Here is a 144,179-nt window from a genome sequence, read left to right on the forward strand (position 1 = left end):
GATATCTTATTCAATTTGCGGAAATCAACACAAAATCGCAATTTGCCATCCTTCTTCTTAACCAAAACGACTGGAGCGCCCCATGGGCTGTTAGATGGCGATATAATGTCCGCAGCCAACATGTCTTCCACTGCCCCCCGTACGTGTTCTCGCTCCGCAGGACTCATCCGATGCGAATTTAATCGAATAGGGGCAGCATCGCCCGTCTCAATGTGATGGTAAAGCAAGGAAGTGCGGCCCAAATCCAAATCATCGGAGCTGAACACATCGGAATATGTCAACAACAATTTACGCAGCGCACCACGTTGCTCCATGGACAGGGAAGAATTTTCGTCACATAAATGAGCAACCCAACGATCATCCGAACTCCTTGGCTCGGAAACCCCAGCAACAACTCCCCGGCTATGTGGACAATCATGGGTCGCAAACGCCGTAGTGGCATGTGCCACAACCGTACCGGCCGGGACACGGACGTTTTCTCCCCCCGCATTAAGCACCTGTAAAAACGGTAATTGATCCGGCCGGACGATGGTCTGTGCCCCCACTAACGCCAACCCGGTTGATATCGTGGCGGACGGTGACAACAAGACCCCTACTGCTCCTAGCCGATCAGGCAGGGGCTTCCGATACCGCAAGGGTATAAGCATCTGTGTACCAGGTGGGATGTCCACAGATGCGACGGACAGCGCCTGCACTTGTACGGCCGAAGCAGGTCGCCCCCAGGGCGACGGCAGGAACGAGATTTGACGGCCCCCCGGCAGTTCAATACAATTCTCATTGATTTTGATCAAAATGGGCATCTTAGCCAAAAAATCGGTGCCTAACAAACAAGGAACCGCCAAAGATCTCGATATCAACACAACACCCGAGGCCGACACATCCCCAATAGATATCTTAGCATCCACCTGACCCACGATACCCATGCTACCCACGTTCGCAGCGACGCACGACCCATAAACCGGACGCACAGCCCCCGACGGAATGCCCAACAGATGGAAAATGACATCCGATATAATAGTCGCAGACGCCCCCGAGTCAACCAAAATGCGCACGTCCACACCTTGTATGGACCCCGGTACAGTGGACGAACCCGTAGCGGCCGCGACAACTCTCCGTGCCAATTTGCGCCACTGCGTAACTGAATGAAAAGGCCCCGTCGATGGCCTTTCTTTAACAACAACAATAGGATCGCGCAACACAGGTGGTGGGTGAGGTGGAAAGCCTTGCCGAGTGTCTGGTGCGTGCCGACATGCCTGTTTCGGAGGATCTTTAGCCGACTTGACCGGTGCCGAGGCCTCCTGCTGCGGCGGAGCCGGGAAGCGGGCCCAGCAGTCTCTGGCGTAGTGGCCCCTACGCCCGCAGCGGAAACATTCGGCCTCGTTGCGCCGAAGCGCAGGCCTCGCCTCCTGACGGCCCCGTTCTGGTAGCACCGCGCGCGGTCTCGGCCCGCCGCGTCCCGTCCATGGAGCGGAGGCGGCCGTCAGTTGTTGAGGGCCCCGGTCATCCGGAACATAGACGGCCTGCGCAGGGTTCCACCCCAACGCCTCCCCTTCTTTGACGGGCCCCCCCGTCCACGCCGTCACTTGTTTCCAGCGACGGAGGTTGAATTGCGCATCGAGACACTTAGCAGCCATCCGGGAAGTTAGCTTCTCATGCCCACACACAGGCATGGGGATCCCTAGATCCCGAGACAGCTCCAACATTTTCCCTAATATGAGAGGCTCAAGCAGGTCCTGTGGCGTCTCAGGATAAGCTGCCATGGCCAGCTCCAGCACCGCACCCCTGAACGCCACGGGCGACTCCTCTGGTGCTCGTTGTCGTTGAGCGAATCGCCGATGCGCATCATCTGGTGGCTCATAAGCATCGGCCATTTCTTGAAAAACACCACATAAAGTTGCCTTCTTATCGGTCGCTATGGAACGGAAGAATCGGACAGATTCGTCGTCCAGGAGAGTCGGCAACACCTCCAAAGCCTCCGCATCGGTCCATCTTGCTGTGCGTACCGCCGCCAAGAAGCGGCAGGCGAACGCGCTCCAGTCCCCACCGACGGAAAATTCTTTAACTGTTGTAAGGTGGCGACTCCGACTCCTCTTCCCGCCGTCTTCCAATGGTGGTGGTTGTGATGGCAAATTCAAAATGGCGTCAGCCCGCGGCGTGGCCAAGATGGCGGTTTGGCGCCACGGAGCGCGCAAAATGGCGGCCTCTTGCCGCGTGGGCAATGGCGGCGGCAGGACAGGCAACGTGGCGGCCCGCGGAGCACCACTTGCATCATCCATCGTCCCTGGCGCGACGAGATGGCATAGATGCGCCAGGACGTCCTGAAGTGCCTCCAGTTGTACCGCCATCGCTTGCCATCGTTGATCCGCGTCTGATGATGTCGACGGACCCGCCACCGCGCCAACATCCTCCACTCCCGTTCCCGTGGTCGCCTCAGCCGGGCTCTCCTCCACCACCCCAACAGGATCCGCGGTTGGAGGGAGTTCGTCGTCGTCGGACGAAGAAGCCGATGCAGGCGCCGGATTAACTTTCTTCCTCACTTGTTTCGACATGCCGTTGCACTTCCGACACCAGTGTAATAAACGACTGGACCACGATGTCTGGCTCAGTGTCCTTTATTATTCGGTTCGTGCTGTACACCCACACGGCTGTCTTTACTCAGTAGCTTCTCCACGGTGCTGACTCCAATGTCGGCCCGATCCACAACAGCAGCTCCGCTGCTGTTTCTCTCACACAGCCCCCCTTGGCTGTACTCTCGGCTGCTCTTCTCCCTCCGCAGCTCTCACAGCTTCTTGCTCTCTCTCTCTCTCTCCGCAGCTCCTCCTGGCAGCCACACCGCTGCCTCTAACAAGCAGCCCCCTCTCTCTCTCTCTCCGCAGCTCCTCCTGGCAGCCACACCGCTGCCTCTAACACGCAGCCCTCCTGGCTGTCTCCTCCCCAGCTGCACACCACTCCGCAGCTTCCTCTTATCTTCGGGGTTGGCTCCCGATGGCCGTCGGCGCCCCCCCCTCTCCACACTTGCCCGCGTGGCCTCACTCTTTTCCGCTCACACCCCGACTGCCTTCCCCTTCCGGTTTACCCGCTTAAAGCCCCGAACCTTCCCCCCACGTCACATGACTCCATCCCCCGTAACGTCACCTCCGGAAGGTCGCTTACGCCCGCATTACACTAGTAACGAAAAAGGATGGGTCAACCCGGTTCTGCGTCGATTACCATAAACTAAATGCAGTCACGCTCGGAGACGCTTTTCCCATCCCACGCATCGACGACACCTTCGACAGTCTCGCAGGAGCGCGGTATTTTTCCACCCTCGATCTGGCGTCCGGTTACTGGCAGGTGGAGATGACGGAGGAGGATCGGCCAAAAACAGCATTCACCACCCCGATGGGGCTGTTTGAGTTTCGAGTGTTGCCGTTCGGACTCACTAACGCGCCCGCGACGTTCCAGCGGTTGATGGAGTTGGTGATGCGGGGCTTGCAGTGGGAACAGTGCCTGATTTACCTGGACGACGTAATAGTGTTCAGTAGGTCGCTGTCCGAACACTGGTCCAGGCTGCGGGAAGTATTCCAGCGACTGCGAGCAGCCCATCTCAAGCTCAAGCCAAGTAAGTGTTACATTGCGCAACGCGAGGTGGGGTACCTCGGACACCGAGTCAGCGAGGCAGGGGTGAGCACCGATCCCGAGAAGGTGCGTGCCGTAGTGGATTGGCCGCGGCCGAGGAACCTGACGGAGATCAGGTCATTCTTGGGACTCGCCACTTATTACCGTCGGTTTGTAAAGGGATTCAGTGAGATTGCACGCCCCCTCACCCAACTCACCTCCCCTAAGAACCCCTATCAGTGGTCGGAGGCCTGCCAGACGGCTTTCACCACACTCAAAGACCACCTCACCCACACCCCCACCTTGGCTTTCCCAGATTTCACCACCGATTTTATTTTGGACACTGACGCCTGCAGCAGTGGGCTGGGCGCGGTGCTGTCGCAAGTGCAGGGTGGGACGGAGCGGGTCATCGCGTACGCCAGTCGGACCCTGAGCGGGGCCGAACTGAACTATTGTGTAACCCGTCAGGAACTGTATGCTGTAATTTTCGCGTGTAAACAGTTCCGACCGTACTTGTACGGCAGGAAATGTCGTGTGCGCACCGATCATTATGCACTGCAGTTCCTCCTTACATTCAAGGAACCGCGGGGGCAGATGGCTCGATGGCTGGCGCAGCTGCAGGAGTACAACCTGCAGATCGAGTACCGAGCGGGGCGGACACACGCGAACGCGGACGCCTTGTCAAGACGGCCCGCGGTGCGCGCTGAGACGAGGGAGGGAGACGCCTGCCCGTGCTTCACGGGGGGACGCTGCCGCCAGGCAGCAGAACCCAAGGAGCGCGCGGAAACTAAACTCCCCCCCCCGAGAGAGAGTGCAGTGTGCGCCGCAGGAACCCCTGCAGAAGGAGCCCGGGGACAGACGGATCATCCCACCCCAACCGGGCGGATCCAAGAGGATGTCGGCTGCGCCTTCCCGGGCTTGGACGACGAGCAGCTGCGACAAACCCAGCAGCGGGATCCGGATCTGGCGGCGGTGGAGGCGGCACTGTGAGAGAGGAAGGATGCACTACCAGGGCCCTGGAGCGGTTTGTATGCCCGGTTGTGTGTAGAAAACGGGGTGGTGAGGGAACTGGCCGACGCTGGGCAGCCGGGGTGCATCTGCGTTCCCGCCCATGTGCGACCCCAACTACTACGACTGGTACACGACCACCCGCTCGGGGGCCATGATGGGGAACGGCGCACCCGGGAGACTCTGCGTCGCCAGTATCTCTGGCCTAAATTGGCGCAAGATGTGGCCGCCTGGGTGCAGGGCTGCCGGGCCTGTCAGCAGTGTGGGCAAAAGCCGGCGAGGTACCAGGTACCCCTGAGGCCGTTCCGAGTCAGTCGGACGAATCAGTTGGTCGGAATCGACCTGCAGGGGCCCTTTCCACGATCCCACCGGGGCAACCGATATATTCTCGTAGCGGTGGAGTACTTCACCCGCTACCCCGTGGCGGTGGCTATCCCGGATAAAACAGCCCTCGTAGTGGCCCGGGCCTTCGTGGAAAACTACGTACTTAAGTGCGGGATCCCCGAACGAGTCATTACCGACCAGGGTAGTGAATTCGAGGCCGAACTATTCCAGGCGCTGTGCCGAGAGTTCGGGATCCAGAAGGACCGAACCACAGCGTATCACCCCCAGGCGAACGGGATGGTAGAGAGGATGAACCAGACTCTGGCCGGGAAGCTTAAACGCATGGCGGCCGCGAATCAACAGGACTGGGACGAACACCTCCCCTATGCCTTGTTCGCCTACACCACCGCCGTTCACACATCCACAGGACAGACCCCGTTCCTGATGATGTTTGGTCGCGAGTCTCGCCTGCCCGCAGATCTGCTGTTTGGTGTCCCTCCGCCGCAACGGGAGGAAGGGAGCCACCCCGTGGAGCACTTGCTGGAGACCCTGCGAGGGACCAGGGGCCGAGCCTACCCGCACGGAGAGGCCGCGCACCAGCGGCAAGAGCAGAGCGCCCGACCCCGTATGGAGCCCCCCTTCTACACTGCGGGCTCCGAGGTGTGGCTGTACACTCCCCGCGTCGGTGCCGGACAGGTGGGGAAGCTGACCACCTACTGGCGAGGACCCTGGATTGTGAGACGGCAGATCTCACCATGGACGGTGCTGATTCAGGGAGGAGAGAGGGGCCGGGAGATGGTGGTCAACATCCGACGACTGAAGCCGTGGCGAGCAGCCCCCGAGGGGGGGAGCCCCGCCGGCCAAGTACCCCGAAACCCCGGGGTCTCCCCACCCCCCGTGCCCGGGGGCCTCGCGCAGTATATGGGCCCCACGGAGCCCCGGGCTCCGAGGGGCCCCGTGCGGGGCCGGGGGCGACGAGGACGGCGACCCTTAAACCCCACCGCCTCTGAGTTTGTTCCCCAGCCCGCAGGTGCCAGGGGCAGAGGGGAGCTGTTGGAATGGAGGAGGAGACCACCGCCGGAGCCCCAGGAGACGGAGCCGCCACCCCCGAGGCCAGCCACAAGGGCCGGGCGAATCCCGCGGACCCCGCGGCGATACCTCGTGGGGGCAACCCAGGCGAGGTGCTCCAGTCAACCCGGGACGGGCACTGGCACCCCGGGGGGCTATGTGGTGCCACAGCGACGGGGCTGCTCTGCCGAGCCAGGGAGCCGCCCGGCTTCCCCCACCGCACTGCCCCCCATCACCCCCCTCACATAAGCACACACCCGCACGCATTCCCCCCCCCCCCATAGAGCTGGAAGGGAAGGTCACCTGATCGACCGGTTTTTATCCGAGAAACCCTTATCGGGAATAACTCTCACGGTTTCCGGCGATCAGGGAATTGGACGACCTCCCCCGTGCTACGTTGCGCCGCGGCGCTGCGACCAGCCTTAATATGCTGTGGTCGCGGCGTGGGGCATTCGGCCACCGCGGTTGAGGCGCATTTCCCCTCACACACACCCCCACGGGTCGACGAGACAGACGGAGGAGGGAGGGGACAGCATGAATAGCGGGACCGCAGGGGCTCTTGCGCATAGTCATGGAGGGTTGGGATCATTACGCTTGAGCGCGCAGGCCCCATTGTTAGGAAGGGTAAGGGAGTAATTAGGATGTACGCCGCCAACGCCGCTCACTGATTAGCATATCAAAAGCGCCCGGAACCGCCGTGCGTGGGCTCGAGGTGTACGAGCCGATTGTTCAGCGCAGCATCCCTTTGAGGTAGAGAGGATAAATAGGGGGGCGCAAAGGGGAAATCGCTCTCTTACTCCGAGAAGCCAGCGTCCAAGACGGCCCCCAGCTCTGCCCTCCGGACGTCCGTGCGACGTGTCGAGGCAAGCAGCGAGGAAAACCCACGGAACGTCGAGTGCCTCAAACCGTGAGTAAGGAGGTAAAAGTATTTCGTGAACGATAAATAGGGAATAGGTCCAGGGGAAATAGGATAGGCCAGCCTCGTCGACTCACACTGATCTTAACATCTAGTTCCAGGTAGGGCTAATAAAATCTCGAGCGTAGTAACAAAACCGTGTTGTTGGGTGTTTTTGAACGTGGTATTAGCGTGCACGGCATTCGCGGGTGTGTGGTCGTTGTATGCGTAAAGGCCGTGGTCTCTGTACGATTGTGCGGGTACGGAGGTGCGTGTGTTAACGCCCGGGGAGAGCACTTTTGTGTGTTGGCGTGCCTACGCCGCCGTGTGAGAGGAGAATCGTCCTTGTACGATACTTGTGTTGACGTGCACGCGCGAGTGCGGGAGGGGACGAGTCGTCGTGTCGGCGTGCGCCCCGCTCGCGTGTGCGGAACCGCGGTGCGCAGTGAAGCTGTTAGCTTGGTGCGAGCTTACGCGTGCTCGTAGTCGTCGTGTCGGCGTGCGCCCCGCTCGCGTGTGCGGAACTTGCGTGTGCTCGTTACTTGCGTAAGCTCTCGGCGTGCGTAATCGGCGTGCCCCAGGTGCGCGATCGTAACGTGAGCGGCCAGCGCGGCGCAGAGCGGCGAAAGAGTGGGTGTCGCGTGTGGAGCTGTATGTGGGTGCGCGCACGTTCACGACGTGTGTACTACAGGTGCGCGATCCTAGCGTGAGTGGTCAGGGTTGAGTGAGTGCCGCGCAGAGCTGTGTGTGGGTGTGCGCGTACGTAATTGACCATGCCTGCTACGAGGACCCGCGGTGGAGGGGAATCCTCGGGCGACGGCTGCCACACCATGGGTGAGGAGCCTAGCAGCGGTTCGCTTAGCAGCGGGGGGGGCGATTGATGATGTTAGCCCGGCCGTTAGCATTATCGAGGGAGGGATCTCGGGGGCTAGCGACCCCCACAAATTGGTGTCAGAAGCGGTACGGACCCCCGCGTTACCTCACGCTAAAATAAGACTAATATTTACCGGCCGGGGGGCCCCTTCATGGAAGGCATTCGCCCGCAATCTCTTAGGGGCCAAGGAAATTAATGGATGGACGGACGCGCAGGCAGTACGTCAACTTAATATGAATCTTGATGGACGGGCAGCCGATTTTGTAGAAGCGTTACCCGCGAGCGCACAGACACAGCTAGAGGAGCTGATGCGCCGACTCGATCAGCGTTTTGGCACGCGTGACGAGGAGGAAGCAAAATCGGCCTTAGAGGCGCGCCGTCGTCAACCTGGCGAGGATCTACGTGATTACGCCGAGGATGTGCGCGAGTTAACAAAGATCGCACGCCCGGGGTACGCAACTGATGTTATTGAGGAACTGGCCGCCGAGAAAATCCAGAGGTACCTGTCTCGCACGGCGTGGTGGCAGCCAGACGTGAGCTGCCCACGTCTTCCCTTTAACGCCCTTGTCGAGCGCGCACGTAAGTGTGAAAGAATTCACAGCGAACGCACGCAGCTCCGGGGGCTGGGACGAGAGCGCGCCATTGCGAGCCTGCTCTCGGAAGACGAGGAGGAGGAACAGGAGCTCGCGAGGACGGTAAGGGGCCGGGAAAGAGAGCCTCCAGTGTCCCGCGAGACAACCCCGGGATGGGTTGCCGGTATACAAACGGGTATAAAGGATGTCTCCGGCCAGGTAACCCAGGTACGCGAGGAAACGAACAAAAATATGACCCAATTGCAATCCTCCGTTGAGACCATCCGATCTGAAATGGGGGACCTACGCGCCACGGTGGTAGGGTTATCTGGGAGGGTAGCCCGACTAGAGGCGGAGGGTGGACGGCGGCGTAATGGGGGGGGAGGGAGTGTGCAGGGGGCCCACTACGGAGCCGCCCCCCCTCCCCGGGCATGTTATATGTGCGATCGCCAAGGGCATCTAGTGAGAGATTGTCCTGAAATCACCCGAGCTAGGCAGGCGCGGGGGTTAAACTCCAACGCCTCCTAGTGAGCGGACCAACTAGGGGTGCAATCGACGCGGTCCCGATACAAATAGACGGTAATGAGAATAATGGCGAGCGAGTGATCCATGGACAGGTTACAACGACAACACCCAAGGGCGCGGGGACCTCGGGCGATTGGCTGCGGGAGCTGGTGGCAGGGATAACGGGAGCCACGTCGCTGGTGGAAGGCCAGGTGAACGGGCAGCGCACCCGGATCCTGCTGGACACGGGCGCCGTGGCCTCTCTCATGAGCGCCGCGCACTGCAGCATGCTCGGGGTGGACGTGGGCTGCCTGCAGGCCCCGGATCGCGCGCTGCACACGGCAAGCGGAGCCGGGATGGGGTTGCTGGGGAAGGTCTCCCTCGAGGTCCGTCTAGGAAACCAGGTGTGCACACAGGAATTCTACGTGTCGAGTGTGTTGTGCCACGAGTGCATTGCAGGAACGGACCTCTTGGAAAAGTTGGGACTTAACGTACAGCCCCGGCAACGATGCGCTACGGTGGAGGGCAGCGGGGAGCGGATTCCGTTCCTAGGACAGGAGCCGAATCGCCCACGCTTCACACCCGTGGCCGCTACGCTGGTGTCGGCCGTCACCATCGGACCTCTCGCCGAGATGCTGGTGCCAGTGGCAACCCTCTCCACCGACCCAACCCACCGACCATCGGGCGAGGTAATGCTGACTCCGCACCCGGAGTTGGCATCGCGATACGGGGTTGTAGGGTCAGCCACACTGGTAAACGCAGATGGGGGCCGGCTGTTTATACGTGTGTTTAACCCACACAGTACCCCGGCAATGATACGACGACGCACCCCGATAGCCACCGTACACCCCCTGCACGCACGCCACTCTAACGACTCGGTGTTCGCACTCTGGGCTGAGGACCCCGGGCGTCCTGAGGGTGACCAGGACCTGGCCTGGCGAGTCGGCCCGACTCCCCGAGCCGAGGTCGTTCCACTGCTCGACGCGTTACATGTACCATGGGCGGATTTACCTAAGGGAGAGGCCGATCGGCTGCGCGAGTTACTGCGGGAGTATGCCGACGTATTCAGTGAACACGACTCGGACGTGGGTCGGACCGATCTTGTTAAGCACCAAATTGACACCGGTGCAGCCCGACCCATCAAACTCCCTGCGTACCGAGTGGGCGCACCCGAACGCGCCCAAATCAAAGAGGCAGTTGGGGACATGCTTCGCGATAACATAATTCAGCCCTCGGCGAGCCCCTGGTCAGCCCCAGTGGTACTAGTAACGAAAAAGGATGGGTCAACCCGGTTCTGCGTCGATTACCGTAAACTAAATGCAGTCACGCTCGGAGACGCTTTTCCCATCCCACGCATCGACGACACCTTCGACAGTCTCGCAGGAGCGCGGTATTTTTCCACCCTCGATCTGGCGTCCGGTTACTGGCAGGTGGAGATGACGGAGGAGGATCGGCCAAAAACAGCATTCACCACCCCGATGGGGCTGTTTGAGTTTCGAGTGTTGCCGTTCGGACTCACTAACGCGCCCGCGACGTTCCAGCGGTTGATGGAGTTGGTGATGCGGGGCTTGCAGTGGGAACAGTGCCTGATTTACCTGGACGACGTAATAGTGTTCAGTAGGTCGCTGTCCGAACACTGGTCCAGGCTGCGGGAAGTATTCCAGCGACTGCGAGCAGCCCATCTCAAGCTCAAGCCACGTAAGTGTTACATTGCGCAACGCGAGGTGGGGTACCTCGGACACCGAGTCAGCGAGGCAGGGGTGAGCACCGATCCCGAGAAGGTGCGTGCCGTAGTGGATTGGCCGCGGCCGAGGAACCTGACGGAGATCAGGTCATTCTTGGGACTCGCCACTTATTACCGTCGGTTTGTAAAGGGATTCAGTGAGATTGCACGCCCCCTCACCCAACTCACCTCCCCTAAGAACCCCTATCAGTGGTCGGAGGCCTGCCAGACGGCTTTCACCACACTCAAAGACCACCTCACCCACACCCCCACCTTGGCTTTCCCAGATTTCACCACCGATTTTATTTTGGACACTGACGCCTGCAGCAGTGGGCTGGGCGCGGTGCTGTCGCAAGTGCAGGGTGGGACGGAGCGGGTCATCGCGTACGCCAGTCGGACCCTGAGCGGGGCCGAACTGAACTATTGTGTAACCCGTCAGGAACTGTATGCTGTAATTTTCGCGTGTAAACAGTTCCGACCGTACTTGTACGGCAGGAAATGTCGTGTGCGCACCGATCATTATGCACTGCAGTTCCTCCTTACATTCAAGGAACCGCGGGGGCAGATGGCTCGATGGCTGGCGCAGCTGCAGGAGTACAACCTGCAGATCGAGTACCGAGCGGGGCGGACACACGCGAACGCGGACGCCTTGTCAAGACGGCCCGCGGTGCGCGCTGAGACGAGGGAGGGAGACGCCTGCCCGTGCTTCACGGGGGGACGCTGCCGCCAGGCAGCAGAACCCAAGGAGCGCGCGGAAACTAAACTCCCCCCCCCGAGAGAGAGTGCAGTGTGCGCCGCAGGAACCCCTGCAGAAGGAGCCCGGGGACAGACGGATCATCCCACCCCAACCGGGCGGATCCAAGAGGATGTCGGCTGCGCCTTCCCGGGCTTGGACGACGAGCAGCTGCGACAAACCCAGCAGCGGGATCCGGATCTGGCGGCGGTGGAGGCGGCACTGCGAGAGAGGAAGGATGCACTACCAGGGCCCTGGAGCGGTTTGTATGCCCGGTTGTGTGTAGAAAACGGGGTGGTGAGGGAACTGGCCGACGCTGGGCAGCCGGGGTGCATCTGCGTTCCCGCCCATGTGCGACCCCAACTACTACGACTGGTACACGACCACCCGCTCGGGGGCCATGATGGGGAACGGCGCACCCGGGAGACTCTGCGTCGCCAGTATCTCTGGCCTAAATTGGCGCAAGATGTGGCCGCCTGGGTGCAGGGCTGCCGGGCCTGTCAGCAGTGTGGGCAAAAGCCGTCGAGGTACCAGGTACCCCTGAGGCCGTTCCGAGTCAGTCGGACGAATCAGTTGGTCGGAATCGACCTGCAGGGGCCCTTTCCACGATCCCACCGGGGCAACCGATATATTCTCGTAGCGGTGGAGTACTTCACCCGCTACCCCGTGGCGGTGGCTATCCCGGATAAAACAGCCCTCGTAGTGGCCCGGGCCTTCGTGGAAAACTACGTACTTAAGTGCGGGATCCCCGAACGAGTCATTACCGACCAGGGTAGTGAATTCGAGGCCGAACTATTCCAGGCGCTGTGCCGAGAGTTCGGGATCCAGAAGGACCGAACCACAGCGTATCACCCCCAGGCGAACGGGATGGTAGAGAGGATGAACCAGACTCTGGCCGGGAAGCTTAAACGCATGGCGGCCGCGAATCAACAGGACTGGGACGAACACCTCCCCTATGCCTTGTTCGCCTACACCACCGCCGTTCACACATCCACAGGACAGACCCCGTTCCTAATGATGTTTGGTCGCGAGTCTCGCCTGCCCGCAGATCTGCTGTTTGGTGTCCCTCCGCCGCAACGGGAGGAAGGGAGCCACCCCGTGGAGCACTTGCTGGAGACCCTGCGAGGGACCAGGGGCCGAGCCTACCCGCACGGAGAGGCCGCGCACCAGCGGCAAGAGCAGAGCGCCCGACCCCGTATGGAGCCCCCCTTCTACACTGCGGGCTCCGAGGTGTGGCTGTACACTCCCCGCGTCGGTGCCGGACAGGTGGGGAAGCTGACCACCTACTGGCGAGGACCCTGGATTGTGAGACGGCAGATCTCACCATGGACGGTGCTGATTCAGGGAGGAGAGAGGGGCCGGGAGATGGTGGTCAACATCCGACGACTGAAGCCGTGGCGAGCAGCCCCCGAGGGGGGGAGCCCCGCCGGCCAAGTACCCCGAAACCCCGGGGTCTCCCCACCCCCCGTGCCCGGGGGCCTCGCGCAGTATATGGGCCCCACGGAGCCCCGGGCTCCGAGGGGCCCCGTGCGGGGCCGGGGGCGACGAGGACGGCGACCCTTAAACCCCACCGCCTCTGAGTTTGTTCCCCAGCCCGCAGGTGCCAGGGGCAGAGGGGAGCTGTTGGAATGGAGGAGGAGACCACCGCCGGAGCCCCAGGAGACGGAGCCGCCACCCCCGAGGCCAGCCACAAGGGCCGGGCGAATCCCGCGGACCCCGCGGCGATACCTCGTGGGGGCAACCCAGGCGAGGTGCTCCAGTCAACCCGGGATGGGCACTGGCACCCCGGGGGGCTATGTGGTGCCACAGCGACGGGGCTGCTCTGCCGAGCCAGGGAGCCGCCCGGCTTCCCCCACCGCACTGCCCCCCATCACCCCCCTCACATAAGCACACACCCGCACGCATTCCCCCCCCCCCATAGAGCTGGAAGGGAAGGTCACCTGATCGACCGGTTTTTATCCGAGAAACCCTTATCGGGAATAACTCTCACGGTTTCCGGCGATCAGGGAATTGGACGACCTCCCCCGTGCTACGTTGCGCCGCGGCGCTGCGACCAGCCTTAATATGGTGTGGTCGCGGCGTGGGGCATTCGGCCACCGCGGTTGAGGCGCATTTCCCCTCACACACACCCCCACGGGTCGACGAGACAGACGGAGGAGGGAGGGGACAGCATGAATAGCGGGACCGCAGGGGCTCTTGCGCATAGTCATGGAGGGTTGGGATCATTACGCTTGAGCGCGCAGGCCCCATTGTTAGGAAGGGTAAGGGAGTAATTAGGATGTACGCCGCCAACGCCGCTCACTGATTAGCATATCAAAAGCGCCCGGAACCGCCGTGCGTGGGCTCGAGGTGTACGAGCCGATTGTTCAGCGCAGCATCCCTTTGAGGTAGAGAGGATAAATAGGGGGGCGCAAAGGGGAAATCGCTCTCTTACTCCGAGAAGCCAGCGTCCAAGACGGCCCCCAGCTCTGCCCTCCGGACGTCCGTGCGACGTGTCGAGGCAAGCAGCGAGGAAAACCCACGGAACGTCGAGTGCCTCAAACCGTGAGTAAGGAGGTAAAAGTATTTCGTGAACGATAAATAGGGAATAGGTCCAGGGGAAATAGGATAGGCCAGCCTCGTCGACTCACACTGATCTTAACATCTAGTTCCAGGTAGGGCTAATAAAATCTCGAGCGTAGTAACAAAACCGTGTTGTTGGGTGTTTTTGAACGTGGTATTAGCGTGCACGGCATTCGCGGGTGTGTGGTCGTTGTATGCGTAAAGGCCGTGGTCTCTGTACGATTGTGCGGGTACGGAGGTGCGTGTGTTAACGCCCGGGGAGAGCACTTTTGTGTGTTGGCGTGCCTACGCCGCCGTGTGAGAGGAGAATCGTCCTTGTACGATACTTGTGTTGACGTGCACGCGCGAGTGCGGGAGGGGACGAGTCGTCGTGTCGGCGTGCGCCCCGCTCGCGTGTGCGGAACCGCGGTGCGCAGTGAAGCTGTTAGCTTGGTGCGAGCTTGCGTGTGCTCGTTACTTGCGTAAGCTCTCGGCGTGCGTAATCGGCGTGCCCCAGGTGCGCGATCGTAACGTGAGCGGCCAGCGCGGCGCAGAGCGGCGAAAGAGTGGGTGTCGCGTGTGGAGCTGTATGTGGGTGCGCGCACGTTCACGACGTGTGTACTACAGGTGCGCGATCCTAGCGTGAGTGGTCAGGGTTGAGTGAGTGCCGCGCAGAGCTGTGTGTGGGTGTGCGCGTACGTAATTGACCATGCCTGCTACGCGGACCCGCGGTGGAGGGGAATCCTCGGGCGACGGCTCCCACACCATGGGTGAGGAGCCTAGCAGCGGTTCGCTTAGCAGCGGGGGGGCGATTGATGATGTTAGCCCGGCCGTTAGCATTATCGAGGGAGGGATCTCGGGGGCTAGCGACCCCCACAGACGACCGATGATGTCTTCACTTCGGAGTACAGTACAACAGCCTCGCTCTGCGTTCACACCACGCTTATATCTGCTTTGGCGTGGCCGGCTCCGCCCAGGCGTGGCCGGCTCCGCCCAGGCGTGGCTGGCTCTGTCCAGGCCACGCCTCCCTTCCCAGGTCACGCCTCCCTTCCCCCACCTCTGGGAAGGTCCGGATCCCTCCACCACGTGACCCCCCAGGCACCCCCTTGGGGCCCCCAGCCCTCGTACGGGCCGACACAGTAGTGACCGTTCTATGTCACTAAACAAGGATGAGTGGTGGTCACGGGTTGCTGAGGAGATGAAATCTGCCTCAGTAACCCGCGATCACAAATTACTCTTTAATTACCTAAAAAAATTACTTACAGTGTCTCACCTATCACCATATTTAAGGGAAAGAACGGTGATCTGATCTCCGACCCACAGGAATTGGTCTGCCAGTTTACAGAGCATTTTTATGAGGTCATTGGGAATAAGAATTCCTTCAGCCCAGCTGGGATTGCAGTACCTCAAATATTGGCAGAAGTAACCACCCCTTGTGAGTGGTTGGCTGAGGTGCCATCTGTGGAGGAAGTACAAGGGGAGATCTGCACGCTGAAACCAGGAAAAGCGCTGGGTAGAAATGATCTCCCAAGCAAAATGCTATGGGGAGGTGGTGGTTGCATGCAGACTATTCTACATGACATTCACAACTGTCTGGACCACAGGGTGGGTTCAGCAGGATTGGAATGATGCACTGGTAGTCTCCCTCTTTAATTATGGGGACTGCACAGACTGTAACAACTACAGGGGTATCTCTCTCCTAAGTGTGCTGGGAAAGGTCTTGGCAAGGATTAATCAACATAGCCTCGTAAGGAGAGGCTTGAGGAGCCCCAATTTGGTTTCGGACCAGGGTCGTCCTGCACGGATGCCATACTTTCTGTCTGTCTGCTACAGTAGAGGTATAGGGAATTCCGACAATACCTACATCTCTGCTTTATTGATCCTGTCAAGGCCTATGATACCATCAACAGGCCAGTGCTCTGGGCTCTTCCTCATGCTTTTGGAGTCCCCGACTCTCTACTCACAATCATTAAGGACCTTCGTGATGGTGGGCAGGCCCAGGTAAAGCTACGTGGTCGGGAATCAGAGCCATTCCCTGTTCACCTTGGGGTGCGGCAGGGTTGTCCTCTGGCTCCCAGATTCTTTAACATCATCTTTGTCCACGTAGTTTGAGACGATTTCTATGGCTGTACCAGAGGAATTTCCATCTAGTATACATACCATATCCACGACGAAATCAGGAAAGGCTCCAGGCCTTGACACCATCCATGCTGAGATGCTCAAAGCCGATTGAGAGACCGCGGCAAATGCACTTACATACCTTTTCCAAGGCATCTCGGAGAGTAAGAGCATTCCCAAGGACTGGAAAAAAGGCTTAACATGTGATACTCCCAAAAAAAAGAGAGAGCTTGGAAACTGCACAACTGGTGAGGAATTACACTCCTCTCGCTTCCTAGCAAGGTCTTCTAAAAAATCATGTTCAACAGAATTAACAGTGCCCTTGACTAGACCCTGCGGAAAGAGCGAGCTGGTTTTAGAAAAAGGAGAGGCTGCAATTGACCACATGTTCACTCTACGCAATATCATAGAACAGTGCCTGGAATGGAAGCCCCACTATACCTCAATTTCATCTATATTAAGATAGCTTTTGATAGCATACACATATGCAGTCTTTGGAAGATCCTACCAACATATGCATCCCACTAAAACTCATTGAGCTGATCAAGAGTTTCTATGATGAATTTGAATGTGCCATCTTGATCAACAACACTACCTCAGACTGGTTCCCTGTCACATCAGCGGTACGCCAAGGATGCATCATTTCACCAATTCTCTTCCTGGTTGCCATTGACAGGGTTATGAGATGCACCACAAGAGACTTCCCAAGGGGAATTCAGTGGACCTCCTTCTCAGTGCTGGAAGATCTTGATTCTGTTCTCTTCTAAACAAACTCATTGCAGGATAAAATAACTCGGTTGAGCCAGTTTGTTGGCCAACGAGGTCTGCAGATAAATTTCGAACAGACCCAAGAGATGAACATCAACACAACAATAACAACAAATACAACAATCAAGGGACAACCACAGGAAGAGGTTAAAAGTTTAACATACCTTGGTGCTGTAATGAGCAAAGAAAACTTCACATCAAAACGACATCAGGTCCAGGCTAAACAAGGCAAGGCACACCTTCCAACTGAGAAACATCTGGAAGCCTGGCCAATACAGTTTAAAGACAAAGGTACGAATATATGACAGCAATGTAAAATTGTGTTTATGTACAATAGTGAAAGCTGGAGAACCACCAACATAGACATGAATTCCCTATCAACCTTTCACAACAACTACCAGAGGAAAATCTGTCGCATCTTCTGGCCAAACAAGATTTCAAACTGGGACTTGTATATCAAGACCAATGCAAGATGCATAATACGAGACGTAACAGAGAGAAGACTCAGGTGGCTAGGACAAGCTGAGAATGGAACCCGAGTCCATAGCGAAAGCTGCCCTATGGTGGACACCACAAGGGAAGGACCACGGGGCAGGCCGAAGACCACCTGGCGATTCACCATTCAAGACCTGTCTTGGGGTGAAGCAGAGAAAGTTGCTAAAGACCGTCCGGCATGGTGTTGCGGCCTTATGTCCCACAGGGAGCGAAGAGGAGTAAGTAAGTATACATGCAATGGGAGGCTGATCGATGCCCGGGTGCGATCAAGGGGTGGCTCCCTATCGATTATAATCAATAGGGAGGCACCCCTTGACATGTTATGTATGCTGATAATCTGGTAATTGGTGTTCACCCAGAGGAGGCGTGAGAGGCGCTGGTGATGAACCTGGAGCATGCCACTAAGAGGTGGGGTCTTATCATCAGCCCCACCAAAACTAAGCAGTTGCCTGGGTATTCCGTGCTAGCAAACACACCACCTCAACTCCCCATCACTGATGCAGCAGTTATATATCGAGTGGAGAGTTTTCAATACCTGGGCAGTGTGCTTATGACCAGATCCGTCTTGACATTAGAGGTCTCACTTCGAATCAGTCGGGCAGCATTCTCTTTTCATTGGCTTCGGGTCTTCTCAGCATGCCCTCCCTTCCCAATGCCCTTCTTTCTCTATGCTTGTGAAACGTGGACTCCTCTAATGGAACATCTGCACCGGTTAGAAACATTCAGTCTGACCTTCCTACGATAAACCCTGGGTTTAGCCAGGCTGGATTGTGTGAGCTCACAAATCCTTTAAAGATCTGGACACATTCCCATCAGTGAGGTCCTTCGGTGGGTAAGGCTATGTTGGCTGGGTCATGTAGCCCGCATGCCCAAGCAGCTTTTGTTTGACCGGATAGAGGGGGCTAAACGGGCGCGACACGTGCTGAAAAAGAGATGGACCTACGTGGTACAGGAGGGCTTGCCGGAGACTGGTACTAGCGGTATCAAGATTGGCCTCTATGGAAGTGGCTCGTGAAGGATGCTCTTGGAAAGGTGGAGGTAGTCATCCTCAAACAACAACAGAGGGCAGAGAGGAGCGACGCTCACAACAATGAGCGGAGCACGGGCGGCTAAAAGGCAGCAAGTTGGCATGGTAGGGGGCAAAGCTGATGCATCTGCCAGTCATCTCAGTCATTCAACCCATGGCACTTGGGTCTCTCCCGTAACCTCCTGCCAGCGAGCCTTCGACACTTCACGTGGCCTCAGAGTACACCTCGTCTGCCACAGATGCTATGGTGACGTCAACGCCACTTAGTTGCAAATGATGGAGACTGTTGTTGTGGTGATCCGCCATGATACACTTTTTTCTCATCCATTACAGAACCATTGTCTTATCTGATACAGAAACCTCGTCTCATCTGATACAGAAATTTCGTCTAATCTTATACAGAACCCTCATCTCATCCAATACAGAATTCTTGTCTCATCTGATACAGAACCCTCGTCTTAGCCAATAAAGGACCTTGGTCTCATCCGATAGAGAACCCTCGTTTTATCCAACACAGAACCTTCGTCTCATCCAATACAGAACCCTCGTATCATCCAACTCAAAACCAGCAGCACCCACACGGAGGCTCGATACACATTGCCACCGTTCACATCACGAGCGGGACGCTGAACATCATTACCGATCGACTGGGCCACAAACTTTACCCCACATATACCCGACCCACAACTCAACGAGATGCACACCCACACCATCGCCACCCCGAATCCACCAATCCCAGAGGATCTTCAGAACCCCCCATAAAGTAAATTCTAAAGTCCCACCCGGGTCTTTGGGACTTGGCGCAAACTCCCAGAGTGGTCTCATTCAATTCAAAAGACTCGGCAGAGAGGAAACTGGGACAATGCCAGCATCCCTAATCAGTACTTCCTCACTCGCCGACCCTACATGAGATCGTCCTGGTTTCACTTGCCCTCTGCATACAAGGTTCTGTGTTGAGCTGCGTCGAAACAGACGAGGATGTCTCCTCCTACACCCACGGAAATTTAGAATATCCCACGGCGTGACTGCAGTCACCAATCTCGAACCATGGACCACACAGTCACCCCATTGCCTGCTTTAATCATTTAAGTACATGGTTCTCTGTATGAGTCTATGGATCTCTATTTGAGTCTACAGTTCTCTGTGGGTCTATGAAGCCGTGCTGTGGCTCACTGAAGAAAAGTCGACATGAGCACGCGCACAAGCTGATCGCCTCTCCACCACAGTGATATGAATCAAACACAGACCAGCCATCGGGTCTAACAACACAACTCAACGCGTTCGTCAATAGCACTGCCCCGAATAGTGGAAAATGTATGAAATATATAACAGCATATAAATAATTTATCATAATCATTGATGTGCTATGAAGAAGGCCCATGGTTCAAAAGATCGCTTCTTACGTATATATTTTTTCCTTTTAGTGTTATTGACGAGCGAGTTGAGTTCAACCTATTTTTTACTAAATATTGTTTATCCATATGAGGTTTTTGGGTTAGATCACGTAAATATAAATGCATCGTTAAACCCGCCACCACCAAACACAGCCACTTAGTAAGGTTTGTCACGTAAACAAAACATGCCAATTCATTGCTAGTGTTGTGTAGCAGCGCGGACTGGCGACCAGGGGTAGCAATTACGGGTGTATCCACCCAAAAGGGAAGATCTGGGGTCGTGGAAGGGAAAATAACTGGGCCAAGGGTCGTGGAAGAAATCCATCTTGTGTCCCTAACTGGGCCAAGGGTCGTGGAAGGGATCCATCTTGTGACTCCCCGAACCAGCTAGATCGTTCCAGAAAGGGGGCGTGGCGTGGCCAGGGTGTGTCCGGGCCCCGCTGGAAGGATAAAAGTGGGCGAGAGAGGGAGATCGGGGCTGTCCGTGGGAATCGGGGTCGTCTCGTCATTGCTGCTGTCCTCGTCGTCACTGCTGCCGTCTTTGTCATCGCTCGACGTTGCCACTGCTAGATAGTTAGCCAGCTATCTAGTCAGTCAGCGCCGTCGTTGCTAGGCGGTCAGGGTTGTGTTATGTGTTTGCGAGTGTTATGTGAAATAAATAATAAGGTGCCTCTACAGTTACTGTCTCCGGAGTCGTACACTACACGAGTATGGCACACCAGTTTGTAGGGAGAGTAAACCTACAACATTTACAATTCGAGTAGCGTGATATTTTGTCAGTAATTACAATAACCAGCATCATCAGGCGACAGCCAGAGTTGTGGATAAATCCTCCTGTTTTGGTCTTAAATAGAGGGATGAGCCAATCAGGTGCGAAGGCCAGAGGGGGGGAGGGTTAATGTATCTTCGGTATATATATATAAATATTAGTCGTTTCTTGCGGGGGTGTGTCACACGGTACTCGCCTCCAAAATGTAACGCTGTTTCTTTCCAGCCCGTGGAGAGAGAAACTATTATCAACCACAAGGGGGATTTGATCCCATAATTTCACAATTTAACAAATAAAAACTTAACCTTATTTAAATTATAATTTGTTCATTATTGTACGATAATATTTGCTATGATTTTATAGTGCTGTGTCGTGCTTTGTGTTTGTATGTGTTACAGCATAAGTCCATGTGAAACTGTTGGTATTATTCCCCCCGTGAGTGGTACATTCCGAACAGCCCAAAAGCTACGGTGATCAAAGCATATGGCGGTAACGCAATTTATTATTACAGACGTTAATTTGGCATCATTGGACTGACGTAAATCAGAATCTATATTTATACTGGAGGAGGAATCCGATGAGTTATGAAGATCTTTTTCACAGATGTCCAGTAGGGGCACAGTGTAAGAACGTTACAACAACAAACAGTACAAAGCAGTGCAAGTGCAAGGAAGGTAAACAAATCACCCAAACACATCTGTATAAATAAGTTAGTAGCTTCGTACGTGCGTTTACAATCGGGGATTGCCAGAAAGTGTCTGCTTTATACACCAGTCACAGCATAAACGAAGAGGTGATGAGGAGTCTGCCAGGAGAAATGCAGCAGTACCTCTCAATTGATACGGTGGAGGATCGAGAAGATGTTCAGCAGTCGCTTTTCCCGCAAGAGTTTTTGAACACGTTGACACTCACTAGAATGCCCCCTCATAAGCTATGTTTGAAAGTTCGGAGCGCCAATCATGTTGATTGGAAATATCAATGGCGAACAAGGTCTCTGCAATGGAACAAGACTTCGAACCTGCCAATTGACAAGAAATTGCATTGATGCGATGATGATGACTGGCTCTCTTCATGGGAAAAGAGTTTTCATTCCTCGCATTACAATGATCAGCATAAACGAATCCAGTCTTCTGTTCCAACTCCGACGAAGACAGTTGCCTGTTCAAGTTGCATTCGCAATGACCATCAGCAAAGCGCAAGGACAGTCAGTTCATCATTTGGGATTGTATTTGCCATAGTCAGTTTTTGCTCGTGAACATTTACACGTGACATTGTCAAGAGTTACGTAAATATCAAATGCCACCGTATTTATTGGAGACCCATTTTGTTCAGAAGACGATGCTGGATGTAATCTCCAGCGAAACGTCGTACAACAAGACTAAAAACATCCTGCTTGGTATTTTTCATATTAATCCTCTTCCTCCAGTTTTTATGAAAACCCAAAATCATTCGGCACATTTGCCCATGGCTTGGCAACCTGATTTTTATTCGCTCGGTCAGGTGGTGGGGGGAAATTGTGTTTAGTTTGTTGTCCTTCCTCCCCGCGCACCTCCGATTAGCACAGTTGGCTACGTATGGCGCGAAAAAAGTTCAACATACGTACAAAAGTTTACATGACGATTTAACCCAAAATAAATGAATTATCAATCGCAATATCGGTTGTGGAAAGCCTACGTATAAAATGAAAACACGTGTGATTGATTGTGCCCCTCCTTATACTCTATGGCAGTGTTCTTCATTGCAAGGCCCGCGGGCCATTGGCGACCCCTGGTGGCCTTCAGTGCGGCTCCGACAAAACACAAAGTTTGAGAACAGACGAGAGCCTGAACATCCCCATCATCGTCGTGGCTGTCAAACCAAATGGCTTCAAATGTGTGGCGGCCGTCGCACTGGTGATCCCTTGTCGGCGAAAATGCCCCCCCCCCCTCTGAAAATTAGTGACGAACACTGCTCTACGCGCTGTACCTATAGAGAGCACTTGTGCCCGTTCATGTGTGGGAGCTGCTACACACGCAGTGTACTGCAGGACGTGCGCTTGCTGCGTCTGCAGTGGAGCTTCACGCGCATCGATCCGTGCAAATAAAAGCATGCGGCAGAGAACATCGCGCGCGTTGTTACGACTGTTAAGGGCCACCAGTGTGTGATTAAGCCCTCTTCGTACCTCTCCACTCTTGCACACACTTCCATCTCCGTGCTCATCGACCGTCCTGGCCGAGCGACGTATATCGGCGGCTGTGCAGCGGCAACAGCATCCGCCGGCAAACGTTCTCCCCCTGCACGCTCGCAGCGGCGGCAGCAGCACCCATGCACCATCCTTCAAATGAGGCTCAGGGCTCTCGCCTGTTCCGGCTCTCACCCGTTCAGGCCCTCGCCCGTCCAGGCTCTCCCTGTTCAGGCTCTCACCCGTTCAGGCCCTCACCCGTCCAGGCTCTCCCTGTTCAGGCTCTCGTCTGTTCAGGCTCTCCCCTGTCCAGGCTCTCACCCGTTCAGGCTCTCCCCTGTCCAGGCGATCACCTGACCAGGCTTTCACTTGTCCAGACGCTCACTTGTCCAGACTCACATATGTTCAGGTTCACTCGTTCAGGCTAGCCTGTCCAGTCTCACCCGTTCAGGGTCACCTCTTTGTTCTCACCTGCACAGTCTCATCTGTTCTGTCTCACATGCACCGGCTCACCTCTTCAGTCTCACCTGTTCAGGCTCATCTCCTCATTGCCACACGCCAAGTCTCATCTGTTTAGGCTCATCTGCTCATTGTCACATGCCAAGTCTCATCTGTTCAGGCGCATCTCCTAATTGCCACACGCCAAGTCTCATCTGTTCAGACTCATCTCCTCATTGTCACAAGCCAAGTCTCATCTGTTCAGACTCATCTCCTCATTGTCACAAGCCAAGTCTCATCTGTTCAGGCGCATCTCCTCATTGTCACATGCCAAGTCTCATCTGTTCAGGCTCATCTCATTGTCACAAGCCAAGTCTCGCCTGTTCAGACTCATCTCCTAATTGCCACACGCCAAGTCTCAGCTGTTCAGACTCATCTCCTCATTGCCACACGCCAAGTCTCATCTGTTCAGGCGCATCTCCTCATTGCCACACGCCAAGTCTCATCTGTTCAGACTCATCTCATTGCCACAAGCCAAGTCTCGCCTGTTCAGGCGCATCTCCTCATTGTCACATGCCAAGTCTCATCTGTTCAGGCGCATCTCCTCATTGTCACACGCCAAGTCTCATCTGTTCAGGCTCATCTCATTGTCACAAGCCAAGTCTCGCCTGTTCAGACTCATCTCCTCATTGTCACAAGCCAAGTCTCGCCTGTTCAGGCTCATCTCATTGTCACAAGCCAAGTCTCGCCTGTTCAGGCGCATCTCCTCATTGTCACACGCCAAGTCTCATCTGTTCAGGCCCATCTCTCTTGCCCCTGCACTCCTTCCCGTCCATCCCCTACAGCCCTTTTGTGATCTTTAAGCACCCCTCTATCGCTGTCACTCATTCCTCGATCCTTGCAACAGCGGGCCCTTCTCAGCCACAGCGCTCCATTCTGTAATCGTCTTGTGAGCCACAACAAGCGCCTTGAGTGGAGGCGCTCTCTAAATATAAATTATACCTCGCTATGCGAATATTCAATATACGAAGTTTCAGTATAACGGACTTTAAGTTTTAACGGTAACAAATAATTAAGTAGAATTATAAATGAATACACTGAGATTAATAAATAAGACAATTATCCAATAAAATAATATTATAATAAGATAATGGATTCATGAGCGTTGAGCATCCCGATGGTCAGAATGTTTGTTTACATTCGTCTCGGCCAATCAGCGCGGAGTGTTTGGTAGGCAACAACAACAACTTACGACTGCACCGAAGACGACACTAGGGAGTTCTATCGAGATTTGAAGTTTTCGTGACTGCAGGGATCCATTATTATTTATTGTTTTATATTTTTATTATTTTATTATTTCCCTTCTAGGTGACTATACCGAAAGAACCAAGAATATACTACACTTTTTCTTTTATTTGTCAGATTTTTATTATTATTTTATTATTATTTGAATACTGGCGCAGTATAAAATGTAATATTATTTTCACGGAGTGACCAATAAGGTCTGAACTGGTCTGTAATAAGATAGGGCCAGTGATAAGGGGTCCACAGCTCTGCGGTATTGCTGTCGATCGAGATCGCCAAAGTGGTGACGTCATGTCTTATTGTTGTCGGGGACGTCACCGCAAAGGGCCGCCGACAAACCCTCGATACGATGACGTCACCAGCCCCCCCCCCTCGCGCGGCCGCCGTCGAATGTCGTCACGGCGCCGCTTCCGCTCATGCGCATTGCGGCTGCGTGACGTCACCGCCCATCCCCAGCAGGCACGAGAGGCGCAGTTGAAGAGTTCGCGCGAGCGGGCGGCGTCGTCGGCGCTGTGAAGAGGGGGTACGACGTGGAGACAAACAGCAACCCGATCGGCCAGAGAACGCGGCTTTCACCACCACCACCTGCTCCTCCCTCCTCGTCTTCTTCCACGCTGAGGTGAGCGCCTCCGCGATGTTTCGCGCCCCATCTCGAGCCCAGGCGGGCGGGCGGTGTCGACCGCCCTCCCCCCCAGCTCAGCCGCTCGCATTTCCCAGCGCGCATAAGCGACCGCCGTACCGGAGCTCGCCGCCGATTGGGCGGCGCGTCCGGCACGTGGCGCCCGTTGTCCAATTGGGCGGCCGCGCTCGCGTGTCCGCGCTGCCAATTGTAATCGAAGGGCCCAGGGGGACCTCGCGAAAACTGAGTGGCGTCGAGACCGCAGAGACGGCGGCGGCCCCGGGGCAGCCGCTTGACCCGACGGGGCTGCGTTTATCAGCGAGCGGCCCAAGCGCGGCGAGCATTGACAATGACACGCGGCAGCAGCAGCACGCCGCCGCACTCTCCCGTTCAAGTGTCGCAGTCGGGTTACGAGAGGCGGCTTCCGTGACACGGCTTTGTTGGGAAGTGGCTCTGCTGTGGCTGCTGGGTGTGGTGGTGGTGGTAGGGTGAGAGAGGCGGCCTGGGGTCGCTCGCTCGCTCACTCAGCGCGGCTAATTTCCCGCGTTAGGTCCCGGCGATAATGCTCATGAGGGGTGGCGTCATTATTAATGATGGTGTTCTTAACAGCTTCTTTCTTCGCGCGACGCAGGTAAAATCTCCACGTCACGCGGGCCGCTGCGATGTTTACACGGTGGGCTGGGGGTCGGTGACTCGTGCCGCCTTGGCGCGCGAAAGCTGCCAAACACGGCAAGGCAAAGATGACCCTGCGCACACGCACCCCCCGTGTAGCCCGGGGTTGACTGCTGCTCTGCTTGAGCGAACGCCGATGAAGGGCGTCACGACACACGGCGCGGGTGGTGATGCTTGTGCCCCGCGCCTCCGATCACGTACGGGGCTGAAGAAGTTTAACCTGCAGTACATACACGTCGGGCAGCATTCGTGCCTCCAGTGTTGATGTTTACACACCACGGTGTACTCAAATGTTTAAGGTCTCCGTCAAATACAATATATACCAAGGGTACACACATAAGAGGTTTTAACCGTGCGAGAGTAAATACGGTAACCTGTACACATGCGAATTTTCCAACGGTGTGAGAGTTCTTGCCGACAAAAGTGAAATTAAACAAGACCCCCTACGTGCAAATAATATACAGCTACAGATATCTCAAAAAAAGTACACTTCCATCCGTGCTTTCGCTGCTTAGCTAGCTTAGTGCATCCTTCACGTGGCGAGATCCGTGCTGTGTACGTACGGTACCACGTCGTGTACGGGCTGATTTAGTCCGAGCGAGGCGTGGGGGGGGGCCGGAGCTCCGCTTCACGTCGCGAGGTCGTGACATGGACCAAGGTCGACGAGTGTACGCCAGCGTCACCACCGTCGTCACAAGCCCCCATTGATCATAGTCACCATCGTGACGGTAGTCAACGCTCATTCGGTGCAAATACAAAATCATAACTCGGCCATGTCTACGGTCGTACGGATGTCGAGGTGCCGCCACTGCGTCTGGCTCGGCAACAAGCGGCAACACGGGGACGCCGCGACTCAAAAACTACCTTAATTTCGCATATGCACTTCTCGGAATCTCCCTTCTGTTGCTGGGTTTATGGGTATGTTTTTAAACATCTACTTTAAATACCAAACCGTGTTTCCTGTACCCACCATTGACGTTCATGGGTTTTGTATCGCCCCGTGCGCTTCGTGTACGGTACAGCATATAGCGATTTTGTTGTTGGCTGCTCATTCACCTCGACCCTTTCCGCGTACTGTGTGGCTTGTGCCTCGGCTGCACGTTAGTGTGGTTTTTTTGGTCAACGATGCAAACTCGAATGTTATGATCGTTTTCGTCACGTTAGCACCGACGGTAAATTTGCGTTCTTGGCTTAAATATTTTTGAGTAAATCTTTTAATCGATGTTGCTGTCATCAACGGTGGGGTTAAGTTGTAAGAATGGAACGGGGGAGAGTAGGGCATCCGCTGGTAGCTGTCAATAGATATGCAGCACTTGACAGACGGTATCGTTAGCAATCACTCCACTGTGCTGGCTTTACTGGTCCAGATGACTCAGACACCCTCCCTGACGGTTCATCCCTCAAAGAGATCGCCCAGAATGCGCGCGATATCGGAAGATCACAAAAGCGAAGCAGGATGAGCCTGGATAGTGGTTTTAATAGACGACCACCATGAATCACAGGTTAAGTTGTGTTCAGCAGAAGACGGTTGCGGCAAATCCATTATGCCACTGTACTATGCTCCCACATATATGCTTGCCACCTTCAATCTGCACTGACCAGCGTTGTGAAATTAGGTCAATGTTTGACATGGCGTGGAGACGTCTTAATCCAGCAGTAGATTTCAAAAGGGGGGCCGTGCACGTACTTACAATAAAAACGTCGACGATGTTCAGTGTCGTTTCATGTCCAGTCTCAAGTGGCTGGACAGGAACCATCTTCTCATGCCGCTAGAGAAGCCTTTTTATTTTCGGGTGAGAGCACAGGATGTGAACCCAGGACCTCGGTGGTGCTGGCCGTGTTATCTGACACGGGTGTAAGATAAACCCCACTGAGCCACCCAGATTCTGTTTCAATTAAACTGGAACGCGCCCGTGTGTCATTTTGACAGTAAAGTGCTCTTTTTAAACAACACTCCTCTGAAGTGGCAAGGCAGCGCGACATTCCACAAGTGTAGTTCTGTGCGGCAGCATCCAAATAGTTTGCACAAGTTCTGCATTATTGCCTGCGGTAAGGCTGCATTGGGCATCTCGGTGTTAAAAGTAAGACCACTTTGGGCACTGGCGGAGCCATTTGGGGTGGGGGGTGGCACGTGCCCCCCCCCAATGATCCGATCGAAATCCCTAATTTTGATCGGATCATTGGGGTTTATTAGTAATACATCGGCATTTTGCGACCCCCACTGCCGCTGTGTAGCATATTATAGGACAATGAGTCCATAATTGGCAATAAGTAACGGCAAAGCAGGTATAAGTGACTCAGAATTGTGCGCAGTTGCGTATACAGTACACGACTTCCCTGAAGGCATTCACCTTCAGCGAGCGCGATGCCGATCACACACGGTTCGAATTCGACCCTCGATCGATGACTGCGCCAACGCCGCACACGCGTCGAATTAAAAGCAAGGGACAAGTCCTTACTAACAACTATCATTCTTTATTGCTGGAGGGGTTGTCCCCCTACCTGAAAATCCTGGCTCTGCCATTGGCTTTGGGCATCTCGGTGTTAAATAAAAATTGCATTGCTGATTAAAGTGGAACACTGCCCACGATGAATCCAGTCGGCACAATCGGGCAAAGTCACCGGTCGTGAAAAATGCGCTTCTGAAAGTGCATGCGAAAGTGATTATAAAAATGTGTTTTGGGTTACTTAAAAGTCAAAAGGGCCTTAGCATTCATAAGGTCTTTTTAATACTTCATCTTCTAGGTTATTTCGGTAAAGTCACGTAGAAGGGAAGTAATAAAATAATAAAAATAAAACAATAATTATTTTATTACTTCCCTTCTACGTGACTTTACCGAAAGAACCAAGAAGATGAATCCCTGCAGTCACGAAAGCTTTAAATCGAAATTTAAAATCATCTTACTTCAGTTCGCATGTCCTTCGTTTAACATATCCATGTGACTTTTTACTTCAAATGGCCCACCAACAATATGTATCCATCACTGCAAGCATCTTAGCCAAAACAATCGGGTACAAGAGGGGAATATTTTCGACATGGCCTCACTTTCTTATGTTAACACACTCATTCACTAGCCACTGCCAAGGGCCCTTTGCAGTGACAGAAGTGGTTCAGGTATGTTAATGGGTTTCCAATGCCGAAAGTATTTTAAAGCCTGATCCAGCCGCCAGGAAGGAAAACGTTCTCTCCTGTTGCAAAGTTAATTCATGTAACCGACAAGAAAATAGCACACTGCTGAAAAGTACACAATGCAGCATGTACAGAGATGTATTTAAATATTAATGTTAAATAACTGGTCTTAGGAAGGATACGATACGATGAAGGCTGATGGACGAGACTGGTGACAGAATTGCAGTCAAATGTGGGGTGACGCCTAAAACGGGGGTCGGCAACCTGTGGTTCTTTAAGGGCTGCTTCGTGACGTTATTTGTTAAGGACCACCGTCTCATTCACCATGTGCATTGCGGCTCTTGAAATGTTCAGGATGTTTTATACCGAATTGAGAAAACGGCTCCTCTTGTTATTTTGGTTTCTGACCCCTGGCCTAAGAGGATGACTACTGCGGGCGTGGAGCGATGAGCTCAACTTCTGCGCAGGGGCAAGATGGATTGTTGCATTGCAGGACCGTGAGGGATGGCAACAGTGTGGAGAGGCCTTTATTTGACAGTGGAAGGGTCATGAATGCTGCTGATGATGAATATGAATAATGCTGTTGAGAGCTACTAGCTCAAGCTATAAGCAACTGTCAACATGAGCAATGAGGCAGCACTCAGAATTTTAGGTCACGTGTTAATATTAATCTATGTAAATTGGTGTATTGTTTGTAGTCTAGTGTGCTGCCTAATATGTGCTAATACATGAACAACAAATCTCGTATGAATTGCTGTTGCTGGGAACATTTATATTATTCTGATATTCTTTACTGGTGATGTAATAGAATACATGTTTTTCTTTAACCAATGAATGATCAAATAACACTGATGCCCAGTGAAATTTAACCTTTATTTCAAAGTCAAAGTGTCTATATTATGTAGATTATTTTGCTGTTATAAATTTCCACATGATGGACCACTTCATTGAGTTATCATTTGTGGCGGTGTCGCTTCTGAAAAAGAAGCTAATAGCTCTGTGGGCTTTACCTGGTAGAATAACAATAGTTTACTTTATAGCGGTGGTAGCGCAAGCCTGTAACCCATCACTATGGAGGGAAGGGTTGGTGGATCGTACAAATGTTGTGAAACTCCCTTTCCGTGACTTGCCGTGAAAACATGGCTACAGCAAATGTGAACTCCATCTGTTCCATCTGTATGGGATAGTATTGTCACCTCGCATGTGTGGCTTCCTCTGGGTGTTCTGGTTTCTGCCCACATGTATATAAACACTTTATGTATTGGCCGATAACACCCTCGTATATATAGAGGACAACAGAGCTTGGGCAGTTGCTGGTACTAGCTCACTTGCATGGCTGCTGCCTTCCCATTTGTATGGTTCCTCGCATCTATGGAGTAATTATCTCACTTCCAGAGTTAGAAAATACTGTGCGGTAGAACGTTGCCAGTTGATATATGTAAATATATTTATCTATTTTCCCCAAAAAGCTTTATCGTGTCCTAATTCTTTCAGATGGTACCTACGCTGGGATGGTTCTCAATTCCGTTTTCAACATTTTTGCAGGTAGGAGAAAACCGAAAAAAACTGAGGAGAATAAACTCCTTTAAAAAAGTTTTTAAAAAACAACGGTTTTATTAACAACTTCATTTAACTCGCGGTCGAGAAGTACGTCAATGGCGCCTGAGCCACGCGGGCACCTGATTTTTGTGTGAGCCGATTCCACAGTTTAGAGACCACGGTGTTTTTGACCTACACAATATATATAAATAATAAGGCGTCCATACCAAATGTAAATTTTTTAAAGTAGCAAATTAATTGATTAATTGATGCCGATTTTGATACAGGCATGCATTGTCACTGGATCTGAGTACGTATGCAAAATGTAGAATTGATTGGACAACGGGAAGTGGACGAAATTTTTATTACAAGATTTGACCACGACGAACGGAGGAATCAAATAAAACCGTTGAAAAACACAACACACACTCCCACACAAGCAGACACGGCTTAAATATAGCTTAGCAGACCACCTGTCAAAAAGATACTTGCTTGAAACTACCTCTTTACAACACCTCACTGTAGAGTGGTTACAGAGTTTCCATGGTTGTAAATGAGGAACTTGATTTGAGCCGTGAGTGTAACATTTCTAGTCTCTTGTTTCCTGCAATGTATTCTTCAGTATGAGCTTTTGTGTCCCTGTACTGTCATTCGTCATTGCTTTTCGGGGAAGACCATGTAATCATCTGACCAACTTTGTGTTGTTAAGCCCCCCCACTGCCACCATCCGACTATTGCGTGTGCGTGCATTTAATTTACCAGTTATTATTATTGCTTCACCCTGCCGGTGAGTTGAACAACAATTCACACAATCATATTCAGCAATCGGATACGACATTTCTCTTGAAGCTGCATCATCGGCACCAGATCCAGAAAGTCAAGAGCATTTATCCAGGAAGTCGGAATGACCTCGTCATCTGACGAGGCACAATCAATCAGATGCAATAATTGGCTACAAATGCCAACTTGTGAAAAGACGCTGATGGTCAAAGGAAACATCATCGGTGACGTTTCAAGCAAGGGCCCTTCATGGCACAAATAGAGAAGCCAGATAGTGCCGTGAAGAAGGGCCATTGCCCAAAATGTTGCTTATTATATATTATTATTATTCCTTTTAAGGCCACAGTGTTATTGACGAATGCGTTGAGTTTTTTTTGTTATTCGCCAATACAGTATCACCAATTATTGTTGGCTTATTATGTTATGTTGTTTTTCATCACCCGCCCTCGAACGCACTTCAGAAATACAATCCTGCAATGGTCACAGGGATGAATGGCCGTGCACGTGTCTGCTATTTTTGTGGTGTTGTAGCAACGGCCTCGAAAGAGTATTGCTTTCCCACGCTCGGCCTTTGCACAGCGAGTGAAACTAACAAAAAAAACTTAAACTGAGAGCGGAATTGTGATTGCGAGGATGCCACACAGACCAAGCGGAGCGGTGCGTTTCGTCCGTCTTTGCCCCAAGGATGCGATGAGCTCAGAAACCATCGATGTCGACCCCTCGCCGTGATGACACAGCACTTGCTACACCTGCAATCGTCCATTGATTAGTCTTGTCACGCTGACGATTCACGCTTCGGAGGCACACATGTAAGAATCGATTATGTACCGTCAGTGCATGTTATCTTTGCAGCATGCATGTGTACGTCACCATGAGGCGAATATTGGGAAAACATGAGACTGACAAACAAACATGATGAGCGTCGATGCTTAAATCAAATTGCGAACCACAAATTGTGACGGTTCATCAAACCGTGCTGTAGTTGGGGTTGTGGTGGGATGGGAATTGCAGCTTGCTTAGTGCTTAGCGTTGCTTCCCTCCCACTGTTCACGGCTGGGGGATGACAGCTGACTGGGAAATGTGGAATGGATCGATGAGATTCTTGAGTGTTTTGACTTGACCAGGAATCAAACGGAGATATCCTGGCCCTTAATTTGTGTTGTCTTGGCGTGGGTGGCGCATCTCTGCAACAAAGCACTGTGCTGGCAGGGTTGGTGAATCACGTAGAGATTATCATCATGTGAGACACTGAGCTAGTAGTCGTAGTCCTATCAGGTGATACCTGTACAGAACTTTATGCAAAATTAGGCTGCTGAACTATCCCCTGGTGGCGTGTGCGTGTTTGTTCCCCTGTGCACTTTTGTTTCCTCTGCCACTCACAAATACTTATTAAGTTATTAGCTGAAAATCCCAAGCACAATCCTGTTAACAAATAACACTGCTGACTCTTTACCCAAAGCAGCTTCACCGAGTGCAGGACACTGTCTAAGGTGGCACTCCGTGACAGCCACTCTCACAATCGCAGCTTTTAAGTTCAAATCCCAGTCGGTGATACAATTGAGCACATACAGCTTTCTCGAAACTGGCCCTCGCCGTGTCTACGTGGTGTTTACACCACGGTTATGAGGCGTTTTTTTGCATAACTGAAGCCCATTCCGAGCTTTGTGTGCATGTGAAGCGAGCCTCCGGGTGGGTGGGGGGTGGGTCTGAGCTAGCGCTGTGTTTCAGTGATGCTCATTTCTCTGCTTGCAAATGTCCAAATAAACTCCTGGCTGTAGTTACATGTTCACCGAGCGTTGTCGCTTGTTAGATCGTTGGGCTGTAAAAAAAAAGTCGAATTTAAAAAAAATGTGCAAATAAGCCCAATGTTTGTTCTAATTTGCATAGCAGTACCCGCAGGTTGTGCACATGACCAGATCACCTGGAATGCACCTGGTCTCATCAGATCTTGGAAGCTAAGCAGAGTTGAGCCTGGCTAGTGTTTGGATGGGTGACCACTATATAAATCGTGGGGTTGTTGGCTGCTACTGGTCTAGTTTGTCAGCAGGAAACAGTTCAGAAAAATCCATTGTTCCTGTACTATTCTCCCAAACATGTATGCCACCTTTATTGACTGGCGTGGTGAAGTATGGGTTAAATAAACTATTTTTAGTTTAACATGTAGGCTTTCGCGACCAATAGATCGGGTATATATATGTGAACCCCAAAAACCTATCTTATAAACTATTTATATTTTACCAGGTCAGGTCCACTGAGCTATATAGCTCTTTTTAGAAGCGACTTGGCTGCAAGTGATTGCCGAGTGCATTGAATTATCACGTGGAAATTTATAGCAACCAAATAATCTAAACGCATGTTTCAAAATTTGGTAAAACTGGAGGACCCGGATAAAAAATCCACGCCACAATGGGGAGAACATGGAAACTTCAAATATACAGGAGACGTCAGGGTCGGGATTGGCCCCACAACCTCCTGTATATCAGGCGAGGTAGTTAACATCTCACCACCTGCCATGGGGGGGACCGTCGTCCAACAGGTTATTGACAGCAGGGACTGTACCTGCGCTATCAGGTTGATTATTTTTTTTATCTATCGGCCTCGAGCACACAGGAGTGGCTTTACCACCGTGCCTCATTTCCAGCGATAAAGCCCTGCCTGAGAATCTGGATAATCCCCCGAGCTCACGGGTGCCGTCACCGGTGCGGCTGCGACGAGGCCGCCACGTGTTAGCGCCGCGGACCCTGGACCCCGGCTGGCCAGTGCGGCGAGCGCTGCACGCAGAACGACGAGAGACGCTCGCCTTGGAAGGTGGCTCAACGAGACCGCATTCCGGGACCCAGCGACGGTGCTCCGGGGCGAAAATTGAGAGAGCGAGCAAAGCCGCGGGCGGATCGCGGCCAGTGAATGATCTCTCTCTCTCCCTGGTCGCGTGGATTTTTTTTCTCCCTGTCCTCCGGTTTTTTACCTCCACATTTAGAATCAACATGCGTTTCGAGTATTTGACTGCTTTAAATGTCCACACGATAAGCCACTAGGTTGAGCTGTCATTTGTGGCCAGGTCACTTCTGAAAAAGAGCTACATAGCTCGGTGGGCCTTACCTGGTAATTTTTTTTTAAAGAGTTAAAGAATATCAACCCTGAATCCACTGCTGGAAGAAGAAGGGCTGCTCACTGCAATAGGTTGTGGGGATTATTTTACCTTGCTTCACCACGCTGGTCAGTGCGGGTTGGTGAAGGTGGGGAGCATGGGAGTGCAGTGCAATGTATTTTTCTGCACTGCCCACTTAGCCCCACACATCCTGCGACACCTGTTGCATGGAGCTCACTCGTGCGAGCGTTGTCCAGGCTCAAGTCTGCTTAATTTCTGAGAAGAGGTTGGGTGCATTCCAGGTGATTTAACGATCATCGGCGCCTGATTTTCATTGTCAGCGTTCGCGCTCGCTGGACTCGCCTGATTAGTAGGCATACAAATAATCCACTCTCCACCACCATCCTCCACTCTTGGTGAATTGGTGGATTGTCATGGTTCAAGTTTAGGTTCAGAATATCAACAAAATTGTGTCATTTGTACCTTCTCTTATATTCAGTCTTGTCTCATTTGTTCAAATAACTTGAAGCAGTATGTTCCGCTATAATTTGTACAAATTATTCAATTATCAATTCTTAAGCATATGCACCAGTACCTTCATCAAGAATTGATTTAATTTGTAATTGTTTCCCCGCACCTCCGATTAGCACGGTTGGCTAAGTACGGTGCGAAAGAAGTTCAACATACATACATAGATTCACACAGATACCCATAGACTCGCACAGAGACTCATAGTTGGTTGTCCTTTCCCCCGCACCTCCGATTAGCTCGGTTGGATACATACGGTGTGAAAGAAGTTCAACATACCGCGATCCCTCGTCAACCGCGGGGTGTCGGTTCCTGGAAGAGGCCGGCAAGTCCGTGGTTGGTAAAGTACAGGGGGCCTATCAGAAATTGGGGGAACCACGGCCATGGTCAGACTCATAGCTAAAATAACTTTCCTCTTTATTAACTAAACACTGAATAAAATACAGTACATGACACAATTGACGACTATAATGAGCCAAGAATGTCTGTGTCCCACGTATGACGTCACTCCACGTCAGCCAGCCCCCCTCATTAATAATCATGAGCAGGTGACGTCCTCCACATGGACCCCCTCATTAATAAGCAGGAGCAGGTGACGACACTCCACATCAAACAGCCCCCCTCTTAATAATCATGAAGAGGGGACGTCTTCTAAATGGACACCCCCCCATATTAATAATAATTAGCGGGTGACGTCACTCTACATGGGGGGGCGAGGCGCCTCCTCCCCCCTCCTCAGCGTCAACTTACAACCCTCACTACAGAGGCAGAACCCTCACGTCACGCGATCTACGTAACGCTATTGAGACATAGAAGTAAAAAGGACGTCATGATGAACAAGGGATTATAACGTTTCAATGAAATAAGTCTCTGTCACTGCGGCCTTACAAATTCCACACGAATTGATGCAATTAATATCACGTCTCGGTCTGCTTGTCGCTTGCAAGTTTAACATTTACTGAAATACACCCGTCCTTGAACGGGCAAAAGGCTAGTAACATAATATATAAATCAACATTACATTAACTTTACATACCTTTAACAATAGTGATGACAATGAGATGATGGTGGTTATAAGGAAGCGGGGCTCAGCCCACCCTCTTCCTCCAGGTCATGCGTCATCGGAATGGAATCGGAAGAAAAACTAAAACAAAATAACTTCATCAGTACCAGGCTCCCACAAGGCCATGTGGAAAGGCGTGTGGTACAGTTTGGCACCAGCTATCATTGAGTGCAGTCCTATCGCTACAGTTCTCTGCGGTGAGTACATTAGAATGTCTCTAAATAAAATTAACGCTCACCCCTTGCGCGTTCCGAGGTTCAGCGGTGAACTAGACACCCACCCTGCAACTTGCAGATCTCTCGCAATGGGAACAGGTTAATGTGAATGCAGTTGCGATGGGGCAATGTGGTCTATGCGCTGCGAGAATTACAATAATACAGTACTGTACACCAAAACAGACGGACGGCTGATGAGCTACGCAGAGCCAGAGGTGGCCACAGGTAGCCACCCGTGTGGTCCCGCGAAATTTGTAAATGCTTGTTGCGGACCACGTGCTGTGACCCATGGATACTAAAATTTCAAGGCCGTGGTCGGTTAATTGGTATACAGATAATCAACCGAGTATACATGGATCCTTGTCATGGGACATCCCTTGCCAGTATAAAAATATAAGAATAGATTTTACCCTTTCCGGATCCGTTTTTGGCAATTCCACGGTTGGCGAGGGATTGCTGTGCGTATGTACAAACACGCCTGCTGTCTGTAGGGAACTTGAGCGAAAAACAAATTACACTGTACTGTCAGCTGTGTTCAGTGCTGGTCTAACAAAGACCTCGCGTTCATAAATAAACAGGTAAAATTGTTTCAACACGATGCCAAATAATATTTCATTCATTGACCCACTGCAGCTCTCAGACAAAATATACATTGCTCAGAAGCATTTGCTTAAAGTAAACTCTGGAATGGTTTTATCCTCGGGCCAACCTCGCCAGTGGTGTCTGGCCTGTTAAATCAATGTCACAGGGTAGCTTCATGTTATGAGTCTCACGATACTAGGAACCATTAATCACATTGCAGGAGTGTATACATAGTTGTTCAAACCAGCACCGTGCTGATGAAACTTAGTGAAGTTGAGAACATACTAAGGTTTGCATTACTGACTTAACAAAATGCGACTGGGATACATTGGTACAAAGGCTCCATGAGTAGATGGGAGTCACAGTTATTCCATTGTAACAATGACACAAACCCCCATAATGTAATAATAATTAGGTACAAACCTACTCGTTAATCCACTGCTGGATGAAGCCTTCACCACGTGTCGATCGTGGGGGTTGTTTGACCATACTTTGCCGCTCTGACAGGATGGGTGAGTGAGGTACTCCAGGACTGGTTGACATTCCTCGCCACTGATATTAACCATGGCTCGGAATCATAACTCGGGTCGGTGAAATTCATAGCGCAGTGCGCCAATCGCTGGGCCATGTACGCCTCCTACAGGGATTTAGTTCACCTATTAAAGCCAGCGCAAGAAAGTAAAGGTCTTGATATCTGACTCACGACTAACCCGGCATTGCTTCTTACAAGCCTGTTGATGCCACCCAATGTGGCAGTAGCTGCCTTGTTGAGCACCGTTTGTTTCGCGCAGTGATTGAGAGAAAAAAGATGCGAACGCAACATTCATCGTCGAGTAACATTCGGCGTTCACCATTCGTATAGCGCAAGGCTATCGCCAAGGCGCTACGTTTCACGGACAAGTCTGCAGTCGTTTCACAATAGGGCACGAAGTTGCTGTGTGTCATCCATGTTGAGTCATTTTGTACGTAATTTTTCACATTTTGTTAATATGGACCATCACGTCGGCAAACAAATACCCTACTTATTTTTGAATGACATCATGGGGTCTCTAACGTCCATTATAAAGCAGACTGGTGTATATATTTTTCTAGTTATTGCACCCACAGTAAAAACCAGGGAGGCCTTCTGGATTCAAACCGTGAACCTCTGCAACAAGCTGCTAACACTAGCTGCTGGCCCACGTCACCGCCCTGTAAATGTAGCACTGTTTGCTGTGAGTTGATGCGCACACAGCCACCCTGGTGTGTAAGCTAATAGTGTCGCAAGTTGGTGTTTTTTTACGTCATTTGCTGGGCGAGCCATTTGCAAATCCTACCCTGCGCTTACTCGCCTCTTAATTCAATGGGGAGAAAGTGGCACTTTGGGGTCATTCACCCATGTGCGCTTTTTCCAAAAACCACTTGCGCCCATATGATCGCAATCGCGCTCAGTGGTTTCTTGGCAGAGAGCAAAGCGTTTTTTAAATTGATTCCAGATTGTTCCCCCGGGAAGAGCAGACACGCGTTGCGTTCGGGAATGGCATGGTACCTGGGCAAACGTGCGTGCTTGCGTGTACCTTCGTGCGTGCGTGTGCGTGCGGGTGAGCGGTAGTGCCGTGGATAGCTGGCACTGTGCTACGAACCCGGTGGCCCAAATTCAATTCCCGAGATTGTCTGGTGCTGATGCGTAAACAAGCACTCGGGAGACAAAGGCAGCATGGTCTTTGCCACACCACCCCTGTCGTGAACGCTGTGTTAACCTTCATAGGTGCAAACAACACTTGCCCCAACATTCTGTTAAGTGTAGACCAAATTACATGCAAACGCTGGAAATTACTGGGTGTGTAACGATTATGCCATTAACATCCGTTTGTTTACTCTTAATTAATGCACAGGGTGCACAGAGAATGGGGTGTATATGCGTGCAAGATTTGGCTTTGTTGTATGAAAACTACCCATTTTTTTGTTATTACGTGCTGAGTATAATGAACGCAGAAAAACATTGAAGGTAGCAGAGCAGGCATCGCTGACAGCACGAACGAGACTGAAGCGCCGAGTGCAGGGGCCGGCAACATGCGGCTCCGGAGCCACAATGTGGCTCTTTAAGGACCGCTTCGTGACGTTATTTCTTAAGGACCCACCGTCTTGTATTGCCGGCTCCTTGAATTTTTTTTTTACGAATTCGAAAAGATAATGGCTATTTGTTATTTTGTTTTGCCGACCCCTGTGACCTAGCGCGTTCGTACAAGAGAGAAGATGCCCTCGACTTGTTTAACTCTACTCGGGCATAATCTTCAAGGTGTTGCCAGCAAACTGACCCCTTCTCGGATGTCTTGAATTCATAGGCGAGAGCTGTCTGTAAAGACTGGCCCCCAGGTCAAAGTTGAAAAGTCTTTTAAGTGTCTTCCAAATCGTGGATTTCCCCCATGTTCGTGTACATTAGCAACCCTGGGCCAGTGTTGCGGACATTTCCACATTTATAGGGTGGCGGCCGCTCTGTCCACAGCACAATGTGTCCTTGAGTATTTAGTAGAACACGTTACACAAAATAATAAGTGTTCAAAATACTTTTGTGCTTCCTTGGTGGATTGTGAGTAATGCAACTGATGAATGAATAAACTCAGCAGGCATCTCCCTACTTGCAAATAGAATAACATCCGAGTCCATCAGCCAATAGAACTCGCAAAAAATAATTATCCTGTGGCATTTGTTCTTTAAATGGGCTACACCCTGCTGATGACTCAAAGTAAAAATCAGCCTTGTTTTCAAAACAACGCAACTGAGAAAACAGTGACCCAGTTGGTGTCTGTTTTTTAGCTGAGACAGACACCTCGTCTGTTAATTTGTTTGTATTTATCACCACAATCTGCCTAGGCCACTCATGATTACAGTGTAATAGCCCCATTTACATCTCTCCCTTTTACATCATTTTGCAAAGTTGTCGTCACTGTATTAATACCGCTTCCTGATTTGAGTCGGCTCGACCCACACGTCGCTGATGGAATCGTCCTTCCTGTCTCGTATCCGTCGCCTCTCAGCCTTCGCCTCCGCCACCTACCCTGCACACGAACTACCTTCCGTTGCGCATAAAGAATGTACTGTACTGTAGAGTACAATAAATTATTTACGTACAGTATTTTGGTGATTTTTTGATAGTGTAATTTTTTGTATTGTACCCAGTATAACTTGTGTTAAGGTTTATTGCTCTGCACTAGTGTTGAGTACAGTGTTTAGTAATTTAATGTAATGTTGTGGGTACGTTGAGGATGAAGATGCCCACATTAACACCGCTTCTCTGTACCCTCCGTTGTCTTTGTTTAGCTCACGTGGCGTACAGACTCCGTTCCCCGATATATTTCTCTGATTTGCATCCTTTCGATATCCGTGATCGCATCTTTCAGGAACGCGTCCCCGACGTAACCGTTGCTATTACTGTCCTCTGGTCATAGTTTTTTTTCTCCAGATCCTTACTTTTATCATGTACACAGCTGCTGCACTGCACTCAACTCTTCAGCAGTGAAGGCGAGTGGATGCTTTCTTACGCACTGGATAAGTACGAACGTACACTCCAATTTTGCCAAACGTGGTGGTGCACGCCTGTCGTAAGCGGCGCTGGTCATTCAAAACAATAACTTGAACGTTTAACGCATTGCACAGGTACTTACTCACAAGTTAGGCTTTGGAAATGCCAGCTGAAGCCACAGAAGAGCTGGGACGTAGCAGGCATGTGGGGAGATGGTGTCAAATTCCCCTCCAAGCTCAGCGGTTCTCTATATATGAAGGTGTTATCAATCAATAGTGTTTATACATGTGGGCGGAAACTGGACCACCCAGACGAACCCACACATGTGAAGTATTGGAAAATGACGGCAGGAAACTCCTTGACGGGAACACACTTCTTTTATTAAATCTTGACTTGTAACAATACAACGCGTGGCCTCTCTTCTTCACAATGCGCTTCTCTTGACTCTGGATTCTGTGCTGCAGGCTCTCTGTGCCTCGTGTAGACTCCGCGCCTCGGCTACACTCCTCTCTCGCCTCGTGTAGACTCTGCGCCTCTGCTACACTCTCCACTCGCCTCGTGTAGACTTTGCATCTCTCTCTCTGGCTACACCGTATGCATACTCGGCTCGTGTAGACCTTCCTCTCTCGCTGGCTACACCGTATGCATACTCGGCTCGTGTAGACCGTTCTCTCTCGCTGGCTACACCCTATACATTACTCAGCTCGTGTAGACCGTTCTCTCTCGCTGGCTACACACTATACATTACTCAGCTCGTGTAGACCGTTCTCTCTCGCTGGCTACACACTATACATTACTCAGCTCGTGTAGACCGTTCTCTCTCGCTGGCTACACACTTATACCTTACTCTCCTCTACTCTCCATTACTCTCCATTACTCTCCTCTCCGGGCTCTATCTCTGCACCCTCGTCTTCATTCTTAGATGGTTCCACTTCTGCCCCTGCTCCTCTGTGCATCACCTTATATACCCCTTCTTCCCGGGAGACGGAGCGGATGCGGACCTCAACGTCGGCACCGCTCCTCAGTTACCCAATCCCCACGCGCTATCCCTACGATCCGGTTCCGCTCAGCGCGTGTTTCCACTCCCCGACCAATCACACCGCGCTGCTACCCGATCACTCCCTCTGCGCGCGTCACCGGCACACAGCCAATCAGCAGCACTACCCCCACCCGCGCACTGACGCCTGCTCCTCCCCGTCAGCGCGCGTCACCACACACACACCCGTACATACGCGCTGGCACACGACATATACACCCAGCGCGTATCACCACTACATCACCCCCTCCCACATAGCTCGCAGCCGGCCCGGCTGCTAACAACAACCAACCGCGACGATAAAACGACAACCAACAAAAAAAAACCCCGTAACCCCCCGAGTGTGCCCCGTAACATAACACAACAACAACAACAACAAGAATAACTATGTACAGATTGACAATGAACCCGAAAAGTCAACAATAACACGATACGAGCAAATTCGAAACGAACGCGCCCCACGTCCCTGCGACTACACGCAGTGACGAGGCGCTCCAACTGCCCCGACTCCTCACGAGGCAGGTCATGCAAAGTAGCACGACCTGGCGCGAGTCCGTCTGGCTGGTCCATCGTATGGGGCGGGACACTGACGACCGTCCGGCGGTTCCGGCTGCTCCAGACGGCGCGGAACGGGCCTGAAAGGGCCGGCCCCGCCGCGGAGATCCGGCCGCCGGTGATCGGCAGCTGTCAGTTCCGAGACACCTGGGAGCAGATCAGGCGAAAATACGTGTGGATCAGGCAGAGACATTTCCCCCTCTGGGTCGCCGGTCACGTCACACGCCCGGCCATCACGACACAAGGGGAGGCCATATGGAGGCGAGAACGGTTTCAGTCGGGAGGGGTGAACGTACCACCGGCGCTTTCCCCACTTTATCTGAACGCACTGGGGCCGTGCAACGCGCACGACCTCCACGGGTCCCCTCCACGGTCTCAACAATTTAGGCGACGTAGCCAAGGGTGCCTGAGGGCAATGCAGCCAGGCCCTGTCACCTGGTTTCCATTCGTGCATGGACACCTTCCGTGCCCGCAACCGTTCATTAGCAATTTGGCGAGTCCGCGAATTAAGCCGCGCGGCCTCCCTCGCCTCTGTCAGCTTGTGAATATTAAACTTAATATGTTCTGCCAAATTAGAATTAGTTCGTGGAGCGGACAGGCCAAGTTGCGTTTCTATTGGCGGGTCAGCTTCCCGACCGTACATCAAATAGAATGGGGAAAACCCCGTAGCTGCATGGGGGGCCATTCTATACGCGGCAAGGACTCCCGGGACCTGCAGGTCCCAATCTACATGTGCCTCGCACACCTGCTGGCACAGCATGGAAGTCAAGGTTTTGTGGAGTCTCTCCACCATCCCGTCAGTCTGCGGGTGGTACGGGGAGGTACGCACCTTCTTGGTACCCAACAGATCGCACACCTCTTGCAACAATTTACTCGAAAAATTTTTACCTTGGTCGGTCAGCAGGCGTTCGGGAGCCCCCTTGTCCAGGACATAGCCCTGGACGAAGGCATCCGTCACAGCCGCTGCCGACTGGTTAGCGAGAGGCCACGCCATAGGCCATCGGGTAAAGTATTCGACCCCCACTAACAAATATTTATTCCCTCTCGGCGTGACTGGGAAGGGCCCCAAAATATCGAGTGCAACGAGCTCGTTGGTACGCGAGACCTGAATAGATTGCAGCGGTGGATTAGCTGCCACGGCCGGTGGTTTACGCCTGGCGCACTCAACGCACCCCTTCAGAATATGCACCACATCACTTCCCATTCCCGGCCAGTAATAGTCACGCTGAAGCAGGGCAAGCGTCTTGTTAACTCCCAAGTGCAAGAGGCGTTCGTGTGCCGCCAAGACAACCCTCCCCCTCAGCGGAAGGCACCACGAGTGCGTTCCGCCGGGACAAACTGTCCCATTTCAATAACACGCCCCGCTCAAGTACATAGGAGCCGGTACGCTCCTGGTCCCCCTCGGGACCCCCAACCTTGCGGCGCAATGCTAGCAGCGAGCTGTCCGCCATCTGGAGGCGGCCCCATTCGCTGAGCGACAGCGAGAGCAGCGAGTCCCGACCCTGAGAGGCAGTGGAATCATCCCCGATCGGTGCGCCCGCTGTCGCAGCCAGTGCCCCCATCTCCCCCGCAAGCGTCGGTTTACAGCGCGCCGATCCCGACAAACACGCGCATTCATCACAAGGCAACAACCGCGACAAGCAATCGGCATTCGTGTGTCGCAACCCCTTACGGTACGTAGTCGTAAACTGATAGTCCTGGAGGACTTCCAACCAACGCGACAACTGGCCCGAGGGCTGGGCGACCCTCAATGAATACTGTAGCGCCGCGTGGTCCGTTCGGACTGTAAAGTGACGACCATAAAGATATGGCCTAAACTGCTGCACAAAAAAAACAATGGCAAGCAGCTCGCGACGGGTGACACAGTAGCGCTGCTCCGCCGGAGACAACACCCTACTACCGTAGGCGACAACTCTTTCGACACCCCCAACGACTTGGGATAGCACCCCCCCAATGCCCGTGTTGCTAGCATCCGTGTCCAGCAAAAAGGGACTGGCAAAATCGGGATAACACAAGGGTGGGGCACCCACCAAGGCGTCCCGGAGGGAGCGAAACGCGGCCTCCTCCTCCGGTCCCCATTTGAACTTCACTCCCTTCGCCGTTAGAGCGTGCAAGGGTTTTGCAATAGTGGCGAAGTGCTCAACGAACCGCCGATAATAAGAAGCAAACCCAATGAAACTACGCACGTCGGAAACGGACGTAGGTGTCGGCCACGAACCGACACAATCCGTCTTCGCGGGATCGGTGGAGATCCCCGAAGAATCGACAATGTGACCCAAGTATCTAACGGACCTACGAAGGAGGTGACATTTGGCCGGTTTAAATTTCAACTTAGCCGATCGCATTCGCAAGAACACCCCTCTCAATCGCCGGAGGTGTTCCTCAAACGTTTTACTGAAAACAATGACATCGTCCATATAAATCAAGCATGTATCCCACTGCAAGCCCGACAAAACCAGCTCCATAAGTCGCTGAAACGTCGCTGGAGAGGAGTGAAGTCCCATGGGTAACCGGTTAAACTGGAACAGCCCCCCTGGAGTCCGAAATGCTGTCTTAGGTTTCGACTCTTCGTCGAGCGGCAACTGCCAAAACCCCGATAACAAATCAAGAGTCGAAAAATATCGCGCACCAGACAATGCATCGAGGGACTCATCCATCCTGGGGAGCGGATACGCGTCAGCCACAGAGATCTTATTCAGGCGACGGAAATCAACGCAGAATCGCAGGGACCCGTCCTGCTTCTTAACCAGCACAATAGGCGCTCCCCACGGGCTAGAGGAGGGCGAAATAATATCGGCTTCTAGCATATCGTTAACAGCCGACTGAACATGTTCCTTCTCCACGGGACTCAGTCGGAAGGGATTTAGCCTGACCGGCGCCGCATCGCCCGTTTCAATGTGATGGTGCAACAAATCCGTGCACCCAATGTCATACTTATGTTTACTGAATACATCAGAGAATTCAATGAGCAACTCGCGCAGCGCACCCAACTGCGCCGCCGACAAATCGTCCGAGGCGGCACATAACGAATGGACCCACTCAAGGTCTTCCCTTGGCTCAACGTTCCGCGCGGGGCTCGAGCCCACCTGCGCAACCAACCCATCATCCCCAGGGACCTGCGCCGCGTGAGCCAGCACGGTGCCCTGCGGAATGACAGCTGGTCGCGACCCCGCGTTCAAAACCATCACAAACGGATCCCTGTCAGCCCGCACCAAAGTGTGAGCCACCGATAAATCAAGACCCCCGACAGCCTTGTTAGAAGGACCCAAAAGCATACTCTGTCCCGAAGCCTCCCTCACCCATGGTTTCCGCAACCGGAGGGGAATCAACATCTGTGAACCCGGGGGCACTTGCACTGTCTGCGTCGCCACCGCTTGTATCGTAGCGCACGCCGTCCGAATGTCAGTAGGGCCCGTCAAAAATGAAATCCGGCGACCCGATGGCAGTTCAATGCATCGTTGATCGATAAGAATTTTAATGGGCATTTTAGCCAAAAAGTCAGTGCCCAAAAGACACGGAACTGCCAAAGAGGACGAAACGAAAACGGGTCCCGACAATTTGATATCTCCAATGCAAATGGACGCCCTAACCTGACCGATAATGCCCAACGATCCCCCATTAGCGGCGTAAAATGGCACATCCACTGGAAGCAGCGGACGACATTGGACCGGAAGAATATTATAAATGAGGTCCGATATAATAGTTGCCGATGCCCCCGTGTCCACTAACACCCTAATCTCAACCCCATCAATAGATCCCGTAACAACGGACGAACCCGCCGAAGCAGCCACAATTCTATGCCCCAATTCCGCCCATTCAATGTCTCCCTGGTCCCGGCCGAACCCCCCTCGCCGAACCGAATCCCCGAACCTTAACCGGCCCTCCTCCGCCGCAACGCGGCGTCCCATGTGTGCCGAATAAACAGGCCGAGCGTGTGAGGTGCCGCGACTTGCCGGGGATTGTAGAGATGACTTGGGCTCTCGGTCGTCGTCCAGCCGAGCTCCCATGGCGCGCTGCCGCGGAGCGCGGCACCCGGACGCCACGTGGCCCCGGAGGCCGCAGTTATAGCACGTGACGAGGGTCGGAGTAGATCTTGGTTGCTCCGACTTTCGGCCCGATCGCAGAGGCGACCGGGCCCCCGGCCTCCAGTCCCCTGGTCGTCCCGTGGCGAACGCCTCCTCTCGTGGGCTGACGACTTGGGGTTCGGCGACCACCAAACCCGGGGCTGCGACGACAGCAGCGTTGCAACCAACGCCTTGCTTCCGTTGTAGGGCCTCGTGCGCTTGAATACTCGTGGCGACTCTCAAAGAAGAAATATCAATCTCGTCAGCTGTGTTGATAGGGACCCCCAGGTCCTGCGCCAACTTGAGCAGCTGCTCCAAAACCATCGCGTCTTGGCCCTCCTCGTCCATCCGAGGGAACGCAGCATCAGCAAGAGCCAGCAACGCCGTGCGATAGGCCAGCGCGGTCTCCGTGGCCGCTTTCCGTCTTGCGTAGAACTGATGGCGGCACGTAGAGGGAGGCCCGTAGACCCTGGCCAACAAACCCAGCGCATCCTTCAGCGTGGAGCGGTCCGACTTCCGTGCAGCCCTGAAGGCCGCGAGCGCATCGTCGTCCAGCATGGCGGGCAATGCCCGCAGCGCCGTAGCATCGGACCACGCTGACATCTCTTGATGCGCCAAAAACCTTCGCTGAAATTGGCCCCAGTCTCCGCCTTCCGCCTTGAAGGCTGACAACGTGGGCAGGCGCTGTTGAAAAATGAAGTCATCCGCCTCGTGGTTCCTCTCCGCCTGTCCGTCGGTGTCTAAGATGGCGGCTCCAGCAGCAGACGTAACATGGCGGACCCCCTCGCGCGCTGATGACGTCGATGCGCGCGCTTGGGAACCCACCACCACGTGGCGCTCGCCGTTCCCGCCAAAAGTAGGCCCAGGCGCAATGGCGGGAATCCCCCATTCGTTTTGGCGGGAATCTGCGGGGCGACCTTGTAAAATGTCCCCCACCGTCCCCGCTCCTCCCGACGAGCTGATCTCCGCCAAGATGGACGCGGCGGCGAGCAGCAGCTCCGCCAGTCGGGAGTGCGCCTCACGAAGCCCGGCGTCTGTCCCCGGTCGCTCGGCCGGCGCCGTCGACGGACCCTGCAGCGTGGGCAAGTCCTCTTCCTCACCCCCCGCCACCAGCGGCCCCGAGTCGTCCAGGTCTTCCTCGCGGTCAATCCCGTGGGTCCTACGGGTCTTCCTCGTCTCCATACTTGGAAGCCCGTTTCACTTCTGACGCCAGATGAAGTATTGGAAAATGACGGCAGGAAACTCCTTGACGGGAACACACTTCTTTTATTAAATCTTGACTTGTAACAATACAACGCGTGGCCTCTCTTCTTCACAATGCGCTTCTCTTGACTCTGGATTCTGTGCTGCAGGCTCTCTGTGCCTCGTGTAGACTCCGCGCCTCGGCTACACTCCTCTCTCGCCTCGTGTAGACTCTGCGCCTCTGCTACACTCTCCACTCGCCTCGTGTAGACTTTGCATCTCTCTCTCTGGCTACCGTATGCATACTCGGCTCGTGTAGACCTTCCTCTCTCGCTGGCTACACCGTATGCATACTCGGCTCGTGTAGACCGTTCTCTCTCGCTGGCTACACCCTATACATTACTCAGCTCGTGTAGACCGTTCTCTCTCGCTGGCTACACACTATACATTACTCAGCTCGTGTAGACCGTTCTCTCTCGCTGGCTACACACTATACATTACTCAGCTCGTGTAGACCGTTCTCTCTCGCTGGCTACACACTTATACCTTACTCTCCTCTACTCTCCATTACTCTCCATTACTCTCCTCTCCGGGCTCTATCTCTGCACCCTCGTCTTCATTCTTAGATGGTTCCACTTCTGCCCCTGCTCCTCTGTGCATCACCTTATATACCCCTTCTTCCCGGGAGACGGAGCGGATGCGGACCTCAACGTCGGCACCGCTCCTCAGTTACCCAATCCCCACGCGCTATCCCTACGATCCGGTTCCGCTCAGCGCGTGTTTCCACTCCCCGACCAATCACACCGCGCTGCTACCCGATCACTCCCTCTGCGCGCGTCACCGGCACACAGCCAATCAGCAGCACTACCCCCACCCGCGCACTGACGCCTGCTCCTCCCCGTCAGCGCGCGTCACCACACACACACCCGTACATACGCGCTGGCACACGACATATACACCCAGCGCGTATCACCACTACACATGCGAGGGGGCAATACTATCCCATACAGATGGAACAGGTGGAGTTCACATTTGCTGTAGCCACGTTTTTGCAGCAAGTCAGGGAAGGGAGTTCTACAGTATTTGTGTGATGCACCAACCCTCGCCTCCACAGTGATGGGTTAGAGACGTGCACCATCACTGCCTGCTGTTATTATTATTCTTACAAAAGTCACATGGTTGTACATCTGAGCCTGTTTTACCCTTACAGAATATCAGCCAATCAAGTGTTTACATTTGGGAGGAAACCCAAGCGTGCAAGGGGGGAACACTCCATCCCATACAGACGGAACAGGCGGGGTCCACATTTTTACTGTACCGCATTCTGGCGAGCCAGGGTATGGCACCTCTACACCCAACGGAATGGGAAGTTTCACAACATTTGTTAGATCCACCAATGCTCGCCTCCACTGTGCTGGATTAGAGGCATGCGCCACCGCCGCTTGGCTTATTGCGTATAAGACTCCGACCTGCAGGGCAGTTAGGTTCCAGCACAAGGCAGTACACCAAGTTGTTTGGTTAACAACCTCTGATGCATTTTCTGGTGTTCTCTTCTCTCTGTTGGTTTTCTTTGGCGACTCTTTAACTTTATGCCCACCCAAAAAAATGTACTCGAATTTCAAGGTGGGGTCAAACTTCTAACACGGCTAGGCTGGGCTGGGTAATTAAAAACGAACTGGCATGTCAATCCACTCGTGGAGCCTCCTTTGCGCATGAGAGCTTACATTCGCTCGGTGATGGTGTGGAGCCTATTAGTCCTGCAGCTCATCTCATGTTCACTGCCATTTTCCCCTCGGCGGAAACGTCGCAGCATCGGATTAGGAACCGTCCTGAACAGTGCCGGTATGCACAATTGATGATGTTAGAAGCGGCGGTATGACGTACCCGTCGCGTATCGCCACATTTCCTCCACCTCCGATTAGCATGGTCGGGTACGTACAGTGAGAATGAAGCTCAACATACAGTACATTTCCACCACCGTGTCCTCAAAGTTAAACTGTTTGCTGGCTCGCAGCTTGCGTTTTGAACGTACTTTTTTCTGTGGCGCTTGCTCAGTGTCTTTGACATGGCCATTACAACCCCCCCCATCCTCCCACCCCCTCTCTCGTGCCACCCAGCGGGCTCGGGAGCCTGCACATTCTGTGCTCGGTGACGCGGCAGAGCGGATTGTGAGACCCATTCATTTGGGGAGGGGAGGGTGGATTAGCGCAACGAAATTAAATACCGTTTTCTCGGTGCCCGGCACAGTTGGCGAAAGTGCGATTATGTGACCCCCCCCCTCCCCGGAACCGGATATCTTAATGGTGTTAAAAGGGGTTTTGCCAAGGGCGGTGCACCGCCCCCCCCGATGTGTGAACGCGTCAGGCCCGTGGCCTGCGCACGCTCCCCCGTATCAATCGATGCCCATTATCGCGTTGCACGCCGGCGTTGGTTGCGGGCACGTGGGTACGTGGGCGCGAGGGCTGGGCGGCAGCAGCGGTGCGTTTTTTTGTTGTTGCTAATGCAACGCGAGCCGTGCGACTGCACAAACACAACGCTGTTCCCCCTGTGGGGGGCAGCCCTCGGTAATGAGGAGATTGACAGCCCCCGGCTCTGTTTAGTCATGCAAGGGGCCCAATTGGGAGGTGGCATCCTCCCCTCCTAAGAGTGGCGTGTAATAATAAGCACTTTGGTATGGTTATGGCTAGTATCTTTTTTTATTAGACGGTAATTGAAGTGCACTTTATTACAAACAAACCTCTTGGCATAATTTTCTGAAAATTTATCTTGGGACGTAGAGGCTTTTCTGGATAAAGGAAATAATTGCGATATTGGTTGTTATTCCCCTGATACTTAAGGGAGGGAGAGGCAATGGTAGCGCAGTGGTTTGCGCACTGCGCTGTGAAGCCAGCGACCCGAGTTAGATTCAAGGCCACGGCTAACATCCGTGACGCGCCTTATCGACTGTTCTAAAAGTTCTTTAAGTGAGTGGCCTGTTAACTCCAGCTGGGCATACTAAAGGATTGGCTGAAGTTAGTGCCACCACTTGCCTGACTTTGTCTAAATTTGACTTACAGTGCCCATGTTTGATTCCACACCAGTTACTGCTAATTTTTTTTTTGCTTCGAGAAGGGGGGAAGTCCAAGCCAAGTTTTAATACGATGTGATACTGTTCCACGGTGGTGAGATGTTAACTACCTCGCCTGGTATACAGGAGGTTGTGGGTTCGATACCGACCATGACGCCCGTATATGGTAGCGGCGATTTTTTTCCGGGTCCTCCGGGTTTTCCCTCCGCATTTAGAATCGACATGCGATTAGAGTATTTGGCTGCTTTAAATTTCCATGCAATAAGCCACTTCGTTGAACTATTATTTGTGGTCAGGTTGCTTCTGAAAAAGAGCTATATAGCTCAGTGGGCCTTATCTGGTAAAATAAAAAAGTATTTTAGTAGTTTAGTTTAGACCCTGGTCCGATGGTTTGTGCGTTCTAACCAGTAATTACACTGGTCAACAAAAAACATTTTTTTCCTGGCCTGGACTTTTGCAGCTGTTTTAGACTAATTTCATGGTGCTGATTCCAAATCTGATCTCAGATTTGCTCTATCACATCTCATTTTTATGCTATCGGCATACCCCATTTTAATTGATTTTACCCGAAATTAACTCTGTCACTTATGATTGCAAGTTGTTGCGAGTCAGTGACTGTTTTAGTGTTAAAATATGGTGCTGTATTTTTAGGATAGTGTGTTTTTAAAATATAATTTCATGTAGATATCCACATTTATTTAATATATTTCTTCTGCAGTTTTTATTGAAAATGCAATATTTGATATCTCAAAAACCTGATGTGATAGACAAAAACTGATGCCAGATTTGGAATCAGCACCCCAAAATTACCTTAAAACCGTTGGAATACCTTATGCCAGAAAAAGTGTGTTGACCAGTGTTATCGAACCCACGTGGCCAAGATTGTTTGCGCAGTGTGTAAAACCATTGTCGTGCTCGGGCTGCACACTTGCGCACACAGTTGTACGAACACATTCACATTTTCTGGTGCGACCTATACAGATTATAATGATCGCTATGTTGAGGCTTTAATCATATTATTTCTATTCCGGCTGCATTTCAGCTGCATGAGCTTCATCGGGATAGGCAAAGGTGGGTTTAGAGAAAATAAGAAAATAAACAAGCAGAGTGAGGCCGAGGCGTCAGGTGTCCAAACAGGTTTGGCAGGAGGAGAGCGGCTGTGACGGACTGCCTACACACAGACTAGAGTAAGTTACTCACAATGGTGTGATTAGTGTTTGGGTAACAATAATAATTTCCACTTGTAGCGCAGTGTTCACTCTCGACAACAACGAGAATGACTCAGAGGCGCGAAAAGGAACCACAGACAAGCGGGAGAGGCAGCCAGGTGGTGAGCTGGCACAAAATTCTGCCTCCCCCCCCTAGCCATGCCATCTATTTATTATGATTGTTAGCGGCCAATTGATAAGTGTTTACGTGTGAGAGGAAACCACGCATGTGAGGGGGCAACATTCTATCCCTTACAGATGGAACTGTTGGCGTCCATATTTGTTTTTACCACCTCCTCGACGCCCAAGGGAAGGGAGTTTCAAAGCATCTGTCCGGTGATCCACCCCCTGGGCAGCGGAGTTGCCACCACCGCCCGGCTTAAAGTCTCTTCCGCCACCACTTTCTGATTTGACGAGCTGGCAACATTTGCGCTTGCGGTTCGATCCTGAAATCGTTCTGTTCATGCCTCGTTATTTAACGTCTCATTTGTATTCCTTAATTTTTGTTGTGTTCTGTCTCGCTTGCTAGATTGTGTCCACACAATTTGCGTGAATGTAAATTATTCCCAGAATTAGCATCAGTCACAATTGCATCTTGCACACGCATTTTGATGCACGTATTGGTCACGCAAGAACATATTTTAAACGATGAGCACTAACATGTAGTTCCTCAACTCGACACGGAGATATACTGATCAGATAGGTGCAGGTATAGATATTAAACACACAGGCATAATTATCACATATACTGGGTTTCCAATGAGAAATTTGGAGAAATTACCTGGCTTTATAAAAGTGAAGAGGAGTCTGAGAATGATTCCAGCACTTCTTTATTTCTCAAACTCACAGCAACACTCGTTCCAAAACCAACCCCGAACACACGTCCCACAGCCCCTTTTAACCCCTCCATCTCCACCCTCGCTCCCAATACACAGCTCCCAATACACATCCACGTCTGGTCCGGGTGACGTCACTGCCCTTTAACCCCTGACCCCCGTCCAGCGCATTCCCGCGCGTGTGATTGGTGCGTGTTGTAGTGAGAGCTGAGATGTCGTGTCTGCGTGTGCGTGAGGGTAGCTCGCAGATCCCTTACATCAGCATACATTACTTATTTTTTTTTCGTTTAAAGTTGTAGTTTTATATGCAACGTCGTCGCTCATGCAAATTGCATCTCACAGTCGCTGCGGGCCCACAGACGCGGCGAGCTGGAAGGCAGCAGCCAAGTGGTAAGTCGGCCCCACCAACAATTGTCCAAGCTCTGCAGTCCTCTGTATGTTAAGATGTTTCCAGCCAATTTGTATTCGTACATGTGGGAGGAAAACGGGAGCCCCTGGAGAAAACTCCAAACTTGTAGAATTCGAGTAACTGACTTTTGAGCACAATGCAGCTGGGCTTCTGTAATTCATCGGTTGGACAATGGGGTAATTAACAATAATTCCTGAGGTTCTTTATTTATTGTCACCAGGAGGAAATCGGCCAATGTTTTTGTCCAACACATGAGGCAACTGGCCGTCTTCTCTCTCATGAAAGAAGGGCATTGTGCCGAAACATCAAGATCTTTCTTTTCAGTGCCAGCAAAAACATCCCCTTGTTATTGTAAGCAGTTAACCGGTTCTCATAGAAAAATTCATTCGTAAAAGCAGCAACTGTATAGTTCCTTGTTTGAGTGGTTAACGATGATAAAGATACCATTTTCACTGCTTAAATATGATTGCCACTATAAACCTTTACAATCTGAACTTGCACAAATTGCATTTGACTCTTTTTTTTGCTCAAGAGTGCTATTCCAGATAATAAATAAGATAAATATAAAAATTCCCTTTTCAATCGCCACATAAAAATTTAGTATTTGAAGTGTCATGGGCCCAGAGCTTATGTTAACCGGCAGCATTTAACTTTCCAAAACTTTGGACCGGTTTCGACTTTCGACCTTCGGGCTCTCATCCAGGCTTACCAAACAAATACTGCCGGTTTGGGAGGCGTGACGTCAGTTGCTTCTCTCCGCACCACGAGTCGTGGCTTAAACAAATGCTTCTTGTTCTTGTTCGCGCAAGTCTGGAAGTTCAGTAGGACTTTCGGCTTTTTCTGGAGGTAAGGAATGGAAGTTGATTCATTTATAAATATTTGGCATTCTGCATGCGCCCATGTGTGTGTGGGGAACAGTAGCGCAACGTTTAGCGTGTTGCGCTAAGAACCTAGCGACCCGAATTTGATTCCCGCTCACGTCCAACACCATTGACGATTTTCTGAATGGGTCCTGGGCCTCCCGTAGGTCCCTGAAGCGATGTGTTAACATCGCCACTGGCGTGGTGCTGGCTACCCACCACCTCGTGTGCTGTGCCGGCCTTCATAGGTGCTAGCAAACGGCACTTAACCCAACAGTCTGTTAAGACTATATGGGGTATCTTCGTGTTTTTTGGTATGATGGTGGCATAGTTATTCACACATTACACTGAAAATCTGTTCCATTACCAGGATTAGATAACGCTACAAATTCTGGTAAGGGCTAACACCAGTGGAGAGTTTTAGTAGAACCTGTTCGTAGTCTCTGTCGAGGATGACTCGGCATCAATGGATACCTGGTTCTGCGTGTGAACATAAGCACTGAGGAGACAAAGGCGGCCGGGCGTCGTGTGCTAGCCTCGCTGAGCCTTCACTGCGTCATGCTGGCCTTAATAGGTGCTACTCTCTAACACCGCTCGCCCCTATGATCTTTCAAATTGTTATGGGGGGGTGGTGGGGGGGTTCTCTGTCAGTGTTGTTTTGTGTGCGTTTTATGCAGAGCGGAGTAAAACTTGATGGTGTGACATACTGCCAAGGGTAAAGCTCTTGCATGGGACCTGGTTCTTTTGGAGGTTTGTTTACATGCAGCAACAGCAGCAGAAGGCGTAGAGAGGAATTCCAAGAATTTTGCAATGACGAGGACGGGGCGGTGTCGTCCTTGTAAGTGATGTTGCATGAGAGCATGGTTTTGGCAATGCTGCAACGACAACATCGACATTCAGCAGACGGAGGGCGCTGCACAATGCCGCTGCCAGTTGGGATTTTCCCACACTTGCAGTATTGGCTACGATTCCTCGATTAAATTAGATTCCTGTGTGCACGATTCTCGTGCGTCCAATTGTGTACGCGTATAAGTGGTAGTTTGGAGCGGTTAGGGTGCTGCGCTTCGAACCCGGCGACCCAAGTTCGATTTACGCTCACGGCCACTAACACCGGTGACGATTATTTGAACCGGTCCTGGGCCTCCCCTAAGTCGACTCAGCCTTAAATGAGTACCTGGTGCGATGTGTAAACATCACCACTGGGGAGACAAAGGTGGCCGGGCGTGGTGCTGGCTACCCAACCCTCGTGTGCTGTACCAGCCTTCATAGGTGCTCGCAAACCGCACTTACCCCAACAGTCTGTTAAGACTATACGGGGATCTTTGTATTCACACCTGATTTGTTACAATTGAGGTAATTGTAGCTGATGGCCAACTCGCCGGGAATGCGCCCGGTCTCAGAAGCCATACTGTTTTGGGCCTGCCCAGTGCTGCTTGGGTGGATGAATGTGTGAACATTTCTTTTTACGATTTTTATTTTACCAAAATTTATTGGTTAATTTTGTGTCCGTAGAGAAGCGCTGAACACAGAACACGCGAGTGTTAGTTTCTGGAAGTTTCAAGTTTACGCTTGCGTCAGAACCGTTGTTCCAGTCGCTGGAACGCTGTGGTTTATTTCTTCTTCCCCCATGCCTTTTTGTCACCTGATCTCCGTTTCACGTTATCCTTCTTTGGTCACCCAACATTGAGAAGGCATCTGCATTTAATTGCTCGCCGAAGATTTGCTCACCTTTAAGGTGTGGCATAGTGCTCCTCCTTCACGGGCCGTGTGTAGTATGAATCCAAGTGTGTGCGTGGTGTGTGTGTGTGTTCCCTCTTCGTATAAAGAGTTGTGGTATAGCACACTGCGCTACAAACCCAACAACTCGAGTTCCATTCCTGTTCACGACCAACATCGGTGACGAATAATTTACCTAGTCTTGGGCCTCCCCGAAATTAGGTTGACTCGGCCTTAAATGAGTACCTTGTGCGGTGTGTAAATATCAGCACTGGGCAGACAAAGGCAACCGGGCGTGGCGTTGGCCACCAACCCCCTCGTGTGCCTTGCCAACTTTATTTAGGTGCTCGCTAACAGCACTTTCCCCCAACAGCCCGTGTGTGCTACGTGGGATCTTTGTCCCGTGTTCATTAAGTTGCAGGGCTGACAAAGAGCGTGAAGCGTAGAAGCCCAGAAGTTTTCATTCCTCTTCATGTGTCTGAAGCCACACTCACGTCTGTCTTCACATCGAGCGCTGTTCTGATAACTGCCCTGCTGTGTGTCCTGAACTCTTTAACACGCGTTTGAAATGTCTGCATCGACAAGATTTGGTTAAAATCACCACCAGGTGCTCCGCCATAACGCTTACGTGACGCCGCTGCGTATGTATGTGCTGTATGTTGAACTTCTTTCGCATCGTACCTAGCCAACCGTGCTTTATTAGAGGTATGGAAGTGATGTCACGGGGAAGTCACTCGAGTGCCATGATGACTTTCCTGGCTGTAGCTTTCAAGTCTCGTTCATCTCCTGAATGGAGCTTTTAACTCAGTACATGCCTGCGCCAATTAATATGTTTATTTATCGGTTGCATCATAGATTTAGTGAACGTTTTAACATCGGTGTTGTGTGCCGAGGCAGCCGACATTCAGCAGTGAATTGACAAAGTGCGGTGTGTGCACACGTTGGTATATTCTCAATATAACCACTTAATGCACTTGAGGATTCATATTCACAGCCAGATTATTAATGAAGTTTGTTTTCCTTTCTCGCACCTCCGATTAGCACGGTTGGCTATGTACAGTGTGAAAGAAATTCAACGTACAAAGGAGAAGCCGGAGAAATATCACAAGTCAACCTACATGGGGCTATTTCATTTTTATTTGCTAATCAAGTTCACGGAGCGTTGGCCGGCACCTTCTTGCTTCAGAGCTTGCCATTGATAAAGAAGAGACTTTGAGTCCGTACTTGGCCGTCACGTGTGTTTTTTTTAAACGACTTAGACTTATGACCCACAGCTTTTTTATTGGCGCACGTGAGCTATTGAGACGGGGCTGGCCCAGCAGGCTCCGAATGGTTATTCTTTCATCGTCCTTAATGGACGCAGATCGCATCCGGCCATATACATATCTGTATAGAAACTAAGCACGTTTGTCAATACACTGCGGCCTTAAAAGGAAAAGACATAATAGGTAATGTTTTGGGCAATAGTCCTTTATGGCACATTTGTTGATGCAGCATCGCCAAATGTTATGTATATTAGGGTTATTAAAAAAAATTTCCACTCCTGGTTTGCCACGCATATAAATGTTTTAGAAAAAATATAAACCTCTTTCACTGAAATGGTTGGGAGCTGATACAGTGGTGTGTAAGGGTTAGCCACACTTAATTTGCCATCCAGAGGACGCCGGTTTGATCTCATCTCCTGGCACGGAAGTTATAGCGATGGGGCAAGCTTCTAAACCCCCCCACCTCCCCCCTCCCACATTGCCCCTTTTCATCACCTGATTACTGGTTTACTGGATTTTGTTAAACAACCCCCAATCTATGTTTGTACATACCAAGGGTGGCACAGTCGGGTTTTTTACAATCGGGTTTAATTGTCTTTTTATATTAAACCGATCATTTGAGATTGGGAGAAATCCGGTTTAATTGGTTCTAATTGCAGAACCGCACTTCTCAACGATGGGCTTCATCCATTCCAAGCTAAGCAACTCACTGGCGCCCACGATTGTGGAGAAGCTCATGTTCATCAAGACCAACCTGCCCGCATTCTACGACTACCCCGTGCCTGACGGCCCCGAGTACGATAGCAGCACCGACGAGGAAGCAGCCTAAGCCTATCAGAGTTTCGTATTCATTAAACCAGGGTTTAGTTCCCCGAAATCGGGTTTAATTGTATTAAAGAAAAAACCTGATGCCTGCCGCTTGAAAAATCGGGTTTTTTCCACCCATGGTACATACAACCCAGAAGGGTGCCAGAAAGATGTGGCACTACTTGAGCATATTGGCACAAGACCAAGGAAAGTGGAAAGAAATGATGAAATGTGCAGTTTGGACACCTAGGGGCTATGTGCCCACGGATCGTGATGATGAGGACATACATCATCCCACCTCCGTGCCGCTGCATGGCCACCGTGCCGCTGTAGTTCTGTGACACGGTACGAGCGCTTGTGTTGAAGCTGTCGGAACCGTGATCAGGAGGCCCCATGTGTCGCTCTTCTCTCACTCGCCTGTGCCCAGGTGCCCTACAGCTGATATTTAAAAAAAAAATGTTACCAGGTCAGGCCCACTGAGCTATGTAGCTCTTTTTCAGAAGCGACCTTGCCACAAATAATAGCTCAACGAAGTGGCTTATCACGTGGAAATGTATCGCAGCCAAATGCTCTCAACGCGTGATGTTGATTCTAAATGTGGGGGATAACAAACCCGGAGGACCCGGAGAAAAATCCACGCTACCACGGGGAGGAAGAACATGAAAACTCCAAATATACAGCAGGGTTGGGATCGAACCCATGGCCTCCTGTATACCAGGCGAGGTAGTTATCATCTTGCCACTGTGGCCCAAATTATATCAACAAGCACATACACAAAGCTGCAATACAAGCCAATGCCACTGAGAGAGTTGAGCCGGTCTCTCTCCAACAGACTGCTCGCCCCCAGTCACGAAACGGCTGTCCTTCACAACCCGCTTGTTTAAGCCAAGGCCATAATTTCATATATATTAGGGGGGGGGGAGACACATCCCTCCCCAATATTCAAATATGCTCAAAATGTCCCCCCCCCCCCCCCCAATATATTGATGTAAAAAATATTTTTAAAAAATTTGGCCTCTTATCCGCAAACCTACAAAGTGTTACACCGGTCAGGCTGCAGCCCATTTCCATCCGGATGCCCAGTCTTTGTACAGAGCCCAATTATACAACGCTTGGACACAGTGAATATTCAATTCATAGAGGTTTGATCAAGCTGGATTCCACAAGCTGCAGCAGCTTGAGAATGTGCAGCTACGCAGAGACATGGACAAGGTGGTAGACGAGTCTCCTGAATTGAATTCAAGATGACTGCAGGTGCAGCTGGCCATGTTTGGGGCGAATTACACATCTCAAATGAGCTCAGATGTTGCTAGCATTATTAGGGAAATAGTGCCAGAGGTGAGAGGTCTCTTCAGTCAGGGGGAAGCTTTAGTAAGGCTTTTGCTGGTCGTCCCTGCCTCCTCTTTAGAGGCTGAGAGTAGTTTTAGTGCTCTGAGGAGGCTTAAGACATGGCTTAGATCTTCGATGAGTCAAACAAGGCTGAAAAATGTGGCCATGTGTCATGTGCACCAGGAGAAACTGGACTGGACCTTGAAGGAATATGCCAGTCTTCTAACGGTGTCAACGATAAGCGCAAATAGGGCTTGGGATCCTTTGCTTGAAGAATGGCAAATCAAAACACTTGTCATTGCCTGGAGAGGAGTTGATAGGAGAGTAGAGCAGAGCAAAGGAGCAGAAATGACTGCAGAGCAGGAGAGAGGAAAAGAGATGACTGGAGCAGAGAGGAGAAGATAGGACCAGTGGGGAGGAGGCAAGAAGGCTGGAGAGGAGAAGATATGAGAGGAGAGCAGAGCAAACGCCCCTGCTGCCCACCCAAGTTTACTTGTAAATATGTAAATAAAACAACAATTTGCTAAGCCTTGGCCACAATATCTGGACTTGTCTTCAAATAACAATGCATAGATTTCTGTTTATATGATTGTGGTTATGGTTGTACTTTATTCATCCCTAATATCTGCCATTAAATACAATGAAACAAGAAAAGGTAAAAAAAAGAAAAAACAGAGCAATGTAATACAATACACTATTAGACATTATTGTAAAAAATAAATAATACGTCCATTTCATGTGTTAGTGAATTTTTTTAATATTTTTGGCAGAAAATGGCAGGAAATTAGTTTTCAAATTTTGATCTTTTTTCTGGGGGGGGACCCCCAGACCCCCTGAAAGATTTGGTCCCCCCCCAATGTTGACTCCATGGCTACGGCCTTGGTTTAAACGCTCAGTTATTTCGGTTGCGGAAAATTACTCTATTGGGATTCCACAAAGCGGCAATCATCGCTGCCTACTCGGAGAATAATGCCTGTTGTGTGCAAGTCAGATGGCCGAGTCGCCTTTTGCCACACGGGACAGCTGCCACCAAGGGTGCCTTTTCAATTTTCTTTAGATGAGGTGTGCAGTGTAAGTTGCTTATCGCGTGCAATTAGCTTTTGAGATGCGTCTGCATAATGGAGGGCTCTCTAGCAAATGCAAATAATAAATATTATTTGCATGTCCTGTTTGTTTTGTAGTTGCTGGTGACTGGATTGAGGGTGGCTCATTTAATCTACTTGCTGAGTGTCTTTGACATGGCCATCATGAGCCCACAGAGGCACCCGGCCATTGCGGCATAGATAAAATACTTGGTCGCTGAGTTTGTTGAATTCACTGTAGCCTCACTGTGCCCGGTGCTGTAAGATGATCAGTTGAGAGGTAATATTTACTCTTTCTGAGCCGCGTCGCCCACACGCGCAAAACTGCGCGACGGAAAACCTTATCAAGTTACGTGACCTCGTAGTTTTTTGTTCAGATTTGTAACTTTTCCTCATGAATGTAATTTAAAAAAGCGGTCACATTTACTTGCGCAAGCGTGAAAACTGTGCCCCTTGAGTGTCGGGCAGTGGAGTCCCCGAATCATCGGTGAGAGTTCCATGTTCAGAGTTTAGAACCTCTATCCTGGAGGAACCTGATGAGCTATTAAGCTCTTTATCACAGATTTACATCAGGTGCGGGTCAGCGAATTATATCGACAAACAGTACAAAATAACGACGGGTGCAAAATAGATAAAAGCTAAGCAAGTCACTATAAATACATTATAGAAGTACAAATTGCACAAGTGCAAATATTCCTGCCGATTTGTCGGCACCAAATTCACGCTCGTGGGCGAGGCAGTCTCCTGCATTAGTTGAACTCCTTTTGACTTCTCCCCCAGTGATCCATCGGTCTGCTCCGTCCTCTCTCGCCGATCAGTGTGTACCAGCTTCAACAGACCAAAATCGACTTGGACTATGATCCGCTGCTCGCTGCTGCTATACCTGCTGCGTGTAAATCTCGCGTACGATATACGGCCAGCGCAGTTTCAAGGTCTCCGGCCCAAAGATGCTGGAACACGCTACCAGCTCATGTTCGGGATCCATCCGTGAGTCCGAGCCAGTTCTGGAACAGACTCCAAATAGTGTTGTTGTTGTTCCGTGGAGCCTACTTCAATGTGTAATCAATGTGCGTTCGTGATGGACAGGACTCGTAAGAGTGCAATAACAAATCTTTTTACTGACTTCCCGCAAAGAGGTACTAATTTTATCGCACCCAATTGGGATGATGGCTTAAGCCGGATTATAACGTTGCATTCTTCTGAGTGTGCGCCACGCTCTTAATACGCATCGGTCGGGAATGCGTGTTTGTTTAATGGGCGTCTGACATCTTTGCTGCGTGCGTGTCCACCGCGAGCGCTCGTGCAGTCGGAGAACGCGGTGCTCTTATTTTAACTGGCACCTACATGGGGGGTGGGGGGGTCCTATTGTGTAATAGTTTTGTCACCTGTCATGTGTTTAAAGGAATGTACGGGGTTATGCAATCGCTGCATCCAGCACTTCTCAAGCGGCATTGAAACGCCACAGTAGCTAGATGTTAACTACCTCGCCTGGTCTACAGGAGGTCGTGGGCCCGACCTTGATGCCTGCTGTATATTTGGAGTTTGGATTTTTCTCCCCCTCCACATTTAGAAACACGCATTTAGAGTAATTGGCTGCAATACATTTCCACACAATAATCCCCTCTGTTGAGCTATCATTTGTGGCCAGGTTGCTTCTGAACAAAGAGCTACATAGCTCAGTGGGCCTTACCTGGTAAAATAAACAAATTTTTAGTTTACAGTTTTTTAAGATGTAACGAGCTCTCATGCCATGCTCATTTCTATTTGGTGGCTCTGAAAAGTGGTGGAAATGACATGTTTCTCTATGTCGTGACCACTGTTGGGTGTTACGACAGGAGGACACTGGGCAAATATGCACATACCCTGGCAGTTCATCATGTTCGCCTTTATTACGGAAACTGATAAAGCAGTGACCTCTATCCCTAAACTTCTCTTCTGTAAAAGCACCGGGGCTTTGATGTCCTTCCTTGATGTCGACGGTTGGCGTGTTTTAGAGGCGGCCGGGCGGCTCGTGGAGTTTGCCCGTTGAGTAATTGCTGACCCGCAATTTTAACACGAGTTCCCCCCATCCCCGGTTCAACGTGGGCATCCCACACACGTGGGTTTACGCGGTGGTCCCTCTGTTAACGATATTAATTGGGTTCCAATAAAACAACTGTGAATTTAAATGATCGTTTATCATGATATTAACATTTTGGCGGTACCCCGGGGTACCATAATGTCCGTGATGCAGTCACTGACACGGACAGAGTGAGGCTCTACCCAATGTCAGGAAGGACACGGCATTGCCTCCTGACAACACAACTCTTGATGGCAGTAACATTTTCAATGAAATTCTTATCAACAGGTTGCATGTTCTATCCTAACCTATGTCTGTGTGTGCGTATGTGGGTCTGTCTGGTGTGTCTGTGTGTGTGTATCTGTGTGCGTGTGTGTGTGTGTGCCTGTGCTCCTGGTCTTCATTCAGGCGACAGTCCGTGTATGCGCATGTGAGCGTATTTTTTGCTGAGTCGGGAACGAGCGAGTGAACAAGTAGGCGAGAGAGCGTACGCGTGTGTGTGTGCGAGCGCGTGGACGAAGCGGTGTGGGCGCGCGAGCGAGTGGGTTGAGTGGCTCTGTGTGGGCGAGCGCGCGCGTCCCCCCTCGGACCCTCGGCAGACATGCCCCTGTTCGGCAAGTCCCACAAGACGCCGGCGGAGGTGGTGCGCCACCTCAAGGAGAGCCTGGCACAGCTGGAGAAGCAGGACAAGAAAGCGGAGAAGGTGCGGTGAGCACATGCAGGATTCTTGTCGTTTTGACAACGGTTGCTCAGAGTGGACCCAAGGGCCCAAAAACATAAAAAGGCCAACAACAAACAGCACTGTTCAAGTTGAGGTTTTTTTGGGGTCAGATCTCGTAAATATGAATGTCATTAAACCTGCCACCACCCAACACGGCCAATTAGTTAGGTTTGTCACATAAACAAAACATGCCAATTAAGATACTAGTTCAGCACACCAGTGTGTTGGAGATTAAACAAACTCACAACATTTACAAGTACGACGTTTCGCAGGTAATTACAACCAGCCTCTTAACTCAAAAACTCTATTCTGGATAATATTGTTTTCGAAAGTCTACATGTTAAGTCGACCGTCGAAGTTGTAATAGATCACTGTTGACGTGCTTCTTAAATTGAGCAAGGTTGTTAAAAGAGGCTGGGAAAATCGACGGTGGAGGGGAATTCCATAGTGGAGCAGTGTGAGGGAAGGATTATGTTGGCGAGCCAAAGAGGTGTTCGGCACTGGGTTACGTGGTGCCGGAAAGCGATTTTCTGACGACCGTAGGAGAAAAACAAGCCAGGCCACGTTGTTGGAAAGCAGCAATGGTTTTCCCATTATCCTGTCACACATTAGTGGAAACTGACACATGAATTATACTGTGGAGACCAGGTCAACCCTTTCCCATTCTGAGACGTCTGTAATTTGCAGGGTGGGTGGGTCACATTCACTGCTGAATCTTGTTCCAATGAAGTACTTGTCCGTCATCGGAACAAGGTTAATGGGGTTCGTGATATCTAGACACAGTCCATAAATTAACAGGCATTTAGACCCAGTTGAAAGAGGACAGGGGTATTGAGACTGAGCGAGCAGAACGTATCACTCGATGGGACAGTGGCCGATGGAGGAGAATGGTGACGGAGTGGCAGTCAAACAAGAGAATGCGTCGTGGAGTATGATCGCCGAGGAGATGAAGCAATGTGACCGGTTTAGGTGCAGGAGCGAATTGGAACGGTGGCAGTACTGGACCGTGAGGGATAATGACAGCGTATGGGGGGGGGAGGCCTTCGTCCAGCAGTGGAGAGATGGCTGATTGTACTCTTGTACTAATCTGCTCTTGTGGCTGCTAGAGTTTATGCTCTTGCCGCTTGAACTACTCCCGGTGCGGCTGCTTTTTCTGATGCTACCGCTGTGCATTCCAACGCTCACTCGGTGGTTGCTATTGGTGATGCTGATGCTTAATTACTGCCGTTGCTAATGGTTCATGATCCTGCTGCCAATGCTCCCGCTGCTGCTATTTGCATTACGACGACTGCTATTGCTGCTTCTACTGATCCCACAATCACCGCTGTTCCCCCATTCCCCCCCCCCCTCCGCCAACTTCCCAACACTCTTGAGGTTAAGCTTGGTGGATTGTGTAGAGAACGTTGCAACTCCTAAACCCGGAAAATTCGGTGCTGGTGGTCAGGAAATGGCAGCACAGCAAGTAGTTCCTGGAGCACAGCTTTTTGGACCCTGTGTTTTCCTCTCATATGTGTAGTGGGTCAACAAAAATGTCCTATATTTTTTTATTTTACCAGGTAAGTCCCACTGAGCTATGTAGCTCTTTGTCAGAAGTGACCCGGCCACAAATGCTCGATCAACAAAGTCACGTGGGATATTTATAGCAGCCAAATACTCGAAACACAATGTTTCTAAACTTAGAGGGAAAAACCGGAGGACCTGGAGAAAATCGATGCGACCACGGGGAGAACCTGCAAACTGCATATATACTGGCATCAGGGTTTGGATCGAACCCACAACCTCTTGTATACCAGGTGATGCAGATACCCTCTCGTTACCGTGGCGCCCCAGTGAGCTGGGTACTCGGGTTTCCTCGCACACAAAATCAAATAGGGCTTGCAAAGAATTTGCCAAAAATTCCAATGCAGGAATATCCCAAAAAATCACCCATATTTGAGACTCAATATGGATTTCCTGGATAAATAAATTAGAAATAAATAAGTGTAATCTGCAGCATTAGCAGTAAGAGTGTCAGCATCAGGAATGTATATAGACACTTAAGTGCAGGAAGGGTACACACCTGAAACCACAACATTGATGTCCACATTTGAAAAGGTACTTGCAAGCTGCTTAAATTGAATAACCGACAGCAACCTCGCCCCACCTCGCAACTTATTGGTGGACTTATGTCCGCTCTTCAGATCGTCTGTGCCCTCACCTTGTGCTGCTGCTGCACACGGACAAGCTGTAATCAGCTGGGCCAAAAAAACACACAGCTGGGAATAAGGAGTGATTGAGAAGGAGATGTTGGTTTAAGGCGCATTTAAGCTCCTGATTAAAAAAAAACATGCTTGTCACATCATGGGGTGAGAGGAACATCTTGAGCGAGCATGGGGAGTGCAAATCATCCACTATTACAGCAACAGGCATGTGCCACCAATGTCATATCCTGTTGCTGCTGCGGTTAATAATACTGCAACCCCATTGATGGATGCTGCCTCTACTACTGTTGCTGCTCCTGCTACCACCACTGCTGCATCTGCTATCACGGCTACTGCTGATGTTACCACCACTACTGCTGCCAGTGCTGCTGCTGCCAGCACTGCTGCTGCTGCCGCCGTTGCAATGAATGCAGCGACCGCTGTTGGCGCTGCTGACCGGTGCTGGCGCTGCGTGGGGTGGGGCGCGTGTGCAGGCGAGCGAGGAGGTGTCGAAGAGCCTGGCGGCGATGAAGGAGATCCTCTACGGCACGGGAGACAAGGAGCCCCAGCCGGAGGCTGTGGCTCAGCTGGCCCAGGAGCTCTACAATAGTGGCCTCATCCCCGTGCTCATTACACAGCTGCAGCGCATTGACTTTGAGGTGCCGCAACCACCGCACGATCGCTACATTACAGTTAGACCATGATATCACTACACCACTACTGCACCACGGCATCACCCGGCACCACTAAACCACGGCATCAACCACCACCGCTACACCACGACATCACCACCACCGCTACACCACGCATCACCACCACCGCTACACCACCACCGCTACACCACAGCATCACCACCACCGCTACACCACGACATCACCACCACCACTACACCACGACATCACCACCATCGCTACACCACGACATCACCACCACCGCTACACCACGACATCACCACCACCGCTACACCACCACCGCTACACCACGACATCACCACCACCGCTACACCACCACCGCTACACCACCACCGCTACACCACGACATCACCACCACCGCTACACCACGACATCACCACCACCGCTACACCACGACATCACCACCACCGCTACATCACGACATCACCACCACCGCTACACCACGACATCACCACCACCGCTACACCACGACATCACCACCACCGCTACATCACGACATCACCACCACCGCTACACCACGACATCACCACCACCGCTACACCACGACATCACCACCACCGCTACACCACGACATCACCACCACCGCTACACCACGACATCACCACCACCGCTACACCACGACATCACCACCACCGCTACACCACGACATCACCACCACCGCTACACCACGACATCACCACCACCGCTACACCACGACATCACCACCACCGCTACACCACGACATCACCACCACCGCTACACCACGACATCACCACCACCGCTACACCACGACATCACCACCACCACTACACCACGACATCACCACCACCACTACACCACATCACTCACCACCGCTACACCACAACATCACCACCACCGCTACACCACCACCGCTACACCACGACATCACCACCACCGCTACACCACGACATCACCACCACCGCTACACCACGACATCACCCAACACCGCTACACCACGACATCACCCACCACTACATCACGACATCACCACCACCGCTACACCATGCATCACCACCACCACTACACCACATCACTCACCACCGCTACACCACAACATCACCACCACCGCTACACCACCACCGCTACACCACGACATCACCACCACCGCTACACCACGACATCACCACCACCGCTACACCACGACATCACCACCACCGCTACACCACGACATCACCCAACACCGCTACACCACGACATCACCCACCACTACATCACGACATCACCACCACCGCTACACCATGCATCACCACCACCACTACACCACGACATCACCCACCACCACTACACCACGACATCACCACCACCACTACACCACGGCATCACCAACCACCGCTACACCACGACATCACCACCACCGCTAGACCACGGCATCACCACCACGGCATCACCACCACCACGACATCACCACCACCGCTACACCACGGCATCACCACCACCGCTACACGACGGCATCACCACCACCGCTACACCACGACATCACCACCACGGCATCACCCACCACCGCTTCACCACTGCATCACCCACCACCGCTACACGAATGCAGCGACGTCACTCGAAGGAGGGAGTTGTCGTGGCACGGTCCCAGAGTTGGTCTCCTCGTTCCCAGAGTTTCAAATTCCGCTCGACGCCTTCCCCTGCCACTGCCACGCTTTCACCGCGGTGACCTTGCTCCTTGTCCAGAAGGTGCAAAGAAATTCAGCTCTGTGTGTGGGAAGAGTGAACTGATGTGCCCGGAGAAAACCCAGTGTGTTACGAGGAGGTAACACTGCCATCTATAGGTCACCCCACGGCCCTGCAGGGGAGAGCATCGCGATGCTCGTCTGTGCTTGTTGTGTTTAGTTTGTTGTCATTTCCCCGCACCTCCTATTAGCACGGTTGGCTATGTTCCTGTGCCAAAGAAGTGCATCATATGCACATACATAGAGCGCCACGGTAGCGAGATGTTAACTACCTCGCCTGGTATACAGGAGGTTGTGGGTTTTATCCTGACACTCATGGCTGTATATTTGGAGTTTGCATGTTCTCCCCGTGGTCATGTGGATTATTCTCCCTGGATTATTCTCCAGGTCCTCTGGTTTTTCCCTCCACATTTAGGATTAACATGTTTTTAAGAGTATTTTCCTGCTTTACATTTCCACAGGAAAAGCCACTTTGTTGCGCTATAATTTGTGATAGGTCGCATCTGAAAAAGAGCTATACAGCTCAGTGGACCTTACACCTGGTAAAATAAAATACAAAATAATGTAATAGTAATGTACATGCATCTCTCCTCCTCGTGCTCCCATTACCAGGGCAAGAAGGACGTGGCACAGATCTTCAACAATATTCTCCGACGGCAGATCGGCACTCGCTCCCCCACCGTGGAGTACATCTGCGCCAATCCCAGTCTGCTCTTCATGCTGCTCAAGGGGTGAGGGAAGAATTGCGCTACCCCCCCCCCCCCCCCACTGTCTCCCAAGTGGGAAGATGACGCTCTCTCAATCATATTAATCATCATTGTCGAAGGAAAAGGGGCCAACCAGAAAAAAAAACAGATGGAGCGATTTTATCGTCGAAATTACGTGATTTTTTTTTTTAAGGGCTGCCTATTTAAACGTTTCAAAAGTTCGGGGTAAATTGTTAATGATCATCAGTAGTCGTGTGCATAATTAATTGCTTGTGTGTATGGTAAATTGAGGTTTCACCTGGTTCATAATTTTAGTTTCACAGTGAATCACATGATCAAGGATCTGACAAACTTTGTGTCATTAAGACCCTCCTCCACCACCCGACACAAATTGTCACGTACAAGCGTGTAACGCGGATATTGTTATCGTTTCGGCTCGCTCACCGTTAAGTTGAAGAACGATTCTCACAACCAAGCTTAGCCAGCGATTAGACACTTGACTTTCCGCTTGAAGCTGCGTCAAACTTCACCGGGACCAAGATCCAGGAAGTCCAAATAACCACGTCACCCGGACCAGGCTTCCTTAAAATAGCTGTCGCGACACCTTGCGGGAGCAATCGAATCATATTTAACCTAGATGTTAACCACGGGATCGTGTTCCGCGCGCTTGTTTTGTTTCTCGGCGAGCGAAGCTACGAAACGCCGGAGATCGCGCTCAACTGCGGCATCATGCTGCGCGAGTGCATCCGCCACGAGCCACTCGGCAAGATCGTGCTGTGCTCGCCGCAGCTCTACGACTTCTTCCGCTACGTCGAGGTCTCCACATTCGACATCGCCTCCGACGCCTTCGCCACCTTCAAGGCGAGCTAGCGAGCGAGGAGACGAATTCCTTCTGCTCGGAGTAACGTCCCCTGCCGCCCCCTCCCTCTACCCCCCCACGGTGGCATGGTGTGACGCGCCGGAACTTGCGATCCCCAGAGGTCACCGACCGGTTCGGTGCCGTCTCCCCGTCGTGGCGGTTGAAGCAAGTTTCCTCTTCAATGCTCCTCAACCACCGCCCCTGACACTGCCCACCTTGCAGTATCAATGGGCTTGCCACTGTTAGTCGATCAGCACGTTCACGAGTCGCGAGGTAAAGTGTGGATACTCCCTACCTCTTGCAGGACGTGGCCAGAGTGTGGGAGAGTAGGCCAGATGCCCTCAAGCAGTGGTTCTCAACCTTTTTTGGCTACTGTTGGGTACTCCTTGAATTTTGTTTCATCGCAGTACCCCCCCTTGCCTGACCCAACATGGTTCTGAGAAATAAATGGATAAATAATGAACATCAATATTTTTTAACCAGTTGTCCATTTTGTGACATTTCCTAACTAGCGAGTAACTGCAAGCGAATAAAAAAAAAAGTCAACGGACTTTTGCATGCATGACGTAATCTGTTCGCGCTCGCTGGATACTCTTGGAAACCACTTTGTTTACGATCAATAAAGTTTTGAAAGATCTTTTATATCATTCTAGGTTACCATACGGATACAATTTTTATTGTAGTTATTTAATATTGCCAGATTCATACATGATTATTCACCAATGACTCTCATGTACGATATAATTTCACACATTTATAAATAACCTCGCGTACAACCCTGGGACATTGCTGCGTACCCCTTAGGGGTCTGCGTACCCCCGGTTGAGAACCAATCCTGTCTAGAGGGGCTCTCGGGGAGCCTCTCAGCGCCTTTTTGGCTCTTTCTATCACTACCGTGGGGACCCAGACTGAGCCCACCATGCCGGGTTCGCGAACCGGGGCTGGCACGTTTTCCCAGTGGTCGTGGAAACGTCTCACCGGTAAGGCATCACGGGGTATAAATAGTGTGATCTTTATCATTATGTGTCCACTTTGTATTGCTTCACATGTTGACTGGCAGCTGTTCACGGCTCCAGCTGCAACAGGGCATTACAGGTGCTATAACCTGTGCCTCGCAGGAAGAAGGTCCCAGGTTTGTTTCCCAACTGGGGGGCACCTTTCTCCATGCGTGGAGTATTGTATGTTCTCCACCTGTTTTGCATGAGTTTCCTCTGGGTTGTCCCGGTTTCACCCCCCAGAACTATAAAACACACTCAATATCAATCTCGCTTCAAATTTTTTATTTTTGTATTACCCACACATTACGAAGCAATCCTCTCCCCATGCTGGCAGACCGATTAATCCCTATTGCTGAGTCAGGTGCTGATTCACCTTTTCCACATAAGGACAGCTGCCACTGGGAGTGCCCTAGGATAAACCACACAGCAATCATCGCCCCTCCGACTGGCAGACTTAATTACCATCACTAAGCCAAGTGCTGAGCCACCTTCCGCTGCACAGGGACGGCTATCTATAGGGGGATCGGCCCTCTAGGATGTGACGTTACGTGACAGAAAGGGCCCACCGGTATACACCATGAAAACTCATTCATTCGTCTGTATTGTATGTATGTACATATTCTTAGGTTTTTTCGGTGAAGTCACGTAGGTAAAAAATTCAAATTAATAAAAGTAAAATAAAATAAAAAATAAAAATCACGACGTTTCGGAGGCAACACAAGCTTCTGTCTTCAGGTGGAACCGTCACAGCCCGACAGCTGTATCAAGTGAATGAGAGATTACAGGAGATACCACTCCGTATATAATGGTTGAGGGGGGGGAAGGGCCAGGAATGGCCCACTTTTTATTATTATGGTAAGGTGCGGTTTGAGACTATGAATAGACTGCATAACAAAAGACTGAGCCTTTATTATGGAGAGGTTCGGTTTGTGACTACGCCTAGCCTACATAACAAAATTCACAAACCGAACCTCTCCATAATAAAGGCTCAGTCTTTTGTTATGCAGTCTATTCATAGTCTCAAACCGCACCTTACCATAATAATAAAAAGTGGGCCATTCCTGACTCTTCCCCCCCCCTCAACCATTATATATGGAGTGGTATCTCCTGTAATCTCTCATTTACTTGATACAGCTGTCGGGCTGTGACGGTTCCACCTGAAGACGGAAGCTTGTGTTGCCTCCGAAACGTCGTGATTTTTTATTTTTATTTTACTTTTATTAATTTTAATTTTTTACCTACGTGACTACCGAAAAAACCTAAGAATATGAATCCTTGCAGTCACGAAAGCTTCAAATCTAGAATGTATGTACATAGCCAACCGTGGAAATCGGAAGTGCTTTACATGTTGACTGTGAGTTGCTCATCGCTTTACTGGAATCTGTTTGTGTCATTACCAGGTGACCAGTATTATGCACTGCAAACTAATTATTACGTGTTCTGTGATTTTATGATTTTCGTCTAATCAATTGCAGGACTTGCTGACCAGGCACAAAATTATCTGCGCAGAGTTTCTGGAAGAGAACTACGACAAGGTGCGCGCTCCCCGATTCCACCGCGACCATCGCGTGTGCACTCCCTGATTCCACCGCGACCGTTGCGCGTGTGTCATTCGCTTGCACTCTTCTGCCACTTGCTGTGTGACTCTGCGCTGTGGGACCCGCCAGTCTGTAAGCTCTCATCACGAAGCCTCCTCTGCCAGATGGCCACAGCATGAATTCCAGTTAATGACCGCTATCTTCGTGCGAGGTGATTTATAAACACGCTCTTGTGCATGTGCGTCCGTGTCTGTCTTTTTGGTGGCAGTTAGCGTGACCAGAGTTAAATTCCCGTTCACGGCCAACATCAGTGATGATTATCTCAACTGGCATCGCTTCGGTAGCCTTGGCCTCAAAATGAGTACCTGATGCAGCGTATAAAGATCACCACTAGGGAGACAAAGGTGGCTGGGCGTGGGGCTGGTCGCCCACCCCCTCATGTGCCATTCATGCCTATGTAGGTGCTCGCTAACAGCACTTGCCCCAAATGTCTGTTAAGGCTATACAGGGGTTATTTGTATTGTCTTTAGGGAACGCTCATGTCAAGTTAGATTCCTGGTCATGGCCAACACCAGTGACCATTATTCAAAGCCATTCTGGGCCTATTCTACGGGCGACTTCACCTCATGAGTACCTGGTGCGGTGTGTAAACATGGCCACTTTGGAGACAAAGGCGGCTGGGTGTGGCGTTGGCCACCCACCCTCTCATGTGCTGTTCCGACCTTCATAGCTGCTCGTGAACAGCACTTGCCCGAAAAGTCTGCTAAGCATGTATGGGGGGGGGGATCTTTGTCTTTTTATATGTGTGCAGGTGTTTGGAGAGTACGAGAAACTGCTCAACTCAGAAAACTACGTGACCAAGAGGCAATCTCTGAAGGTTTTCATTTCTAATTTACTTCTTTTTCCAACACTGCATGGGTCGGGGGGACCCCTAGGGGAAACTTCTGGTGGGCCACAGTGTTGTATACATTGAGGCTGGTGTAATTGTAGTGACTGTACTTGTCACTGTGTGGTGCCGGGACTTGCGAAGTCACGGCCGGTAATGTTGTCATTGCGGGCAGCCCGGGTTGCGGGCTGCAGTACCAACACTAGCGGTGGTTGGGTGAGCGCTGGTTAGTACGGAGGCACCGCGAGTAGCGTGCGGTGCCGGCATCCAGTGAGGGAGCGAGAGCGAGGGTCAGCCAGCCAGGGTTACCCTGGGGCATGACGCTCTGGCTGACCTGTTGTCACGTGACCGGACGATACTGGAGGGGGGCCACTGTTGGACGGGGGCCGAGGGGCAGTCACGTGGTTCCGAAGAGCTCTCGGGAACATTCGAGAAGGAGCTCGAGGAGCCTGGAAGGTGGGCGGGGCTGAGGGCGGAGCCAGCCCCAGCCCGGGAGCATCTAACGAGAGCTCCGTGAGGAGCTCGGGGTTCACGTCGGGGAGAAGAAGCCTCTAGCCACGCGGTCCGGGACCCAGCTTGTGGTCCGGACCGGGATAGCGAATCGCGTCTAGTTCTGCCATAGCGTGGTTAGATGGGCATTCGAGACTCGAGCGTAGGTTGTGTAAACTGGTGGTTTTGAGTCCAGAGATGGATCCTACAATACAATCCGTGGTGAGCTGCGTTGAGAAGCGCCCTGCTGCTGCTGAATCTGCATCAGCTCCCGGTCACTTCTGGTGATCACTTTGATGATGCCATTCATGCCGTGCAAAATATAAGAACTAAACTATAAACTATTTTTTATTTTACCAAGTTTGGCCCACTGAGCTATGCAGCTCTTTTTCAGCGACCTGGCTACAAAGGATAGCTCATCAAAGTGACTTATATGGAAATTTACAGCAGCCAAATACTCGAAACGCACGTTGATTCTAAATGTGGAGGGGAAAAACCGGAGGACCCGGAGAAAATTCCACGCAACCACAGGGAGAACATGCAAACTCCAAATATACAGCAGGCATCAGAGTCGGAATTGAACCCACAACCTCCTCCATACCAGGCGAGGGAGATAACATCTCGCTAATGCTTGCAACGCTCTGTGTAAATCCACTTCCCGATGAATGACTCCCCAGCAAGCTATTCATCTTTGAGCACATGTTCACGGCCGTTTCCTCTCTGCGGACACCGTAACATAGGAATAGGCACTGTTTTAAAATATGCCGCTTTACATGTTTGTTGTTAAGAAATGCCGGTATAGTGTATCGGCGCATACCGGCACAATTCCACCACTGAGTGTACTTGTGCTTGCTAAAGCATGTGCGTGTGTGTGTGTAGCATTGTATGGGGAGCGGTCGTGTAGCTGTTAGCACAATGCACTACAAATCCGGCGACTCGAGTTCGATTCCCGCTCACGGCCACCAACATGATGATTATCTAAACCAGTTCTAGGCCTCCACTAGGTCGACTCGGCATCAAATAAGTACCTGGTATAGTGTGTTAAATCATCGCCACTGGGGAGACGAAGACAGACGTGGTGTTGGCCACCCACCCCATCATGTACCGTGCCGGCCTTCATAGGTGCTTGCGAACAGCACTTGCCCTAACAGTCTGTTAAGGCTATACTGGGGGGGTATTTGTCTTTGTAGCTATGTGTGCGAGTACCTGTGTACTAGTGCATGTGTAATCTTGCTGAAGTACACGTGTGTGTGCGCGTGTCCCCGTGTCTCTCCACCAGCTCCTGGGAGAGCTGCTGTTGGACAGGCACAACTTCACCATCATGACACGCTACATCAGCAAGCCCGAGAACCTCAAGCTCATGATGAACCTGCTGCGCGACAAGAGCCGCAACATCCAGTTCGAGGCCTTCCATGTCTTCAAGGTAACGCGACGCACACCCACACGCACGCACACACAGAAACATGCACACATGCATGTCCGCCCTGGGGGGGGGCGCGCAATCTATCTCGCCTCACCCACGTGGTTTATTCAGTCTGGCTCTGTGCTCCCGTGGCTCTGTCCCCGTGCTCTCCCTCGCCGAGCCTGCGCCTCGTTGGCAGCGTGTGGTATCGAGAGCTCCGTCGCCCATTAACCGTGCTGTGACCCCTTCGGAGCCACCAAGACCTGCATCGCGCGGGGGCTGCCACATTCTCCACAGACGGAACAAAGCCAGACACATTACCCAATTCAGCATTTGTCTGTCAAATCTGTGCATTATACTGCAAAAACAATAGCGGTACCAGATCTCAGTGCAAATCAATTCCTGCCACCCCCCAACAAATATGCCAATTCCTGGGCAGGTGGAAATCCGGGTGAGTAAATAGTGTGTGAGTGAGTGGATGAGTAACTGGGTGACTTGCCAAATGAATGAGAGTGAATGATTGAGTGGGTGGGGGAGTGACTGGGCTAGTGAGTGTGTGGTCGGGTTTCCAACTTTTCCACAGTCAGCCTAGATTTATCAAAACTGTCCTGTAACAAGGTTCAACCCAATAACGGACGCATCAATGCCTGCCACTCAAATGCAGATGCCAATTCCTGGACAGGTTGGTAACCCTTGCTGGACCCCTATGGGGTTGTGCTGTCACACTTGCCTCACTGAAGTAATAGCCTGGTGGTGGTGGCACACACCTGTGGTCCGGTGCTTTGATGGCAATGAGCTGCCGACTCAAATCCACTGGGGCAGTAACGTGGTCGGGAACCCATCTGTGTGGACAGATGAGCCCTGAGATTTTTCCGCGAGGGTTAGTACATAATTATATATAAAACATTTAAATATAACATTTCCCAGCTCTTTTTAATTGTACACGTGTGTGCACAACACATGGCCAGCTCTTTTGTCAGCGCCTCAACTCGCCGAGGGGCCGTGTGGGCTATGTGACTATGCCACGCTGGTCACTGTGGGTTGTTGATGGTGGGGGGGGGGGCATAGACGTGCAGTACAACAACAACTGCTCCTGTTTGGTTGTTTTTTAAAGTCTAATTTCTTATTGTTTCTTTTGTCGTTTAAGTGACTCAAGGTCACTCTTGAACATGAGACATATTTATGTTGAACTTGTTTCGCACCGTACGTAAGCAACCGCGCTCATCGGAGGTGCGGGGGAAACTAAACACAAAAAGCAGTTTTAAAGAAATACGTTTTCAATCTAGATTTGAAAGTGCATAGCTCCAGTGGCTTCCTAATATCGGAAAGAAAAGCATTCCAGAGGGCCGCCAAAGTGCATCCGAAAGCGCCGTGCGATGCAGTGACCGTATTTGTTCGATGGCTAGCCAGAAGCCGCTGCTGCCAGGCTAACTGGAGTTTGGTCTCTGCTTGAACCCTCAACTCGGTTAAATAAAATTATCTGCAGCTTAACGTCTGGATGTTAAAGCGATTAATCCTGCCGCTGCCACTGGAAGCATAGTCCCAGCACAACCACCCCTCTTCGTATTCAATAACGGACGGCGATCTCCTGGCGGGGCGGTCGCTCGCTCGCGTGCGTCTGCTTGTGTTGGCAGGTGTTTGTGGCGAACCCGAACAAGCCGCAGCCCATCCTTGACATCCTGCTCAAGAACCAGAGCAAGCTGGTGGAGTTCCTCTCCAAGTTCCAGCAGGACCGCACGGACGACGAGCAGTTCACCGAAGAGAAGAACTACCTCATCAAGCAGATCCGTGAGCTCAAGAAGCCGGCGCAGTGACGAGTGCGCACAGGCAGGCGGGCGGACGGGCGGGTGGGCGAGCGGGCAGGCGAGACGCAGGGAGGGGCAGACACGTGCACGCGCGTGCGTGAGTGCTCGCGGGTGTGTTCGTTTGTGGGTGCGTGTGTGCGCTGACGCGGCGATGCTGGTGGGTAAAAGTAGGGGCACCGCGCACAGGGCTGCCCCTTGCTGCTTGGCACTTCCCCCCCCCCCAACCCTCCCACAACAGTGTGCGGTACGTGTACCACGGTGCAGTTTGCAGTACAAATACCATAGTACATCGCATCACTCGCTGCCTGCCATGCATAGTGTGCAGTGCATGTACCACGGCACGGCGCTCGCCCTGCGGCACACTTCGCAATGTGTGTACACCATAGCACGCTACACCCTGCTAGCAGAGGTCTCTCTGCAACCGTATGGCTGCGTCGCAGTCCCCCATACTCTTCCGTACTCCTCTTCCGTACTCCTCTCCCGACTAGCGCAGCTTTGATTACACAGCACGGAGTTTCCCCACGAGTGCAGCGTACGTCGTCTACTTTGCACCACAGCTTCTTGTAGTACTTGCCCTGAGGCAGCAATGGCGTGTGACGTCTGCTCCGCAGTTTGCGTAGCACCCCCCCTCCTCCACATTGATTAGCTCCCTTTGCCTCCACCACAGTACACTGTGCCTTGCTGCAGCGCGCACTTGAGCACAGCGCCACCCCATGGTGCTTTAGTGCGCCGAACCCACGCCACACCACACCGCACCATGGGCGATGCAGGCCCTAGCACGCAGCTCCCCGTGCCACTCGCCCATACCTGGGCGACTCAACTACGCGGTCTCATCGGTTCCGTGGCGCTATCGATTCTGGTAACTGGTCAGGCCAGTTAAGTATCGTTAAACTATGACTCAATTTCCATACAGGCAGATACAACGTTTAATTTAGTCCATTAAATTTTGCTCAAAATGTTTAATGGACTAAAGCAGCACTTATCCAAAAATGTGAACTGGAGACCCAGAAAATCGTACAAATCTCTTCAGTTGTGTGCTATGCGAGACCATTAAGGGAGCGAGCGCTCGGCAGTCGCCGCCTGCACTCGCCACTGAACCGGTTCAGCACGGTTACATTCCCGACCGTAGCCGTGCGGGTTCCTCCGTCGCGGCTATCGCCACCAGAAGGGGGCACACCGTGCTCACGTTAGCATGAACAAGGCTGTGACAACAATTGACGAGTGTGGACCTCTTGCGTGCCTGCAATCGTGACGGCCTGAATCGATCCTTAACTTGAGAAAGGAAACGTTACGAAATATTAAACGACATCACCAAATTATTCACCATTTATAAAGCAAAAAAGTTAGTTTTATTTTACCAATGTCTTGGTGAAAAGAGAAAGGGGTGAATCTCGACAGGTTTTCTCGGTTGTTGGCTTGAGTCGGCTGACAGCGTGATACGTGTACACACGTGACGCGTGTTAGCACATGCGACGTGTACATATGCAATATGTGTACGCACGTATCACATGTATGCATGTGGTCCGTGTAACGTGTGATACGCACGCGGCGCTTGTTAACGTGTGGGAAGTACACATGCGCGCATACACCCGTAACATGAACGCACGCAGCGAGGGGTGGTAACGGTCGCAGTGCGTGTCAGCGTTCGTGTCCAAAGGAGAATGTAAACAAAACTTTGATTCCGCCTCAACCCCCCCCAACTCCCCCCCCCCCCCCCCCCCCGAAGTTGGTTAGACCAACGTGAATAATCAAATGAATCGTCCCGATGTTGCATCTGGAGGGACTGGATTGCTATGGCTAAGAAAGGCATGAGCCTGTGCATGCATCTTGAGATATTAAATGCACGCACACATGTGTGCGCGTGTGTGTAAACAAACACGGACAGTGTGGTAGCCTAGTGCATTGTCCCACCACGCACGTGCTGCTCCTGCTCACCACAGTATATATATATACACACACTACATATATCTATATATATTGCACATGTACATTGCATAATGGTACTTGTGCAGATATATTCTGTATGTTTGTGTGTATATATATTGTATACGTTTGTGCCGTTGTCATTAACAAACTGTCTTATAACCGAAAGAGCCAACGTGTTGGGCAAGGTACCCTTCAGCATGTATTAATTTTGTATATTTTAGTTATAAGGCAGTGTTATTAATTACAATGGTGCCAAAGAAGTTTGTGTTTCATTTGCTACACCGCTGCTAATGCAGTCCCTGAAATTTTGATGATTCATGTGCACATGCAATACACATGCAGTGTTCAATACGTTGTACATTTTTGTGGCCACGAGGTTTGTCAATCAGCCACCAATCGCTCCGTGCATCAACCTCTGTTGATTTGAATGCCGCATGCTCTTAACGTGGATTTTCATTCACCGCCGTTGGGATGATCGTTGGCCGTGGCGCTGCCCTCTATTCCTGGGCCCTCAATATCCCTGGGCCCGCAAACCCAAGATGCGCGTCGCTACTGCTTGCGGGTGCCGCTAATGCCGCCACCGCTGCCACCGCTGCCACCGCTGCCACCGCTGCCACCGCTGCTACCGCCGGGCACTCGAACATGGACTCCAGATGCCAATGGTGCGGCTCCCCTCACCCATGGCACGACCTCCCCCGCGGTGCAACGCCAGCAGAGCACGCGGCTCGCCATCACAGCATCACAAGTTAACATCGAGCTGTCAGCGCTCGACTAATCCCGTCGTCGTCGTTGTGGTCGTCATCCAGCCCCCTGCTGGGGTCGACAAAATCGAGTGTTGTCCACTTTATGGGAAGCAAACATGGTCCTTTGGATAAGATTGCCCTGAATCATGGGAATGTGGAATTTCCAGCACTTGCTCGGGACTGCTCGTGAGAGATGAGCTTTGCCGTGACGAGCTCATGTGATGGCTGCCAATTAGACTAAACACCAACATCCCACAGTGCTCAAATGAGCATCGATCATTGCTCGTCTGTTCTCAGATCCGTAACTAGGAATGGAAATTTCACATTTCTTTGACCGAGGCCAATTTATAAGCAACTCAACCAATACTGTGACTTACCAGCTCAAAGTAGTGCAGCCTTCTCACTAAATGGTGCTCATTTATTTGACTGATTTTGGAGGAATGACAATGATGATGATTTATTGGCCAGGATATTAACCCGTGCAGTGACTGTCATTCGTGAGGTTGGTGCCCTACGCACAGTCTTCCCAGCCATGGGATATTAATAGTTCGACTATTAACAGCACAGTCCGTAAATTAGCATAACGTCCGAGTTCTCCCAACTGAAAAGCCTTTGCCCGATGGGTAGTTCAGGGTTGAAAATGAAAGTACAGGTTATAATTATAAAACAAAAATTATCCTAAGATTCTAGATTCAAATCCAGCCATTGCCGTACGATTTAACCCGTGTTCTCAACCGTAGCCAAGGTTTGGTTTGGGCCCATTCGCAATAAATGCAAATATAGTTTTTTCCCCCCGACCTGCTTTCGATCTGCAGGACAGCGGTACGACTGCATTTGGCTTTTGACGAGCAGCGAATTGTTCGCCGCAGGACATGAAGGGGAGGGTGCCCTGTGCGGCGTTCGAAGTAACTCTGTTAACCATTTTTGCATCGTCATGTTCGGGGGGGTGGGGGGGCAAGAGTGGGTGGGGGCGGCCTTGACAATTGTGACTTTTATTAAGTTTGCAAAGCGATTCTATTAATAGCACGACTGAGATAGAATTGGTAAGGAGAGTAAAAAAAAAGTGTTTAATTGACCTTCACCAACTGGCTACTGCGGTGCCCTGAAGGCGGTGTTGGCGGCGAAGTTGTGGCAGGGGGCTAACAGCGCTGCAGCTTTCTCCCTCGGTGACGGGGCCCGTTGCTTTGACGCCGCTTCGCAGAAGCAAAGGGAGGGTGGGGGCGAAGAAATTTGCTCTCCTCAAAAACGTAACCACGGAAACTCCTCCCGCAATTGTACATTAACCCTCTCGCTCGTCCGAAACACACATTCATTGTCAATGTTTTCCCGCTCTTCCTTTGTTCATAATGTTGAATGAAAAACGGTCTCACAACCCTTCTAACATTTCTGGTCATTGTAACTATTTATTGGCGCAGAGTTAGTGGTGTGATAAAGATAAAAAAATGCAAAGCTTTTTTGTTGTTTTCCGATGATTTTTGTTCAATGGGTGGGGGGGGGGTTTGAAATGTTAATTAAATATATTTCTTATTTTAAAGTGCATTCAAAAGAAAGGGCAGCTTTAGCTTAACAAAACATTCTAAAGAGCTACTGATACAATAATAAAACTGGGGGTGGGAGGGAGGGGGACCTACCAAGAGTGACGCCTCCCATGTTCATTTCTCGTCGCGTGGCCAAGGACACATTTTTCTCCCGATCGATCGTCGCATCGGCATATTGCAATGGCGAATCCTTGTGATGTTATTGGCAAATGCCGCCAGCTGAAGGGGATACAAATTTGTAAGGAAATCCCCTCTTCAGTTGCAAGGAAGTTGACCGGTTTCTCTCTGCTCGTGTATCATTGCTCACAATATCCCCAATTTCTGATATCGATTCGGACACTGCTACCGGTTGTCTAATTCAGCTCCCCCCATCCAGCAAGGCCACAGGATTGAGCCACGCGCAATTAAAAAAATGAAACTAAATGCGAGGCATCACCTTTGGTCTGCCCCCCCAGCCCATGTGAAAGACATCGCTGCTCGCAGGAGAGTGTTTCTTTTTTCTGAACGTTTTAACGTGGCAAAAGTCGCAGCATTGATGAGCGTAATTTTTTTTGTACCTAGGCTTCGTTTTTTTCTCCTGCCTTTTCTCTTGTCTGCCTCTCGCCAAGTCACTCCTTATGATTGTAAACCTTGATTATATATGTCACGTATAAGGTACACGAGTTTAAATTTGTATCCTTTTTTTGTTTGTGCCTGCTTAAGCATGAATTACTTAGACCTGAATCCCCCCACCCCACTCCTGGAGTGTAGAAGGTGTGGCTACTGATGGTTTGGGGTCGAGGTTAATGGAAGGGGACCGGTCCAGTCTGTTGGTACTGGGTGGCAGTAGCAACCCCCCCCATAATTAGTCTTGATGTGTGTTGTTATTCTATTTAGAGATGCGATACCCACTCACTGCCACTAATATCATTTGCCCCAAAGTAAGGTGTTGGTTTAGAAGCAATAATATAGGCATGTCCTCAAAGAGAGAATTAATCGCGATGTAGGCAACATGAACATTGTTGCTTATTGAGCATTCAAAGTCAAAAACCAATGTCTCCATAGGTTTAATGAGCATGGGCAGCCCTACGCCGATTGAGCAAATTCCACATTCTGTGTGGTGAGGGGGGAGGAAACGGTCTTTTGTTGAAACTCATCGACCCTCGAGGGGGATTTTAACTCGTGAGTTGGTTTCTCCTCTGCATCAACACACATTTCCGGCCGTCCAGTGCGCCGCAGCGTTGATATCGCCCCCTTGAAATCGGCACCGCTTCTGTGGACTGAGACAGTGGATTCGCAGCAACCCGAGGTATCGTGGTGTCCGTGTCAAGCACGATGTTTGCTGCAGGCTGAGCGAGGGATCTCTCTCTCCCAGCCGCGAGGTGCAAAGTTCTGAATTCTGCATTTCATGCCCTCCTCACTTCTGTCCCGTGCGTGTGCTCCGATCATAATTCCTTATTCGGCGCGGTAACAATTCACTGGGCAAAGTTTCTTCGTTCGATCACGGCGCGTGTGTGTCAGATCGTTACCATCGAGAACTGAATATTTTACGATTCGTGCAGAGTGTGGAGATCGCGGGCACGTGTGTGTTACGGTGAAGACTAATGGAGCAAACGAGACTTTGGGGGGCTCGGCGCGGAGTGGCGCCCTGTTATTCCAGCTGTTGCAAGAGAGACCTGGGGAAGTTGTCATCACATTTTTTGTGTCAAATACACTTATTGAAAATCGATTTCGACTCGCGAGCTGCTTCGTCGCTGGTGTTTTTATACCCTGCCCTTGCGAGGTGACTATGTCGTACGGTGGGGCTTTTAACAACGACGGTTTGTGGGAGACAGTCTAGTTTGGTTGGTGATGACTGATGGTAGCCTTGCATATCTAAGGGGTGGCAGGCAGATGGGTGATCGCCCCCCTTCCTTCCCTCTTGAGGCCCCGAAATTTGGTTTCTTATTCATATTCAGAGTACATTGAATATATGTATTATTATCTATAATAGTTTTTTTTGGTTTGGATTGCGTAAATATAAATGTCGTTAAACCCGCCATTACCCGACGCAGCAATTTAGTAAGGTTTGTCACGTAAATAAAACTTTCCAATTTGTTACTCGTTCAGGACACCTGTGTGTTGGAGAGTAAACCCAACGGTAGTTGCACACCGATGTGCTGAACTCGTAACGAATTGGCATGTTTTATTTAAGTGACAAACCTTACTAATTGGCTGTGTTGGGTGGTGGCGGGTTTAATGACACGTTTATACTTACACGATCTAACCCCAAAAAAATATCTTAGCGATAATATTGGTAGTCAAAGCCTACGTGTTAAACTGCTTTTGTTATTATTAATGTGCATCCCTATTCGCACATGTTGACATTTTGGGACTCCCCCCCCCACCCCCTCGCCAGGGAAGTTTATAGATTTGCCTCTGCTCACAGATTTCCCTGTCGTAGCATAAATTGCAGCATTGTCTGCACAGACAAGCTCAACAATGAGTAAGCTCAACCATTACGATATCCAGCCACTTATTTGAGAGACAGCTCATCACTAGCAATTCAAGAAACCAGCAGTCGGTTCCAAATACACGATTGGGTGCCACGGTGGTGAGATGTTAACTACCTCGCCTGGTATACAGGAGGGTCATGGGTTCCATCCCGATCCTGACACTTGTATATTTGGAGTTTGCATGTTCTCCCTGTGGTCGCGTGAATTTGTCTCCGGGTCCTCCAGTGTTTCCCTCCACATTTAGAATTAACATGCATTTAAGAGTATTTGGCTGCTATAAATGTCCACGTGATGGTGATAATCCACTTTGTTGATGGCCAGGTCGCTTCCGAAAAAGAGTTCTACAGCTCAGTGGGCCTTACCTGGTAAAATAAAAAACATTAGTTTAAAGTTTATCCCCCCCCCCCTACATATACAACTTGCTCCTGTGATGGTCGGTAGTCTGTCAACACGTTATCCAACCGTCACGGTATCAGTTGAAGGCCGATAAGAAACACCTAAAGAGACGAGCGAGTGCACAACATCATTAGGTTAGTTACGCGATACTACGGCACGTAACTAATGACACAGTGCATGCACGCATGCACGGTGGCCGACATGGAAATGTTGGAAGTTCCCGGCGTGAAGCCTATTCATCACGCAGCCCACGTTCACTGCAGAAATAGGATAAGGAATAGCGACTGTTCTGACAAGTTCCGGTAATCGTGTTTTGTCGCTGTGCAAAGTGCCGGTTGCGGCATACCGGCACGTCCAACACTATGTACACATTGATATTAGTAATGCTGCATTAATTATCGCTACACATTGTCCACATGTCTCGCTTGTTGAAAGAGCTGTTGTGCTGGTGGAGGGGCGTCGGGGGGTGGGAGATGTCTCTCGTTGGGTTAAAGTATGGCGCAGTGTTAATTAAACCTTCTTGTGCCGACGACCATGTGCTGACGAATCGTGCGAGCACAGCCAGCATAATTTTTTTTATTTGCAAAGCCTACACCTGCAGGGCTTTTTAGTGCTTAGTCAGGCAGTACAGTAAGTAGTTTTCCCGCGGTCTTGTTCGGTGCAGCGTAGTTTTACAAGTTCCCGTGACTGCGTTCTCTCCCACGGCTTGCACTTGGCACTCGGGATTTCCTCCCCAAAAGGTGCGAAGTAAACATGAACATTGCTCGGCGGAATTTGTCAAACAATGCGATTTGGGATTGCGGAAAGAATTAAGGTTTTTCTCCCGGTGCTCTGGTTGCCTGCCACATGTATAATAAGCACTTATTGGCTCGAACACATCTTACTATGTAGAGGACTGCAGAGCTCTGTAGTGCCGGCTCGCCACCTGGCTGCTGCCTTCCAGCTGGAGTCTGGTTCCTCTGTGATGTGGGGTGCAATTTGCATGAACGACGATGCTGTTGTAAAACTTAAGCATTGGGAATGAATATAAGAAAAATGAATACAATACTCGCGGAATGACAATACACAACACTGCATGAAGGTTGAGAGGTCTCTCTTGAATTGTGCGATGGGCTTTTCCCACCTGGTTGAAATAAAGGATGCTAGATTGAGCTGAATATGGGGGAAAGACACAGACATGATGATGACCATTGGTGGATACCGCACTCAGTTCCCGATACCTTGTCAGGATCGTGGGAAGCGCCCAGTACCACTGGGTACTGCTCCAATGAGCAATTGCCTATATTCTCATACTGAGGCCAGTAGCTGGTATTGGGCAATATCCATTGAATGTGAGGAGTTATCAAAAAGTCTTAGGCTTGACATAAGTGCTGGTGCTACATCAAAAGGGGTGGATATTCAGTAACAAATGTGAGTTACGGATTTACCACATTTCATAGAACAAGACAATAACATGTATGAAATTGTATTTTTGGATCAACTGAAACAGTGGGAAATGTGGACGTTCCAGACACATCCGGCAAAATTCCATTGCAGGGCCTACTTTGTCGTGACTTCAACTTTTTTTTTACCAGTTTAAGGATCACCCGTGCGAAAGTAATGCGACAAGCAACCGTGTCATAGGAGGAAGTGGTGGGGCAGGGAAGCCGTGTGCTTTGCAGTTATAGTGGACTGGAGAACAGTTTCATAAAGGTCCGTATCTCCTTTTTTCCCAATCATTCCTGGCCCATATGTCTCAAAACAGCACCCGCTGTAAACTAATTTTGGAATGTAATAGAACCTGTCATTGGTGGAGCAAGAGAGTGAGAAAGAACATTGCATTGATAGCAAGTCCCAGATCTCAAGACTGGTTATCGCAATACGTGCAGGTACAGCTATTGCTGGCATTGGCCGGCCTTTAACGGTTGTGCAGGGCTGGACATCAGGAGGGGGGGACACTGACGGCCATGGTGTCTGAAAATCGTCCGTCCCTGGTGAATACACGCACGAGATGGCAGCGTGTACCCTGTGCTAGGCTCTGTGCTATAATAGCGATTGTTTGCATTGTCCTGAATGGGTTTAGATAGCAACGCTCGCTCTGTGTGCCTGCTGTAATTAATATAATTATCTGTAAACGTGCATTAGTTTAATTGCGATGAATTTTATATTCTTGTAGGGGTCAATAAACTGTAAATTGCCAATCTGTGGTCTTGGGATTTTGATTTGCATTGAAAGTGTTAGCCGAATGCCAGAGCCCGTGTTCATGTGTCCGCGTGTCCTAACTGGTTGCGAATCGGTTTGCTCGCTGCGCCAAGTACCGAACGGCCTACGCAATTGTAAACATTGGAGCGGGAGTGATGATGTCGTCCGCGGAACTCTACTTTTCTCACGTCACATTTTTGTAGCCTACGCAAATTGCCTTCCCGCTTCGATGTATGCAGTGTTTCTGTGCTCGGGCCCCTGGGTTCGATTCCCAGCCACGCACAACGTAAGTGGCAACTCGCGCTCGCTTGGGGTCTCCCCAAGGTTGACCCAGGATTTAATTTGAGTACTTGATGCAGAATGTGGACATCAGAATTGGAGAGAGACAAAGGAGGTCATGCATCATTCCATCCACACCACCCCTGCGTGAGAGCATATGTGGTCCATGGCCCAGAGTGGAAATTTGTACCCCTTAAGGATTAAGAACTTTAGTAGTACCGATTGACGTGACTAATAAGAGTGGGTTATTTGATCACCCACTCATTTCAAATGATTATCACAAAATTCACTTTTACTGACCACGTGAAGAAATTGGAACCCGTAAGAGATGTGGCGGTGGTTGCTGCTGCGGTGCCCCCTGTAGCCCTCTGTTGATGCGGCGGTTGCTGCGTAGTGGTTGTTGAAGATACAGCTGGACAGGCTGCAAAACCTCCATCGGGAGCGGCATTTGCAGCAGATGTTGCGGCATCTGTTTCACGAGCTGGCCGTGCCACCCGGAGGCGGCAGCTAAAGAAGCAGTTGAGCCTCCCTTAACAGACGTGGCATCGGCGGTGGTTGCTGTGGTGCCTCGGGCTTCTGCTCTGGCTGTACCGCTGGAGGGGACGGCCGTTGAGGCTCAAACAGAGGCGGCGAATGCTGCAGGCTTGCGCGGTGGTCGCCGCCAGCTGCTGGTGCAGCAGTAGCAACTGCTTCTATCAGCCAGTCGACTTTTATTTCAAACGAGGTAGATTTCGGCATGAGCCTCTGGATACTGGTGAGGTATTTGGTGGAGAATGCCCTTGAGTTTTCGGTGCTCCTAAACTGTTTTTATTCTACCAGGTAAGTCCCACTGAGCAATATGTAGCTCTTTTTTTAGAAGTGACCTGGCCACAAATGATAGCTCGGCGAAGTGGCCTATAATCACGTGATGTTGATTCTATATGTGGAGGGGAAAACCGAAGGACCCAGAGAAAAATCCACCCGACCACAGGGAGAACATGCTAACTCCAAATATACAGCAGGCGTCAGGGTCGGGATCTAACCCACGACCTCCTGTATACCAGGTGAGGTGGTTAACATCTCACCACCGCGGCACCCAGATGGCGGCTCCGACTTAGGAAGGTCTCGCTGACAAGAGGCCTCCAGGCCCAGGCTCCCCTGGGGCACCTACTCGGACCGTCTCTTTCCTCCTGCCTCACTCCTGCTGAATCTCTTTGGATGGTGGTCTTCCCGCCTAAGGCGAGATAGGTAGCTATCCCACTGCTGCTACCAGATGAAGAGGAGTCCAGCACGATGTGTACGTTTACTCTTGTACTCGCCAAACAGAAGAAACTTAAATTTGGACACCTCGAGCGCTCATTTAACCCATCCCTTTTATCCCGTTTTTGGATCCAACTCGACCCTTTAACCATATCCACTTTCTTAACTTATTTTATATTTATAGAGAGCCTTAGACTCAAGGCGCCTTTACGGAGTTTAAAAGCGGGAATCAGATTTAGATTTTCAAGGGACAGTACAAGGACCGAGGATTGAGGTACCGTAACAGAGGGCACACGTGGGGTCACGAAAGGGCTACAGGGGAGGGATGGGGGAAGGAGTGGAGGGGGGGAATGGAGAAGAATGTGAGGCTTTTGAGAGGAATGGAAGGAGGTTCAGGAGGTCGACTGCTTAATGTCCAGGGGGAGATCATTCCAGCTACCCTAACCATCCTATAGCGACCACTCGCCCCTCCAGTATTGAGTTTTTAACGGGCTTTTCACTCAAAATCTTCCCCGTCAATCACCGTTGAATTACATTTGATCTTTAACCAATCGGGTGCGTGTGCGAGCCGGAGCCCAGCTCTGACAGCTTTTTTCAGCGCGTGATTGGCCGATTCTATAAGGGGCTTTTTTGGCGTTAGATCGCGTGAATATAAATGTGTCGTTAAACTCGCCACCACCGGACACAGCCAATTAGGTTAATGTAGTTCTATAAATGACAATGAATATCCATCTGTTAATACAGGGATTCCTCTACTTAGGAACATTCGACTTACGAACTTTCAGAGATACGAACTAGCCTATCCGTATGTCCAGTTGCCAGTTTGGACCGAGAGTCGTAAGTTCAACCGCCGCGCAACAGATGGCGGTGGTGGCATCTACATCTGCAGAAGATTATACAAAGTTGAAAGCCATTCCCAGTGTTTGGTGTACATGCCGTACAACATGTTTGGAATCTACAGGAGTAAAGTTAGGCTTAAGAACAACTTATAACAGACCTCTTGAAACTACCTCGTTCGTAAGTAGAGGAGTCCCTGTATATCCGCTTTGGATTTCAAATGACGCAGCCGTCAAGCTGCTGTTTGGCCGCGAAGAAATATTAACTAGGGTTATTCGGGGGCGCCTGTGGTGCCCCCTTCACAACCATTTATGGCCTTCGGCCAGGAAAGTCCCAAAAAAAATTGCACACGAACGACGCATTCATGATGCTCCATTTTGAAGTTTTAAAATGAAACATCTTTGAATTGTATTATGTTTTGAATTAGATAATTGTATTTCTTCATTAAAAGCGTTTATCATTTTACATCTGGAAGACTTCATTGACAAGGACATTTCGTGTGAATTTTCTCTCGTCGTTAAGTAGATGGCCTTGCTGGGGGTTCAGTTCAATGCGGACTTTCACCTGGTTGGGATTGCGGGATCGAGATAAGGCGACATAGAGCTGGCCGTGCGAGAAGACTGCCGTCTGCAGATTGATTCCAATGGAATTGAACGTCTGTCCCTGCGCCTCCATCGTTCATGCAGGGGGCGCGTCAGTTTGCAGCACCCCCTGCATGAAAACGACGGGAAGTGCAGCGTTCATATTAATCACAGATAAAGTTGGGCGTTTATATTTATATAATACTCCTTTCGGCGATCCTACACGTCTAAAATATTAATTTGTGCACTGTGGAGGTATATGTGTAAGAAGATGAATTAATTTATGCACGTGTGGGTGCATGCGTATGAGATACATCCGTGCGCGTTGTGGGTACTACGTGTGTGTGTGTATTGTGGAAGGGTCTCGTAGGAACACGGGGTGGTGTTACGATGGAGGTGGTGGCAGCGTTATTCGCATGAGGGCCCAGTCGGCCGCAAGGGGGACCCGAATCAACAGATTAACAAGTAAAACAGTTCAAGGTGGTTGTTTTTAATTTATTAATTAAAAATAACCTGCGATCTACTATGGACCAAGCCCGATGATTAACGCGTCTGCCTGTCGGCATATCAATAGAGCAGCATCACGTTGCGCGATCCACCCCCTTTGAGGAAATCCTAGACCCACGGAGGCCCGGCATGAAAGCAAGACGCACGATAACTTAATTGCGAATAGTATTGTACCTATACATATTTTTTTATTAATACAGTGTCAGACTGTCTTCCTCTAAAACCAGTACACGGTGCAACAAAAGTAATCAACATAGTTATAGCCTAACATGGTATACGGGTTAAAAATAATCCGTAGTCGCTATTTAAGTAAAAGTGAGTTGGGAGGAAGGAGAGAAGCCGCCCCCCCCCACTTTGGGTTCGGTCGTTGCGCCTGGGTGTACGGGCACGTAGGCACAATCACAACTAAAACACAAAAATATCAAAGGTGGCGGGGACACAAGCTAGCCAGGATTGGTTGATGGAAATGGGAAGGAGGTTGGAGGAACCTTCTTCTATGGGCTCTTGAAGAGATGGCTTATTGTGTGTGTTGGAGTGTAAGAGATTATTAATAAAGCCCTTACCTGGAGATCGCCTCGTGTGGACTCCCTTTCACAGGCACGTACGTTGAACTTGTTTCGCGCCGTATCGTCGCCAACCATGCTAATTGGAGGTGCGGGAAATGTACAACAAACGTGTGTATCTTTTTGGTTCTTTCGGTAAAGTCACGTAGAAGGAAAATAATAAAATAATAAAAATAAAACAATAAAATAATTCTCACGACGTTTCGGCCACAACGCAAGCAGCCGTCTTCAGGTGGAGAACAGGTCTGTCAAGTAGACAGTCTGAATGGCACGCCCCAGGCTTGGAGCGACTATTTATGCTGGGATGGAGGGACGAAGAGCGCTTTGACAAAATAATTTGCATATAAAAGAGGAATTTCGCATATTTATGGGAAATGCAGATATGCGATTAGTACTACTTGTGAAATGCGTAGGAGGTTTGGCGAGGGGTTTCAAGTCATGCCCATGCATTATGCAGGATTAGCAGTATCAAAGGGAGGGAGTAATGTTAGAATTAATAAAGGGAAGGAATGTTAATAATATGGCGCCGCAGCAACTAATATGCTTATTGAATATACATTGTCATATTACACTATGTTTTATTCTACCCACTTAACTGTATACCACACTGCTATATATTCACTATAAAATTACGATACTATATATTACCTTATACCTTTCACGCGACGGTTAATGGTATAGTGTATAGCATATTATATAATAATAAATAGTATTAAAGTTTAACACAATGTATATCTGCATTTCCCATAAATATGCGAAATTCCTCTTGATATGCAAATTATTTTGTCAAAGCGCTCTTCGCCCCTCCATCCCAGCATAAATAGTCGCTCCAAGCCTGGGGCGTGCCATTCAGACTCTACTTGACAGACATGTTCTCCACCTGAAGACGGCTGCTTGCGTTGTGGCCGAAACGTCGTGAGAATTATTTTATTATGTTTTATTTTTATTATTTTATTATTTACCTTCTACGTGACTTTACCGAAAGAACCAAGAAGATGAATCCCTGCAGTCACGAAAGGCTTTAAATCGAAACGTGTGTATTGTATACGTGCATGTACGTGTAGGTACACACAAATGTATGTGGGTACATGTGAAAAGGAATCACGAGTCCAGCGGTCGCTTGGTAAGGGCTACTTTTACTCTACCTTGAACTCTCGAATACACCGGACGGAAGCTGTACACGAATGCCCTGAGATGATCTCATCCCGCTCTCATATCGCTTTTCCCCAACCTTCTGGAGAATTCTCGATCTCTCCAACTCTTTCCAACACTCCAGCAATCCCAATCAATGCCTCCTAACGGGCCTCTCTAATGGTTCTCTCCTTTCCCTAAATTTGGCGGGGCTCTTGTTCTTCAAATTCCCTGCAGCAAAATCACCCTCAACCCCACCAATCCAGTAAGCGCTCGCGATCGGCCAAAGACATGAGTGGAAGGCACTACTCTGCTCGGCAGAGCCGATACTGCTGACAGCTTAATCTATAGGTGGCTGACTAATGCCCATTTTGAATGACACAGACATTAGGAGGAGTCTTGTGCGGGAGGAGGTCGGTGCGTTTCAAGATTACTGCCAAGAGAGCTGCCTGAAGAAACTGACAACAATGAAGCTGTGGGCAGAGCTCGTCCCTAGGGCACGGCGAATCGGGGTGATCGCCCTGGGCCCCCCACTTTGGGGGGGGGGGGGCGGCGCGCTTCAATGTCACGTCGGATGTAAACTTCCGGCTTCGTTTGAAGGCATGGGGGTGGAGGGGCTCGCACAGTGAGTAGTTTGCCCCGGGCCCCGCACCGTTATGGACGGCCCTGGCTGTGGGTGAAACCTTTCAGGGAGAATGCACCTGCAGACTTTGGTAATCGCTGTGAGGCCTTTGTGTATTGTGGTCAGCCCGGTACTTGCCTGGAACAGCCTGGTGGGCCTGTACCCAGATATCCCATGGCTACACAGAGTGCTTCATCTAATTCACCTCATTCAATCGCGGAGTTGCTACTTTTTCATCTAAGCCTAGTCGACACCACCTCGTTTAATACAGTGCTGTAGCACAGGATTTAAAAGGGTAGAGAAAATGTTACGAATTGGTAATTGCATAGCCAGTTATACAGTGTGTTAGCCTCGCGTTTATTTCGTGTTGCAATGCTTAGGCTAAATGCCTCCCAAAAAACAACCCCTCGTCCACGTCGTAGGAGGTGGTAACAGGTAAGTAACAGTATTGCCAGACAGGGCGAAGTATGGTGGGTGGTTCGACCACCTGGGCCGCTTCGGTAACCAAGAAGGCCTGTCTGGACTCACCTGGAAACGCGCTGACTCACGGGGCTCTGGTTCGCCATTTAGGCTAAGGGAGTAAACCCTGATAAAATCCCGGGTGGATACCAAGTGACCAACGGCCCACCTCGGTGGGTCGGATGAGCTACGGTCCAGATGGCCAACGGCATATGGTGGAGGAGTCACTGGATGTCTGGTGCTTCCGATCGTCTTGGTTTTCTTTCTTGCCATTGGACCCAGGCTTGGTTCCTGGTTAAGCCCCGTGCGGTAGCTGGTGTGCAACAGACACTGCACGTAAATTAATTCACGCACTGGCACCCTCCAGGGAAACTGTGCCATCGCACCACTTCACTACACACCCAAAGCCCTTGGGCGATTGGCAAGTGGCGAGCGGGGCAGGCCTATGCAGCTAGAAGCTCCTAGTCACAACCCAGCACCAAGGCGGCAGCTATTAGAAGGTCGTCACGCACTCGGATTAGGCAGGAGTGCATCCCGGCAGCTGTAGCTGTCACTGAGCAGCCCACCAGGATTCACTCTGCTCACCCCAAATGGGGAGGGGGCTAGAAAAGGTGCCCTAAACATAGCCTGCCTAGCAACACCCTGTCTGTCTTACCGCGACCAGAGGGAACATCAATAATTGCGGTCGAAACAAAAATAAATATAACCTAAACATTGGATCCTGGAATGTCAGGACCCTCACAGACAACCCAAACTCGCAACGTATAGAGCGCCGAACAGCTCTTGTGGCATGCGAGCTGCGACGATGTAATATCCATATTGCCACCCTCAGCGAAACCCGTCTGGCAGATGAAGGCCAACTGACCGAGCTAAGTGGAGTCTACACCTTTTGGAAGGGTAAAGCAGCGCATGAACGACGCCTGCATGATGTAGGGTTTGCAATAGACAACGTGCTGATTGGCAGCTTTAGTGAGCTTCCAATTGGTATCAATGAGCGTTTTATGACCCTACGCCTGAAACTCGCAAAAGACCAACATGCAACCATCATCGGTACCTATTCACCAACACTGGACTCTGAAGAAGACACTAAGGAGACCTACGACAGCCAACTCAACCAAATCCTTCAGAGTACACTAAAAACTGACAAGCTGATTCTCCTCGGCGACTTCAATGCTAGAGTTGGGAGAGACCATCAAATGTGGAACGGTGTAATTGGTAAAGAGGGAGTTGGAAAGTCCAACTCCAATGGTCACCTTCTTACAACCTGTTCTGAGCACCTGACAATCAGCAACACCCTATTCAGGCAGAAGAATAGCCTTAAGACCTCGAGGTGCCACCCTCGATCACACCAATGGCATTTACTGGACTACATGATTGTTAGGAAGCTTGACAGCACAGACGTCTGCATCACTCGTGTCGTGATCAATGCAGAAAATTGCTGGACTGACCACAGACTAATTCGATCAGTGATGACTCTCAAACTAAACCATAAACACATCAACCGACCAAAACTATAGAGAAAAAGATTCAATGTAACCAGACTAAAAGACCCAGCAGTACAGGCCCGACTGAAAGAACAACTAGCTCAAAGACTCAGCACGAACCAGGCTTCAGGAAATGTTCATGAGTACTGGACACAACTGTAGATGGCAGTTATAACCAGCTGTGAAAACACCATTGGCTACACAAGAAGGAAAAACTGTGACTGGTTTGATGACAATGACCAGGAAATCACAGGCCTCATTGACAAGAAGCAGAAAGCATTCATTGCCTGGCAATAACACAAACAGTCTAGACAGAAAAAATAATCATATAAGGAGGCCAAATCGGAAGTACAAACTAAAATCTGGGAACTGAAGAACTGGTTCAGAAAGAAAGTAGAAGACATACAACATCTTGCAGATTCCAATAACCAACATTGTTTTTTTTAAATAACCAAAGTCTTATATGGACCATCAAAACAGGGCCTTGCACCACTTCAGTCTAAGGATGGAACAGAAATCTTCAAAGACAAAATGCAATCATCTCCCGCTCGCAGGAACACTTCAGTATTCTTTTCAACTGCAACGCTTGTTGTAGACGCTTCTATATTCAGTCAAATTCTGAACACTACCACTGAGGATTTAGCTGGATAGCCAACGATGCTTGAAGTGGCTAAAGCTGTAAAGCAGATGAAAGAGAACAAAGCTAGTGGGCTAGACCAGATTCCTGCTGAGTATTACAAACATGAAGGACAGCGACGACTAGAACACCTGCACTCCCTCATGCGTTATTGCACCAACTATTTTCTCTATCTTCCTGGCGGGAATGCTTCACGTGACAGAGAACAGACTTCCCAGAGGCATAGATATCACGTATAGGACAGACGGGAACATATTAAAAATCAACCGTTTCAGAGCCAAGTCGAAAACATCAATCACATCCGTTATCAAATTCCAATATGCTGATGATGTCCAAGTCAGTGCCTGCTCAGAAGTTGACCTTCAAGTCATTTTCAACATATTTACAAATGCTTATAACAGGATGGGTCTAACATTGAATACCAGCAAAACAAAGGTCCTTTCCAACAAGCTCCAGGAGGACACCTACCACCCCCGACAATCACTACTAACAATGCAATACTAGAAAACGTTCCCAGTTTACAGAGGCGTAGCTAGGATATTTTGCGCCCGGGGACGAACTATAAAATTGGCGCCCCCCCCCCCGTTTAATCACATTTTCCTATTACATCGAATAAGGAATAACAATTTAAATTTTAATGAAACATTGTATTTAAAGAAGCAAATTTATAGAAATTATATTACATGGCTCACTCAGTCACTGTCGTAGACTGGTTGACATAGTCTACAAAAGATTAATTTTTCTTGATTTCACTGTCGCAAACTGGTCAATCATGTAATCAAAATCAGTTTTTTGCAATGTGTCTCTTTCAACGCTAAGAAGAGCAAGATCGCTGAGACGATCTTGTCCCATTGAAGCACGCAAATACGACAAAATAAGTTTCAATTTGCTGAATGACCGCTCACAGCTTGCAATTGAAACTGCTATTGTTAATAAAATTTGCAGTGAAATTCGCAAATTCGGAAATATGTCGTCTCCATAAAACACAATAAAACTAAGAAGATCCAAAGGAGTTTCTGGTAGAACTTCATTCCGGTTACTGAGCAGCATTTTGCAATCTCCAATTTCTGTGAAAAGTTCGTGGCCATTGATGTCGGTGTCATAGAAATTTCCAAAATATGTGCAATTTAGACGAATTGCATCGACATCTGTGTCGGTTAGAAGAGTTGTGACGTCCAGCAGAAATCCATATTTTGTCTTCAGGTCTTTTAGTCGTAAAAACCGTGTTGACATCTCCTGTTGAAGTCGATAAAGTACGCTCTTCATAACGCGCACAATTTCTTCTTCTGCTGAAAGTCCTGCATCTCTTGCCAGTTCTCCTGGCATCTTCTTCTGTCCACATCTATCCCCCAGGCTGTGCATCTTGTTTTGGCGTTTTCTACAGCAACTTGGCTCAAATCATCACGAAGCTTGACAAATTCATGCTCCAAAGATTCAAGATCATTTGCTGCTTCCTTGAAGTTCATAGTAGGATCCTGTTGTATCTATGCCCCGTTTTCCAAAAATTCCTGTAAGCGCTTCTGAACACGATACATTTTTCCAAGAATTACATTCTAGAAATGTAATAAAACTATGAAGTTAACATTGAATACGCATGCGTGTAACTGTTCTGCATCGCTTCTGGTTTCAGGCGTTATAGCTACGTCCTCCGATAATTTGTCTAGCAGCCCTACTAGTTCATCCAGTCCTTCATAGATAGCTTTATCAGCTTCTGATCGTGCACTCCAGCATGTTTCAGACTCCCACTTTACTGTGATGGGCACATCTTTTTTAACTCTTCCCAACGAATTGTTGAACGAGAGAAAAACAAATATATACTTTCAACTGTTCCAAAAAATGTGACGAAATGTGGATCCTGTTTAGCTGAGTGTACTCCTGCTAAGTTTAAGCTGTGCTTGTCACAGTTGACAATGCTCTGTGATTTTGTCACATATTCGTTGTTGAAGGCCGGATATATGCCCAGTCATCACAGCAGCATTGTCATAACATTGTGCCCGACAGTCGGCTTGAGGTATGTTGTCAGATTTAAGTCTTTCGACGATGACTCTTTCTAGGCTTGCTGCATCTTTTGCATGTATATCGATATAACCTAAAAAAAAATATTTGATAGTTATTTTTTTAGTTTCAAAATCCACATCCACAAATCTTATGACCTGAGAAAGCTGTTCCCGATGTGTTAGATCAGGAGTTGAGTCAAGTAAGATACCGTAGTACTTGTTTTTCCTGATATCACTCAACAATTGGTTCTTTACAGTCGACGCAAGTATGTGGATGAATTCATTCTGGATTTCCGGTGACAAATAAGAAACTGATCCCGGATTTTCTCCTGCGTGCTGTACGTGTTTTGCTAACAATGGGGCATACTGCGCAACGAGTTTTATCAGCGCGATAATTTTTCCAACATTTTAATCCTCATCCGCATTCAAATTTTCCTCATGGCCACGTAGTGCCAAATTTTGTGAAACCAGAAACTTAATACAGGTGAGTATTCTTTGCAATATATCTCGCCAACGTTGTTTTTCCAAATGAATCTGAGCTTGAACCACTGCGTCAATTCCAGTACCATCAATTATCCTTCGTTCGGCTTCCTTCCATGCAGTAAAAGCTGTGCGGTGGCTAGGATTGTTTTCATGAGAATTTCGTTTTTCTGGCTTTCTCCACTTGTTGAAACCGTTTGTTAACTCAAACGAAGCTCGTGAGTTTGAACTCGATGATGTAAATAATAGACAACAAAAACAGTAAGCAGCTTTATTGATTGGTGAATATAATAGCCACGAACGATTCACTTCCTCTCCGTTCGCTAGTCGGCGTTTAAACCATGCTGATGTAATTGAACGTGCGTGGGCTGCTGCGGCTGCTGCAGCCGCCTGGAGCGTGGTGTCACTAATAAGAACTAAAAATATGCCGTCGTAGTTACTGCCACCAAAAAACAGACCAGTGACTAAGGCTGAAAGACTGCGCCTGTCTGTTTGGGACGTTCTTCCATGTAAGTTCTTAATAGGCGCGCGTACCAAAATGTAATTACATGACATGTAGGCTGTGTGTGGCGGGATATATAAACTTTTAGGTTGAGGTGTAGATTTGTGCAGCAGTTTCAGGCTGCCGCGCCCGCCGCAATAAGTTATGTAACGTTGTAAGCCTCATTTTGGCGCCCCTTTACTTAAGCAGCCATCTCTCTAGCAATGTCTTAGGGGCCGTCCATAAAAGACGTGACGCGATTTTGGACGATTTTTGACCCCTCCCCCTCGTCACACGGCGTCACAAAAAGTCAGATCCCCCCTCAAATATGACGTCACAAAGCTCTGCCCCCCCCAAAACCATATTTCCATTTTGAAAATAAAACATGCTTCAAATCGCTTAAAACTATTGTCATTGTAGTGCGTATTTAATGTGGCGCTGCACTCTGATGTTGTATGAGTGTTGTTATAACAATAAGTGTTGTTAACAATTCTAGATTTATTTAAAGTTGCGCATTTTTACGTGACGTCACATTTCTCACCCCCCCCCCCCTCGTCACACATCGTCACAAATGTCTGACCCCCCCCCCCCTGGTGCGTGACGTCATTTATGGACGGCCCCTTAATTGATTATGAAACCTAACATCGGATTGCCCGAGCAAGTGCTGCCTTTGGAAAACTTAAGAACAGTGACTTTTAAGACTCCGCCTATCACCAAGACCAAAGAGGCTGTGTATAATGCTGTGATCATCCCAACCCTCTTATATGGTGCAGAAACCTAGACCACCTATCGTAAACACCTACACTCTCTCGAAATGTTTAGTTAACGCTGTCTCAGGAAAATACTAAACATCACCTGGGAAGAAAGAAAAACTAATATCAGTGTCCTGGAGCGATCCAACTCATCCAGCATAGAGGCTATCATCATGAAGTATCAACTCAGATGGGCAGGTCACCTTGTCAGGATGAATGGCTCAAGGCTTTCTAAGCAAATCTTCTATTCCCAGCCGAGGGATGGATCACCTGCCCCCGGAGGTCAAAGGAAGCATTTCCATGACAACCTTAAAATGCACCTCAAGTGAAGCCACAAAGATCCAAACAACTGGCAAATCTATGCTCTTAATAGATGGTCATCGAGGACCAAAATAAACAATGGAACTCAGCATTTTGAGGCCGAACGAGAATGCCACAAATCACATACACCAGAGGCAAAGACAACGAGTGGGAGCTCCAGGATGGACCATCCCTGCCCCTACTGTGTCAAAATCTGCAGGTAACAGATTGGCTTATTCAGCCATCTCCGGACCTATGGCCAGCCAGGTCCACCTCACAACACGGACAAGTTACACCTGGAGGGAAATCATACTCAACTACGAGGCATCCCAGAAGAAAGTGGTGAGGCGGGCTTCCGGAAAAAAACCCCATACCTCCTCGATGGTGCCGGATGGTAACGCTGTTGTGGCTGTGAGCAATGCCATGGGGGGGAAGGCCGATTCTGACTGGCTGTTCACCTCATGGCACTCGTAGCCACCACAGTGGCAAATGGGGGCTCTGGGTGGGCATGAGGTTGGTAACCCTTTAATTTTCAATTAAATTACCACTAAACCACGTGAAAATATCTAAGCTTGTGCCGTATGCCCCAGTGGAATGGGCATCTATAACGTCTCCTGGCCAAATACTATTTGGTGGAGCCAGGAGACTGAACGTGTACCCTCGGGGTTCCTCAACAAAATGTCAAAAAGCGACTGTGAGTGGCCACGTAGAATGTTTGAACGCTCACAGTGGAGGAAAGGCAGCCACTCCTCTGTCAGAAGCTGGACTGGTACCGCCTGGATCTCTGTGGTATTTAGGAGGTCCAGTGGACTGGCTCTGGCTCCCATCACTGAGGGGTGGAAAGTCTTTTATTCGGGGCAGGAAACTGCCAGAAAACAGTAAGTGGCTCTTCTTCTGAACAAAATCATGAAGGGGGCATGGAAAGTGGCGGTGAGGTGTTAGAAGCTGGATGTCCCAGGCTGTTGTGGGCTCGCCTCACCATCAACGGGAGGCGAGGAATAAGTCGAGCAAGATAATGCTGCGTGGAAGCTACTTGGCCTGTTACTCCACACGAACTTCGGTTAGTTTGTTGTCTTTCTCAGATACCTTCGATTAGCATGGTTGGAACATCTTTGCCGGTTAGAAACATTCAGACTGGCCTGCCTACGATCCATTCTGGGTTAAACGAGGTTGGATTGTGAGCTCACGAATCCTTGAAAGATCTGACCACCCCATTGGTGAGCTCCTTCAGCTGGCGAGGCCGCGTTGGCTAGGATATGTAGCCCGAATGCCCAGCCCAGCCACTGCATGCCCAAACAGCTTTTGTTTGGCCGCATAGAGGGGGCTAAACGGGTGTGGCACGGGCTGATGAAAACATGTAATTGTGGTACGAGAAGATATGGAGCTCAGTGGACGTTCCAATGACTGGTACCAGTGGTGTCAAGATCTGCCTCTGTGGATGAGGCTCGTGAAGGACACTACTGGGCAGTAGGACGCAGTTACCCTCTAACAACAGTGGACGGCAGAGAAGCGACGCTCACAATGTCATCTCAGTCAACACATGGCACCTGGATCTGTCCCGTGACCTGTCAGCGAGCATTCAACACCTCACGTGGCCTTAAGAGTGCACATAACCTGGCACAAGCGCCATGGTGACGTGACCGCCACTTAGTGGCGAATGGCAGTTGTTGAGGGGGGGCTTCCTCCTCGGGCGGCTCCTTGGTTGTTTCCACAGGATGTGCGAACGGGTCAGGAGGTTCATATTCTTTGGTTCTTTAAGTAAAGTGACGTAAATAGAACAATAATAATCAAAATAAAGCGAAAACAAAATAATTAAAATAATAACAAAACAAAAAACACTAATGTAGACTGTAGCCTGGTTCTTAATTTGAGTGAGCGTACTGGCAGTCTATAATCTAGACTGTAGCAATGGTTAAGCTGGGTGAGTGTACTGGCAGTCGACAATGTAGACTGTAGCAAATGGTTATTAAATTGAGTGAGCGTACTGGCAGTCTATAATGTAGACTGTATCCTGGTTCTTAACCTGAGTGAGTATACTGGCAGTCTATAAAGTAGACATTCTTTGGTTCTTTCGGTAAAATAAAAAATATAAAACAAAAACAACGTTTCGATCACAACACAAGCGATCATCTTCAGGAGGAAAGAGGGGGGGTCACCGAAGGCAACCGTTTACATGTTTTTAACAGGTGGGCGTGGCACAAGCGCTCCAGCGGTGAAAGCATGGAACATGCAGTGCCAACAAAACGTCCTGGTGTCAGAACGAAGTGGACGGAGCATATGTGCCCTGGGGAAAGTAACAAGAAAACACAAATCAAGTCATGACCTGACCTGTGCTCCATTGACAAGAGAGTCGTGACCCAAAGTGATTGATGACATCTTTCCAATGATTGCCGAGGTTGTCCCCATCTTCTCGGTTGAAATTGTGTCTGTGTCTGTGTAGTAAGATGCAGGAGGCTCGGACGACGTAGTTGGAGGCACACTTATTTATTAACACCAACTTATGTACAGAGACGGGGATACACAACACTTGAAGGGGTATCGGCCCCTTCACCCGTCTAACAGGGAGACCCAATGTCTAACCCGGCTAGCCTACGCCCAGGTCCTCCACTACGGAGCTAGGGGAGGCTATCTATCCCAGCCCTGGTCAAGCTGGGATCCCGGCACCCTGAGTCTCCAGACCGGCTCTTATAAGAACGTCAGTCTGGGCTCTCGGGCCACGCCACCGGCTTTCCCTGGTCAGTCCTGACAAGGACAGCGAGCCAGGGGAGTTCCGGGGCCTACTCTAGCTGGTCTTCACTCTTCGCTGGTTAAAGCTAACACTCGACCCCGAGCCCTCCGGCTCACCACCTTTTATAGCAATCGGCCCCCGGGGGGGGGGGGGGGGGGGGCCGTGGGGGATGCAGGTGCGGACGTCGGTGTGAGCACCTTCTCTGTGTACGGCCATAACCACGCCCCTTGTGTTTGTTACCCATCCGTGCCCATACACCTTTACAATTACACCTCTACATCACCCCCCCCCTGTACAGCCCGCAGCCGTCCCCGGCTGCAACAAAATCCCAACACGATGCCTCCCCCCCCCCCCCCGAAATTGCGTGTGCCTCGCGTAACATCAACAATAACAATAACAACAACAACAACGAAGAGAGGAAAGTAATAAAATAAATAAATAAAACCCGACTCGACACACCCCCCCCTGAATAAATACCACATCCCGTAAAACCAACATATATACACGAACCCAGGACGCCCCCCCCCCCCGCAAGGGCCCCCCAACGGCCGACCTCACAAAAGTCTGTGCGTTTTGGCGCGCGCTCTTGCGGCGGGCCCGTCACAAGGGGCAGCTCCGGCTTGCCCAGTGGCGGGTGTCGATAGTCCGGGTGTGAGAGTGTCTAGCTTCGCTGCTGAGCGACCCCCGACCCCCCCAGGAGGGGTTGGCGGTCGTGAGCACGTCACTCCTGGTGCACCTGGAGGTGCATCAGTCGGTGTCAAGTTAGGCGAAAGCAGCGAAGTCGGGGAGTCGGTGGACCCCTCACACGTTTGGCCACGCGTGTGTGTGTGAGGAACACGGGGCGGCGTAATGAACGGTTTTAACCTGGAGGGGTGCACGTACCACTGACGCTTCCCCCACTTGACGCGCACACATTGCGGCCGCAAGACCTGTATGACCTCCACGGGCCCCCGCCACGGCCGTACCAGCTTCGACGAGGTCGCCAGTGGCACCTGGGGACAGTGCAACCATGCCCTGTCCCCCGGTTTCCATTGGAGCACATGTGCCCGCCCCAGCCTAAGCCTCTCATTCGCCCTCTGGCGGAGTTCAGAATTTTGTATGGCCGCTTCCCGCGCCTCCGTTAATTTCCCGATGTTAAATTTGACGTGGTCGGCCAATTTAGAGTTCGCATGCGGCGTCGAGAGCTTCAGCTGAGTCGCAACAGGCGGGTTAGCCTTGCGGCCATACATTAAGAAGAAAGGCGAAAATCCGGTGGCCGCATGGGGAGCCATCCTGTAGGCTTGCAAAACACCCGCAATGTGAAGGTCCCAATCGGTCTGGGATTCAGAGACCTGCTGGGACAGCATGGACGTGATAGTCCGATGCAGCCATTCCACCATCCCGTCAGTTTGCGGGTGATATGGGGAGGTCCGAATTTTCTCCGTACCCAAGAGGTCGCACACCTCGCGGAGGAGTTTCCCCGAAATTTGTTTACCTTGGTCGGTCAGAAGCCGCTCCGGAGCACCTTTGTCGAGGACGTAGCCCTGGACAAAGGCCTCCGCGATGGCTGCTGCCGACTGGTTAGCCAGGGGCCAGGCCATAGGCCATCTCGTGAAGTATTCGACCCCTGTCAATAAGTACCTATTTCCCCTGGGTGTAGCGGGAAATGGCCCGAGAATATCTAGTGCAACGAGCTCGTTAATCCGGGAAACTTTTATCGACTGCAGCGGAGGGTTGGACCCCCTCGCCGGTGGTTTCCGCTGCGCGCATTGAGTGCACGACCCCAGGAGATCACCCACGTCCTTTGCCATGCCCGGCCAGGAGAAATCGAGCTGGAGCATGGCAAGGGTCTTGTGAGTCCCCAGGTGAAGGAGCCGCTCATGCGCAGCCCACACCACTCTACCCCTCAATGCTGAAGGCACCACCAGCCGTTGGCGGCGGGATCTCCCATCCCAGTGCATTAAAAGCCCCTGGAACAACCCCCACGAGTCAACGTTCGCCGCCCCCTGACCAACTCCACCGATGCGACGGCGCAAAGCGAGGAGGGAAGTGTCCTCCATTTGGAGGCGTCCCCACTCCGCCACGGACAACCCCAGAAAGGAATCCCTCCCTTCTTGCTCGATAGGACCCGAAGTTGAAGGCGCATCGGCGGCGGCCGCAAGGACCGAATCAGCGATCACATTCGGAGGTCTACAACGCCCCGAACCCAAGAGGCAAGCGCACTCTGAAGTGGGCGGCAACCGCGACAGAGCGTCAGCGTTCGTGTGGCGGACGCCCTTACGATATGTGGTGACAAAATTGTAGTCTTGGAGAATCTCCAACCATCGAGACAACTGTCCTGATGGTTGTTGAATCCGCAAGGCGTACTGCAGCACCGCATGATCTGTACGGACGGTGAAACATCGACCGTACAGATATGGGCGGTACTGCTGAATGAAATAAACGATCGCCAATAGTTCCCGACGGGTAACGCAGTACCGTTGTTCCGCCGGAGACAACACCCGACTACCGTAAGCCACCACATGCTCTACGCCACCAATGAGCTGCGAAAGCACGCCCCCAATGCCCGTGTTGCTTGCGTCTGTATCGAGCAAGAAGGGTTGTGAGAAATCTGGATAACTCAACGGCGGAGCCCCCACCAGGGCATCCCGGAGGGAGCGAAAAGCGGCCTCCTCCTCTGGTCCCCAACGAAACTTGACTCCCTTGGACGTCAAGGCATGCAAGGGTTTCGCGATTGTAGCGAAGTCAGCCACAAACCGTCGGTAGTACGACGCGAACCCAATGAAACTCCTGACCTCCCCCACCGAGGTGGGAGTCGGCCAGGAGCTGACACATTTCGTTTTGGCGGGATAAGTGGCTATCCCCGAGCGTCCAACAATGTGACCCAAATACCGCACCGATTCGCGGTGCAAATGACACTTCTGCGGTTTGAATTTCAAATTGGCAGCCCGCATTTTGAGGAAAACAGCACGCAACCTCTGGAGGTGGTCATCGAATGTTTTGCTAAAGACGATGACATCGTCCAAGTAAATTAAACATGAATCCCATTGCAAGCCCGCCAAGACCAGTTCCATTAACCGCTGAAAAGTTGCCGGCGCAGAATGTAACCCCATCGGCAAGCGGTTAAATTGGAAAAGGCCGTGCGGCGTACGGAAAGCAGTCTTAGGTTCAGATTCGTCATCCAGAGGAAGCTGCCAGAATCCAGAAAGTGAATCCAAGGTGGAAAAGAATCGCGCCCCCGCTAAGGCATCAAGCGACTCATCCATTCGAGGAAGCGGGTACGCATCGGCTACTGAAATTTTGTTCAACCGCCGAAAGTCGACACAAAACCGCAGTGAGCCATCGTGTTTTTTCACTAAAACGATCGGTGCGCCCCAAGGGCTGTTGGAAGGGGATATGATATGATATGATATCGGCGGATTGGCGCGCTGTCACCCGTGTCAATGTGGTGTCGCAGCAATTTAGTACAACCAATATAAAATTTGTGTTGACTAAAAACGTTGGCAAACTCTCGCAGGAGAACTCGCAGCCTCTCACGCTGTGAGTCGGACAGGTCCACTGATCCCATGCAAAGCGCATCCAGCCATCCGTCATCACGGTCCGAATGCGGTCGCGACGTTGGATCGGTGCTCACCTGACCCACGAGCGGTTCCTCACAGGGTGCCGGCGTCGCGTGCGCAAGCACGGTCCCTTGAGGAACCACGGCCGTTCGCGATCCCACATTAAGGACTGCAATGAAGGGGTCCCCGTCCCCTTTTACCATGGTCTGAGCCGCTAGCAAATCGGGTCCATTGACCCCGGCTCGAGATGGTCCCAACAAGACCCCCCGATCCGCAACCCCCTTAGCAAACGGCCGACGCAACCTAAGAGGGACGAGCATCTGAGCTCTCGGGGGTACGCGTACAGTCCTCGCCACGAGCGCCTGCACCGTCGCAAATGCCCGACGCTCCGTGGCGGGGGAAGACAAAAACATTATACGTCGGCCCGACGGGAGTTCGATGCACCCCTGGTCGATCAATATACGGATAGGCATTTTGGCCAAGAAATCCGTCCCCAACAGGCACGGAACCGCCAGCGAGCAGGAAACCAATACTGGCCCGGATAATTTGATGTCCCCAATGCAAATTTTCGCGCGGATCTGCCCAATGATGCCCAGCGAGCCCCCGTTAGCAGCATAGCATGGCACGTCATTCTACATTATAGACTGCCAATACGCTCACCAAGCTTAAAAACCAGGCAACAGTCTACATTATAGACTGCCAGTATACTCACCGAGGTTAAGCACCAGGCTACAGTCTACATTATAGACAACCAGTCCGCTCACTGAGGTTAAGAACTAGGCTCCAGTCTACATTAGACTGCCAGTACACTCACCCAGCTTAATAACCATTGCTACAGTCTACATTATAGACTGCCAGTACACTCACCAACTTAATAACCAGGCCACAGTCTACATTATAGACTGCCAGTACACTCACTCTACATGAGTGGTTTTTGTTTTTTATTACTTTCTTTTATTTTTTCACTTTCTTTTTAAAATAATTTTTATATCTACGTGACTTTTCCGAAAGAACCAAATAATTTGAATTCCTGCAGTCATGAAAGTTTTAAGTAAAATTTGAGTCAGGAGGTTACACGCAGCATTAGGGCATTGACGCGGACTAGCCGTGGCACGTTTATCGCTTGTTGAAGAGTTTGGCAGTTGGAAATCATATAGCCGGCCTGGTTATTACTGCGGTTTGTAATACACATAATAAGTGCACGCTGTCTGCTTCACACTGGAAGATCCGACCATGTCATCTGCAACAGTAGACCATAGTGCCAGCGTCGTGGTCCAAATTTGTCTATTTGATGAACCCTTTGACGTGCGATAACATACAGGTACGTCATTGGAAGGGAATGAGAAGTAAAAGGCCATGCAGGAGGGCGTGTGGTACAGTTTGACACTAGCTATCATAGAGTGCAAGTCGTGTTCGCTACAGTTCTTTGCGTTGAGTAACAATGTCTTTAAAACAGCGGCGCTACGTCTCTCTAAATTAAATTAACGTTGAAGCGCTTCGGCACGTTCCGACATTCAGCGGTGAACGGGACCCCCCACCCTGCAACTTGCAGTCATCTCGGAACCAGAAAGGGGTAATTACACCACAAATTACTCATTTGGAATCTACATACCACACACCGCCTTCTACCGCATAATACATCGGCAGGATCCTCCTGAAAAAGTTGTTGTGAGATTCGGTGAGGCTTTTCTGAGTAAATGTGGTGCCACGACCACAGAGCAACTACGCTAGCGCCGCGATTCCCTCCCGGCCCCTGCACTAAACACACACCCGCGCGTAGTGCACTCACGTAGTGTCCTGGCGGGGGATCGCCTGGCACATAGGGTTTTAATTCGAAGAGCCCCTAGAGGGAAAGTCCCACGGTTTCCCGGTGCCAGGAGATTGGCCGACCCTCACAGGACAGGTTACATTGTGATGCCCCTAAAATTGGTTTAAAACAGGGGGGGGGGGGGGGGGGGTAACTGCAGGTAATCGCACGATTGGCCGCGCAGTACAATGGGACCCCGGGCCTTTGAAGTTAAGAGAATTAAAAGAGTAGCCTGGGACAATTTCGGTCTCTTGTCTTCAACCTCCGGGCCGTCCAGACCCACTCCCTGCTGTCCTGCCTTCTCGAGCCGCTCGCAGCCTCCGTGTGATGCCAGCGAGTGCTGCTACGAGGCATTGAAAGGTAAAGTTTTCTCCCGTCCTTCTCCCTACAACTCTTACAGCGTCCGTGTGACGCCGTGAGTCCAGCTTCGAGGTACGTGGTAGGACGCTTGAGTGATTGGGTTTGTAGGCAGAGTCAGGCAAAGCTCTTCTCGCGAAATATCCCCCCCCAGGCAGTGTGTATTTGCGCCGTTCAGTATCGGTGCAGTGTGATTTGTGTGTGTGGGTAGAACTTCGGCGTGATGTTGTTAAGTTGAGAGTGTGTATGAGGCGCGCGTGTATTAAAACATACACGGCCGCCGACGCTCGCGTGTCTGTGCAGCTGTGCCGCGTATTAGGGTGGGGGAGGTGCGCACGCATATATTCATACCGCCGTTTTTAGCGTGAGCCTTTGTGTGCAAGCGGGTTAGGGCTTAACCACCCGGAGGTGCGCGCGCATATTCATACCGCCGTTTTTTTTGGCTAGCTTTGTATAAAACAAGCGCCTGCAGGGGCGCACGCGTGCACGCAGCCGCCTTCGTATTAGTGGTGGTGTACGTGGGCGTGTGTGAGATAACCCCGGGCGGTGGTGAGCCAGCCACTTGGTTATGTCCCTCCGAGAGGACGCTGGTGCGGAGGGGCCGATCACTCGATCGGCGGGGGCCCGGTGAGAGGCGGCCGATGAGGAGGAGGGGGCAGTGGAGGTGGTGGACGCCGCGCCCCCACATAAACAACCAGAATAGTAACATTATTTGGTGATGCTGGTATGCAGGAGTTCGATCCCAATCCTGACGCCTGCTGTATATTTGGAGTTTGCATTTTCTCCCCATGGTCGTGTGGATTTTTCTCCGGGTCCTCCGGTTTTTCCCCTCCACATTTAGAATCAACATCATGCGTTTAGAGTATTTGACTGCTATAAATTTCCACATGATAAGCCACTTGGTTGAGTTTTAATGTGGCCAGGTCGCTTCTGAAAAAGACCTGTGGAGCTCAGTGGGCCTTACCTGGTGAACTAAAAAATGGTTTAGTCTAATAACTAAATCTCGTCAACAACACTGCCTAAACAAAATAAGCAATGGTTCCTAATGCCCGAAACGTCACCAGAATAGAAATTGGGGGGAGATGCAAAAACCACGCACACACACAAAAGAGCAGATCCCACTAATCGAAATACAATGGAATCGAGAACACAATGAAATCGATACAACAATTCGATTCTCAAATATGCGGTGGGGGGTGGAGTTAAATAACCTCGCAACATCGTCGCGTGATTGGTCGGCCCGCGCGCCCACGTGGTGTCGTCTGCAACCAATGGGGGGCAGTGCCCCCTGGTGTCGAGTCTGACGCAACCCCCCCCCCGCCGCACTTCGCCTTTTGTCGTCTGCGCCGTTCGTGAACGCCACCGCTGCGCCACCGCTCCTCCCACAACAACCACCACCACCACTACCGCCCCGCCCGCCAACTGCTCACTGAGCCCCCGCCGCGTCCGCTCGAGGAAGTCCGCCGCGCACCACGCTCGTCAAGCCTCTTCGCCCGCCCGCTCGCTCGCCATGGTGAAGATCTCGCTCGGGGGGCCCAAGCCGCCCAGGGACGAGAAGGAGGAGGAGCGCAGCGCGGGCCTCATCGCCACCGAGGAGGTGATCCCAGATCCCCCCCCTTCGCCGTACCCAAACCGGACTACCATATGCAATAGCGCTCGTGCGACACAAACGATGAGCGGCGGGCGACAACGCGTAGTAAACATGGGCGCCCTTTTGGAAATGCTACAGCGGATAGGCGGCGTCGCTGCGATGTAAAACGCGAGGCGGAGTTGAAGCGTCGCGCGCGGTGCCAATGTCTGTGCGTGTGCACGTAGCCTGGCACGAGAGCCAATGTCTGTGCGTGTGCACGTAGCCTGGCACGAGCGCCGCGGTGACGTCGTCGTGGCGGATGGCGCCTGTTGTTGGCGCTGCGCATGCGAAGCAGGCGACGGGTTCGTTTCTCGTTCACGGCCACCAACAACCGGTGACGATTGTCTGCAACCGGTCCCGAGTCCCGGGCCTCCCCTAGGTCGACTCGGCCTCAAATGAGTGCCTGGCGCGGTGTAGTAAACATCGTCACTGGCGGAGACAAAGACGGCCGGGCGCGATGTTGCCCACCCCCCCCCCCCCTCGTGTGCCACAGCGCCGGCCTTCATAGGCGCACAGTGCTTGCCCCAACAGTCTGCAAAGGCTACACGGGGGACCTTTGTCTTTGTACAACATTAGTCGCCGTGTAAATTCCGCTCGAGATTTTGTCAAATCACTCGGCCCCGGGGTGAAAAGGAAAAAATCTATTTTGTAATCGGGCGACGTTTCGGACCATGGCCCGTCATCGGAGATGGATTCGAGATAATCGTGAACGGATGACGTACAGCACCACGCGTGGTGTGTCGTGTTACGTCAACGTGGAACCAGACTATGGATTATTGCTGTGGATAGACGCGCGATGCGATTTGCTACAACATGCAAGCCATGGGCATTGTACAAATGCTACCGTAGATAAGAATGCACACACGCAATGCTGCGTGTAAGCATTTTTGTATTTTTTTAAGACCCCGAGTTCTGCTTAAATGTCATCACGTGAACTTTACAATATTGTACTACCTTATGTAAACGAATACAGTGTGTTTATGTACCGTATTGCTGTGTAATCATTTACCGTCCTAATGTTTGTATGGCTAAGGAGCTTACAGATGTAAACAATGCAATATACCAACACGGCCGTAGAGATGAACCAATTTGCCAGCGTCCCAGATAAGCACACAAATGCATTGGTTACCCAACGTGTAAACGTCGGACTTCTCTACACACACTAGACTGGCTTCGTCGTCATCATTGATGATGCCACTGCTAGACTAACACACGTCAAAACAACACAAAAATAAAAACTAATCGGCGACGTTTCGGACGGCTCCTCGCCCTAGAGAAGCCAGAGTGGATGATACGAATTTGGTGACTGCTCTTAAGGTACCATAGGGTGGTGGGCTGGCGAGAATCCCATTAGGCTTTACCCTATCTGGCAATTCTCATCATTTGGATACTGGCTTAAAGGTCCCATCGATACAGAATTACAATACAAATATGTTTTCTGATTATCGGGATTTTTGGTTTAAATTCGGCTTTTGAAACGTCAGCTACCTGAAAGCTATATACAAGCCTTGCACTGCTGGATGTTAAGTCGGAACATTTATTTATACTGGAGGAATCCAATGAGCTATAAAGCTCTGTTTTCCCCCACAGATGGCCCATAGTCCAGCGATGCGTGCCAACAATCCATCCTGACCCGTGTACAAGTCGTCACCTCGCTGATATTCTCCGCGCTATAGAGTTATGTTTTGTCCTCTCTGTGGGTCGACTCGTTTACCTGCCCGTTCCTGCCCGCACGGCTCTGCTAAGTTCGGTGCGAAAGAAGTCGTTGCCAGTATAAAAGTTTGAAAAATAAGAATAGGTTTGAGCCTTCTGGCAATCAAACAGGAGGTGTTAAGATGTTCAATCACGAGATAGATACATTTTGCAAGGAATCAAGTCTGAATTAAGCACACGTACTTGTGGCAAAACATGTACTTACTTGTTCGCCTTTTGGCGTTCTCAGGTCCGACGCTGAGGCAAGGCCATGAGAACTGGTGTCTCTGGTGTCGGCCAATCAGTTATATTGTCACTGATTGAATGCATATATTATGTTTGCATGTTTTGCCAGAATTACGTGTGGTTGAATATCTTAACACAACTCCTGTTTTATTGCCAGAAAGGGTAAAACCTATTCAGATGTTTCATACATACACATCGTCACCAGTGTCCAGCCATCGACCCTGATCGCCGACGATCAGTGTTGGCCAAGCAGACTTCGTCCTTGACATGGCAGTGTGCACGGGTCAGATATTGGGGTAGTTCCCTTAATTCGTTTGCTTCCTCTTTCTGTGTGAGTGTGCCACGTACGTTGTTGTGCACAAAAACAAAGCATATGTCTTTTTGTATAAAGTATGCATAACCATGTAATTGTACTCGAATCGAAAGATGCCTAGGTGGTCGCTATCGTGGTTCTGGTTCATCAGATGTCACCCAGTGGCTATAAATGCCCAAGGCAATTATTGATAGCGTATCGGCTTCAAAATGATGTTGTGAAGGGGAAATGATGGAGTACTTTGATGAAATTAAACATGATTAAAAACAACTGTGGACTTTTAATAATGACACATTATTAAACGTGGCTGTATGCCGTGGATTGTTCATTTGCTGGGTGAATGCCTCTCCCACATGCAGCATCGGTCACGGAGGGAGGAGGTGGGTGGTTGTGTGACCATACTTCAAACGCGCGCTGGTCATTGCGCGCTGGTCATTGCGGGTTGCTCAGATGTCACCTAGCTACGCTTGCTGCTAGCCACGTACTTGAACTCGTGTTTGCCGGGTTCGTAGAGCAGTGTGTGCCGCTGCCAAGTTGATTATCTAATGCGTGTGTATTGAGTGTGAATGTCACTGTGGTGCTGGGCCTGCGAGGCCACGGCAGATAATGTTGTCATTATGTGCAGCCCTGTTTGCTGGGCGTAGTACCAGCCCTAGCGGGGCTTGGATGAGCGCTGGTTCGCGCAGAGGCACCACGTACAGTGTGCGGTGCGGGCTCCCAGTGAGGGAGTGAGAGAGAGTGTCAGCCAGCCAGGGTTACGTTGGGGCATGATACGCTGGTTGACCTGCCGACACGTGACCGGATGATATTGGAGGGGGGCCACCGGTGAACGGGGGCCGCTGGGTGGTCACGTGGTATAGAAGAGCTCTCGGGAGCCTTCGGGAAAGGGCCAGAGAGATCTAGAAGGTGGGCGGGGCGAGGGGCAGAGCCAGCCCAGCCGAGGCCGATATAACGGGGCGCTGTGTGGGGCTCGGGGTTCTTCTGGTTGTTGGTGAAGAAGCCTCTAGCCACGCGGTCCGGGACCCAGCTTGTGGTCCGGACAGGGATAGCATAGCGTGGTTAGATGGGCGTTCAACACCCGTGTATAGATTACATGATGTTTTGGTGTTAGTGTGAATAAAAGTGTTGTTCCCAAGATAACGTCTGCGACTCAATTGGACTCACTACACGTGTGCATAAAGACGTATGAACCGGTGTGATTAGCGTAACTTTGAGCCCTTGTAAAGATCCCCGAGATCAGCTGGACCGCGGTACATCTCGGATATTTGTAATTTCCCCAAATATGTGCAGATGGTTGGAAAGCGATCACCAATGTGTCTGTGGTCTGCAGATAAACATCACACAAAATTGTCCAAATTTTGGTCACCTTTTAACTTTCTGATTTGCTGAAAATCCATGTCAAACGGCATATATTTTGCCCACGGCGTAACATACTTGATTTGATTGGTGGTGTAAGGTTATTGTTGAATCATTGACAAGTATGTATCGATGTTGAACTTATTTCGCATCGTACGTTGCCAACTGGTGGTCTGACCCAAAGGAAGCTAATGATGGATCGTAATGTTTGTAAAAGCCTGTGTGTCAAATTCACGGTGGAAAGTTAAATGCTCATAACCCCGCATTGGCGACCAGCGTGGGTGAAGTATGGTCAAGCAACCTCACGTGACTGACGGCGTGTGGGGGAAGCCCTTCATCCAGCAGTGGATTGTCACAGTGGCGGTCTGCATTATTGTTTTAAGAGCATTATTTGATGATGCCGTCGCTGCTATGTCGGCATTCCGGTTCCGAAGCACAAATAACAATAAATAAAACACTCAACACATTCGTCAGTAACACCGTGTGGCTGTAAATGCGACATATATAACAATAACCGACATTTCGGGCAAGGTCCCTTCTTCATGGCACAATAATAGAGGGGCCAGAGAGCAGAGGTGTGGACTCGAGTCATGTGACTTGGACTCGAGTCAGACTCGAGTCATGAATTTGATGACTTGCGACTCGACTTGGACTTGCATAACAATGACTTTGTCCCACCTATGAGATGTGGACTCGAGTCATGTGACTTGGACTCGAGTCAGACTCGAGTCATGAATTTGATGACTTGCGACTCGACTTGGACTTGCATAACAATGACTTTGTCCCACCTCTGCCAGAGAGATAGTGGATAAGGTGGCAGTCTCGAACCCTGATCCCCACTCTCCCTGTCTGAAACGTTGCCAATTATACATTATTTTTACCATTCTCGCCCACACACTGTTATTTACGAATGTTTATTTTTTATTATTTAATGTCACTGGAAGAGCAGCTGCTGCTGCTGACCGTGCTGGTGTGGTTGATTGTCGTTGTAGTTGTGCTTGTTGTTGATGAGTAATCCGCGATGGCGGCTTTTGCTTGCTGCCCTCCTGCGGCTCCGTGCTTGTTGTTGGTCGGCCAAATTGGTGGGTACCCTCTTTCTACCCGCCGGAGGAATGTGGACTTTCCACCATCAGAGGCCTGTAAACAGGAGATAAGCATCCACCCCGGCGTGGGTGTGTGTTGTAACCCTCTTATCTGCTGCTATGTCGGCATCATTCATCCAAGATTCATCTGCTGCCGAATGAACGCCGCTCATCTCTCGTCGTCCCGCGATGCGACGATCTGCAACAGCATCCGGCACCCGGCACCCGATCCATTTCGTTGCTCCGTCTCTGCGCGGTGTAAAGTTTTCCCCGGCGTGTTTTTTTCCTTCCCCACCCTTGACTGCCACTCCTCTCTCTCCGTCTTTGGTCTCGTAGTAGCCAGCCGTCGTCCCTCCTAGCAACGTGTGCACACTGCACGTTACGGTTGTGCGCATTGTAAACCTCACATTATTTTATTGCAATGCATATTACAACGTGTGTTTGGGGTGGGGGGGAGTGGTAGTGTCGCGGTTCGCGAGGTGCGCTACAAACCCCGGCGACCCGCGTTCGATTCCTGCTCACGGCCAACACCGGTGACGATTAATCTGAATCTTTACAAGGCCTCCCCTGCATTGACTCGGCCTCAACTGAGTACCTGGTGCGGTGTGTTAACATCGCCACTGGGGAGACAAAGGCGGCCGTGCGTGGTGCTGGTCACCCACCCCTTCGAGTGCTGTGCCGGCCTTCATAGGTGCTGCTCGCTAACAGCACTTGCCCCAACAGTCTGTTAAGGCTGTACGGGGGATCTTTGTCTTTTTACAGTGTGTTTACGATGTATATTGCAGTTGTGGGGTATTGTAAATCGAACCTTATTTTACAATACAAATTTTGCAGCGTGTTATACACTTGTTTACTTTGCATATTACAGTTTTGCACACGGTTAATCACACCTCATGATGATGTGTGGATTGTGTTTATTCCCTGATCTCGCTATTCCCTTTTTCCTGTCTCTCGGGTGTAACTGAGATCCTGCTTCCCTGCTTGCTCCTTTGTGTGCACATTTCAGCTCTTGGTTTATTGTCTCCGTCCGTATCCATTTTGACCGATCCATACCTCGTAGCTGGGAATATGCAATGATTACATCCTTTCCACTTCAGGTACATTTAGTATTCTGCTGTTCATTATCAAGTTCACTTTATTTTAATTAAAATTAGTATTACCACCAATTTGTGTAGATTATTTTCAACACTGTCTATAAGTATATATACTATGGTTGGTTAGCCTGTTGGGTATATTAAAATGAACTGATTTAGGGGCTTGTTTATGTTCTATATTGCTCGTTTATAGGTACTGTATATACTTGTGTTTGTAAACTCGAGTGTTTTTAAACTAGAATTGCGCGCAGAGGGGAAACATGGTAACGTATAGCACTGCCGTAGCTTGGCATTAATAATGCACACATAGCATGGCACGCTGCATTAGTCATGTGTGGAAAGTGTTGTTGCTTCCATGGGAATGTGGAAATCCAAGGGACCGACTGCCCCCAACTCGCTAGCCAACCCTGCCCACTAACCAGCTAGCCACTTAACCCCAACCACCCTGCAAGCCAGCGATGAGTGCAAGCCCTCTCACCGACCCAAACCAACTCGCTAACCAGCCACCATTAACAGCTCTACCTCAACTCTAACCAAGCAGCCACAAGGCCTACTCCAACCCTAACCAGCTCGCTAGCCGGCCACTTGTCCTTGCCCTACCTTTAGCCAACTAGCCACCAGTACCAGCCCTACCCCTAACTTGACCAACTACCAACTGGCCCAACCTAACCAATGAAGTCACTCGTGTTAGCCCTAAGCAATTAGACGACCAGCTGTAAGTTCTAGCCCTACCTCTAATCCTAACTAACAACCTTGAGAACTAGCCCCATCAAAGCACTGTCCTATAGCCCACTTAGGCAGGGAGACACTGCCTGTTTTAGTATGTACACGATAGGCTTAAGTGCAAGATTCCTTGGGTGGTATGGCAGTGCGATTTACTGTGCGGGTTATATGTCAGCGTGTGGTGTGTGTGTCTCTCTCTCTTGATTTGAGCAGGACGGCTCATCGTGAGAGACTTTCTCATCCGGTAAAATTATTGCTGCCATAAGCCCTCTCATAATCATCATAACCCCCATTTAGATAATTATAATCATCAAATTTCATTTGTTATCTTATTTCGACTGGGCTCTCCATCCCATTTGTTAATCTTCATCATTCATTTCGGCCATTGGCTAAAATGAACATTTCCCTGAACATTGACGCACATTTGAAAGAATATCTATCTTTGGGAACTTTTTGCCAGTATCCAAATGAGTGAAAATAAGAAAAGGTTATACCATTTACTAGCTTTACTACCCGGCTTCGCCCGAGACTTGGATTCTTGTCTTGGATTAATACGCGGCCTACGCGGAGGGTGAGGGGGAGGATGCGTGACGTCAGCAGGCACACTGCGAAACGCTGCCGCATGCGGGTGACATCACAGATGTGACGTCACTGCTCACTTGCCGTGCAAAGTATATCCATTATTGCGCCCCCCCCCCCCCCCAAAATACAAAAGTCTGTCTATTTTTATAGTTTTTGCATGTACAGTCTGGAAGCGACCCACATGCCCAATTTCAAGTTTGTTGCATGTCGGGAAGTATGCTAAACATTTTGAACAGACACACATTCACAAATTTCCTTTTTATATATAGATGGCAATAAAGCAGGAGGTGTTCAGATGTTCAAATGCCTAATAGATTCCTTTTGCAAGCCATCAGGTCTGCATTATCAGAGCATGTTTGTTTGCATGTTTTTCAACATATTTAATAATAAGAATAATTTAAACTTGTAACGCCCCACAAAATCAGTAGTTGCTTGCTTCCAAAGCAAGAGGATGTACGTATGTACTGGAAAAAAGGTCCGATTTTGTAGTTGCTCACCCCGAGCTCTTAAGTGCTCTGATCGTGCATTGTCTTTGTACTGTTCGCCTTTTAGCGTTCTCTGGTCTGACACTCGTGAGATTAGGCCCTAAAGAAGGCTGTTTTTGGTGTAGGCCAATCCGTTTTAAAGACTGTTTATATTATCAGAGCATGTTTGTTTGCATGTTCACCACAAGTACGTGTGGTTAATGTAGACATGATTCCTTGCAAAAGGTATCTATTTGGTGTTTCAACATATGAACACCTGCTTTATTGCCAGAAAGGGTAAAACCTATTATTATTGTTTTAAATAATGTGTGGATACCGTGAAACTGGTATTGGATAAAACTGGGGTGGGGGAACGTCCGGCCCGTGGGCCGTATGAGGCCCGCGAAATCATTTGGTCTGGCCCTGCCAAGGCAACCGCAGGCGGGACTCGAAATTCAATAAATCTAGGAGCAAACCTGGAAAAGCAGTTGCAAGTAGCAACATCATCAATACCAGCTAACATCACACACCTCGCCAAAGAGAAGCAGTTCCAGCCATCACATTAGGGGTGAGTTAATTAAATGTTTGACCAAATATAACAGGCTAATTTTTAAGTTGATAATTTTGTATGGCCTGCGAATGATGTTATAAATATCCAAATGGCCCTTGGCAGAAGAAAGGTCCCCACCCCTGGGCTAAAACCTCCCAAGGATAAAATAGTACCTGCAATCTACTCAATTCAGATTACACACAGCAACAATGCCCCTCCTATTGTTAACGTGGCAGGACCCTCCTGACAGTCTTGAGACTCGGTGAGGTTTTCCTGGGTAAATGAGGAACAATGATACGAATAAATGAAGACTAATATAACCCGCTATATGTTTTTATTTTACCAGGTAAGGCCCCACTCGGCTATGTAGCAATTTTTCAGAAGCGACCTGGCTATTTTCTCGACCACATTTTGGCGAGCCAGCTTACGCCACCTTGACGCCGACAGGAAGAGAGCTGTGCAACATTTGTGTGATCCACCAACCCTCGCTGCTGCTGCTGCCTCCAAAATGCTGGATTACTATAAACGATTTTAATTTTACCAGGCAAGGCCCCACTAAGCTATATAGCTTTTTTCAGAAGTGACCTGGCCCCCAATAACAGCGCAACGAAGTGGCTTATCATCACGTGGAAATTTATAGCAGCCAAATTCTCTGAACGCGTGATGTTGATTTGAAATGTGATGTGCCATATGGTGTAGCCTTGCTGTATTCTGTGTATTGGTTGCACCGTGCTGATGCCATTCACAACTTGGCCATGTGCAGTCGTTTTTTGGATTGTTTTCTTGGTGTTATTTTGCTGTTACCAGGTCTCTATTTGTAACCAGGTCCCACATTCTAAAATGAGCATTTATTGCCCAATGGGTTTTGCCTGTGCCGAAAATAAACCAAACCAGTGGTTGAAAATAAAATCGTAATCTTTATTTATCCTGGAAAAATCCAATGAGTTTTGAAGTTATTTTTTACAGATGTCCAGTAGGGGCACGGGGTGTGAAAATTACAAGAGGATAGGAGTGCAGAATATAGGAAATCACTGAAAATAATAAAACTAACAAACTATATTTATTTTACCAGGTAAGGTCAACTCAATTATGTAGCTCTTATTCAGAAGCAACCTGGCCACAAATTATTTATCACCTGGAAATTGATATCAGCCAAATGAATAATAGACTCGGCTCCACCATAAGAATGTAGAATTTACAGCACTGGCTTAGCTCTGTGAGTGTAGATGAGAACTTTTGAGTGGCTCTTTGCATGACGGTATACTTTAGTACATTTGTATAATAATGTATTTACTTATCCAGGGAAACATTGCCAAGTCTTCATACCTTCTCTCTGGAGGGTGCTGCAGTTGGAGTGTTTGAAAAATTATTTTTTGTAGGTGAGTGGGTTGGTTCATTTGGGATGGAAAAGCTAATTTAAAAAATCATTCCATTCGTGAGAGGAGATACCACTCAAAAGTCTGCACAGATGGGTTCACATATCCACATACAAGCCACATTCTCTACTACCGTACTATTGTGTACACTTAACACCGATATGCACTCCCTCGAAGCAAGTGCTGTTAGCGAGCACCTTTAATGGTGAATGGTAACAAGGGGCTGGTGTGGCTAGCACCACAACTGACTGCCTTTCTCTCCCCCATTACTCGTGTTTAAAATTCCACAGCAGGTACTTATTTGAGGGTGAGTCGACCTAGGGGAGGCCCGGACTAGTTCAGATACTCGCCTGGTTTTATCCGTGAACGGGAATTGAACTTGGGTTTGCAGGTTTCGTAGCAGAGTGCGGTAACCACCTATGCACACTCGCTCCACCCATCGTGCACACTGATATGCACACATCGACAAATACACACACGAACACACTCAAACACTCATTACTCTCATACTTTCTGATACACGCAATATCACATACTCACACACACCCACTCGCACTATCTTTCCTACACATACTGACATACACACACTCTCCCACACATGCACTTACTGACACACTTTCATACACGTATAGTGTAATAGCGCCAGCTTGTGGACAGCAGCGGCAACTGTGGTGGACAGACAGTATACAAGCTGGTGAGGGTGTGCACGGTGTGTGGGCAGAGCGGAGGAACTAGGGTAAGGGTCATGGAGGACCCCGTCTGGAGGCCTCTGGAACCTTCTAGCGGGTTTGAGAAGGGAGGCGCGGTCAGGGCGAAGCCAGTCCGTGCTGGTAGCAAGATAGGAGCCGAAAGCGGGAGCTCAAGGCTGCCGGTTCTGGGAATGGACTCGTCTCGTCGTTGCTGTCCTCTCATCGCCGTCGTCGCTAAACGTCTCCGCTAGATATTGCGCTACGAAGGATAGTAGTTGGCTATCTCAGTCAGCGCCGTCAGTGCTAGACGGCCAGTGTTGTGTAAAGGCTGGGCTGAGCTACTGTGGAGAGTGTGCGGATGATACCATGAAAGTTGTTAATAACGAAAGTGCCTCCTAGACACTCTAAATCGTTGACACTACACACGCACAATCTCTCTCACGCATGCACTCACGAACACACTCACATGCATGCACTCACTAACACACTCACATGCACTCACTAACACTCACTTGACAACAAACACAAAGATCCCTGTGTCGCCTTTAGCACACTATAGGGGGCAAGTGCTGTTCGCGAGCACCTATAAAGGCCGGCACAACACTCGAGGGGGTGAGTGGCCAGCACCATGCTCGACCGCCTTTGTCTCCCAAGTGGGGATGTTTATACACTGCACCAAGTACTAATTTGAGGCTGAGTTGACCTAGGGGAGGCCCAGCACCAGTTCAGGAAAATCATCTCTGGTGTTGGCCGTGAGCAGGGAGTTTAACTGGGGTCACCGGGTTCGTAGCACAGCGGCTGACCACTACGCTACCCACAAACACTGAAATGAACACACACTCGCACACTCAATTGTCATGAATGTTTGAACAAATATGACGTCACAGCTGCATCACCTTTACGTTGCTATGAACATGATGCCCCGACGTGGCTCTTTTCGACCGCTCTGAAACAAAACAACGATCTCGATGATCCAATGTTTCAAGCGCTCATTTAACGCGGCATTCTATTCCCACTCGAGGTCACCAACGGTGATGAATATCTGAACAGGTTCTGGATCTCGCCAATGTCAACTCAGCCCTAAATGGTCCTGTTGACCTATTAAGTCCGTGTCGGCCCTAATAGGTACTCGCTGCTAGGATCACTCGCCTCAACAGTCTGGTAAAGGCTCTACAGGGGATCTTTTTCTTTTTTTTGTTAGTGTGTAAAGCGTACGTATGGTAGAGATAGTGTGAGTGTTTATGTGAGCGCCATTATGGCGAAATGTTTACTACCTCGCCTGGTATGGAGGAGGTGTGGTGGGTTTGAACCCAACCCTCACGCCTGCGGTTTTGTTTGCATGTCTCTCCCTGTGATCGAGTGGATTTTACTCCGGGTCCTCCGGTTTTTCCCTCCACATTAGAAACGTGCATGTAGAGTATTTGGCTGCTATAAATTTCCACATGATAAGCCACTTTGAGTTATCATTTATGGCCAGGTTACTGAAAAAGAGCAAGATAGCTCTTAGGCCTTCCCTGGTAAAAAAAATTATATATATAAAATTTTGCTTTAGTGACAGTTTGTTAGTGTGTGGGAGAGATGGTGTTATTATGTGTCTTTGAGAGTGCCAGTGAGTGTGCAAAGGAGAGATATATTAGCAGAGTAATCTGAAAATGGGCGAACCCATCCCCAGCGCACGCCATATGGCAGTGTGTGTCGCCAAATCTGCGTGTCTATATAAAGTGTAGTCTAGAAAAAACTGCTCGCGAGATCCTTTACTTTCGAACGATGATTGTGCAGTATTCAAACTTAACTTTGACAAAATAACCTGCTGATATTTGACATCCTTTAGCTAAACATAGCGACCACAAAATAAAAGCACACATTGTCGTCACACACCGTTTACCATCAGGCAGATACGGTGGTTGGTGGTGGTCGTTTCTGCTCGTAAATAATACACTAGGGTTTACTTCCCTCTTACTGTATGCAGTGGAGGACGTCATCTTGTTGCTTAATCTCAAAGAGCACAACGGAAAACCCCGCGCATTGTTTAGGCGGGGGGGCTGTGTGTGCCGCCTGTATCTCCACGTCTCAGCCCTTCATGTTAATCCACCGCTGGATTACCGCGTGGGTCATTGGTGGCGGGGGGGGTTAGTTTACCGTACTTCAAAGCACCGTCTATTGGTGACGACCTGCAGCAAAGGCATTGGGAGGATGATGCTGTGCAACGGTGGACCTTGCTGCAGCGCCCCTCCATGCTGATAACGTTGGCCTGCAGCAGCCTACAACACCTGCCTCACGATAATAATAATCATCATCATGGTAGTTATATCAACTTGTAGCGCGACGCGCAGTATTCGCTCGATCGCGGCGACGGGGAACGACGGCGGGATGCGTGAGCAGGAACCGCAAGGCAAGTAGGAAGGCAGCAGCCTCCAAGCTCAGCGGTTCTCTATATTAAGGAGTTTGTTGGCCAATTGAATGAGTTGTTTCCGTGTGGGAGGAAACCAGCACCCAGGGAAAACCCACGCGTGCCAGGGGGCAACGCTGTATCCCCTACAGGTGGGGAACAGGTGGAGTCCACATTATTCTGCACCCGCCTTGATGGCGAGCCGGGGTTACGGCTCCTCCTCGACGCCCACGGGAAGGGAGTTTCTCGGCGTTTGTGTGCGGTGATCCACCAACCCTCGCGGATGCTGCCTCTACAGGGCCCCGTGCGAAGCCACCACCACTTTACGGCTTTGCACGGTGGTCGATGACCCATCCAAGCACCAAACGGGCTCAAGGCAGATCAACTTCCGAGATTGGGTGCTGTCCGGGTGGTTTTTGGGCATATGTCTGGGCGTGCCTCGTGTTTGTTTAGTTCTCCTTCCCCGCACCTCCGATTAGCACGGTTGGCGACATAAAGTGTGAAAGAAGTTCAACATACAGTACATCGTGGTCTGAAAACCCCCGACATGATATTTCTGCGGCACCTTCCGTTCCCCCCGGGGTGGAGGAGTGCTTTAATTCTGTTAACTGGACCAGGAAGAAAACGATCTGCTGTCCTGTTATTCGCAGGACTGTAGAATAAGCCTTATTTATAGTCGTGCTTTGGCTTCCCCCCCCTCCCCCCCTTTTTGCGGCATGTGAACCCGGTCACGGAGCCGTGGGAGCAGAACCCACGTGCCTGTACAGGAAACGCAACCACAGTTGGACGGCACTGACACTTGCGCTGACGACACAGCGGGCGGCACGGCGGGTGGCACAGTAGATGGCAAGGTGAATAACAGCCACGGCGAAGAGTGCAGTGCAGTGGCAAGTGCGCTGCACTACAAATGCGGTGACCCGAGTTCGACTCCTGTTCACGCCCAGCATTGGTGAATAACCAAAACTCGGTGCTGAACTTCCCTGAGGTTGACTCATCCAAAAGATGAGTGCTTGGTGCTGTGTGTATTTTTTTTTATTTTAGCAGGTAAGGCTCCACTGAGCTGTTTCGCTATTTTTCAGAAGCAACCTGGCCACAAATGACCGCTCAACTGGAAGTGGCTTATCTGGTTGGAGATGTATAGCAGCCAAACACTCTAAATGTGGAGGAAACAACCGGAGGACCCGGAGAAAAGTCCATGTGATCACGGGGAGAACATGCAAACTCCAAATACACAGCAGGTGTCGGTCAGGATTGAACCCACGACCTCCTGCATACCGGGCGAGGTATTTAACATCTCGCCACAAATGTTGGTGGGGCGTGGTGCTACTAGCTCTGAACAGCACTTGCCCAAACGGGGTGGGGGGGGGTTTGTCTTTGTCTTGACTCGCGTTGTGGGGAAAACTTATTTCTGACTTCCTGACAAAATAACAACGAACTGCGGGAACAGAGGCACCCAGAACGGCACTCCGCTTCGTGGTGGCCGTGGCCACTTTACGGGAAAACGGTGCCCCCCCCCCCGTCTCTAACGACCCCGGTTGCGATTTCCATAAATGCACGCGATTAGCAGCAACTGGGGGGGAGGGATGGGGGACTTCCCTCTTTGCCTCGCCGTCGCGGCCGAGAAGCGACGCGTGGCTGCCCGAGCCGCAGCTGCTTTATGCAGCATCGCGCTGCTGGCGGCCCTTGCTGGCTTTTTACAGTGCGGTTGCGTCGGAGTGACCTTGCCCTCGCGAGAGCTGCCTAGCCAGTTGGTGCACATTGTGTTCGGTGCTGGCGCTGTGGGGCGTAGCTACTGTGCCGTGTCATCCTTCACTCCCTTTGCCTCCCTCGTGATGCAATGAGGTATCGCCATACAGGGTCACGATTCGATTCAAAGGTCAATTCTTTCTTGTGCGATTTCTGCTGTGTTTATTGTTTCGTCCATGCTGTTGTCGTTTGTGCCTTCTGGCTCTATCTCCTGCCGATTTGGTGTCATTTCATATTTTCTGTCTCACGTTACTGCTTTTTTTTGACCATGGGCCTCAAATAAAAACATTTCCATAGCTACATTTAAATTACAGTGTTGATGCAGTGTTTGCCGCACTGCGCAATGAACCTGGTGACCCGAGTTTGATTACCAGCAGCGGCTACCCATTGGTAGCCAAGTGATGTCTCAACCGGTCCTGGGCCGCCTCCCTTCACCAACCCACACTGACCAGATTGATGAAGTATGGTCAGACTATCCGTGGCCAACACAACATGAGGAGACCTTAATCTCGCAGTGGGAATGGCTGGAATGTTGCTGCTCCGATCTATGCTGCCCACAACGTAACAATCTGTCGTGGATGGTAGTCAACATTCTAATCAACTAATCCCCAGCTCAATCCTGCTTTAGCTTCCCCGAGGCCTGATAAGGCTGGCTGCATTCCTGGCGATGTGGTTACATGCCGAGTTAATACACAACAGCATGCACATTTGAATGATGTGATGTTTGCATGGCATCGTCACAGTGATCACGTGGTATTGCCTCGGGACGGATCCTTCGAGTAGGACCACGTTATAATCCAGCCGGATTCTGCTCTTCGCATGTGGAAGGGTCTCCCAGTGAGTTGCACTCCGGGTTGTGCATTGACTCCACCCGTCATGGCTCCCGAGATTGGATACGGACGAAAACCGGTTTGTGGGCCGTTTTCATGGGTTGTTCTGTGGGAAAAAAAACCTGACATTAGACTGTGGAATTGCTCAAGAATACGGGACATAATTTGAGGATAATAATTAAAAGGATAATTTAAACTTGTCATACCCCACACAGTCAGTAGTCGCTTGCTTTCAAAGCGTGAGGATGTACTGGCAAAAAGGTCCCATCTGTTGTGGCTCACCCCGAGCTCTCCGTGCTCTGATCGTGCATTGTCTTTGTACTGTTCGCCTTTTGGCATTTTCTGTTCTGACACTCGTGAGACTAGGCCCTAAAGAAGGTTGTTTTGGGTGTAGACTCATCAGTTTTAAAGACAATCTATATATTATCAGAGCATGTTTTGTTTGCATGTTTGTAGGTATGTACATTGACAGTTTTTTCACACCGTACGTAGCCAACCGCGCTCATCGGAGAATGACTCTGAGGAGCCAGAGACAAGTGGGAAGAGCTGCCATGTGGTGAGCCAGCAGGTACCAACAGTTGCCCAAGCTTTGCGGTCCTCTACATTAAGATGTTTTAATCCAGTTAATGAGCGTTTAACACACAATGTAGGAAACAGGGGCACCCAGAGAAAATGGATGCATTTGGGGGGTGGGGGGGGCAACACGCTCTATCCCCCACTACAGAGGGAAATGAGTCCACATTTTCTCGACCACATTCTGGCGAGCCAGCTTACGCCACCTCGACGCCGACGGGAAGAGAGCTGCGCAACATTTGTGCGATCCACCAACCCTCGCTGCTGCTGCCTCCAAAGTGCTGGTTTACTATAAACAACTTTTATTTTACCAGGCAAGGCCCCACTGAGCTATATAGCTTTTTTTCAGAAGTGACCTGGCCCCAAATGATAGCTCAACGAAGTGGCTTATTATCACGTGGAAATGTATAGCAGCCAAATACTCTAAACGCACGTTGATTCTAAATGAGGGAAAAATTGGAGGACCTGGAGCAAAAATCCACGCAACCATGGGGAGAGAGAGACGTGCAAACTCCAAATATACAGCAGGCGTCAGGGTTGGGATCGAACTCACGACCTCCTCCATACCTGACGAGGTAGTTAACATCTCGCCACCGTGGCGCGCCATTACAGGCCACGTGCAGCGTAGATACCCACTAGCAGCCGGCAAGGGTGGAGTTGCTCTCTTGCCCAACCTGGGACGTTCTGTTTGGGAGGAAACCCACCGATGCATGCAGCCATGAGAACACCCATGCTGCGGTACACAGACAACCTGTTGGACACCTGCCTGCTGTACCGACTCTGATGCCAGGAATGGGAAGGAACAAAAGGTGAAAAAGAAGCCTGGTGATAATTGCCGGTGGCGGGGGGTTGGTGTTATGGTTATGGTCTTATTGGTTAGTCTGGTAAGGAGTCGATTTAGGGATCGACTCTAATTGGCAAGGCATACTTCTCTTCCTAGCAAGGAGTTGGCCATTGGTTCAGCTAAGCATGTCATTTAAAGAATAATAATATTTTTACTAGATTGTTTCTGTACACAAAGGCCTGCAGCAGAACGTTGGGTGACAAACAACCGCACGTGGTTGTTTGTGTCCCCCACGCGTCCTGATTGATGGGGGGGGGGGACAGTCAATCCGGGGGAACCAAGTGTGTCATTTTAAATGTACGACTTCCCTTGTTTACAGGTGCGTCACCAAACTTAAAAAAAATAAGAACTGTGGCTGAGCCCTTAACCTGTTCTATGAAGGTATGTAAGCGTGACCGCATCTCAAGACTCTGCACGCGAAGGTGGAACATGCACATTGTGGCAAAAGGGAAATAATTGTTGTTATTAATGCAGTGTGAGAGGTTCGGAGGGACAGGAGGTTATGGGGCAGCGGGGGTGGGCACAGGAAAAGGCAAAAGGTCTTAGTCCTGGGTTTTGAACAGGGGAAGGTAATCCTAAGCCATAGGTGACCAAGGGGCAGCAGCAGAGTAAGTAAAAGCGAAGGTATTTTGTTAACCGGGTAAATCCCACTTGAGCTATTAATTTGTATATTCTATGTTCTATGGTTCTTCTATGAATTTTGTTTTCAAATGCTACCTGGCCGTACACACGAGTTCATCGAAGTGGCTGATGTCATCACGTGGGATTTTATAGCAGCAGCCATATCGTCTAAAAACATATGTTTATAAAGGCGGAGGGCAAAACCGGGAGGAACCCGGACAAAAAATCGACACAACCACCATGGGGAGAGAAACACACGAGCTATAAATATACAACAGGCATCGTCAGGGTCTGGGATCGAACCCATGACCTCCAGCGTACCAGATCATTCCCACTCCCATCCCCCCGCGTTGAATGGTGATTGATCTGGAATTCCAGACAGAAGGCCTCTGAGAAGCAGGCATAGAGAAGAGAGTGGAGTGAGATGAGAGTGGGAGAGGTAAGGAAGCCCCAAGTCCATAGACGGTCGTGAAGACCGTGAGGGAGATGTGGATAATTTCGGCTGGGGGCGAAAGTAGTCCAGGCAAGATGTGACGAAGGCCCCAGCGGAACCCATTCGTTGACGGACGGTGGGCTGGGCAACACCCCCCTGGCTGGGATCTGATCTCACAAGCTTTTGACTGAGCATCGAACACTTTGACTGCAGTGCCATCAAGCCGTCCTTTAATCAATCCGGCTGTCGTCGTTAGTCGACCGCCGGTATCTGCGATTGAAGCGCTTTTGCGGCGTGCCTGTGTGTGTATGTGTGCTTGTCTGCATCCAAATGAGATTCGCAGCGTTGCACGTAGAGGCCTTGGCTCCAGGCAGTGTTGTTTGCAGGTGAAGTCTCACATCGTGCCGGCCAATCCTGTCCACCACGCCGTCGCTTAAGTGCATTCTAAACCTTTGCACGTTTAAGATCTGGTTTTTCAGGTTACGCAACCGTCAAGGGCAGATTGTGTAACTGGGGGAAATGAGCCAGTGTTTAACTTGTTTATTTTAACAATTACGGTCAGTTCTCCAGCGACTGCAAGTTTGCGTTCTAAGGGAGTCTATAATGCCCTGAGCAGCACGCCGAGCCAGCATCTCCGACATCCGTCCAGGGTTAAAAGGTTTGTGGATGTGATGAGCAGATGACTGCACAAAAACCCTTCCACGTAAATCTTACTGGGTCGCTCGGTGGGGGGGGTCATCACGGCCATGTCTGAGGGAGGCACTGCGATAGCACCGCCGACACCTCGTCTGGAAGTGTCCAGCTGGCCGCGGTTAAACCGAGTTCTCGAGAAGAAGTCACTTTGATGATCTCCTCTTGGTCGGCAATGATTTTACAAATGCTGTTGTGTACAGGGTGGCCCATCTGTCTTGTGACACCCATTTAATTCTATGAAACTTAATAAATTTTTAAGTCCACTTTATTTGAAGCAGAAATGACTGTAAAGGCAAAACAAATTAGGGGTTAATTTATTGGGGGTCACAAGACATCTGGACCACCCTGTACATTTTTATTCAATCTGTCCTGGCCCAGCTCTCGAGATAGCGGCTGTTTCGGCATCTGCGGATTGTTTAATCCGTTTCATTAATTGATTTATATCATTGGCCTCGGCTTTGCAGCTTCCTCCCTTGTCCGCTGCCTCTCGTGCAGCCTGGCATCACCCGACCTTGACTCCAGAGGCGTGTCCAGCAGCTCTCTCTCTTTGTTCACTACGCGAGCCCACTTAGGTTCACGGTCAATTTGTATTTAAAGGCTCTCTCGGGGCTTCTCAGTTTTAAGGTTACAGCAGGTTGCTCTTGATGTCACCACACCATGCCAGTGCTTTCGTCCGCTCGATTCCACGCCACGGTGGCTAGGATACGTTAACTACTTCACCTGGTATACAGGAGGGTCGTGAGTTTGATCCGACCCTCACGCCTGTGTATTTGAAGTTTGCATGTTCTCCCCGTGGTCGTGTGAAATGTTCTCCGAGTCTCCCGGTGTTTCCCTCCACATTTATGAATGTGAATTTAGATTATTTGGCTGCTATAAATTTCCACGTGATAAGCCACTTCGTTGAGCTATCATTTGTGGTGGCTTGGTCGCTTCTGAAAAAGAGCTCCACTGCTCAGTGGTCCTTACCTGACAAAATAAAATAGTTATATCGTTTAGTTGTAGGTGTTGCATAACCATCTGAGACCGCCCCCATGATCTGTGCTTAGTCTCATCACCGGCCATTTGCGTTGGGGGGGGGCTTCCCCTCTTGACTTTGGCTCAGCAGCTGTGATTTTTTTCTTAAACTGATTCGTGCCCCCCCCCCCCCCCCCGGATCCACAGTGGTGGCCACTTGAACCAAAACCACATTTCTCAGCTTCAAACATCACCAGTCTGGACTTGCAATTGTTTTTTGTAACCCAATGTCTTTCACACTTGTATGGGGGCCGCCCGTGCTTTGAAAGAATGACTTTCTTCCCACTAGTCCTCCCCCAGATGTGCGTCCGGTTCAACTTGAAGCCCGGTCTCCAGATGTTTTCTGTGCCCTACGGACGTGTCGACGTGTCGACATCTGAGCCGTCGGTTTCGCAACAAAAGGACACCACGAACCAGACGGCAGGCGGTCAGGGTTGTGACGCCCCAGTGACAGCTCGCAAATGTCCGGCACCCGACGAATCGCTGAGCCGATTGATAGTTGAACGTAGTCTATCTACTGGAAGCAGCAACTGGTTGTGCAACTGGTTGCAGACACATCCATGTAGAAGAATGAGTTGCATTCAACCAATGTTTGCAGGTGTCGACCTGACTAAAGGCATTGGAGTGACTTCCAGGAAGCCAGACAGACTGCACGATCGCGCAGAGAGAATTGCATCGATGGCGAAGCGTGGTTGCATATTGTCAACATCGGCCTTGGCGACCTCTCGTCTGGTTTATCTCCTTCAACGTGGTAAAGCGGTCGATGGGATGAATTGACCAAACCGTCAAGCGATCAACTTAAGAGTGGACGAGGAGTGGGCGCCATTCAGATGTGCAGGAGGTGTCCGGTTGGTTTATTGGGGGAATAGATTGATAGCCTGCTCCAATTGACAGGTTAATTGATTGATGAGTTGATTGGTGGCTACTGATGTCTGTGTGTATCAAGTGCACAGTAGGGGGCACAGCTGGTGCATCGGCCAGTCATCTCAGTCAGTTCATCCATGGCACCTGGGTCTGTCCCGTGACCTCCTGCCAGCGGGCGTTCGACATTTCACAAGCACCGTGGTGACGTCACCGTCACTTAGTAGCGAATGGCAGTTGTTGTTGTAGCAAGTGCATTCTGGGCTGGAAAGTGGTGCGTGATTGATTGGTCAATGCAATTTAGGCAAGGAAGCCGTTGACCTTTCTGCGAGTCGATACGTCATCGCTACAATTGGAGGTTACCATTGAAGCTGAAATCAATGATTATTAGTCTCATCTCCACTTATTTGTAATGTCTACCTTTCTATTATCGGTTGCAGCTGTACAACTTGCACCGTCGACAAGAATAAATTGGTGTGCATAGCACGAGATATATATCGGGGACATCGTTTGCACTATCTCTCATCTGTAATGTCTGTTTTTTATGTACTGCCTGCCTTGTTTATATCGTTTGTCTCCCCTCAGCCATGTCTCATCTGTACTGGCTCATTTGTTTCCTCTCAGATTCCACTTTATCAGTCCTAACAATATCACAAACTTTACACACGCCTTCGTCAACTGCCCTTACATTTGTTAAATTCTCTAAGGATGGACCGACCCCGACCCGGGTGTGAACTTGCACACTTTAGTTTGTGAGCTGCGTGCTGTAATCACAGTGCAGCTCTGCTGTTTGATTAGGGCAGGGGTCGGCAACCAAAATAACAAGAAGAGCCATTTCTTTCCAATTCGGTACAAAATTCAGTATTTCAAGAGCCGCAATGCATCTATGTATACGTACATATCGTCAAGAAGCAGCCCGTAAAGGGCCGCATGCGGCTCCGGAGCCGTAGGTTGCCGACCCCTGGATTAGGGGAATCGGTGCCATGGTGTCCCAAGCAAGTTGGGCCTGGGTGTATGTTTGGGGAGTGGGAGTGTAGCAGTCGGCACGCAGCGCTACGAACCCGGCGACCCGAGTTCGATTCCCGCTCACGGCCAACACCAGTTATGAGTATTTGAACCAGTCCTTGGCCTTCTCAAGGACGACTCAAATGAGTACCTTGTGCGGTGTGTTAACATCGCCGGTTGTGCATTGACTCCACCCGTCATGGCTCCCATGATTGTATACGAACGAGAACCGGTTTGTGGGCCGTCTCTATGGGTTGTTCTGTGGGAAAAAAAACCTGACATTGGATTGTGGAATTTCTCAAGAACACTGGACATAATTTGAGGATAATAATTAAAAGAATAATTTCAACTTGTAACGCCCCACACAGTCAGTAGTCGCTTGCTTTCAAAGCGAGAGGATGTACTGGCAAAGAGGTCCCATCTGTAGCGGCTCACCCCGAGCTCTCTAAATGCTCTGATCATGCATGTGGTTGATGCAGACATGATTCCTTGCAAAAGGTTTCTATTTTGTGTTCGAACATCTTAACACCTGTTTTATTGCCAGAAAGGGTAAAAGGTATTCTTAGTTTTTCGTACGTATGTACATTGACAATGTTTTGCACCGTACGTAGCCAACCGCGCTCATCGGAGAATGACTCTGAGGAGCCAGAGACAAGTGGGAAAAGCTGCCATGTGGTGAGCCGGCAGGTACCAACAGTTGCCCAAGCTTTGCGGTCCTCTATATTAAGATGTTTCCAGCCAGTTAATGAGCGTTTAACACACATTGTAGGAAACAGGGGCACCCAGAGAAAATGCATGCATTTGGGGGGTGGGGGGGGCAACACGCTCTATCCCCCCCTACAGAGGGAAATGAGTCCACATTTTCTCGACCACATTCTGGCGAGCCAGCTTACGCCACCTCGACGCCGACGGGAAGAGAGCTGCGCAACATTTGTGCGATCCACCAACCCTCGCTGCTGCTGCCTCCAAAGTGCTGGATTACTATAAACAACTTTTATTTTACCAGGCAAGGCCCCACTGAGCTATATAGCTCTTTTTCAGAAGTGACCTGGCCCCAAATGATAGCTCAACAAAGTGGCTTATTATCACGTGGAAATTTATAGCAGACAAATACTCTAAACACACGTTGATTCTAAATGTCGAGGGAAAAATCGGAGGACCTGGAGCAAAAATCCACGCAACCACTGGGAGAGAGAGACGTGCAAGCTCCAAATATACAGCAGGCGTCAGGGTTGGGATTGAACCGACGACCTCCTGCATACCTGACGAGGTAGTTAACATCTCGCCACCGCGGCGCGCCATTACAGGCCACGTGCAGCGTAGACACCCGCTAGCAGCTGGCAAGGATGGAGTTGCTCTCTTGCCCAACCTGGGACGTTCTGTGTTGGAGGAAACCCACCGATCAAGTTCAAGTTCATTTATTTGGTATAGCCCTGTGAGCCATTCGGCTCTTGAATCGGGTGCAACCGCAACAAACAGAAAACAAAAACATGATCAAGAAAACATCTTAAAGTGACTATGTGCAAACAGAAAATCCAAGAAAAGACAGCAAAATATTGCAGAAAAAGCACCGTACACCAACACTGTGTGCAAAAATCCCAGTGGGATGCAAGTCAAACAACAACAACAACCACAAGACAACTTAGATTAAGGCCATCAGTCTAACACTGTACTACAACAAACAAAAATGGCCAAACCAAAAAACTTTTCGAAAATCACCAAAATAAAGCTATAAAAGCAATGAAACGGTGATCATAGGAACTGTGACCGAATTTTCACAATAAACGACGTAAACATGTACTACCAAACTCTGCAGCCATAGCTGGCTGCATGAATCACTCCACAACAGCAGGAGCATCAGTCGGAGTATCAACATTTTTCAATGCACCTTTAATGCACCATTTTTCAATGCACCGATGCATGCAGCCGTGAGAACACCCACGCCGCGGTACATAGACGACCTGTTCGACACCTGCCTGCTGTACCGACTGATACCAGGAATGGGAAGCAACAAAAGGTGAAAAAGAAGCCTGGTGATAAGTGCTGGTGGTGGGGTTGGTGTTATGGTTTATGGTCTTATTGGTTAGTCTGGTAAGGAGTAGGGTTTGGAATCGACTCTGATTGGCAAGGCATGCTTTTCTTCCTAGCAAGGAGTTGGCCATTGGTTGAGCTAAGCGTGTCATTTAAAGAATAATAATATTTTTACTTGATTGTTTCTGTACACAAAGGCCTGCAGCAGAACGTTGGGTGACAAACAACCGCACGTGGTTGTTTGTGTCTTCCACGCGTCCTGATTGATCGGGGGGTGGACAGTCAATCCGGGGGAACCAAGTGTGTCATTTTTAAGGATGCCTCAAATGAGCACCTTGTGCGGTGTGTCAACATCGCCAGTAGGGAGACAAAGGCGACTGGGCGTAGTGCTGGCCACCCACCGCCTCGTTTGCAATCCTTCATAGGTGATCGCTAACAGCACTTGCCTCAACAGTCTGTTACAAGCTTATATTAGAATCTTTGTCTTTGTGCACTCACATTGTGTTGAGGATGGCCCACACCGGGCTGTCTGATTGGCTAATGCTGAAAGGATGGATTTGCTGAGTGAGTGATTTGCCATGCAGGTGGGAGAGTGACGCCCGGTGCACCGCGCATACGACATCCAGGTTGTGGCGAAAGTGCATTATTGATTTTTTTATTTGGATAATTGGCTCATTGGTTATTTGCCTAACTGATGCGCAAATTGCCTAATTGGCTGAGGTGGTTGCTATTCCAACCAGTGAATTAGTGTATTTTGTAATTTTTCAAACTTTCAATAAATGGCTGACTGGTTAAGCTGCCCGTGTAATCGGACCGCCTGCTTCACCGACGGACTGTCTAATTTATCGACGCGCGATTGTTTTGTCTCGTGTCTCCGCGCGTGCAAGGATGTGGAGGCAGTGGCCGTGAACCCGCGCCGTGCTGGAGGCCGCACCTGGGGCTGGTGCCTGGTGCTGGGGTTGGGGCTCATGCTGGCTGGCCTGGTGGTGGTCGGCTTCTACCTCTACCGCCACTTCATCCCGGTGCGGAGCGGCAGTGGCACCTCCACCCTCATCTCGTTATCCGGCCGCTACTCCTCTTGCCGGCATCCCACCACTACTCCTCGTCTTGTCATCCCACAACTATTCCTCGCCTCGTCATCCCACAACTTCTCATCGCCTTGTTGCGTCTCCTCTCTTCTCCTCGTGTCCCTCCAACCCCCCCCTGCCGTTTGTGTCTCGTCCCCTCGTGTGTCCTCTCGTGTATCCCCTTGTGTCTTGTCCACTCGGCTCACCTTCTCACCTCCTTTGGACTTTTGTTTCTCTTCATCGTTCAAGCCTCTTATCATCACACCGTGCCTCATCACTCCTCTTTCATCACTCTGCCTTTGTGCGCCGCGTCTCACGACATCTCACATCTTTTCCCATCTTGACCCCCTCCAAGTCTCATTTCACCTTTTTCTCATCTCTCACCTCGGCTCATCGCCGGTACTGGATGCTAGTGGTTACGCTGCTTGTGACCAATAGGCAACCCACCCCCAACAACCCTCCCCCCCCACCCCCTGCTATCCGCAAGCATCCATATCGACATCTCCTGACATTGGCCAGCGTATGATGGTAGTACAGCAAGTGGGTTAATCTCCATCTGTATGAAGATATCGAGTGTTACCCCCCCCACCCCTCCCCCCGTGCATGCGTGGGTTTATTCCGGGCTCTCGGATTTCTCTCCCACGTGCGTGAACACTCTCAAATGGGACTTGGGCTAAAAAAAAACATCCCAATAGAGGACCACAGATCTCGGGGCAGTTGTCGCTAGCGCCACTTCTCGCCGCCTTTCCCCAAGCCGCTCGTCTGTGGTTTCACTCCCAGCGGCGAGCCCCGTTACAAATTCCACTGCAATAGCGGTGGCCGTTGTTTGTTGCCATTGTGTTTTTGTGACACCGAACGAAGCGGTGCACGAATAACGTCTCATCGCCGCCGCTATTATTAACGACCGCCGGCGCCTGCCCTGCCTCCGCCGTCCCCCCGCAGAACTCCCGCATGTTTCACTGTGGCGTGAGCTACATGGACCAGCCGCCGCCTCGCGCCATGTCCCCGGCAGCCGTGGGCTTTGGTCCGCGTCACTACGGCGATGACATCGACGACGACGGAGACGAGTTGATGCTGGGCGGCGGCAACGCGCCCCTGCTGCGCCTGGAAGAGGACGTGGAGTTCGACTTGGACTACTCGGTGTCCCTCATCAACGTGCCCATGCCCGGCTTCGAGGAGAGTGACCCCGCCGAGATTGTGCACGACTTCCAGCGGGTGGGTTTGCTCGGGACGTCGCGGCGACGGAGGTGTCGCCGCGGAGGAGGTGTGGAGGTGATGCCGGAGGTCGCCGGCTGAGGAGAGTCGACCCGGCGACTTCCGGGGTCGCACGTTCCGGTGTTAGCTGGCCACGTTCTGAGGCTGCAGCCATCCGCCGACCGCTGTTTAAAAGAAATATAACAGCAAAGGCTCTGTGGTCCGGGGGGAGGAGTCTGGGGAGGGATCTGGGGGTGGGGCGGGCGAGGAGATGGGGAACTTGCCCAATTGTTTTAATTCCCGTGCCTCATGGGAGACCGGATCGGAAAAAATGAAGGTGGCAGTCGATTGGGGTGTCTTAAATCCCCCCCCCCCTCCACTCCGGCCCTCACCCTGTGCACCCAGAGTTATAAATAGGTTCACCGTGGTTAGTTGATAAGCAGGTTGCGTGTGGTTGGGGGTAAAGTGGTGGGTTGGTCTCACTTCTTTTGAGACAGGATACACATTGTGCAAACAAGAAAGTTCCGATGAGGGGTGGTACAAGGACGAATGAGAAACTATTCTCTTAATCGAATTATGGTCCTGAGTTATGGCAGTTTATAGGATCGTGACCGAATTGATTCCTCATCAGGGTCTGAACTCGTGGGCCACTAGTTGTGAGTCACGTACTCTCATCCACTGTTGCCACACAGCCAGATTAACAATTAGGCACTGTCTTAATTTTGGAGCTTTCGTGACTGCAGGAATTATTCTTTGGTTCTGTCGGTAAAGTCACGTATGCTATTATTTAATTTATTATTTTATCTTTATACGTGACTTTACCGAAATAACCAAAGAATAATTAGGCACTGTTTTGGTTACTTTCTGAGAGCAGTATCGATTCCCTCGAGACATAACGGCTCATTAATTCCTCACATTACATGCACTGAGTAATGTATTCATAATCTATTCGTATGTGTTTAAACCCCTCTGTCCCATTGATCCATAATACCATTGGATTATGCGTGTGGACCACATGGGCAAAACCAAGTGAGCTTGGTTAGTGAGGTGGCCCGCTGACTCAAGGGGGCTCAGCAGAGACACGGAGTCAGGTGCCACTGAGAACTTACCGTGGTGGCGAGATGTTAACTACATTGGCTGGTATGCAGCAGGCTGTGGGTTCTATCCCGACCCTGACGCCTGCTGCTGTATATTTGGAGTCTGCGTGTCTCTCTCCCCGTGGTCGAGTGGATTTTTCTCCCCGGTCTTCCGGTTTTTCCATCCACATGTATAAACGTGCGTGTGGAGTATTTGGCCGCTATAAATATCCACGCGAGCTATCATTTGTGGCCATGTAGCTTCTGAAAAAGAGCTACACAGCTCAGTGGGGCTTATCTGGTAAAATAAAAAATTGTTTGCAGTTCACTTTATAGTCTTAAAATCGTGGCTCCAGCCGGGTGCGAACAAACTGCGTTCCCTAGTGTAGCGAATTTATGGTCTAAAACTGTTCACAATTAATCGCGCTTATGCTTTTCAAGACGCTTCCATTGCGTTGTCGGTCAACTTCACAGGTTTCCAGCTCTGCGAAGGAAACATTGTCGCTGTGTCGTACGATGAACAGTCTTTGCAGGGTCTTACGAGCAATGCAGTAGGGGATATCATGGAGTCAACGTGATGATAACACCACCACCTGCTACCTACGCTTTCCACCCTCTGCTCTACCCCGCAGCTGCTGCACATTCGAGATGCGCATGTTTTACGCTTCCACGTTTATGCGAATTTAACGTGAATGTCTCCCCTTTGGTTACGGAGCAGAACGGATGAGATGAGAACAAAGCAGAGAGACCGACAAGGCGTGCCGGACGGGCGGAGCGCACGAGAGCGGTGCAAATCAGACGAGAGTTGATTCTTAATTGAGTCATGGCCTCACATCCCGACATTTGATTACATATCAGGGGTTTTATGCATCATGATTTGTGTACAAAGCAGAAAGCGGGGAATAATCTCTCACGGCTCAAATGTGTAATCTCTGATTAACATTCATCGTTGCCCGGAGGTTCCTCATGGCGAATCATGCATTGTAAAGGTGGGCGCACCGCGAGACGCTGGGTCAACCGAATTACGAGTGCAGGGTGCCCAAAAAGGTGTCATCACGTGGACTCCCCCACCTGTGTTGCGTGTGTTTGGGATAGAGTCATAGAGTGTTTCCCCCTGGCAAGCGTGGGGTTTCTCCGGGTGCTCTGGTTTCCTGCCATGTGCAAACACGATTTAATTGGCCGATGACATTTTCATATATAGAGGGCTGCAGAGCTTGGGTAATTGTTGACACCAGCTCATCGCGTGGCTGCCTTCCTGCTTGTCTGTCGTTCCACCTCACGCCTCCCGAGTATTTCTCTACGTGAGCCAGCGAGTGCTGTGCACGCATCACAAGTTGAAATTATTATCCATGATGACGGAGCTTCAATTCTACGGTGCTTTTTACTGGGGTAACGCAGCGACTTGACAATGTGAATATGTTGTCATACGAATCTCATCCCCCCCCTTAATCATCCACATGTTCGCCGTTGTGTTGGCGACACAGGTTCGACAGAATCCCAGGTGTCACCTGGCGATCACTCTGCTTGATACAATAAGCACGTGTGTCCTGCTTGTCATGGAATGGCTGTATGACTCATCTGACTATGGAAGGCATCGAATTAAGCATTGTTTATTTTTTTGCGTGCAAAAGCCTCATGAACATCGAGCAATTAATTATTACTGCTGTGCCACCTCTTTTTACCCATGGCACAGCAGGGAAGTGGATGTAATGCATGGGAACAGAGAAAGGAACAGAGAAAGGGATGGGATGCTGGGAGGGACGTCCCCAAGACGGACAAAGAGGAGGGCACACGGTGCAAAGATGAGCAGCAGGAGGAGAGAAGCAGTGGTGAAGAGGAGGGGGAGGAGAAGGGGCAGAAGGAATGGCTGGGCCCAGATGTTGGGGATGAGAGGGCGGTGATGATAATGATGAGAGGTGGAGGGGGTGGGAAGAGAGGGAGAAGATATAAGGAGCGTGCAGAAGTGATATGCACGGAGGAGGAGGAGCAGCGGCATCTGTTTTCACAGGGGACTACGGCGGTTAAAGAGGAGGCATTCGGTGTGGGGGATGGCCACACACAAGTCACGTGGTTTGCGGGAGGCTTGAGCTAATATAGATATATATCAGAATATTTATTTAGACGGGAGGAGGAATCCGATGAGCTGTGAATCTCTTTTTCACAGATGTCCAGTATGGGCGGGTCAGCAAGTTACAACAACAGACAGTACAAATGTGACTATTACTCGTCTTCTGCTTCAGGATATTGTTTTGGTGCTACAAAAGCAAAGGCTTTGTCACCTATACCAAAGCTTGCTCTAGGGATATTTAAAAGGCAATCTATATATTCACGGATACGAAGCACAAATTAGGCCGAAGCTGGGGTACTATGGCCATATCTGGGGTGGAGCGCCCAGTTCCTCGAACACACACTGCCCCTGATGGAATTCAACGTAAAGCAACCGGGGTTCGTTGATGATCGAGCACGCACTGGTTCAGTCCGGTCACTCACTCATCGGACGGTCGGCCTTGTTCATGGGGTGCCACGGTGGCGAGGTATTAACTTCCTCGCCTAGTATACAGGAGGTTTTGGGTTCAATCCCAAACCTGATGGCTATACATTTTAAGTTTGCATGTTCTCCCTGTGATCGTGTCGATTTTCCTCCGGGGTCCTCCGTTTTTTTCAACCTTGCAGTTCAATCTGTTGTCTAGATACAAATTTGTCTTAATGTATGCACCTCTGGATATTAATATAATAATAAAGCTGGTAGCCCTGTGCCCAGATCACCCAACAATGCACACGACCATGTCAAATCTCAGAAGCTTAGCGGAGTTGAGCCTGGATAGGGCTTGGATGGGTGGCCGCTATCCACAACAGATTGTTATAAACTGCGGCGGCTACTTGGTGGGTAGCAAGAGGGCAATGCAGCAAGTTCCACTGTTGTACTGCACTCGTGTTCCCGCCACAATGCTCCCAGCTCCCTGTGGTTAGTTTATTATAGTTTTGCTGAGATCACTTGGTTCTCATTTCAGTTCCCATTAACAAAGCTCAGCTTTCACTTCCAGTTCCCGTAAGTAATAATATCACTGGTGTGAAGCTTATTGTGTGCGCGGTCCTGCTTCCTGTTGTGGGTTCTGTGCACACATCTCATTGTGTGTGGGCGCCGCTGTGGGAAGATGTTACCTCTAACTCTCCTGGTATACAGGCGGTCGTGGGTTCGATCCCGACACTGATGTCTGTATATTTGGAGTTTGCATGTCTCTCTCCCCGTGGTCGTGTGGATTTTTCTCCAGGTCGTCCGGTTTTTTCCCTCCATATTTATAATAATTTTGCATTTAGAGTATTTAGCTGCTATAAATTTCCGTGTGTGAAGCCGCTTCGTTGAGCTATCATCTGTGGCCAGGTCCACTTCTGAAGCTACATAGCTCAGTGGGCCTTGCCTGGTAAAATAAAAAAAAGCTTAGTTTAAAAGTTTAAAGTGTGCTCTGCAGTGCCCGCCTGTGTGTTCTGTGTTGTTTCTCGCTCGTGCCCTTGTGCGTGCTCCCCCCCCCCCCCCCCCCCCCCGTGTGTGTCAGTGTGTGTACATCCCATGGTTTGTAGGCGCACGCGTCCTGCGGTGTGTTTGTGTAATGTCGGGAGTGATGGCATTGTGGTTATCGCACTGCACTACAAATCCATCCAGCTCTTGACTAACACCATTGAATATTCAAACCGGTCCTCCCCTAGGTCGACTCAGCCTCAAATCGGTGTCTGGTGCAGTGTTTCAACATCACCACTGGGGAGACCAAGGCTCCCGGGTGTAGTGCTAACCACCCACCCTCTAGTGTGCCGTGTTGACCTTCAGAAACGCTCTCTAATGGCACTTGCCCCAACAGGCTGTGGAGGCTAACGGGGGATCTTTGTCTTTGTGTGGGTATGTTGTGTGTTGTCTTACTGACACGTGTGCGTGTGTGCGTGTCTGTAGCTGCTGACAGCTTACTACGACGTGAACCTGGGCAAGTGCTACGTCATCGCCCTCAACACGTCCATCGTGATGCCTCCTCGCAACCTCTTTGAACTCATGATTAACATCCGGGTAAGCACCCCACGCAGTTTGTGTGTGTGGATGTGTGTGTGTTTGTGAGTGCGTTTCCTGTGGAGGAGGCTCGTGAAGGACACTGCTACTGGGCAGTTGGAGGCAGACGCCCTCCAGCAACAACTGAGGGCAGATGAGTGATGCTCACAACAACGAGCGGAGTGCCGGGCGGCTAAAACGCAAGTTTGCACAGTAGGGGGCACAGGTGGTTTATCGGCCAGTCATGTCAGGACTTTGTAGGGTGTACGTTGAGATTTATAAGGGCACGGCGTGACTAATAAGGTCTGAATTGGTCTGTAATAAGGTAGGCACTGATAAGGTGTTGATAGGTATGCGACTGCAATGTGTTAGATTCGACTAACAAATGAGAAGACGCCGGAAAGATTATTATTATTTATCTGCATGTTAACCCATGGAAAGTCCTCGCTGCATCTCAATAAATATTTTTGCAACAGAAGGATCCTACCAAGTTTTGCGCAGTAGGGGGCGATGTTGCTGCTGCTGCTGTAGCTACAGCTGGTGGTGCATCTACCAGTGATCTCAGTCAGCCCACCCATGGCACCTGGGTCTGTCCTGTGACCTTCCTGCGGGCGTTTGACACTTCACGTGGCCTTAAAGTGCACATAGCTTGCACAAGCGCCGTGGTGACATCACTGCCAGTTAGTGGTGAATGTCGGTGGTTGTTGTTGTGCGTGGATGTATGCGCAGTGGTGGCGCAGTGCGAGTAGTGACTGACCACCTGGGTTCGATTCCAGTGCATGACTGACATCAGTGGCCCTCCCTCCTCCTTGATCGACTCTGCCTCAAATGAGCCAATACCCGGTGGGGTGTGGAAAAATCTCTACTGGGAAGACAAAGGGGGCCGGACATGGTGGTAGCTGCACCTCCCCCTCGTGTTGCTCATCGTCATTCGTCGGTGGTGAATGGAGTTAAAAAGAACTCGCAAAAAACACCTCTGCGAAAGATCCAACGCAGAAGTTCCCTGGGTTTGAACTTCCACGAAGCTCATGGTCCACCCTAAATCACATCCGCACACACCATGGCAGATGCGGATACCTGATGCACAAATGGAAAATGAAAAACCCTCCAGTAGTGTGCGACTGTGGTCATCCAGAACAGACCGTACAGATGCATAAAGACGCAATGCCCCGAACCACAAATATGAAGGAGACATCATCACAGCAATACACTCCGCTGGCTCCTAAAGTGGTTATCTGGCTTGGACACCTGAATGTGAAATTGTAGTTGTTGCTCTGCATCTACATCAGCCGTACGAATGAAGAATATTCATCGGTGCTCACTTACGGCACTTGCCCCTTTTCATTTTGTCCTTGCAGCGTGGGACCTACCTGCCTCAGACGTACCTGATCCATGAGCAGCTGGTGGTGACGGAGCGGATTGACGACGTGGACGAGCTGGGCTTCTTCATCTTCCGTATGTGCAATGGCAAGCCCACCTTCCGCCTGCAGCGCCGCCCGCAGCCAAGTACGTATGGGGACACGCATGCGGGGATGTGCGGGGATGCACGGGGGCACCAGGGAGACACGGGGACACCAGGGAGACACGGGGACACCAGGGAGACACGGGGACACCAGGGAGACACGGGGACACCAGGGAGCATCGTGTGAAATGGTAACGTGGCGGAGGCCAGAATACGAACGCATGGAAAGGAATCCTATCTTGTTTTCTCCAAATGAATTGTGAACACTTTGCAAAGGAAGCTTATTGTCTCATGAGTTCGCGACCCCTTAATGCCAACCCCCATAAAATCTGACCTCGCCTCCGATCTCCCCCCCGACCCCCGTCCCCCGTGCCTTCCCCCGTGTGCGTGCGTGTGTCCCCTCGTGTCGGCATGGTAGTGGCGATGGAGAAGAGATCGCTGGAGAACTGCCACAAGATCCGCCACTTTGCCAGCACCATGGTGGTGGAGACGGTGATCTGCGAGCAGGACTGAGCGCCACGTTGCGCCGCGCCATGTCGGGTGGCCGCGGCGCGTGCAGGCGTGCTCACTCACATGTACGCTTACACACGCACGCACGTAAATTCTCTGCTCCCCTTGCGATCCCACGGGGCTTTGGCAGCGCTCCCGAGCTGACGAGAGAAACTCAAGAGGCATGTTTTCCGTCCTCCGCGCCTTTTTTTCTTTGCACATTGCCAGTGATGTGTCGAGCTAAATTACAGGTTTTTACCTACAAATTTTGTATCGCCGCACCTCCAATTAGCATGGTTGGTTACGCACAGTGCGGGAGAAGTTCAATAACATACATATCCGCACCGAGCAGTTTAGATCGCAAAGCTTGTGACTGTGGTCACGTGTGAGTCTACATTCAGCAAATGTAAGGCCTTTTTATATAAAAAAAACATTTTAATTCGTAATTACATTTTTATCACCTCTTTAATTGAACTTTCATCACCATTTTTATCCCAGTTGTGTTTATTTTTTTATTCGTCTCACGAATTTTGTTCCCCGCGTCACGTTCAACTCCGCTTGCTGTGGAAAATTCCGCGTTCTGGTGGGGCCCGGTCTCAAAAGAACCATCCGACTAAGGCGGTACTCATTTTATGACCCCCTTCCCGTAGTGCTAATAGGGCCGAGTCGACCCTGTCCGCCGGGTTACGACCTCTCCCCTTGAATTTGTTCTGGAACTGAGACACTTTGACTTCTAACGGCGACACTTTGCGCAATAGAACCATTGTCTCCAAACGCCTCCCGTGGTCCGCGCTGTGCGCGCGCGAGCGTTGTGCGGGGCAGAGGGCAGCGTGAGAAGTTTTGCTGCGTCGCTCGGGGGCGCTGCTGTCTCTCCCCTAGATTCCAGTGTTGCGTACCTACGCATTGGCATACGTGCTTGCGTGTGTGTGCTTGCGCGTGTGTGCTTGCGTTTGTTTTCCAACTCTGCTCCACTCTCCCGTCCTGTCCCGTAAGAATCGATGTAACTCTTTTTAGCGACGCAGCCATTTGTTTTGCACTATAATCCCTGCGTGATTGTCACTTTTAATTTTCCGGCCGTTCTCACCTCTGTCTCCTTGCCCCTCTCCCCCTCTCCCGACAACTGATCTCTATATATATTTTTTCTTTTAACTATCTCCATAGTCCATCAGGTGTTGAGTTGCTAGCTTACATTTGATGATACACTGTACTCTCTGCATCATCGATCGGTAGTCGTTTGGTGGGGTGTCCATGCGCGCGCTGTCGTTGCTCTTTAGGCACGTGATGTAATCGTCCTCTCTCTCCAAAAGCGATTGGCCGCTACGCCGAGCCGCTCCATCGCCCCCCCCCCCCCCCCCCCGTAGTCGTCGGCTTCTTTAGCGCCACGTTTCAACGTCTTCAAGCTCCACCCCCCCCCCCCCCCCATCGGCTTCGGCCAGTGGCGGGCGCAGAGTCCGGGACGCGTTGGGTACGCTCCGGGCACGCTCTGGGCTCTGTCCGCGATTCGATTTAGAATACAAACGCAGCGGACACTTCATAGGAAGAACACATTTTGATGTTTTAAGCTGTGCTTTTACTATTAACACGTAGTTTTGAGGATGGATATATATAAAAAATGTGTTTTATTTGTGTTTTCAGTCAAAAGAGGCTTGTGTGTGTGTGCGCGTGTTTTATTCGTGCTCCAGAGGTGTGTGTGTGTAGGCGGTTCTGCAATTCTGGAGTCAAAGCGGCTTGCAAAGCAAACTCGGCTTGGGCATCTGACACTTTGCAATTGGGCGCCTGTATCGGGGCAACTGATGCATTTCAGTCCAATTGAATAATCAAAGTCTCGTCTGCCAGGAATAGCTAATTGCTTTTACCCTCGCTAGTATTCGTGCATACATCTGCTAATATGAATTAAAAGACAAAGATCCCCCCCATATAGCCTGAACAGACTGTTGGGGTACGTGCTGTTAGCGAGCACCTGTGAATGCCGGCACGGCACACGAGGGGGTGGTTGGCCAACACCACGTCCGACCGCCTTTGTCTCCCGAGTGGTGATGTTTACACAGGCCACACCAGGTACACATTTGAGGTTGAGTCGACCCAGGGGAGGCCCAAGACCGGTTCAGGTAATCGTCACTGGTGTTGGCCGTGAGCGGGTATCGAACTCGGGTCACCGGGTTCGTAGCGCTAACCGCTACACCACCGCTCCCCAAGCTAATAGGAATACCACACCACACCCATCCAGGCCATCGCTGACGTCGCCACTTTTTTGGGACTCGCTCATCGCCAAACCTGGCGGCGAGTTTTACTGGAATTTACGAAACGCCACTTTCGCGTCGCTGTTGTTCTGACGGCGGGAAAGGGTCGGTGTTTAAATCACTTCAGCGATATGCGTAGTTAAATGCACAGGAAGGGAGGGGGTGTTTGTCTCATCGTGGCGAGCGTTCCTCATCATCCGATGCTAGGGAGCCGCGTGATACCGCATTTCCTCCACCGCCACCACCACCACAGATTGCCCAGCGCTGTAGTTGAGACGAGAGGGTTCTGATTCTAAACAGCTGCTCTCTGTGCCAGTCGGCAACTTCGGGAATTAGAAGGAATTAGGGGTTTTCTTTTTAATTAAGCGCACGTGGTCTTGCTAATTAATCCAGGGAAATAGTGTTGCATAAATATTATACACATGTACCTTAATACAGTAGAGCGTTGGTTAAGAATCCTAACACGTAGATACGTTTTAAGATATATCCGTTAAGAAAACATGATTTGTGTTGGTTCCACTTATTCTGATGTCATTTAAATAGGACGTTAATCAAAAACTCGCTCAAGAGTTTTAATTCACTCTGTTCCGTCGCTGCGGCGGTCCATCGTCGTCAGGGATCGCCCCGTAACGTTGTCTGGGCTCGAGGCTGATCCGAACTGGGTGAGCAGCGCTAGTTGGTTTGTCATCTGGCTTTGTTCGCCTGTTGTTTAGGGCCAGCTGGCTAGAATGGGGATTGCAATTCAGTGATCCGGACTTAGTGGGCACCATTGGTTGGTGTGGTCTAGCAGCTACGAGTGATCGTATACGCTTGAGCGCAATATCGGCTAAGTTGAGGTTGTGCTGGCTGGATTAATTGGGCCAGCTGACAAGTTGGTCGGTGCTGGCTGCTGTGAACCACGAGCCGGTTTCATTGGTCGGGACGAGTTGGTGGTGTGATCCGCTTGCCGGGTTGATTGGTTGGGACGAGCTGGATGGCTGATTTGTACACTGATTTGACTTGGACCTTGCCACCTAGCAACAACTCATGTCCCCACATAATAAATGTGTGTGCTCGCTTCATAAATAAACGTTACTTTAATCCACGTAAATTGTCCTGCCTGATTTTATTGAGAGTGCTGCAGAGTTTTGCTTGTCTTGAATGAATGGCTGCTGAAATGATGTACTTCCAGAAAAACACACTTCTTATTTATCCATAATTGAGGTTTTTGTGGGTTTCGTCGTGTAAATATCAGTGTCGTTAAACCCGTCATGTAAACGTAACATGCCAATTCTTTACTAGTTCAGCACACCGGTGTGTTGGGAGAGTAAACCCACAACATTTACAATTTGAGTTCGACGTTTCCCCGGTAAATATAACCAGCCTTACCCGGCGACAACCAAAAAACCCCTCTCATGGATCACATTTGTCGCGAAAGCCGACGTGTTCAATAGTTCTTGTGTTATTAATTACTTAATGTCACGTGCTTATTTGACCTACAAAGGCTGGCACATCTCGAGAGAAAGGTTAGAATGAAGCCAATATGAATGCACCAATCTTGCCACCTTTGTCTTTCCAGCCATGACTGAACACACCTAGCATTGCACCAAGATCATTGTCGGCAGAATTGATGCGGGTGATGCCCAGGTCATGTTCGGATAGTAAGTGCTTGGGGACCGTCCATAAATGACGTCACGCGATTTTGGACCCCCCCCCCCTAGTCACACGGCGTCACAAAAAATCAGACCCCCCCCTCAAATATGACGTCACAAAGCTCTGCCCCCCCCCCCCAAATTAAACATGCTTCAACTCGCTTTAAAGTTTAAACTATTGTCAAAGTCTATTTAATGAAGTAGAACGTGTTTATATTTATTTAAAGTTGTGCATTTTGATGTGACGTCACATTTCTCAACCCCCCCCCTTCGTTACACATCGTCACAAATGTCTGAACCCCCCTAGGTGCGTGACGTCATTTATGGACGGTCCCTTGCTCAAACACTGCACTGAGGCAGGCAGTGGGTGGTTATGCGCGCCTGTAGTCCAGGACTGCAGGCGAGTGTTGGTGGGTCACACTTTATTGTTATTTTAATAGGTAAGGCCAACTGAGGTGTGGAGCAATTTCGGAAGCGGCCTGGCTGCAAATGATCGTTCAACGAAGGGACTTGTCATCACGTGGAAATGTCTAGCCACCAAATGCTCGAAACTCATGTTTCTAAATGTGGAGGGGAGAACCGGAGTACCTGGAGAATAAACCACGACCACGGGGAGAACGCTCCAAATATACAGCAGCAGGCGTCTGGG

At 50.4% G+C, this 144,179-nt stretch overlaps 2 protein-coding genes across 3 annotated transcripts; both read left to right on the plus strand.

The window, feature by feature from the left end:
• The first annotated feature begins 24,755 nt into the window (after positions 1 to 24,755).
• Positions 24,756 to 76,805, plus strand: CAB39 (calcium binding protein 39). 2 transcript variants are annotated; one of them, XM_078614275.1, is made up of 9 exons: positions 24,756 to 24,933; positions 61,916 to 62,210; positions 64,903 to 65,067; positions 67,392 to 67,510; positions 68,179 to 68,347; positions 70,819 to 70,878; positions 71,693 to 71,758; positions 73,536 to 73,679; positions 75,293 to 76,805. In XM_078614275.1, exons 2-9 carry the CDS (start codon positions 62,109 to 62,111, stop codon positions 75,470 to 75,472), a joined length of 1,005 nt encoding a protein of 334 aa, XP_078470401.1. In that variant the 5' UTR covers positions 24,756 to 24,933; positions 61,916 to 62,108; the 3' UTR covers positions 75,473 to 76,805. The 2 variants fall into 2 exon arrangements, with proteins under 2 accessions (XP_078470401.1, XP_078470402.1); XM_078614276.1 differs by having other exon boundaries at positions 24,760 to 24,933; positions 61,923 to 62,210.
• A 30,016-nt stretch (positions 76,806 to 106,821) lies between these two features.
• On the plus strand, positions 106,822 to 140,419 carry LOC144732701 (integral membrane protein 2B-like). The gene is made up of 6 exons (XM_078614277.1): positions 106,822 to 107,098; positions 131,226 to 131,360; positions 132,348 to 132,620; positions 137,619 to 137,729; positions 139,067 to 139,214; positions 139,589 to 140,419. The coding sequence occupies exons 1-6, from the start codon at positions 107,012 to 107,014 to the stop codon at positions 139,681 to 139,683; spliced, it is 849 nt and encodes a 282-aa protein (XP_078470403.1). The 5' UTR covers positions 106,822 to 107,011; the 3' UTR covers positions 139,684 to 140,419.
• The last annotated feature ends 3,760 nt before the right edge of the window (positions 140,420 to 144,179 follow it).

The sequence above is a fragment of the Lampetra planeri genome, chromosome 43 (genome assembly GCF_965212315.1).
Source record: "Lampetra planeri chromosome 43, kcLamPlan1.2.h2, whole genome shotgun sequence".
NCBI classification, from domain to species: Eukaryota; Metazoa; Chordata; class Hyperoartia; order Petromyzontiformes; family Petromyzontidae; genus Lampetra; species Lampetra planeri.

What these genes read in the sequence shown, in the direction of transcription:
- LOC144732701 (XM_078614277.1), top strand. Translation starts at nt 107,012, where the DNA reads ATGGTGAAGATCTCGCTCGGGGGGCCCAAGCCGCCCAGGGACGAGAAG. An exon ending in TTGTGCACGACTTCCAGCGG is followed by an intron (nt 132,621 to 137,618) that starts GTGGGTTTGCTC and finishes GCGTGTCTGTAG; the next exon opens with CTGCTGACAGCTTACTACGA. An exon ending in GCAGCGCCGCCCGCAGCCAA is followed by an intron (nt 139,215 to 139,588) that starts GTACGTATGGGG and finishes TCGGCATGGTAG; the next exon opens with TGGCGATGGAGAAGAGATCG.
- CAB39 (XM_078614275.1), top strand. Translation starts at nt 62,109, where the DNA reads ATGCCCCTGTTCGGCAAGTCCCACAAGACGCCGGCGGAGGTGGTGCGC. An exon ending in AGGACAAGAAAGCGGAGAAG is followed by an intron (nt 62,211 to 64,902) that starts GTGCGGTGAGCA and finishes GCGCGTGTGCAG; the next exon opens with GCGAGCGAGGAGGTGTCGAA. An exon ending in AGGCCTTCCATGTCTTCAAG is followed by an intron (nt 73,680 to 75,292) that starts GTAACGCGACGC and finishes TTGTGTTGGCAG; the next exon opens with GTGTTTGTGGCGAACCCGAA.